This window comes from Ascaphus truei, chromosome 2 (assembly GCF_040206685.1).
Source record: "Ascaphus truei isolate aAscTru1 chromosome 2, aAscTru1.hap1, whole genome shotgun sequence".
Taxonomy (NCBI): domain Eukaryota; kingdom Metazoa; phylum Chordata; class Amphibia; order Anura; family Ascaphidae; genus Ascaphus; species Ascaphus truei.
In genome coordinates, this window is record NC_134484.1 from 13,387,674 (window position 1) to 13,531,852 (window position 144,179).

Here is a 144,179-nt window from a genome sequence, read left to right on the forward strand (position 1 = left end):
GTGGAACTGACTGAAACAGGTATGCATTGAAAAGACAGGTCTTTACGACTATTTATGTGATTGGCGGCAGCTGAATGCCGAATATTTCCACCAGCAAGAAATGCATGGTGAATGAAGTGAAACTGAAGAAGTTTCAAACAAAGGAGACCCCCGTGTCCCTGATGGGAAGGAGTCGTCCAAAGCAAAAAAGTGGAGCTGGAACCAATAAGTGATGATCCCTTGACCAGCCCAAAAGTTGCACTGCATACTGCCAGGCATGACTGTGATCTCCTCCGTGAATGATTGGAAAAGGAGATAGAAGCTTATGCCAAGCTACAAAGTGGTCTGCTCACACTCGCCTTTGACTGTGGGACTGTGATGAACATGGAGCGTTGCTTACATAGTAACTTTGAAGACCTGATGACTGAGCTGAAGACGGCGAATGCTACTACAATCGCCATTGTCAAGAAACAGACCTGCTCAGACAAAGTTATTGCTGACGCAGCAAAAGCAGGAGAAGGCTCCAAAGAAGGCCCTCTGTCTCAGTGTAGAGCTTAGACTATTTTAGAAGGAGTCTTAGTCTCGGTGCAGAGCTCAGAGGCTCTCAAAAGGAGTTTGACAGCCCCAGTATGGAGCTTGAAGTCTCTCAGATAGAGATTTCAAAGTCTCCGTGCCAAGCTGAAAGTCTCTCAGAAAGAGTTTCAAAGTCTATGTACCGAGCAGGAGATCTTCCAAAAAGAGGTCCATATACTTAATATAGAGTTGGATGTCTCTCTCCAAGAGGTCAACAGACTCCAGACAGACTTGGACATATCTCAGAATAAGGTTCATACTCTCCACATAGAGCTGACTGCCTCACACCAGGAGATCATCGGTCTCCACACAGAACTGGAAAGCTCTAAAAAGGCATTTCACAGTCTTGGGGCAGAGCTGGAAGGCTCTCAAAAAGATGCCCGCAGCCTTAGTATGGATCTTGAAGTCAGTCAGAAGGAGCTTCGTGCCCTCAACCTAGAGCTTGAAGTCTCACGCCGGGAGACCTGGAGTCTCAACTCAGAAGTGCATAAATGAAAGGAGATCTACGAGAAGGCCCTGAGGGTTATAGAGACTGTGGAAAGAAAGAATAGAAACCCGACAAAGGAGGTTTAATATCTGGCTGATTAAGCCAGTAAAGAAGTTCAGGAGAAGCAACAACTCCAACGAGAAAAGCTAGAAATACAGTTAGCACTGAAAGGAGCAGAGGGCACTCTTCACCAGGAAGAGAGCAAATCACTGTGTCTGCAATTGGAACTTTCTCAGAACAGATCAGACTGTGAAAGAGAGAAGAGAAGTATGCTAACCCTCCAGAAATATGGCCGAGCTCTCATCCAAGGATGGTTGGAGAGAGAAAGGTATCTGCTCTAACACTCATCATACAGGCTGCCTATAGAGGAACGAAAACTCGTCAGCTCTGTCGCCAGAATAAAGCAGCCTGCCTTCTCCAGTCAATATGGAGAATGCAACGACAAAGAAAGAATTATGAACATTTGAAGGAATGTATCATTTTACTCCAGTCAAGTGTCTGCAGCAAAGAAGCTACAGGAAAATTTAGGAAGCTGCTTGTATGATTCAATCCAGATATAAGTTCTACGTCACAACCAAGTGAGCTGTGTGTTGCTATAAGCGCACCTGCAATGCCGTATGTGCTGCAATTGGCTTCCCACAAAATTCAGGAAAGAAGAACCGAATTACGACTGAGAAGTGCAATACAAATCCAGCCATGCTACTGTGCCCACGTGGCCCAATCCAGATTGCTCATGATGAATATAGCCGCTATAAGGATTCAGTCTTTGGCTACAATGAGACAGAATGTGATAATGTCCATAAAGAGGGAACTCGTCTTTGCAAGGGAAAAAAGCACATGGCTGCAGCTTTGCCAACTACAAAAAAGAGTGGCCACAGGTAGCGGTTAAGTATAAAGAGAATTACAACCAAAGTGATATACTGGAATTTAAGTATCCTGAACCAAATGCAAATGACCTCTCTACTGATACTGTAAGGGGGTCGTTCTTCTTGCGGATAAGCCTGTGATTGAAGAGAAAGCTGTAGCCCGGTGTACCCTAGTTCTGAAGGATCTTCAAAGCGGTGCTACTATAGCAGAGATACTCGCCAGACATCACTTGGGATTTCTCCACATATTGAAGAATCGACCAGCATAGAAAAAGTAATACGTCAAGAAACGTCCCAAAACGATAAGTCTACCGACTACCAAATTGAGATGCCACCGGGGTAAAGCAGTCTCAATGAAGAAAATATTGCCCGATGCATGGAAAAACCCATTGCTAAGAGGTTAAAAGAAGGCTTGGTAAAATGGAAAGAGGAGCTTAAGTGAAGAGTTATCTGCTGAGGTGAGGAAACTAAGCACATCATGGAAAGAATGTGCTTGGGAAAAGTCTTCCTTAAGCGACTAAAGTGCGCTGATTTCAAGCACCTTCTGGAAGAGACACTGGTTACCTGGAGAAAAGGCTCCAATCCCAGAGTGACTGGGGGGTTCTCTCACTCCATCCATTTTCATTCGAGCCACAGGTACATCTCTAGTGAGAGTGGAGGGATGGGCTTCAGCCCAGGCTAGCCCTAGCTAACCGCTAATGGGGGAGGTTTTTGACAGGGCCTTAACCTCCATCTAAAATGGCTTCAATAGAAAGCCTGTGCTGGTCTGATAAGTCCAGAAGGAATCTGGTTAATTTCAGCTACAGACAACTAACCAGTCTCCACCTGGCTAATCAGACAGGTAGAAAAGCCTACAGCTTGAACTGCAGGGGATCTCTCTAGCACAGGGGAGGTGTTTACTGACAGAGAGGGATCCCAGGGAACCAGCCCCTCTATTCCAGGACACAGCGGTCCCTGGAGCATGCCAGACATTGCCCCCCCACCCACTTCGCCCCCCGTGGCACCAACACCGACCGGACTGAGGGAGAGAGCCGCTGATAACATGGTACCTCTTTGGATTTTGGTGTCAGAGGTTGGTAAGAGGCCTAGCCTCCCAGCCCTTTAGATAGGTACTGGGAAGTATGAGTTAGCCCTTAGAAAGAGAAAGGCCTTTGTATTTATTTCTGTGCTGGCGCGGCGCTTACAGAAGCCCTGTTCTCTTTCCCGCAACATTTAAATTAAATACCGGGGGAGCGCGCAAAGCCTCTGTATATCCCTTACCTGGTCTCCAGTGGCGTCTGATGATGCGTTGCCATGGCAACTTGGCATCAAATGATGCCGCAGGGTCAAATGGCAACTCGTTGCAATGGCGACGCAATGGTACATGACACCATAATGTCTGAGTAAAGGTAAGGGGGGGCATGGACAAAAAGGTTTGTGCACTCCTGGCCCATACAACTGTAGCAGAGTCCCCCTCCTTAGCTCCTCCTGTGAGTGGGAACTGCTGAGCTGTCCAGCCGGTCAGCGGAGCTCCGCGTGATCGAGGAGTTGTGAGGGCGGCCATTTTTGGAAAGGGTGCGCATGCGCAGTGTGGCAACTGCCAGCCTTGGACAAGAGCTGCATGTGGCAGCAGAAATGTGGAACCCTCCTGCTGGAGATTTCACCATGGACCGCGCCCTGGATAAAGTGTGAGGGGAGTTGTGTTGGAGGCCCCACTGCATGCGACCTGATCCATCATCTTCCTCTCATTATTCCCTGGTCAGGCCTGTGACTAGGAGGGTACCAACGTTCACCTACACATCACAGGGGGGTAGCGCTACCTCACACTTGGGTGGAATTGCTTGTGCAGATACCGGGGTTATAGGTGTCCAAGACACCCTCAGTACCTTGGGGGAACCACTCAGGGTATTGGACTATTGCATTATATTATTACTGCCTTGTATTGAATGTAGTATATGCTATAGACTGTTGCAGTAAACTGAGATATATATCTGGTGTGATATTGTTATTATTGTATTGTGTCCTATGAGGAGTCATCCTGTCAATGCTGGGAGCCTGTAAGGAAGCAGGGTTCTCTCACCCACTCCTTACCTGTGTCGGGGACTGCTCCTGCTCCCTCTTCCTCCTCTCAGCGTTACCCTCTCTGCTGCCGGGCTCCGTGTCAGCCGAAGCTCTCACACGCGGCCGCTATCTTGGCTGGGACACGCGCGGGAGGGTTTTACACTGCGCACGCTCCCGGCCATAATTTATTCACTGCACAGGCAGTTCAGCCATGCCCCTTGCACTCGCTCCAGCCATACTCACGCCACCCTGCTTCCCAGCTGATGCCGCTTCAACATCAGAGCGTGCACCTCATGCTCCATGGCACAGCTTTGCTCCAGCTACCTCTCTGATTGGCTCTCCCACCTTTATTACCCCAGTCCTTCCCTGGAGTCATTGCTCTGCATAGCCTCAACTTACCTGGTGCGGATTCTCTCTCTGGCTTGTGTTTGCGACTCTTAGGTTTTGACCCGGCTTGGCTTTTGACTCTTCTCTTGGCTCTCGACCCCGGCATCCTCATCACTACGCTGTTTCCCTCCGCCCTCGACCTCGGCCTTCTACTATCCGGACCTCTCCTCGACCCTCGGCATTGGCACCCACTACGAATACTCTCACTCCGGATACGACAGGTACCACTATACCATACTAGTCTCCTGGCCTGTCTATGCAAACTACCACACTCCGGACACACTTCCTCTGCTGCGGGTGTGTGTTACTAACGTCCCACCTGAGTACAGGGACGGGTCTGGTCTGCGGGCAGCACTACCGTGACAGAGCCCTCATAGGTGGAGAGAGCTCATCCCAGGCTCCCAGAAGTGGAGACTCAAGCCTCCTGCAAGCGTACAGGTACAGTACTAGCAGCACGCGTAATCGCCCGCGGTTCACCATAGGCCAAACCAGAATGTTTAAGTCAGCAACAGATTGGAATGTATCAGAAAATCAACACAACCAGAGCAGTGGAAATATGTTCCTAGACAGCAAAACCCTACATGCCTTTAAATAATGCCTTCTGAGTAATACACTGCAGGCCCTTTGTCAGGCTTACCCCCTCTCACAAGTAATTGCTGTAATCTCTAGCACAGATAATATAACCTGCTGCCCCTCACCATCTCATGCAATCATTTCCTCCCTCCCCGGCACTGCACTCACAGCACGCATAGATCTGTTCTCTTTGTGTGAGTATATAATGGAGTCCCTGAATAATTCAGTTGTGTTGTGTTATGACGTCTGTCCCAGAGGCGGTACGTGTTCCTAGAGCAGCACCTCCCCATCTAGTGCACAAGCTCAGAAAGAAAAAAAACTGAAGCAGAAGAACCGGAAGATGAAACCTTTCTCTGCCACAGGAGACGGCAAAGTAAAATATTCCAATCTGCGTTGCAAAGTCTTCTGACTGAAACGTGTTACAGATCCCTCTGGCAATCAACAGGTAAAATACACTGATCACATTGAGATACCTTTACCTATTTACAGGTTGGGTTTGCATATGTCTCAACTCAACAAAGAAGGGAAGAAACTCAGCCCACTAATGCGTCTGAATACATGAGATACATGTGAGAATACAGTTGAAAATAGAATAGAGCAGGGATCTAATATGAATACAGATCCGAAATCATTTGGAGCCTAACAAAGAGACTAGCCCCAAATTAGAATACTCCCCTAGATAGCACACCTGGCTGTCATATCTGGTAAAACGTAACCTTTAAATAAACCAAACTCTTTAAAATAGTTACTGGTGTGATGGTGAATTCATTCATTCAAATTGTGACTAGGAAGATGGAAAGGGAGTAAAAACTACATTAATCAAGCAGGGGGCGAACTATTGTGAAAATGTCTATAAGGATGTCCCACTGTGTGAGGTGTATAAGAATTGGACTCCTTTGCCAGTAAATAACTTCGTAGAGACACAGTGGCAGTGTGAGATCAATGCTTGAATAGCAAAGCGAAGATTACTGCTTTACACTGAGGTAGGATGTATCAATGAGGATATTAATTCCAAGTCATATGCCTTGCCCAGTGAATGGATAGTCTATGTACAAGCTAGATTTACTGATCTCTATTTGGACCAAAGGAAAAGAGCATGGGATTGCTACCATTAATACAGCCTGAATAAAGATCAGCCCTGGCTCCTTTGTACAGATGAGTACTACTGTATGTGTAAATAGCAGTGCAAGCTGAGGTCTTTAAAGAAAGCAACGAGAGTAGCTAAAACTACAGTGTGAGATCAATACTTGAATGACACGGCTGAGATGACTGTATTGCACTGAGATAAGCTGTACCAATAGGATGATGTTAATTCCAAACCTTCTGCATTACCCAGGGAATAGTTTATTTACAAGCTACATTTACTGCTTTCAATTTTGCCCAAGTATAAAAAGCATAACATTGCTATCATTAATATAGCCTGCAATGCTAATTAATATAGTTTATACTCCCCTTCCATCCTCCTCTACACACTCTTAATTAATGACTTCACCAGCACATCAGTAATTATTTGTAATAGTTTGCTTATTTAATTAGACCAAGTTCGTTTTTTTTTATACCAGTTATGACAGCCAGGTGTGATCTCAGGTGCTAGTCTCTTTATTGGGCTCCAAATATTTTGCATCTAAAGTCCCATCTCATGTTGGTTAAGATAGCCCAAGTCCCAAATTCCTGACAGACGGCCTTTGTATTCTCTCGACAGAGATCAGTAGTGTTCACTGGAGACCTACAGACCAAGTGCCGATGTAGCAGACGTGCCCATTACCTTTTCATTTGATGGAGCTGCATTACTTCTGGCATCAATCAAATATCGCACCAGCGTTGGCGCAATGTGACATTAATGGGATCGATGACATCTGCTATATCTGTTTCAATTACAAAAAGAGTTACAGTAAATAAATGACAGCCGTTTACTCAACTCTATAAAGAGCTGCGAGTCAAGGATTTGGAGTCAGCCTCACAGATTTTGTTACCACCGGCGATCTTCCAGATGTCACTGCAGCTCTGTTTCACTGATCGAAGACAGCTCTGTTTCACTGATCGAAGACAGCTCTGTTTCACTTGCCGTGACTGTGAAAACAAGTCAGACGTCTGTGATGCTGCTTCACGGCTGTCATCATTAATCAGAAGAAAATGCCTCTACCGCCCATGTGTGAGAGTCGGTAACCCTTCTTAGAGGTGCAGTCACACGTAGGACCACATTAAACTAATGAACACGATATGTGTGGTAATAAAAATATGTCAACGTTTTAATTTCCCTTTGAAAGTTTATTCTGGAAATGCTTGGGCTGAAAGGGTTACAGAGTTCTGATAGCTAAATTGGAGTTCTTCAGAGAGTAACTGACAATGCACATTGTACAATTACACTGTACTTCCCCACAAAGAAAGGAAAAGGATTAGGTGTCAAACTCAGTCCTCATGGGCCACCAACAGGCCAGGTTCTATGATTAGCCTTGATTCTGCACAGATGGCTCAATCAGTAGCTGTGCCACTGATTGAGCCATCTGTGTTGATGCAAGGATATCCATAAAACCTGGCCTGTGGATGGCCCTTAAGAATTGAGTTTGACACCCCTAGATTACACTTGTAATAATTACTTTTAAATACTAATACCTGTCTAATTTTCCTAGGACAGCTAGGATATTGACATTGGGACCTTTATATAGCACTGTGGGTTTTAGCCCTATATTTTACTAATTCATTTTTATCATTCTCTTATTAGATTGATGTCCACTATATCACTTCAATTTACTAGCCATATAGCTTGTATATGTGTGTAGCCCTAGTAAGAAATGGGGCTATAGTTCTATCCTCCTCCTGATGTAATCCCAGATAAGGGCAGGTTGCCAGGCGTTGTCATGGGTTTTCCCTGCTTATGACACTGGGCTGTGTAAGTGAAGGGAGGTCATGTGACCCTGTGTCCAATCAAGAGACACGGGTGCGGTGCCTACTGGAGGCTTCATAGAGCAGTGTCACTTCCTATTTAGTGAAGTTCTGTCTGAGTTAGTGTTAGGGAGGAGAGGAGTGAGCAGCTTCTGAGTAGAGCTGCTATATCTATAGTTAGTGAGGTGGACCAAGTACCTCTCATCCTGCTTAGGGGGTGAGGGAAGAGCTAGCCCCACTCTGGATGCCTTTTGTCCAGGGTGGTGGCAGGGACATCACAAGGGAGAACAGTTAGTGGACTGTACATCAACTGTACCTGTCGGCTGCTGCTGCTGCCCAAGAGAATAAAGAGTCTGCTGGCTTTAACGATAACCTTGTGTGAGACTGGAATCTCTCAATCCCTGGGAGGGGGATTTCTGTGGTAGGGATCCCACCCCGCATCCCTGGGGCATACTACAGATGGAGGCGCTGCACCATTGAACGAGAACGAAGGCACTCACCCCAGTAACCTGTTCCTGTTGTCAACCATCTCATCGCGGGAGACTCAGGCCCTCCTGTTGCCAGCAGGTATTCACCACACAGAGACATGTAGCCAGACCCCAGAACACCTTAGGGGACCTGATCTGCGATTGGGGGGGGGGGGGGGGGGGGGAGGGGGGGGAGTGTGGGCTATATGTGATATGTATGTTTTTATTATAAGGAGGAGAATATCTGTTTTACGATTCCACCTCCCCATACCTACCTCTCCTCCCCTTTCCCCCACCCCCCATAAACCACTACTTTCCCTTTCACCCCCCTATTCCGTCTCTATTGGTCCTTTTTTTTTGCCCCAACACTTGTTGGTTTATTAATTGATATATATATATATATATATATATATATATATATATATATATATATATATAGATAATGTAAAATGTAAATGTAAAAATTCAAAAGAACATGTAGAAAAAGTCTTGTATAAAAAATATCATATATATAATGCAAAAGGGTTTGCTGCCCTACATGTATATATATACTAAAAACTTAATAGGTCTTATTTCCGGATAAGGCTGTCTCCTTACAAACTCCTCGACCTATCATTAATAAAATGATGCAAATATCCTTAGTGGATCAACTATCATAAATAACGATATATATATATTATATATGATATATATATATATATATATATATATATATATATATATATATATATATCAATCTATCAATTAATAAACCAACAAGTGATATATATATATAATATATATATATATATATATATATATATATCATATATAATATATATATATCGTTATTTATGATAGTTGATCCACTAAGGATATTTGCATCATTTTATTAATGATAGGTCGAGGAGTTTGTAAGGAGACAGCCTTATCCGGAAATAAGACCTATTAAGTTTTTAGTATATATATACATGTAGGGCAGCAAACCCTTTTGCATTATATATATGATATTTTTTATACAAGACTTTTTCTACATGTTCTTTTGAATTTTTACATTAATATTAATTTATGTTGATTTATAGTATAACTAGTAAGTAACCTTGGGATAGAATTGATGTACTAATGAGTGTTGAGTTAGATAGTTGGATTCTTGTAAAAATACGTCATAAAATACTATTAATCATTTTGTTTAATTATGTGCCTTTTGAACACTTATTTGTACTTTTATTTAGGGCTCAGTATGATGTGGTTTCTGAGCACACCAGGGGGCGAGTTAATCCCATTATGGTTATTAAACCCAAGTGGGTGTACATAGCACGATCTATTTAATGATTATTGGACAGTAAGGAGCCTTGTGGGCTAACTCAGTTTATGAACTATAATCTGCACATGCCAGTATTCCGTTTGGCAGTAGGACATTTCATCGCTATGCAGAAGTGACTAGCGCCATGTTCTGCGCATGCGTTGCCAATCAGAGAAGAGGGAAGGGAGGAGTGACGCAGCCAAGCTAATACAGGGAGGATATTTAAACCCTCGGAGAGACACTAGGAGGATACAGAGGGCCTGAGGAAACTAAGATTAGCGAAACACGTTGCTCGAAATCACAATGACTTTTTATACTCCCGGAGGCCACCATAGCAGAAGAGTGAGGGTGCATTCCAGCTGTGCGTTCAACCATCTGCTGTCCGGAAGCAGTAAACGCCCTGATGCTACAAGCCCTAAAGACTCTGCTGCACCCGGCGGAAGGTTTTTATATGTGAGTGTTTACTATTGTGTTTGTTGTAATACATTTTATGTGGTTCAATTCCACCCTTTCTATATTTTACTGGCATTGGGGAGTTTTCTGAGAGCCCTGACAAGAGGAATCTCCAGGAAACGAAACATTGGGACTACAAATTCCAGAGGGAGAAAAGTAAAGAAACCTTTGAGAAGCCTGCACTCACACAAGGCCGTGTGAGTATTTATGCTGTGTTAATATTTTATCCAATATTTGATCCAATTTGCACGATTCCATCCCTGTGTAGAATACACCTTAAGGAGTGCATTGACAGGTCCGTCTGTACCCTTGTGCATTTATGAGGTGTGAGGTAAGTCTGGCTACATTGCTAACCAGTCTGCCTTTGTGATATTTTTATTTATTTAAAGTTTTTTATTTTTATTGATTCGCGTTCCCCTTGTTTTTTTGCTCCCACTTTTCCAATCGGGGAACAAGGAAAGGTTCTCCAAAAGGGTTTCCGAGCTGCGGACATTGGACTCTGAAGGCGGATACCAGTATTGAGGTATACGAGGGGGTCCTCTATCCCGGTATTATAAGTGTTTTATTATTCTATTGGTTACATTTGAAACCTGGTCAGAGAGAGCGCCCTAGTACTTTTTTTTACCATATAGATGGTGAGGGGGAAGGAAGTTATTAGAGGTAGGGTGCAGTAAATAGAAATGGGTAAGAAGGCAGTAGATACAGGTGGGCTGGAATGGCGATATCCATGAGCAAAGTACAGGAGGTGAGTAGAGGTATAGCAAGAAAGAACGTAAGGAGAATAAACTGACCTAATACTGTTAAACTGTTATTGAATTTGTCATGTTACCTGGACCATGTATTTCTTTTATGAATGTTAGAGTGGTTCTAGCATGTAAACATACTGATATACTCCAAATAGTTAACGTTGAGGACATGCCAGGACAAAGATGTGTGAACACTGAGACATTGATTCATTCAATCATACTAAATAAATGATTCCTGCACTTCTGCTCTACGTTTCCCAATTCCTGGCACATCTAAATGCAGGAGAATGGCATATAAAGCAGGGCACGCATGCCAGAGTGATAACAAGTAGGAGTTGAAAACGAGGACTGAAATTGGAAGCCAGTTAACCAGTACACAGATCCCATTTTCAAGCCCAGACCAGCCCAGTCTACTGCTACTACTCGTAACTTTGCAGTCAGCATTACAAGAAATGAGGTCTACTTTTATTGCATGGGGAAAAGGTCACTCAGTTTATTAACATGTGATATCCTTTTTTTTTTAATGATGTTATTACAATATTAATGGTTTTTATTTTGCATTTCAGTGACAGTAGAACATTTCATTTTATAAAATCAAATTTTGCATGCCCGCAACTAAACCTATGAAGTCAGTCGTTTAATTTCCTTAATATTGCAATAAAATAAAATAAAATGATTGCAATGTTTTAAAAGGCACTGTTTCTGTGCTGAAGACTTGTGGGGATGATTACTGCAATCAGACTGCTCTGTTACTCCTTCCACTACTGAAAGAATCAAGCAAAGCAACAACAACAAAAAACACAGGAAACTCCTAAAGATTAGATCATTACTTTCAACCAAATGTACTATGGAGCAGATAGAGTGGGTTGTACCAGTGCAGATTAATAATAAAGTAATCATGTTCATAACACACAAGATATGCACAGTAAGATAACAATTCAGGGCCACATGCTATGGTAAAACATAAAAAGACCTTATGCTGCTGTAAAACTTTGTAGGGCTCATTCAAGCAAATGGACCCATCAGCTGTTTTATGGCGTATCATCACCTATTAAATATACATTTCTGTTTGCTTACACCCTACTCTGTTTTCTTTAGGGAAAATCACTTCTTTCTTAATTATCACCCCCTTTGGACATTAGTGCATTAGATTCCGATTGCCAGCACAGCGCTGAGGATGCTGGCGATGGCGGCCGGACGGAAGAGGCTGCTGGTCAAGCCGCTGGCGCTGTTGCCAAAGTCTGTGTTATTCCCGTCGCCGATCTTCATGCCATTGCAGAGGTTTGAGCTGCAGCAGGAGTGGTATGAACTGGCCTTTGTAGTGGCGTTTTGGTTCCCTGAGACGCAGGCCGCAGAGCACTGCTTGTTCGTCAGCTTAATTAAGAATACATTAACTGTGGAAGAGACAGACACATCAAATGAGATTTCATTAAAAAAAGCAATTGGATAAGACCAGCTGGACATTTTCATGCTAAATGTACAGTCATATATAGAACCAAATCAAACGTATGACAGTGGGAGGTTTAATTGGCTAAACCGAGGCAAGTGATGATGATTAAGGCAGAAAAACATGATATGGTTTACTTAAATACATTTATTAAATAAATCAGTTCTGTAGTATTAGATAATACTGTCTGCATTTGTTTTTAACTCCTAATGCCATTTTTAATTATTTTTTAAAAATATACTGATCATACTTTGGTTGCTACAGCAACTCTTTAGCAAGTCGTTACCACTTTCTCTTTTGAAACAGGCTCTCACACACCTTTTTGAGCTCTGCCCTTTGGCAACAAAGTATCACAAACAGCACTGTCTATTGCTCTGAAAGCTGAAACAATAATATTTTACACTTAGTAATATAATGTTACATACAGTACAGTGTCAGATTTCCCATTAGGCCCGGGCCTAAGGACTTAAACATGTGTAGGATAGACTTTAAAAATATTTATGTAGCGGGGTACCCCCTGGCTACTAAATCTACCCAATGGGCTGGCAGTAAACCCTGGTATTCACAGGTCTGCCAGTAGTTATCATGGGGTTTTCCCCCTTCATCCTTGGTGCTGCGCTTGAGTGACAGCGAGGGGTGGCATATCCTGTTGTGGCTGGACCAATAGGATGCCCTCCCTCTGGCTATACTTAAGGGCAGGACCGCCCTAAAGATGGGTTGTTTGTCCTTCCCCATGAGGAAGGCAGGTCACGTTTGGGAGCCTGAGATTGGGGCCTTCCCATGCGCTCTTCCCTCCGGGGAGGAGTAGAGTGACTATACCTCTGCCTCTGCTAGGGAGGTGGGGAAGAGCTAGGACGGCTGCGGGTGCCCTAGGCCCATAGTGACTGTCCAGGGACTGTCTCCGGTGATACCTGGGATAAGAGACTGTGATCCGGCAGGTGACTGCTGAGTACCTGTATTACTGCACTACGATTAGTAATAAACCCGTTCCTGTTTTTCAATATACCTCCTGCCTGGTGTGTGATCTAATTGGGGGGAGACCTACAGTTCTACCGTGGGAGATCGCCTCCATACCCCTGGTGCCTACGGCAGATGGAGGCGCTGCACTGCTAAGTATTACGTGGGGTATGGACTGTAGAAGCCTGTTCCTGTGTCCCAAAGTTACCGCGGACGACTCAACCCTCTTGTTACAAGCAGGTATGCACCACATACACACTGTAATGGCCCCGATCTGCGATTGGGGGGGGGGGGGGGCTTGGGGGGAAATATGGTTACATTTATAATTATCCATTTTTTAAAAGCTTTTGTTACATAGTTAATTATATAGCGTTAAACTACTGTATATATCATTGTTACTTTATCACAACTTGTTATTTTGTCTCTTGGTGTTTGGACACATTACTCTGATACTGGGAGAGACTGGCAAGAAATGAAATACCTTGCAGTCAGACTCTGTATAGATTTGTACACGTGACAAGCCATTATTTAAATAATAGGACATTTACTGGTTAATATTGTGATAGTCATCTTCCAACTATTATTATACCAATAGTTGTGTCTGTACTAGCCTATATCCTAGAGTTTCTCCGCACCACTTTGGGGATTTTAAGATATCACTGTATATATTTATCACACTGTAATATTTGATTTATGTAATAAAATTGTATTTTATTTTAAATGCTGATCCATTAATCCGTAGACTTGCCTGTATGAGATATTACATCTCAGGGATATTTTGAATCCCTATTTCTTACAATATATACACTGGCACGAGTGCAACTTTTGGGGTCTCTTTCTGAGCCTTCTTGGACCAACCTTGTTAACAATGATAAAGATAACAATTATTTATGGATTAAGGAAATAGATAAGACATTAATAAGAACAATAAAAACCCTCCTTAAATGTCAGCCATCTACAAACATTTGTAGCATAGACTTTCAAATATTTATAATTATCCATTTTTAAAAGCTTTTGTTACATAGTTAATTATATAGCGTTAAACTACTGTATATATCATTGTTATTACTGCAGGTTTGTCCTGTGCAGTACGGCAGCTTTAAAGCAAGTACACACGGATACAGCCAGACTCGCTGTCGCGGAGGAACAAGCCGAAGTCCGCAGTTCCTGGGGACAGAGATGCCCCGATTGAGCCATGTTCCCGTCACTGATGGGAATATTGACCATGAATACAGGATTTCATATAACCTTCACATTTCCAATGGTCTTGTTTGTGAGTTGTTCTCGGGCAGTTTAAGAACAACGCGAGCCTCTATTTTTCATGCCTTGTAGCTAAATGTAACACTTCGGTACCCGGCTCTTAAGGAGTTTCACATCGAGGTGACTTATTTACACCATGGCTGGTGCTCAGTCTTTCTCATTACCTTCTCAGGGTGCTGGACTCGTACAGGCTGGGCGTGTATGCAAAGAGGTGGTACTGTAAGGAAGGGCGCCAGGAACTTTAGAACGTGTAATATGTTGGGTTTATTTAAAAATCGATAACGGGATTTCTCATACTTAACACAGTTCTGATACGCACATCATCTGTATTCCATAACTTTGTTAAAATGACAAAGGCCAACCCGGAGACAACATTTTAAAATGTTGCGCTTACCTTCGGCGGCGGCGTCTCTCGGCGTCCTCTGGCATCGTTACAACATCCTCCCGGCATTTCCCGCTGCAACCCGTCAATATGGCCACGCGGCGTCACATGGCATCAAGTTGCCTTGACAACGGGACGCCTTATGGCGACGAGTGTCACGTTGTCATGGCAATGCAGCGTGTGTGACCTCACGACGTCATTTAGCGTCTTGTTGTCATGGCAACATGCGTCACGTGATACTGTGATGTCACATAGCATTTCCGTTGACATGGCAACGCGGCATCAAATGGCAGCCATAGTGAAAGGAGTTACTAGCAGGGGAAGATGCCGGGAGGACTCTGAGGATGCCGGGAGATGCCACCGCCGAATGCCACCAGATGGAGGTTTACTGGGTAAACCTGGAGCCCTGAGATACGTTGTCAAAACCCGTCATCTCGGGTCAAACCCGGAGTGGTGGCAACCCTGCCTACACCTGTGCGTCAAAACAATTTGCTCCAATTTTCCCCTGTCTGCACCAGGTGCAATCCATGGGGAGTGTCAGTAGAAAGAGTTGGGGAGCGTCTCATGGTGCACAGATTATAATGAGATGCACAGTATAACATATATATTTATATATATATATATATATATAATCACGAGGCCAGTCAGCACACTGATGTCAGGCATACAACAGTTGCTAGTCCCATAGATGTCCACACATCAAGTAACCCAGACCTCAGACTGGTTAAAGAGACAGCAAACAGCAAGGAGTAATCCAAAAAGAATTGTATTATAACAACTGTTACACGATAGCCAACGTTTCGATCCCACAAAGGAGACGGCCCTGAAGAAGGTCTCCCTTGTGGGACCGAAACGTTGGCTATTGTGTAACAGTTGTTATAATACAATTCTTTTTGGATTACTCCTTGCTGTTTGCTGTCTCTTTTACCAGTCTGCGGTCTGGGTTACTTGATATATATATATATGTGTGTGTGTGTGTGTGTGTGTATATATATGCATATATGTATATATGTATATGTATATATGCATATGTATATATATATGTATATACAGTATATTTCTGTGTGCAATTATTGTTCCCCTTCTGTTGTCCCCCAAAACCTGCCATATCTGAAATGGAGTATGTCTAAAAATCTGGATCTGATGCAAGAAAATGTTCCTACAGTATATATTTGTATGTATATTTTTATTTATATAGCGCCCAGAGTCTCTAGTTTTAACTGTGAGTATTAAAAGCTATTTGGTATTATTATCCAATATACTATTGTCCGGTGTACAATATCAAAGCATCTCTTTTTGTGTTTTTCCCATCAATTTGTCTATTATATAGATCTAGATCCCCAGCATCACCCTTAAGTTTTCATAACTGATCTCCTCCCAGTGACCCACTGGATCACCAATTTGCCAACACATTTACAAGCTACAGTACTACAGTCATTTTACTTTGTGAATAAAAACGTTGCTTAAAAAAATAACCTGTAAAGCAACAAGAAAGAAAGCCCTGGACTTGCGAGGATTGGGAGGCATGGCAAGGCTGAGGGGCCCTCCCCAAAGGAGTCGTGATGTCAGGCGAGGGGGAGCAGTTAAGTAAGGGGTACTTTGGGGGAGGGAACTTTGCTTCCGCTTTCTTCTAGGATCTACTGGAGCGAAGACCCACCCACCCAGTTTTAAGGCATGAGGGATGTCAGCGTTGGAAAGAAAGATCGGGGTCCTGCTTTGTTTCTTTTCTGTTTTTTTCCACATCAAATTTTTATTAGGTATCTGGTACAGACAATAAGCAATCTTCCAACCCACTATCTTATATTGGTGTTACCAGATATCCCTTTTATACAATTTTCTGTAAATTCAGTAAACAAAACAGATCCAAGAAGACAAGACCCCACATATAAGAACAACTCGACTCACTGGGGAGGCTCACAGACAGACTCTGACACACACCACAGAAGGAAGGGGGGGATTGTAATCATAGATGATTTTTGGTTTGCTGTTGACGCTTCTCAGAATTCAGTTATTATTGTAGCAGCTACATCCTCAGGTCCAGTTTTGGCTCGTCGCGTTCAGGTCTTAGTATCTTAACTGTCTGCCCTGTCGTCTTCTGTTTCAACTGGTTTGTCAGAGGAGAATGCACTTACTGTATACCTATTATTGCCAAATAGTAGTAGCTTCTACCCCAGGGATATCTGATTTGTCTAACCATGGGGACCATATTTTGAGAAATTTTGTGCCGGTGTCGTTGATCAGGCTTGTCAACTGTTCCATCCGGTAAACGTACCAAATTCTGTTTCTAATCTTAGGAATCGTGGGTATTTCTGGTTGCTTCCATAATGCTGCGAGCTCACACCGTGTGGCTGTTGCAAAATGTGCAACTAATTTGTGCTCTGATCTGTTTAGCCCCTGCGTGCGCCTGCCAAGCAGGAACAGCTAGGGGTCAAAGGGAACCGAGATGCCGAGTATACTCTGCAGCCAGACCCGAATTTCTTCCCAAAGCGGGGCCACTTTGGTGCAGCTCCACAGCACATGCAACAAGTCTGCCTGTACTCCACATTGTTTAGGACACAATGGGGAGTATCCCTTGACAAATTTAGCTAATCTTGTTGGGGTCAGATACCACCTCATAAGGACCTTATGTGCATTCTCCCGTAACATGGTGCAGATGGAACTCTTTGCTACCGCCAGTAAAATAAAGTCCCAGTCTTCGTCTCCTAGTGTCTTGCCCAAGTCAGTTTCCCAGTGTCTTTGGTAGCTAAGTCTGGTGTCGTTGTCATTTGCTGCACATACTACCTCTCTGTATATCCTAGATGTGAGTCCCACTGTTTCTGTTCTTCTACAACAGAGCTGTTCAAAATTGGTTCTTTTAGGTCGGATTGGAATTTTTGTGTAGAACGCTCTGATCTGGAGGTATTTCAAAAAACTCAGAATTTGGTATCTCTTTTTCAGATTTGATTTGTTCAAAGGTTTTTATCGATTTTCTGCCCTCCAGATGCAATAGCCTAGTGAGGCCTTTTTGTTTCCAAATTGCAAGGTTATTGCTTGTCAGGCCCGGAGCGAAGTCAGGGTTACCACAAAGGGGATCATAAGAGTATGCCTGTTTGTCAGTGCATATTGGTACTTGGTTGCCTCCCAGGTAGAAAGGGAGCTAGTCACCGCGGAAAGCGACTCCTTGGTATTTTTACGCACCCGTGTTGGAAGCCAAATTAAGTCCTGCAAGGTGACTGGGGCACAAGAGTCTTCCTCTAATTCAACCCACCTTCTGAGGCTGGGATGACTGTGCCATTGTACAATTTGACATAATTGTGCCGCTCGAAAATACTATAACAAGCAAGGTACCGCTAATCCTCCTCGTGGGGTTGGGCGTTTGAGGATACTATTCTTAATCCGTGGTTTCTTATTACTCCAAACAAATTTCACCATAGCGGACTGTAAAAGAAGAATGTCCTCTCTGACTACCTGAGCCGGGATCGCCTGGAACAGGTATAATATTCTAGGGAGGAGATTCATTGTAATGCTATGTATTCTGCCAATCCATGAAATTCCAAATCCTGCCCAAATCCTGAGCTCGTCCTTTAGAGTCCGTATCAGTCTGGGGTAATTTGCCTTATATCGGACCTTATGTTTGGTGATATTAATTCCTACTGTTGCAGCTGCCTTTATTCTACAACTTACCCGGAATTGTTCGGGGCTGTTTGCTGTTACAGCCGAACTTGGCCGCGTGCCAGCCGCATCTCTTGGCCGCGCGTCAACCGCATCTCCCGTTCAGCGCTAATGGCGCTGAACAATGAAAGCGCCTGCGGCACCGAAACTAAAAAAAAAAAGCCCGCGTCTGCCCGCACATTTAAAATTCCCGCGGTGGCGGCCGCAGGAGACTAAAGGCGGCCGCCACTGTAGATATTTACTTTCGGAGGCTTGCCATTTAAAACTAAAATTTAGTTCTATCAGTTTTTCGGCGGCCTTGGGCAGATTAATGCTTAGGGCTTCTGACTTAGTTTGATTAATTTTGAATCCTGATATCTTATTAAATTCTCCTAATAGACTAAAAACATTCGGCAGAGAGATAAGACTGTGTGATAACGTTAAGATGACATCATCCGCATACAGGTCCACTTTATGTGACTGCTTCTGTATTTGAATCCCTGTTATATCTGTTATATCTGGGTTGAGGCGAATATGTGCTGTCAATGGTTCTATGCAAAATGCGAATAACAGGGGCGACGGGGCAACCCTCCCCATCATGCTCTCCCTATTCGGCTTTTTCTCCCATTCATGTCTGCCCCTACTGCCTTTCTAAGTGTGGAGTCCCTTGTATCTTCATCGTTCCTGTTTTCTCGGCATAGTCCGGTCTTCTTGTCTCTCTCTCCGGTCCCTCGGCATGACCGTCTATTTTCTATGACTTCTGGGGGCGCCGGCGCTCCAGCTGACGTCATTCGAGCTGGCGAGCCTGCCACATCCAAGATGGCGGTCTCTTCACTTCCGCTGGGATGACGCGGCATCTCCTTCCGGTCTCCTCAGATTCTGCCTGGTTTCTATAGAGGGAGGATGTCGTCGCGCTCCCTCTTCCCACCTTGGGACTTCATCTTCCCACCAGCATCTTCTGCAGCTCCTGTGGACCCATGATGGCGCCTGGTTCCATGTGCTCAACCGTGGCCATCTTGGTTTTTGCACTCCATGGCCTTGCAATGGACTCCCGGTTTCTGGGTAGACCTAGTCATCGGAGGTAAGTTTCTGTTTGATTATTATTTGATTCAGGGGTTTGGATTTGGTCTGGCCAGACGCGGGACGGTTTCAGAAATTCTTTGAGGGGAGAACTGCTAAACGGTAAAACGCAAAAAGACCATAACTTCGGCCGAACTTCGAACTGTTTTACAGAAGAACAGCCTCTGGGGAGGAAAGTGGAGCACTGCACAGGGCTAAAGTACAGGCACCGGCACACCAATGGTTAAAAACTACTTTATTAAGCGACTAGGGGAGACACCAACAATGGAGCAACCACCCACTCTGACGCGTTTCGGGCTAGGCCCTTTGTCAAAGAGTAATAAAGTAATTTTTAACCATTGGTGTGCCGGTTCCTGTACTTTAGCCCTGCGCAGTGCTCCACTTTCCTCCCCAGAGGCTGTTCTTCTCCTGATCTTCTATCAAGTTGGATGCACGCTTGCACGGAGTTCCTGTTGTTCACTTTCACTTCCTACAAACAGTGAGTGTACTGTGGTATTGCCCTGCTGTTTACTGACTGTGTTACCTATATGCTCTGTGGCTTTATCTGAGTGTGGTTGGTTAAAAGGGGACACTCTACCATCGGTATTTGTGTCTCCCCAGTACCCTATAAATCCCACTCTGTGGTTTTAGCCGGTTAATTTAACGGCCACTTGTTCATGAGCCATAGGTTCTGATGACACTCCAAGTCAGTACTCCTATTCAATATATTGGAGCAGCTTTATAAGGACTTATATACCCAAGATCAAGATTGCTATTATCCGTTATATATGGGATTTATTGGATGTTACATGTCATGCCTGTGATTCGTTTCTGCTGCACCGTGGAAGGACTGTATGTCCTTTCTTTGTCATACTATTCAAACTGTTTTATTTGCACACATGGCCGGAGGCGTACGTATTCACTCCGAATCTTCAGGTCGTGGACTCTTCCTCTGGGCTCTCTTCTGCTTTTGCCAGTCTGGTGCTGGTAGAGTTTCATCAGAATTGGAAGCAGGTAGAACGTCTGTTATGCCCAGCCTCTTGAGGAAGTCTTCAACTTCTTCTATTTCCCTCATGCTGACAGTTTTTCATTTTTAATGACTAGCAGACCAAAAGGGAAGGTCCACCTATATCTGATGGCCCGTTCTCTCAGTATCCCCGTTATTGGCTGTAGTTTGTGCCTCCGTGTTACCGTGAGAGGGTTGAGATCTTGAAAGATCTGTAGTGTTTGCCCCTTATAGTCCCAATTCCCCTTTGCTCGTGTTGCTTGGAATAGTGCTTCACGCGTGCGAAAGTGGTGGAGCCGTAAAATCACGTCCCTTGGCCTGTCAGTATCCAGGGGTCGGCTATGGAGGGCTCTATGGCAGCGGTCCATTACTAGTTCTGCGGTGGTTTTTTCAGGCAGCAATTCTCCGATCCATCTAGGGAGAAACGTCTCGACATCCGTCACTGTCTACGCTAGACCTCTAACTCGGACATTGCGTCGTTCACGGTTTTCCGCGTCCTCCTGCCTCTCCGCGAGTTCTGTTACTTGCGCCTGTAGTTTGCTCTGTTTTTGGCAAGTTTTTGTACTGACCATATGGAGGCATCTACCTTCTCCTCTACCTGTCCGGTACGTTCACCGATGCTCTTGACCTCTTTCCTCAGCCCCTGGATTTCGGCTTGTAATAAGGACTTCACGTCCCTGTATAGTTTCGTGAAGTCGCACCGGCGGACCGGTAATTGTTCTGGGCCATCTGTGTTGTCCTCCTCTAGCTCCCGCTCCGTATCCGAATCCCGTGCGCCATTTCTGGGTCGGCTCGTTGCGCACGGGTTCTGGCAAAATATGTCTTTAAATCCTCTCCGGTTTTCTTTCGTGTGTTCGCCGGGGCCATCACTGGGTCTTTATTACCTGATATAGTGTGTTTATTGGGCGTTTTATGGGGTTTGGTAGGTATTTTATCTTTATATAATGCTGCGGGGGAACGGAGCTCTCAGGTTAGGCAGCCATTCACTCCGTGATCACGCATGTGCCTTCGATCCTGCTTTGGTTTGTCCCAGCTTGGGGTATGTGTTGGCGGGAGTAATCTTATGCTGGGAGGGGGACTCAGTCAGTATTGGCTCCTGGAGGGAGGTCACAGATCTCGGAAGTATTTTAGTTGGGGAAGGCGGTACCATTCCATGCTGTTGCGTCCAGAATGGTGGTGACCTTCCAGATGGAATTTGTAGAAGGCGGTACCATTCCGGAATAAGTCCAGCTGAGGTGGTAGTGACCTTCTGATGGGAGATCTGTGTATTCAGACTAAGGCTGAGGCTATACTAAGAGCACGCGTGCGACGGAGTGCGTGGTGCCACGTGTGCCTGCCGCCGAGACGATTTGTGGCCTAGGGGGAGACGCGTAGGGGAGGCATGGCCGTGATGTCATGAAGCTAGTTCGCCCTCATTGGCTGAACCGCTCACGTGACCTGGACGTCGCACGACCAAAGCAAAATAATTTGCCTGCTCTTCATCGCGCGCTCTATTGCTTGCCTCATGGAGGTTACCGCTAAGTATGGCTGCGGGCCTAAGGTACTGAATGGCTAGATGAGCATTAGCTCTGGTAGATGTGAGCGGAGGAATCTTTCCGGGTCCCAAGTAGGGGATAAAAATGTGATATTGTATTTTGTAATAAATAAAGCTGTGGTTGTTAATTTCTCACAAGAAACTGTATGGCGTGTTTATTGGGAATGGGAGAGGAGTCCAGCTGGAGGCTTGGGTAAGTCAAGGGTCTACAAGTCAATGAATCGCTTTTAGTGAGAGGAAAATACCAGGCTGGGTCAAAGGCCAAAGAAAAGAAATGTATCCGTGAGAATTGCTTACGGTCCACCAGAGGTCGCCTTTTAACAGCTTCCCAGAGGTAAGACGTTAGTTTATTATTTTGTCAGAAAAGCAGATTCATTTCCCCACCATGGGATCAATATATATACAGTACTGTATTTTCTTACTGTGTCACACAAGCAAACTAAAAAGTATTTTTTATCCTCTATAGCAGGGGTGTGTAAACCTTTGCCCCTTCGTCCCCCTGTCTGCAACCCGCCCCCTGCTCGCAACCCCCTCCTTACCTTGTCCACTGCGTCAAATGACGCTGTGGGGTCATGGGATGTCTTGTTGCCATGGCGACACGTCACTGAAGACAAGGTAAGCGGAGTTGCAAAGGCCTCACGTGATACCCCCTCCATTTCAATGAAATGCTTTGGGGTAGAGCACATGACCTCTGCCATCGCCGCGCCCCCCCACCCATCAAAATCTCGCACCCCCCGGTTTTCGCACCCCGGCTCTATATCAGAGGTGCGCAATCTTTTTCCCCTGCACCCCCCTGCCGGCTCTCCCCACCCAACATCTTACCTTGGCTTCGGCATTCTGACGTCACGACGTCATGTTACCATGGCAACGCGGCATTACGTAACTTCGCAGCGTCAAATGCCATGGCGACACATCGCCAGAAGCCGTCCGAGCCACGGTAAGTGAAGTTAAAGTGGCCTACGTTGTTCCCATGGCATTTAATTTAAATGCCTTCTGGAAGAGCGCGGTGCCTCTGTAACTGCTGCGCCACCGCTGGAAAATCTCGCGCCCCGCAGTTTGCGCACCCCGGCGCTGGAGAACATTACTGATTATGATTTGCACATCGATTCTATATTGCCCTTGAATGACATACAGTATTAATAAATTACTGCGTAATAATAAAAATACAAGAAATGAGTAAATTCTGATTGTAATAAAAATATTTTAAAAGAATAGTTGTGGTTCTTGTGGCTACAGCAGAGAATCGAGGGCCAGGAGATATAAAGAATCATTTCAGTTGGTGTCTGTGAATCCTGAGTTTCCAGGTTATTTTTTCTTTCAGTTGCCCTTACTCCATAAACTATGAACCTATATTCCCACGGCCAGAAAGGGGCTCAGCTCTTTTCAAATGGATGAAACGAAACTCTACTCTAGCACATCAGAGATGTTTTAACAGAAGGCTGAATAGGGGCCTGTGTGTTGGGTAATATTATCTTTTCTAATTACACAAACTCACAGACTTGAATTAAATTTGCAGTGTCTTCATTAGCAGGGAATGCGCATTCATTGCTGGAGGCTCTGGGGACATAATGATCTCTGCTGAGCTTTGTGTATACTGAGATATGGAGTAGAATCCCAGACTGTATCCTTCCATACAGACACAAAATACTGCTGCTAAGTTGTACGTCTTCCTACCCTGGCTACCCACATCTATGTTTACCATAGGATCACATAATTATTGTAAACCAGAATGCACTGGACCCAATGTATTGTACAAACATTCCAAGCATCTTGTTTGAACACAAATTCAGTCACGTTGTTTGGATAGGTAACACAGTGAGTTCTCAGTACCATGAATTGTACAGTATGTTAGTTGATAGAGATACTGTGTGTACAATGAACTGTATGCTAGATAATACAGTGATATGTACAGTGACTTGTATGCTTGGTGATGAGTTTAGTCAGTACAGCGAGTTCACCAATATGTTGCAGGTCTCTGCAGGGCGGAACCTTAATACAAGGACTTACCGACTGAAGTCTCACAGTAGGGTTCTGACGAAGAGCAGTTAGTGACCTGTAGACAGTCTTTGTCCTTCATTGCCACAGTGCATGTGTAGCACTGTAAGGAATTACCTGAAATGTACAAATAAATAAATACATCTTAAATGAATGAATTAATTTGCATGCTCATAGGGTAAGTGCAGGGAAAAAGGAGACCAAAAGCACACCAGCACAAACGGAGCAGGAAGGACCCAAAACGAAAAATAATTAAAAGGGCACTTCAATGTGACAAAAGACCCATCCAACGCGTTTCGAACATCACAGCGTTCTTTTGTATTGCAATTAGTAGCTGCACAGCCTGCCTACCTACCCTACCAGGATGTGAGTATTTGCTTAATTCTCTGGGGAACCTGCCAATGAGACTGATGGTAAGTGGGTTACACCATATACCACCTGTCTTCAGGAGGATAGTACCCATACTATTACACAATAGGTACTATATCAATTGTTAGTACCCTGGTTTAGTGGTTTCGCTTATTTTTGTTATTATACCTGCATTTGAGCGCTTCAGCTATTTTCCACATCATAGGGTAAGTGGCATAGAGATTTAATAATCGACAGGTATTTAAACAGTATGACAGCGACGGTCCCTGGCAGGTAACATTTGGGGGATTTGTAACCTATTCAACTGCTGGGGGGCCTGAAACAAATGAGTCTGCTGCTGAATCTGACCATCTTAAGCACTAACGACCTTTAATGAAACTGGGATACACAATGCACAGGCAAATGATGTTTTCTTGGAACAATTTCAATTTGGTAGGCCTGCATCATTTTAATAACTATAAATAACATGTTATTTTATGCTGGTCAAACATTGTACACGAGTGCCATTTTACAGGCACACACAAGAGTTTCTGATGTATATATTTTGTGTGTGTAAAGTGACTTCCGCACAGCCATGGGACCTGTCACTGGTGCACCCATTTCCAAGACAGTAAATACCACTCTTTAGCTTTTATAATATACTGTACTGTAAAAAGTATTCTTACACACAATTACAGATCAGCCAAATACGGCTTGGTTGGATGAGACTGAAATAAACTAGAGACCATCTGCATGGTGGTCAAGTGGTCAAGCAATAACTGTATGTACTATACTGTATGAATAAAAAACAAAAGAAGAAGCGCATGCTCCATAGTGTAACACAATTTAATAAGAAATTGAAAGAAGAGGGCTGGAAGAATTGAGCTCACAAACATCGGTAGAAGTTTTGCATTAGTAGAAGACCTGGTGTAAAAACAGAAGTCGGTCCTCTGTAACAGACCACGGGGAATCAGATGTATCAGTCGTGTATGTATGTAGCAAAAGAAAGTCTGCAGAACTCACGTAGGTGATGTATCAAAAAGTGTACATTTATTTCATCTAACAAATAGAAAAACTAAAATATGGGCGATGTTTCAGACCTAATGGTCCTTCCTCAAGCTCCTCTTTAAGTGTAGTACACACTGACTCTTTTGTGCAAAAATTTACATTTTTATAGTATTTTGTTCCTTTTTGGGCACCCCATGTCTTAATCTCAGCAGCGCCTCTAAATGTAACTCCCCTTCCCTACCCAAAGGGAAACGCAGGTGTTACGCGCTATGGTGCTACCTGTTAGGTGTACAGGAGGCCTAATACACAAAAGACACAGCGCACAACGCTCATGGTGCATTAAAAGTATATTATAACAATAAATCAATAAGGTAAGTATTGTGCGTACATCAATAAAATTCAAATAGGCATGTTAGGGGTGAGTTACCCATACACCAACACTGTGGACCGGATCAGATGTCATCAGCAGGTACTGAAGCTGTTCTGTGATGCCAGGTTCCAAATCGATCGGTGGAGGGTCTTTTAAGGTAACCACTACGTGGCTAAACAGTGTCCAGCATCCGCAGTTCACATAAAGACAGTCCTGTCTCACGGATACACACGGTGGTTTGTAGTACTCTCTCTAACCTCCGTCGCGGCACTTCCGGGTTATGACATCATCGCTTAAAGGCAGCGCTGCTCACGTGACAGTTCCTCTCCGGTGGCACGATCAACCAGCATAGACGTAGACGGGGTAGATAAAGTCTCAGAACACTGAGACTAAGACTTTATCTACCCCGTCTACGTCTATGCTGGTTGATCCAGCCAGGCCACACTTCCCAGCAAGGGCAAAATAGCAACAGAGTTCCACGCTGCGAGGCCTCCAACTTAAGCCCCTCACACCTCAGGGTCCGGTTGATGGCTGATCCTCAGGCCACAGTTGGAAGCCTCCCTCTGCATTCCGGTCTGCTCCGCTGTGCTCCCTCACTATCAGGAGCTACCTATACCTAGGGCCAGCCCTGTACACATCTGTACTGTGAGGGGAACTATCTGGGGCATAGGGGTAAAGCCTGGCCTAGCCCAGGGAGCCTTACTAGCTCCCAGGACAGTCCTAGCACCTCATGTGCTCTGGCAGCTCTGACTCCACGTGTAACAGAAACAATGTTTCATTCCCTGCTCAGTGTAAGAGTTAAAGGACACCGTTTCTTTTATTCTATCCCTGCCTCTCCAGAGTCAGCCTGATGAACTGTGTAAATGCCCCCAGTGGCCAGGAGTAATACCCTGCTACACTCTCCCCCTGGCAGAGACCTCATCATCCCCGCATGAGAAACATGTAACCACACAATTTATATAATGAAAAATGCATTGAACATAGTACTTAACTATATTTACAGCTATGTACACATTTAAATGCCATTAAATAGTTCTGTCAGCACTAACATAATCGAGGCAAACCTTTCCCTAGATGTCTGAGACCATAGTGGGGTTCCCTGATTGAATCATACACCATTCTAATGGGCGGCCAAGTGACTCTTTGACTCCTCCTCAATTCAAGAGCTGGCCTATTCATTGACCCTGAGAATTCTTCATTGTCTTCTTGATTGGAGAGGTTTCCAGTGGCTTGAGGCCCTGGCCCTCACATAGAGCAAATGTCATTGTCACCATTGGGGAGAATACTGGACTCTCAGGGTTTAGAGGCTGATCAGTCATTCCAGATGAAGTGGGCAAGAGGTCACTAGAATCGGCAGTAGGTTCTTCTACATCTTCCACAGTCATATCCAAGGAAGAATCATCGATTTGTGGAATGGGTAGTATATGGTTCCTATGCTACACTTTTATCCATCCTTCTGAGTCCTTTATTCGGTATACAGGGAGCCTAGGTAGCTGGGAATCCACTTCAAAAGGGCTATCTCACCATCGGTCAGCCAGTTTGTGTTTTCCTTGTACGCCCATATTTCTCAGAAGAACATTGTCTCCAGGCTGGAACTCCCGGTAGCGGACCTTGCAGTCGTACCTCCTTCTGTTATTTTCATTCAGCTCAGCAGCGAACCCTTCGGCCAGCTGGTATGCTCTTTGGAGATTAGCTTTCAGTCTTTTTATATACTGATAGTGAGCCACGTTGGGCACTCCATCCGTGGAGATCGCCATATGAATGTCCACCGGTAGCCAGGCGTCTCTGCCGAACATCATGAAATATGGTGAGAAACTGGTGGACTTATGCTGGGTGCAATTGTAGGCATGAACCAGGTGTTTTACATACTTGCTCCATGGGCGCTATAGTCTCCCCGCTTGCGCACAGCTTCGGTACAGGTATGGAGACGGTATTTCAGGACATGCTGACAGGCGCATGCGTGAGCTGCCGTTTGCCTATTGGGCGATATGTCATTATTCGCGAGTGTACTTAAAGTGAGTGTCCTTAAACCGGGGTATGCCTGTACAGTACACATTATGAGCACAGTAAAACGCTCATCTCCTTATCAAGGGGGAAGAGAAATGATAGCAACCATTTCATTCTATACTGGCCAAACTCTTTAAAAGAAATAAAAATAGAACAATATATAAAAAACGATTTGGAAGCAGAGTTAACTAATATTGTGCGGCAGTAATACACGTGACATAATATAACACATAATGGGAATAAGCGCTTCAGAAATGAAAGCAACATTAGGAAAAGGAGTCCCTGCCCCGAAGAGCTTACAATCTAAATGCTCTACCTGTATTCATTAAACTGTAATTAACCTAATCAGCCTTATATCAATTTAATGAAGAACCCTTGTATGTAGCCATGTAGTTAAAAGTCTGAGTTTGCAGATTAATTTGCTACATTTTACTGAATGGCGCCTAAAAAAAATGGTTGCTTCACCTTCCTAAACACCAAACAGGAAGGTGTAAAGGGACATTGTCCCTTAATTTATATGTTGTTCCCTGTAAAGTACTCAGAAGTCAATGAACAATTAGTGGCATTCATGATACTGTAATAATACACGTTTACGCTGCTGTAGAGGGGCTATATATTAATAGCACGTATGCTTCAGCCCTCGTAGTTACAGTGCATTGTAACAGACAGACTGGTTAGTCTACGATAAAATGATGACGTAGTCCCACCCGGACCATACAAGTTGTAAAAATCACTGAAAGATCAATAAAAAAAATGAATTGAAATACAAATTCCTAATTTCAGAGGTTTATATAAACAAGATAATATAAACAGCATGCCTTTAGAAATTCATGCCGTGACTTGCTTTATTGCACCAAAACTGCCATTATTATTAAAAGGCAAGAAAAATTATTACCAGATAAATTAGAACTGTACTGACCCTTAGAAAATAGAATTTGTATTATTTTTCTCACAGAAAGTAAGTAAGTAAACATTGTATCACTCTACTCTTTGCTAAATCTGTCTCGGCGTCTCCCCTGCTGAAATCACTCTCCTGGCTTCCTATAAAATCCTTTATCACACACTCAATTCTCCTCCTCCCTTATAAAGCTTTACACTCTTCTGCCCCTCCTTACATCTCAGCCCTAATTTCTTGCTATGCACCACGCCGAGTCTTGCGTTCTGCTCAAGGATGTCTTCTCTCTATCCCATTTGTATCTAAAGCACTCTCTCCCGCCTTAATTCCTTCACACTGACTGCCCCACACCTCTGGAATGCCCTTTCCCTCAATATCCGACTAGCACCCTCTCTATCCACCTTTAAGACCCACCTTAAAATACACCTCCTTAATGAAGCGTATGAGTAGCTCCATGGCTGATACTTTACACCTCCTACATAAACCTTGGCCCCCTTGCAGACGCACTTATCAGGACATCCTCCTACTGTCTCTGTACGTTCTCCCTACCTACCAATTAGACTGTAAGCTCTTCGGGGCAGGGACTCCTTTTCCTTAATGTTACTTTTATGTCTGAAGCACTTCTTCCCATTACGTGTTATTTGTATTATTTGTTAGTGATATGATTGTCACCAGTATTACTGCTGTGAAGCGCTATGTACATTAATGGCTCAATATAAATAAAGACATACATACTTTAAAGGGGACTGAATCGTTCTAAAGAAGCCAATTATATTACGATTTGTATGAAGAGCTTTTTGATCTGTTCTGTGGGACTCTGGCTTGAAATTGTGACAAAATGTCCAGCTTTGAATAGTAAACTAGTGAACTTGTACAAAGAAACGAAAGCAGATAATCCGCTAGGTCAGGGGTTCTCAACTCCAGTCCTTAAATAACCCCCAATCGGTCAGGGTTTAAGGATATCCCTGCTTCAGCACAGGTGACTCAATCAAAATGTCTGAGCGATTGATCGAGCCACCTGTGCTGGAGCAGGGTTATCCTTTAACCCTGACCTTTTGGGAGAACTTAAGGACTGGAGTTTGGAATCACTGCGCCAGGCGATAAAAATACCTGGAATGTCCTCTCTCTCCTCTTGAAAACACGACCCCCCCCCCCCTTTGAACGGAACACGGTTATTTTCCTTACGTGTCATAAGCAGAGGACAAAGAAATGGGAGTTTATCGGAACTGATCAGAAAGGTGTTTTGTACAATTAGTGGCTCTTATTCTGGAAAAGCAGAAAAGTGACCCTCAATCTCCAGCAGCGTGATGGGAGTTTTAGATAGAACCTGTATTGTGCAGTCAGACCGGAAGGTGCATTCGATCTTACAAGAAGAGAAAAGGGAGCTTGTTTGTCAAATTTGGATCCGCAGCGGATCAATGTCAAAAAGAGCAATTCGCATTATCCAGATAATTTTTTTTTTATTATTATTACCAACGTGCTCCACGGATTCCAAAAAAAAACGTGGCCGGGTTTTTATAATCCAATCCGTGGATTCAGCAGGATTCATAAGAATCCGCCAACGGATTGCTGCATCCGTGGATTGGATCCTACAAATCCGTCCACGGGTTGTATCCAATGGTGGGCTTTGATGAAGCCGCGCGGCTTGAAACCGTTGGCGGATTTTACATACCGTGAAAAGGATTTTGGGGGTAACATCAGCGCAAATCGTGGAAACAGATATGGGCGGATACGCCCCTCTCTACTTACAAGTACCGTATGTCTGAAATTGCTTAGGTAAAATCCACAAATCTAGTTGATAATATGTAGCATTTCGAAAACTTAACGGGAAAGTTTTAATCGAAACATTAGTTGATGCAGTTGGATCGGTTAACATGAGTTAAGGAATCCATCAAGGAGGTAGCCATCTTTAAGGTGACCGATATACAGATGCGGTGGTCATTATTTTAAGAAATCACGGCGCCGTTTTCGTGTGCGCTGCTGTATTCCACGCCGCATGAACGCGGCCAATCGCCCCAGGCACATGTGTTTATCGCGGTTGCTTTGTTTGAGTTTCGTGGATTGTGCGCAAATATATGCAATGAAATGAATGAATTGTAATGTGTACAGTACAGTACTGTGCTACTGTGTCACTTTCAGGTGTTTAAAAACCAGAACACTAAAATGCCATATTATTCACTCGCGTCTTAAGGCGGTACGGTTGGAAGAAATCCCGCACCATGACATGGGTATTCCGAGGTATACACCGCGTGATTTGCTAAAATAATGGCCGCTGCATCTGTAAATGTCAATGACAGTGCTTGGGAGTTGGATTTGTGTATTTGGGTTTAACGGCTACACAATTCTGCCAAACTAGCTCCACGTCACCGTGATGTTGTAACCCATTCCAGGATTTCAGACCTTCACCTTCAGCCTGGAAACAGGACTCTTTGGAAGCATACTGTAATGAGTTTCTTTTTAGAGTTTGAAAACATGGACTGGATTAACACTAGGCTGGAGTCAGTGATGCTACAGGTAGTTGTAGAGCATTTTTTAAGTCTTGAAAATAAATGTCTGCTGTAATGTGGTCCTTAGCATATGTTTTACATTCCCCAAAATGTTTATGCAAAGCAATTCCCCCCCCCCCAAACATTACTATGCAATAAAAAGAAATCCTCCCGACCTGTGTTGTCTCTGTGAACAAATCACAAGACTTCCCGTCTACTTATTTATTGAGAGGATGTTCTTGCAACCTTCAGCTCCAACCTTCAGCTGACTGTCTCAGACCAACCCTGTTTAACCTGTTTTCAGTACGGATATTACTCAACCGTACCGGACTTTGGCTCAAAAAGCTTTTTCAAGGAGTGTTCTAATGTGTTTCCTCCGGGGGCAGCTCATAGTATTTCAGGAGCAGCAGAAGAGATGGCAGAGAAATAGCTCCTTCATAATTACAGGTTCAATTCCCGGCTTGCTCAAGCCTTTTTTCTTTATGAGCAGCACAGATACATTGTGTAATTAAAAAATGTGAACACCTGGCTCCAGATTCCCTTGTTTATTCATTCATTGTAAGGAGTTAAGGCGTGCGACTGCATCGCCCCGTTTAGTTAATCTGGGCCTTGTATTGGTCATTTGCTTGTGCTAAAGGGGCTATGCAAGGAGCATAATATGTAGGGGTGTGCAAATGTCTACCAATTGGCTTTGCATACAGTACTTTTTGGTTGTCTCTTAAAATTTCGCGTTTAATCAAATTTTAACGAAAGTTCAGGTCGCTCAGTATTTCGCCAACTTTGGCAGGATTTCGAAAAAATGGGCAGTATATAAGAGGGCACGTGCACATAGGGGCTTAAATAATTGCAGTATGTACTATATAGAGGATAGGTTTCCTTGGGTTTCTCGCTGCCAGAGGTGCCAGCAATGCAGAGCTACGCAAAATGCAAGAAACTAAACAAACATTTTCTGAGCCTGTACGGTACTGTAATCACCTACATACCGTATATAGCCACTAAAGTCACACTAAGTGGCTCTTCGATGCTGGACAGTCTGATAGTGAAAGGTTAATTACGATAAAGCCTTTCTTTAATAAATGGCAGGGCAACACAGAGGAGAGGCACGTCTCTGCTGAATATCGGGTGGTCAACTCCAGGTTTTCAGGATATCTATGCTTCAGCACAGGTGGCTCAGAGGCTCATTCTTTGACTGATTGTTAACCACGGAATGGAATTTAAAGGGAAAGTGTGGGAAATCCCGGGGAGCGGATTTTGACAGTTCCGCTCGACCCTAACAGGAAGCTGTGCCCGATACTTCAATGACCTCAACATTATTATACTGAGGGCAGTAAAATATAAACATCACTATAAATGCATCAAAACACCTTTTGTTGTATTCTATCAAGAGTACGATTCCAGAATTCAAAGTGATACAGCCTATTCATTACATTGTATCTATTATACTCACCGAGCCTTGCATTACAGTAGCATTATCTGCTGAATTGGCTTGGAATATTCACATCATTCGGTGCATCCGATGTGCTTGCTCAGCCAATCAGCGATGTTTGCACAAGGGACTTTGATCTACTGTGTGTGTTTCATCAGGTCCTCCAGCCCACACAATAGTTACTAAAAATAATTCTCCCCTTGGCGCTGCTTCTGAAATCCCAGATGGGCTGAATGACTGTTATTAGCGTTAATTAAGAGAAATCTTCATTCTGCCCTTTCCATCTAATTAGACTGTAAAGTTGTATTGGCGGATGGTTACATTTTCGAGGAGGATGTGTGGGTTCAACTCTGTTAACTTGATTTTTGTGTTATTTGTCTGTATTGTGGATGGTTAGAAGGGGAACGACACTTTATGTAGTTTTTTTAACATACACCCACCTTGTCCCCCCTTAAAGTGACGCAATTTCTGTGATTTATTTCATGTTGGTCAAAGTTTCAGACATTTGTCAAGACAACAGTGCAGTACACAAACATGAACCTCAAAATAAAGTACCAATCCTTCGAAAACAGACCTCCCAATAAAGTACAAACATGAACCTCCATAACACCTGACAAAGGTCCCGGACGGGCTCAAAACATTTACCAATGTGGAAGAAATCACAGAAATTGCTTCACTTTAAGCCCAGTTAGTGTTTGTGAATAGGGTTGCCAGAAGGCTTCTCCAAAAATACTGGACACAATGGTGAAAGGTGCGACACGCCCGAGACACACACACACACACACACACACACACACACACACACACACACACACACACACACACACACACACACACACACACACACACACACACACACACACACACACACACACACACACACACACACACACACACACACACACCCCTCTTAATGCTGTTTCCTCCTCTCTTTGGCCCCACTCCCAGGCTCCTGACACCTCCTGCTGATTGGCTGCATTACCCAGCAGCAGCTAATCCGAATGGAGAAAACTGTCCACCCCTAGCAACAGCCCTGCTCTCTCCCCTCTCAGGGAAATCTCGCAGCCCCCCCCCCCCAATCCAGTAAGGTCACTAAGTCCAGACATGTAAGACCGGACACATACAGTACATGTCCAGTATTACCTCTCATTTTTTACTGGACAGAGGGTCCAAATACAGGACAGTCCGGTTCAATACTGGACACCTGACAACCCTATCTGTGAATTGTGAAGCGTTGCGAATCCCATCGGGAGAATAGTGCTATATGACATAAACGTATTATTAAAGACTGAAACATCTGTGCTGAATCGAATACATTTTTGGTTGCTACATAGCAACCTATTCCTGCCCTAACACTATTAACAGACATTTTGCTAAAATAAACATCCTTTTTGCGTTCATACCATTAAAATCGGTACTAGCGCAGCTCATGTATGCGGCAAAAAACGACTAATTTTTTATAATCCTGGCGCAGATTGAAAAATGTCAAGTTAGTACAGGGGAGCGCCACCACCTGTGCTGAAGCAGGGATATTCTGAAAACCTGACCTGTTGGTGACCATTGAGGACTGGTTTTGCCCACCCCAGGGTTAGTACTGTACATACAGATGCAGCGGCCGTTATCCGACCATTTCTCGAATTGGTTTTCGAGATGTCCCCGAAATCCTTTCAAAATTTGCCGCGGCAGACTAATGGCCCATCGGATTAACACAGCACGGGTCCCTGGAATCAATGTGGTTCAGCTCCGGAGACCCCCTGCTACATTACTGTATTGCTGAAATTAAATAAAACCCCCCCGCGATCGCCTGTAAGAGGCGCGCAGGTAGAGTGACTGATTCAGACCCCGGTAGGATTCACACATGCAGGGACCCCTGCTGTGTTAATTCGATAGGCCATTAAGTGTTCAGCGGACCTTCTCGTACGACCATGCACTATAGTGCATCATTCAACCCTGTAAATGGACGGATAACGTCTGTAAACGCACACAAGCATTATTTAAAATTAGATTTACGTGCACATAGTGTGCAAAGAAAGAACGCTGGTTGCATGGCTTAATATAGAGATCCCTTTATAATTCCTCTCGTGTGTTTAGCTAAAAGCCACAAAATTGCTTTGACTTTCTTCTCCTAAATGCTGCGAACGTCTGTTTTATTGTCTCACATTATTTCACTGAAACGAGGGTCATTGTAAGAGGTCCTTATATTTAGGCATATTTTAGCACAATTCTAATTTACATTCATTGAACAAAGCAATGGGGGAAGGGTTTTGGCAGCACAGAGTAAAAGGTATTAATGCGACTTCATAGATCATTAATGTAGCCATGTGTAAGATTGGTGTACATATCTCTTTCTCATGTTGGCAGTAACCCTGGTAAGTATGCAGGATTGCCAGCAACAATCAATGGAGGTTTGCCCTCAAACCCTGGTGAGGTGTCATATATCCCCAAAGTAAGTGACAACATGCATTGTGCCCACACTTAGTGGTACAGAGCAGGTTTGTTCTCTGGGGGGTGATATAAGACACAGCACTGCCTAAAGATAGAAGTTCAGTTTCCTGTTGTTGTGCTGCTCTGTTCACTGAGAGGCACGTGAAGGTCTGCAACAATGTTGCAGTGTCTCCTGCTAGCTGTGAGTCAGTGAGCATACGAGCAGATTGAGCAGAGTTAGAGGAGCTGACAGACAGAGCAGCTCAAGAGAGGAGCTGAGAGAAACAAAGCAGCTCAGGAAAGGAGATTACAGCAGCCAGAGAAGCTGGGGAATCTCTTTGAGAGTAAAGGTGGAAAGCAGCTCTATTAGGGAAAAGGGACCTTCCTAATGAAGTGCTGCAAAGAGATGAGCGGCTGAGCTGTTATCTGTGAGGGGCAGCTGGCCCATACCATGCAAATAAAGATGCCCTGTTCAAAGAAACCCCCACTGTGTGAGTGTGAGATTACTCAACAGTGGCAGTCACCACCGAGAAGGAGTTCCTCACCAGGACCATCTCCCTGCGGAAGCACAGATCCTGATGAGGTGGAGGCGCTGCACATGAAGTAAGTTGGACTCGCACCCACTACCTCAGCTACCTGTCCTGATGACATCCCCTAATAACACCAAGCGGGAGACTCAGGAGTCCTGTTACTAGCAGGTGCACCACCACACACGACCTTGTAATGGGGACCGGTTAGACCACACGGGCCAATGTGAGATTGGGTGGGTCAGACAAGGGGGGTCCAGCCGTTACATTAATAAGAATCCAATTACAGTACCACAACTCATACTATTACAGTACATCAGCAATGCAGAACTGTGTCATTTGTATTTTGTTTTATTTCTACATATATCCACAATGATGCAATTTGTCAAACTTTAAGAAAAAAAAGCAAAAGGATATGTAAAGGCTACAGGTCTATTTATCCCATCATCAATCCTACACACGCCATCCTCTTTCTCAGCCTGATATTGGCTTACCTGGCCCAAGAAAATAGATTGAGAGCACAGCGATAGTGAGAAGACTCCTCATCTTGAGAGGTTCCCAGAAGCAGATCAGGAATGGTTCCTTCAGCTCAGGGATGACATTTTTATACACACTCGGCTTGGTGACATAGACGGATATTCATCTTAAACCATTTGGAGCTCCAGTGGCTTTGAGGCATTGGATGAACACAGAGACCCAGAACAACTGGCAGACCAGTTTTTCTTTTAAATTCATTTTGTTTTTACACCCTTTGCCCCTCAATGAAAAAAAGTCATGTTTGGGGCATATGACTTTTCACCCGTTGCTTTCTCTTTGCAGCCTCAAGTATTTCCATTACAATGTTATCTGGTTTGCTTTACCCCTTCCCCCCTTTTTTAAACATAATTTTTAAAGGGAAGTTCATGTTTATAATTTATAGGACATAAAAAAAGGTCTTTCCCTCAAACATGTTAAAATGTGATGTGGCTTTAAATAATGTTGTGACGGCAGGGGTTAGCCAGCCTTCATTAATAAAGATATAGAATAAAGTACCTGTTGTCTAAATTTAGCATAGGTTGAACTTGATGGACGTACGTCTTTTTTCAACCTCATCTACTATGTAACTATGTAACTATGTGTAACCCTGCTTCCCCCCCTCCACTCGTTGGTGTCTAGGGTGCATGAGGGCAGATTACATGCGGTGTGGTGCGTACCTGTGAGGAACAGGAGGGCCTGAGCTTCCCGCGATGTTGTGGGGGAGCCAGGACCGGGCTTCTGGGGTGGTAGCCTCCATGATCTCTTAGTGGTGCAGCGCCTCCATCTTCTATACTCCCAGGAATATGGGACAGGACCGGTATAGAAGAACCCCTTGGGTCCCATGGTAGTACTTTCCAAGTCACACACAGTCTTTACGGATGAAAAATAGTCTCTTTATTTGACACAGCAACAATATCCCAACGATAAGGGCTTCCAACAGCCGCAACACAATAGCCAAGACGGGTTATACGCCGCTCGCCTTCGCCCTGATAATTCCTCCTCTCCTTCCCTCCAAGTCACTCTCCTGGCAGGATGGTCTGAGCTAGGGCTTCAATACCCCGTGGCCTACCCCCGAGGTTAGCCTCGCAGTGGGTCTTGGATTCTCCCCATCACCCCTGGCAGTGGGGTGAGGGCATTGGTCCACCAAGTCTATAACTCTATCAGCTCTACTAAAGGACGCTGATTCTTTCCGCTCTCCTTTCGCCTGCACTCTGCGCAGGGGAAACCGTAGTTCTCTCCAAATCCTCGGTCCGATCCGCAGGATTTCTTGACTCATGGCCTGTTAGCGCACTGCATACTCACAGCATAACTAACCGGCAACTTCAGACTCTGACTAATCTTGAACGAAGAACAACTACTCACCGGAGTTGGCTGCTAAATATAGAGCTAGCCCCACCCCTCGTGATGTCAACAGGACCTTCCCTCTTGCTCACGCCTGCAGCAGAGTCCAGGCCTGCGTCTATCAGCCAGGATAGGGCTATTAAGGGGGAAAACCCATGATGATTACTGGTGCCTGATCTTAACAGGACTTACCACAGCAGAAGGAAGATAGGTATAGCCTGTGCTGTTTACAGGGGGCTACATATGTTATAAAGGTGGCTGCCCCTGAAACCGTATGTCAAGGGATCAGAGTGTAATTTCTTGTGTCTAATATTGTACCTTACCGCATTGCCCTGTAATTCTGTTCCCCTTATACTGTCCCCCATAGGATTATTAGCTAGGAACCATGTGTGTGGGGTTAACTATGTAAGCCAAGGGGCCAGTTAATGCATTCTGTAATGTATTCCCTTTTAATCATGGGTCCCTGGCAGCTACCTGGCTCCCTTTGTATCGAAAGCCCTCTCCTGCCTTAAACCTTTCTCACTGACTGCCCCACACCTCTGGAATGGCCTTCCCCTCAGTACCCGACTAGCACCCTCTCTATCCACCTTTAAGACCCACCTTAAGACACACTTGCTTAAAGAAGCATATGAATAGCACTGTGGATATTCTGAACACATGATACATAAAACTTGGCCCCCTGCAGACGCACTTACCAGAACTCCCTCCTACTGTCTCTGTACGTTCTCCCTACCTACCAATTTGACTGTAAGCTCCTCGGAGCAGGGATTCCTCTTCCTTAAGGTTACTTTTATGTTTGAAGCACTTATTCCCATGATCTGTTATTTATAGTATCTGTTATTTATTTGATTACCACATGTATTACTACTGTGAAGCACTATGTACATTAATGGCGCTATATAAATTAACAGTGTATACTCAGATGACTTGAATAGGCACCACAATTCCCATAAATAATTAATAAAAGTGAAATTAAACAAACAAATTAAACCAAATAAAACACGAAGTGTAACCCAAACGATACTTCTCAACCTTTCCAGGAAATGTGCAGAAATTTCCCACAGATGCAGTCTTGGTTTGGAGTGGGAAGGGAGCGATCAAATCAGGAACACATCATGTAAATAAAGAAAACATAAAAACAATAATTGTGCAGTATATTAATGTAATGGGAACTAGATGAGAATCTTGGCTCTTTGGGATTTCCTACTTACAGCAAGCAAAATAATATGGTGCAGTGGTCTGACTCAGTCAGGAAGTATGGAGATAGTTGTTGCTTCTCTAGATGTATCCCGGCCCAGATCGATTCCCGTGTAGAGAAACTGTATCAGTAGTGATGGCACTTAGATCCCGATGTATTACATGCAATGGAAAACAGAACAGCCCAATGGTCTAGGTTGCAAGACAAATTTATAACAAGCGAAGAAATAGGAGATGTACTCACAATAAGTACAAATAAATTGTACATATAAAGGTTTCTTTCGACGGAAATGTGTCAGTCCACACGAAAGTGCTTCTCACAATCCTCCTGTGTCTCCAGCCTCGCCGCCGGCGGTGGCGTCTGACGTCACTTCCGACTCACGGGTGACCGCATCCGGTGGTGCTGGATGGCGACGCGCTGGGAGAGGATCTGTGTAAAATTCAGCGTCCGGCGTCTTCTTCTCTAAGCAGCTGCAGCAACTATGTTGGCTCCACGCGTTTCGCTGTTAAACATACAGCTTCCTCAGGAGCATAATGACGTATCATATGGGTGTTACACTGGGTGGACTGACACATTTCCGTTGAAAGAAACCTTTATATGTACAATTTATTTGTACTTATTGTGAGTACATCTCCTATTTCTTCGCTTGTTATAAATTTGTCTTGCAACCTAGACCATTGGGCTGTTCTGTTTTCCATTGCATGTAATACATCGGGATCTAAGTGCCATCACTACTGATACAGTTTCTCTACACGGGAATCGATCTGGGCCAGGATACATCTAGAGAAGCAACAACTATCTCCATACTTCCTGACTGAGTCAGACCACTGCACCATATTATTTTGCTTGCTGTAAGTAGGAAATCCCAAAGAGCCAAGATTCTCATCTAGTTCCCATTACATTAATATACTGCACAATTATTGTTTTTATGTTTTCTTTATTTACATGATGTGTTCCTGATGTGATCGCTCCCTTCCCACTCCAAACCAAGGCTATATAAATAAAGACATACAATACAATACAATAAGCCAGGAGCCAAGTATCATTGCATGTAAAATGTAAACTGACTTCAGGAGTGTAAGTTTTAGGTGGGATATTTGGGCGAAAATGTATTTGTTTTGTTTGCAAGAGTTTGGGGGGCCGAGTTTCTGGAAGTTCCCCTAATTCTCTCTGGTGTGCAGGCACGATTTGTGGATACACGAGGAGAATTACACTGGGGCTATACAGTGTCCCCCAGACTCCTAGTTTTCAAGCCCAGGTATCCCAGACGCAGGTCCCACACATATATAAGGTCCGCAAGTTTTATACTGTATTAAAGTATGGTTTATTGTGTTTGATACATTATGTATTAATATCAATACAACAAAATGTGGATTAGCATTTCAATGCCACCAGCCCAAGTATAGGGATTCCCTGTGTTCATTGCAAAAGACATGCAGGTTTGTGCAGATGGTGAGGGGGAAGGGCTGTGTACTTGCTATCTTCAGAGAAAGCCTTTGTTTCATCTAAACCCAGAGGTGTTGGGACCACAGCGGGTAAGGGTCCAGCCAGGAAAACGGTTGCTGGGTTTCAGACTCATAGGCACTATTTTCATTGGCAAGTTCTCAGAAGAACATTGTCTCCAGGCTGGAACTCCCAGTAGCGGACCTTGCAGTCGTACCTCCTTCTGTTATTTTCATTCAGCTCAGCAGCGATCCCTTCGGCCAGCTGGTATGCTCTTTGGAGATTAGCTTTCAGTCTTTTTATATACTGATAGTGAGCCACGTTGGGACTCCATCCGTGGAGATCGCCATATGAATGTCCACCGGTAGCCGGGCTTCTCTGCCGAACATCATGATATATGGTGAGAAACTGGTGGACTTATGCTGGGTGCAATTGTAGGCATGAACCAGGTGTTCTACATACTTGCTCCATGGGCGCTATAATCTCCCCGCTTGCGCACAGCTTCGGTACAGGTAGGGAGCCGGTATTGCTGTTCAGGACATGCTGACAGGCGCATGCGTGAGCTGCCGTTTGCCTATTGGGCGATATTTCATTATTCGCGAGTGTACTTAAAGTGAGTGTCCTTAAACCGGGGTATGCCTGTACAGTACACATTATGAGCACAGTAAAACGCTCATCTCCTTATCAAGGGGGAAGAGAAATGATAGCAACCATTTCATTCTATACTGGCCAAACTCATTAAAAGAAATAAAAATAGAACAATATATAAAAAACGATTTGGAAGCAGAGTTAACTAATATTGTGCGGCAGTAATACACGTGACATAATATAACACATAATGGGAATAAGCGCTTCAGAAATTAAAGCAACATTAGGAAAAGGAGTCCCTGCCCCAAAGAGCTTACAATCTAAATGCTCTACCTGTATTCATTAAACTGTAATTAACCTAATCAGCCTTATATCAATTTAATGAAGAACCCTTGTATGTAGCCATGTAGTTAAAAGTCTGAGTTTGCAGATTAATTTGCTACATTTTACTGAATGGCGCCTAAAAAATATGGTTGCTTCACCTTCCTAAACACCAAACAGGAAGGTGTAAAGGGACATTGTCCCTTAATTTATATGTTGTTCCCTGTAAAGTACTCAGAAGTCAATGAACAATTAGTGGCATTCATGATACTGTAATAATACACGTATACGCGGCTGTAGAGGGGCTATATATTAATAGCACGTATGCTTCAGCCCTTGTAGTTACAGTGCATTGTAACAGACAGACTGGTTAGTCTACGATAAAATGATGACGTAGTCCCACCCGGACCATACAAGTTGTAAAAATCACTGAAAGATCAATAAAAAAAATGAATTGAAATACAAATTCCTAATTTCAGAGGTTTATATAAACAAGATAATATAAACAGCGTGCCTTTAGAAATTCATGCCGTGACTTGCTTTATTGCACCAAAACTGCCATTATTATTAAAAGGCAAGAAAAATTATTACCAGATAAATTAGAGCTGTACTGACCCTTAGAAAATAGAATTTGTATTATTTTTCTCACAGAAAGTAAGTAAGTAAACATTGTATCACTCTACTCTTTGCTAAATCTGTCTCGGCGTCTCCCCTGCTGAAATCCCTCTCCTGGCTTCCTATAAAATCCTTTATCACACACTCAATTCTCCTCCTCCCTTATAAAGCTTTACACTCTTCTGCCCCTCCCTACATCTCAGCCCTAATTTCTCGCTATGCACCATCCCGACTCTTGCGTTCTGCTCAAGGATGTCTTCTCTCTATCCCCTTTGTATCTAAAGCCCTCTCCCACCTTAATTCCTTCACACTGACTGCCCCACACCTCTGGAATGCCCTTTCCCTCAATATCCGACTAGCACCCTCTCTATCCACCTTTAAGACCCACCTTAAAATACACCTCCTTAATGAAGCATATGAGTAGCTCCATGGCTGATATTTTACACCTCCTACATAAACCTTGGCCCCCTTGCAGATGCACTTATCAGGACATCCTCCTACTGTCTTTGTACGTTCTCCCTACCTACCAATTAGACTGTAAGCTCTTCGGGGCAGGGACTCCTTTTCCTTAATGTTACTTTTATGTCTGAAGCGCTTCTTCCCATTACGTGTTATTTGTATTATTTGTTAGTGATATGATTGTCACCTGTATTACTGCTGTGAAGCGCTGTGTACATTAATGGCTCAATATAAATAAAGACATACATACATACTTTAAAGGGGACTGAATCGTTCTAAAGAAGCCAATTACATTAAGATTTGTATGAAGAGCTTTTTGATCTGTTCTGTGGGACTCTGGCTTGAAATTGTGACAAAATGTCCAGCTTCGAATAGTAAACTAGTGAAGTCGTACAAAGAAACGAAAGCAGATAAGGTCAGGGGTTCTCAACTCCAGTCCTTAAATAACCCCCAACCGGTCAGGGTTTAAGGATATCCCTGCTTCAGCACAGGTGACTCAATCAAAATGTCTGAGTGATTGATCAAGCCACCTGTGCTGGAGCAGGGTTATCCTTTAACCCTGACCTTTTGGGAGAATTTAAGGACTGGAGTTTGGAATCACTGCGCCAGGCGATAAAAATACCTGGAATGTCCTCTCTCTCCTCTTGAAAACACGACCCCCCCTTTGAACGGAACACGGTTATTTTCCTTACGTGTCATAAGCAGAGGACAAAGAAATGGGAGTTTATCGGAACTGATCAGAAAGGTGTTTTGTACAATTAGTGGCTCTTATTCTGGAAAAGCAGAAAAGTGACCCTCAATCTCCAGCAGCGTGATGGGAGTTTTAGATAGAACCTGTATTGTGCAGCCAGACCGGAAGGTGCATTCGATCTTACAAGAAGAGAAAAGGGAGCTTGTTTGTCAAATTTGGATCCGCAGCGGATCAATGTCAAAAAGAGCAATTCGCATTATCCAGATGATTTTTTTTTTATTATTACCCACGCGCTCCACGGATTCCAAAAAAACGTGGCCGGGTTTTTATAATCCAATCCGTGGATTCAGCAGGATTCATAAGAATCCGCCAACGGATTGCTGCATCCGTGGATTGGATCCTACAAATCCGTCCACGGGTTGTATCCAATGGTGGGCTTTGATGAAGCCGCGCGGCTTGAAACCGTTGGCGGATTTTACATACCGTGAAAAGGATTTTGGGGGTAACATCAGCGCAAATCGTGGAAACAGATATGGGCGGATTCGCCCCTCTCTACTTACAAGTACCGTATGTCTGAAATTGCTTAGGTAAAATCCACAAATCTACAGTAGTTGATAATATGTAGCATTTCGAAAACTTAACGGGAAAGTTTTAATCGAAACAATAGTTGGTGCAGTTGGATCGATTAACATGAGTTAAGGAATCCATCAAGGAGGTAGCCATCTTTAAGGTGACCGATATACAGATGCAGTGGTCATTATTTTAAGAAATCACGGCGCCGTTTTCGTGTGCGCTGCTGTATTCCACGCGGCATGAACGCGGCCAATCGCCCCAGGCACACGTGTTTATCGCGGTTGCTTTGTTTGAGTTTCGTGGATTGTGCGCAAATATATGCAATGAAATGAATGAATTGTAATGTGTACAGTACTGTGCTACTGTGTCACTTTCAGGTGTTTAAAAACCAGAACACTAAAATGCCATATTATTCACTCGCCTGCACTTGCGTCTTAAGGCGGTACGGTTGGAAGAAATCCCGCACCATGACATAGGTATTCCGAGGTATTCACCGCGTGATTTGCTAAAATAATGGCCGCTGCATCTGTAAATGTCAATGACAGTGCTTGGGAGTTGGATTTGTGTATTTGGGTTTAACGGCTACACAATTCTGCCAACCTAGCTCCACGTCACCGTGATGTTGTAATCCATTCCAGGATTTCAGACCTTCACCTTCAGCCTGGAAACAGGACTCTTTGGAAGCATACCGTAATGAGTTTCTTTTTAGAGTTTGAAAACATGGACTGGATTAACACTAGGCTGGAGTCAGTGATGCTACAGGTAGTTGTAGAGCATTTTTTAAGTCTTGAAAATAAATGTCTGCTGTAATGTGGTCCTTAGCATATGTTTTACATTCCCCAAAATGTTTATGCAAAGCAATTCCCCCCCCCCAAACATTACTATGCAATAAAAAGAAATCCTCCCGACCTGTGTTGTCTCTGTGAACAAATCATGAGACTTCCCGTCTACTTATTTATTGAGAGGATGTTCTTGCAACCTTCAGCTCCAACCTTCAGCTCCAACCTTCAGCTCCAACCTTCAGCTCCAACCTTCAGCTCCAACCTTCAGCTCCAACCTTCAGCTGACTGTCTCAGACCAACCCTGTTTAACCTGTTTTCAGTACGGATATTACTGCAACCGTACCGGACTTTGGCTCAAAAAGCTTTTTCAAGGAGTGTTCTAATGTCCAAAGTAAGCAGATTGTTTCCTCCGGGGGCAGCTCATAGTATTTCAGGAGCAGCAGAAGAGATGGCAGAGAAATAGCTCCTTCATAATTACAGGTTCAATTCCTGGTTTGCTCAAGCCTTTTATCTTTATGAGCAGCACAGATACATTGTGTAATTAAAAAATGTGAACACCTGGCTCCATATTCCCTTGTTTAATCATTCATTGTAATGAGTTACTGCATCGCCCCATTTAGTTAATCTGGGCCTTGTATTGGTCATTTGCTTGTGCTAAAGGGGCTATGCAAGGCGCATAATATGTAGGGGTGTGCAAATGTCTACCAATTGGCTTTGCATACAGTACTTTTTGGTTGTCTCTTAAAATTTCGCGTTAAATCAAATTTTAACGAAAGTTCAGGTCGCTCAGTGTTTCGCCAACTTTGGCAGGATTTCGAAAAAAATGGGCAGTATATAAGAGGGCACGTGCACATAGGGGCTTAAATAATTGCAGTATGTACTCTATAGATATAGAGAATAGCTTTCCTTAGGTTTCTCGCTGCCAGAGGTGCCAGCAATGCAGAGATACGCAAAATGCAAGAAACTAAACGAGCATTTTCTGAGCCTGTACGGTACTGTAATCACCTACATACCGTATATAGCCACTAAAGTCACACTAAGTGGCTCTTCGATGCTGGACAGTCTGATAGTGAAAGGGTTAATTACGATAAAGCCTTTCTTTAATAAATGGCAGGGCAACACAGAGGAGAGGCACGTCTCTGCCAGATATCGGGTGGTCAACTCCAGGTTTTCAGGATATCTATGCTTCAGCACAGGTGGCTCAGAGGCTCATTCTTTGACTGAGCCTCTGATTGAGCCACCTGTGCTGAAGCAGGGATATCCTGAAAACCTGACCTGTTGGGGGGCTTGAGGACTGGAGTTGCCCCCCACCCCTAATAAAAAACAATTAGCACTCAGATTAAATCGGAGGGGAGGGAGATAGAGAGGAGAGAGGAGAGAGAGGAGAGAGAGGAGAGAGAGGAGAGAGAGAGGAGAGAGGGAGAGAGAGAGAGGAGAGAGAGAGAGGAGAGAGAGAGAGGAGAGAGAGTGGAGAGAGAGAGTGAGAGGAGAGAGAGAAGAGAGAAAGAGAAGAGAGAGTGGATAGAGAGTGGAGAGAGAGAGTGGGGAGAGAAAGTGGAGAGAGTAGAGAGAATTTTTAACAATCCCAGGTGAGGATTTCTGATTCAATATGGAATCTGATTGCGGATTCTTAAAAATCCCCCCAGACTGTATCCAATGACAGATTCGGATTGATCCGCTCAGATTGTTTAATACGCAATCCGTGGATGGATTGTTAACCACGGAATGGAATTTAAAGGGAAAGTGTGGGAAATTCCGGGGAGCGGATTTTGACAGTTCCGCTCGACCCTAACAGGAAGCTGTGCCCGAGACTTCAATGATCTTAACATTATTATACTGAGGGCAGGAAAATATAAACATCACTATAAATGCATCAAAACACCTTTTGTTGTATTCTATCAAGAGTACGATTCCAGAATTCAAAGTGATACAGCCTATTCATTACATTGTATCTATTATACTCACCGAGCCTTGCATTACAGTAGCATTATCTGCTGAATTGGCTTGGAATATTGACATCATTCGGTGCATCCGATGTGCTTGCTCAGCCAATCAGCGATGTTTGCACAAGGGACTTTGATCTACTGTGTGTGTTTCATCAGGTCCTCCAGCCCACACAATAGTGACTAAAAATAATTCTCCCCTTGGCGCTGCTTCTGAAATCCCAGATGGGCTGAATGACTGTTATTAGCGTTAATTAAGAGAAATCTTCATTCTGCCCTTTCCATCTAATTAGACTGTAAAGTTGTATTGGCGGATGGTTACATTTTCGAGGAGGATGTGTGGGTTCAACTCTGTTAACTTGATTTTTGTGTTATTTGTCTGTATTGTGGATGGTTAAAAGGGGAACGACACTTTATGAGGATTTATGTTGTTTTTTTAACATACACCCACCTTGTCCCCCCTTAAAGTGAAGCAATTTCTGTGATTTATTTCATGTTGGTCAAAGTTTCAGACATTTGTCAAGACAACAGTGCAGTACACAAACATAAACCTCAAAATAAAGTACCAATCCTTCGAAAACAGACTTCCCAATAAAGTACAAACATGAACCTCCATAACACCTTACAAAGGTCCTGGACGGGCTCAAAACATTGACCAATGTGGAAGAAATCACAGAAATTGCTTCACTTTAAGCCCAGTTAGTGTTTGTGAATAGGGTTGCCAGAAGGCTTCTCCAAAAATAATGGACACAATGGTGAAAGGTGCGACACGCCCGAGACACACACACACACACACGCACGCACGCACGCACGCACGCACACACACACACACACACACACACACACACACCTCCCTCTCCATGCTGTTTCCTCCTCTCTTTGGCCCCACTCCCAGGCTCCTGACACCTCCTCCTGATTGGCTGCATTACCCAGCAGCAGCTAATCAGAATGGAGAAAACTGTCCACCCCTAGCAACAGCCCTGCTCTCTCCCCTCTCAGGGAAATCTCGCAGCCCCCTCCAATCCAGTTAGGTCACTAAGTCCAGACAGGTAATACCGGACACATACAGTACATGTCCAGTATTACCTCTCATTTTTTACTGGACAGAGGGTCCAAATACAGGACAGTCCGGTTCAATACTGGACATCTGACAACCCTATCTGTGAATTGTGAAGCGTTGCGAATCCCATCGGGAGAAAAGTGCTATATGACATAAACGTATTATTAAAGACTGAAACATCTGTGCTGAATCGAATACATTTTTGGTTGCTACATAGCAACCTATTTCTGCCCGAACACTATTAACAGACATTTTGCTCAAATAAACATCCTTTTTGCGTACATACCATTAACATCGGTACTAGCGCAGCTCATGTATGCGGCAAAAAAACGACTCATTTTTTATAATCATGGCGCAGATTGAAAAATGTCAAGTTAGTACAGGGGTGCGCAACCACCTGTGCTGAAGCAGGGATATTCTGAAAACCTGACCTGTTGGTGGCCATTGAGGACTGGAGTTGCCCACCCCTGGGTTAGTACATACAGATGCAGCGGCCGTTATCCGACCATTTCTCGAATTGGTTTTCGAGATGTCCCCGAAATCCTTTCAAAATTTGCCGCGGCAGACTAATGGCCCATCGGATTAACACAGCACGGGTCCCTGAAATAATGTGGTTCAGCTCCGGAGACCCCCTGCTACATTACTGTATTGCTAAAATTAAATAAAACCCCCGCGATCGCCTGTAAGAGGCGCGCAGGTAGAGTGACTGATTCCGCCTCTCTCTTACTGCGCGTCTCTTACAGACAGGTAGACCCCTGTAGGATTCACACATGCAGGGACCCCTGCTGTGTTAATTCGATGGGCCATTCTTCTCCTAAATGCTGCGAACGTCTGTTTTATTGTCTCACATTATTTCACTGAAACGAGGGTCATTGTAAGAGGTCCTTATAGTTAGCCATATTTTAGCTCAATTCTAATTTACATTCATTGAACAAAGCAATGGGGGAAGCGAAGGGTATTGGCAGCACAGAGTAAAAGGTATTAATGCGACTTCATTGATCATTAATAAGACTCCAATTACAGTACCACAACTCATACTATTACAGTACATCAGCAGTGCAGAACTGTGTCATTTGTATTTTGTTTTATTTCTACATATATCCACAATGATGCAATTTGTCAAACTTTAAGAAAAAAAAGCAAAAGGATATGTAAAGGCTACAGGTCTATTTATCCCATCATCAATCCTACACACTCCATCCTCTTTCTCAGCATGATATTGGCTTACCTGGCCCAAGAAAATAGACTGAGAGCACAGCGATAGTGAGAAGACTCCTCATCATGAGAGGTTCCCAGAAGCAGATCAGGAATGGTTCCTTCAGCTCAGGGACGACATTTTTATACACACTCGGCTTGGTGACATAGACGGATATTCATCTTAAACCATTTGGAGCTCCAGTGGCTTTGAGGCATTGGATGAACACAGAGACCCAGAACAACTGGCCAGACCAGTTTTTCTTTTAAATTCATTTTTTTTACATCCTTTGCCCCTCAATGACAAAAATGTCATGTTTGGGGCATATGACTTTTCACCTGTTGCTTTCTCTTTGCACCTCATGTGCTCTGGCAGCTCTGACTTCACATGTAACAGAAACAATGTTTCATTCCCTGCTCAGTGTAAGAGTTAAAGGACACCGTTTCTTTTATTCTATCCCTGCCTCTCCAGAGTCAGCCTGATGAACTGTGTAAATGCCCCCAGTGGCCAGGAGTAATACCCTGCTACACTCTCCCCCTGGCAGAGACCTCATCATCCCCGCATGAGAAACATGTAACCACACAATTTATATAATGAAAAATGCATTGAACATAGTACTTAACTATATTTACAGCTATGTACACATTTAAATGCCATTAAATAGTTCTGTCAGCACTAACATAATCGAGGCAAACCTTTCCCTAGATGTCTGAGACCATAGTGGGGTTCCCTGATTGAATCATACACCATTCTAATGGGCGGCCAAGTGACTCTTTGACTCCTCCTCAATTCAAGAGCTGGCCTATTCATTGACCCTGAGAATTCTTCATTGTCTTCTTGATTGGAGAGGTTTCCAGTGGCTTGAGGCCCTGGCCCTCTCATAGAGCAAATGTCATTGTCACCATTGGGGAGAATACTGGACTCTCAGGGTTTAGAGGCTGATCAGTCGTTCCAGATGAAGTGGGCAAGAGGTCACTAGAATCGGCGGTAGGTTCTTCTACATCTTCCACAGTCATATCCAAGGAAGGATCATCGATTTGTGGAATGGGTAGTAGATGGTTCCTATGCTACACTTTTATCCATCCTTCTGAGTCCTTTATTCGGTATACAGGGAGCCTAGGTAGCTGGGAATCCACTTCAAAAGGGCTATCTCGCCATCGGTCAGCCAGTTTGTGTTTTCCTTGTACGCCCATATTTCTCAGAAGAACATTGTCTCCAGGCTGGAACTCCCAGTAGCGGACCTTGCAGTCGTACCTCCTTCTGTTATTTTCATTCAGCTCAGCAGCGATCCCTTCGGCCAGCTGGTATGCTCTTTGGAGATTAGCTTTCAGTCTTTTAATATACTGATAGTGAGCCACGTTGGGCACTCCATCCGTGGAGATCGCCATATGAATGTCCACCGGTAGCCAGGCTTCTCTGTCGAACATCATGAAATATGGTGAGAAACTGGTGGACTTATGCTGGGTGCAATTGTAGGCATGAACCAGGTGTTCTACATACTTGCTCCATGGGCGCTATAGTCTCCCCGCTTGCGCACAGCTTCGGTACAGGTAGGGAGCCGGTATTGCTGTTCAGGACATGCTGACAGGCACATGCGTGAGCTGCCATTTGCCTATTGGGCGATATGTCATTATTCGCGAGTGTACTTAAAGTGAGAGTCCTTAAACCGGGGTATGCCTGTACAGTACACATTATGAGCACAGTAAAACGCTCATCTCCTTATCAAGGGGGAAGAGAAATGATAGCAACCATTTCATTCTATACTGGCCAAACTCTTTAAAAGAAATAAAAATAAAACAATATATAAAAAAAGATTTGGAAGCAGAGTTAACTAATATTGTGCGGCAGTAATACACGTGACATAATATAACACATAATGAGAATAAGCGCTTCAGAAATTAAAGCATTAGGAAAAGGAGTCCCTGCCCCGAAGAGCTTACAATCTAAATGCTCTACCTGTATTCATTAAACTGTAATTAACCTAATCAGCCCTATATCAATTTAATGAAGAACCCTTGTATGTAGCCATGTAGTTAAAAGTCTGAGTTTGCAGATTAATTTGCTACATTTTACTGAATGGCGCCTAAAAAATATGGTTGCTTCACCTTCCTAAACACCAAACAGGAAGGTGTAAAGGGACATTGTCCCTTAATTTATATGTTGTTCCCTGTAAAGTACTCAGAAGTCAATGAACAATTAGTGGCATTCATGATACTGTAATAATACACGTTTACGCTGCTGTAGAGGGGCTATATATTTATAGCACGTATGCTTCAGCCCTCGTAGTTACAGTGCATTGTAACAGACAGACTGGTTAGTCTACGATAGAATGATGACGTAGTCCCACCCGGACCATACAAGTTGTAAAAATCACTGAAAGATCAATAAAATAAATGAATTGAAATACAAATTCCTAATTTCAGAGGTTTATATAAACAAGATAATATAAACAGCATGCCTTTAGAAATTCATGCCGTGACTTGCTTTATTGCACCAAAACTGCCATTATTATTAAAAGGCAAGAAAAATTATTACCAGATAAATTAGAACTGTACTGACCCTTAGAAAATAGAATTTGTATTATTTTTCTCACAGAAAGTAAATAAGTAAACATTTTCTCACTCTACTCTTTGCTAAATCTGTCTCGGCGTCTCCCCTGCTGAAATCACTCTCCTGGCTTCCTATAAAATCCTTTATCACACACTCAATTCTCCTCCTCCCTTATAAAGCTTTACACTCTTCTGCCCCTCCTTACATCTCAGCCCTAATTTCTTGCTATGCACCACCCCGACTCTTGCGTTCTGCTCAAGGATGTCTTCTCTCTATCCCCTTTGTATCTAAAGCCCTCTCCCACCTTAATTCCTTCACACTGACTGCCCCACACCTCTGGAATGCCCTTTCCCTCAATATCCGACTAGCACCCTCTCTATCCACCTTTAAGACCCACCTTAAAATACACCTCCTTAATGAAGCATATGAATAGCTCCATGGCTGATATTTTACACCTCCTACATAAACCTTGGCCCCCTTGCAGATGCACTTATCAGGACATCCTCCTACTGTCTTTGTACGTTCTCCCTACCTACCAATTAGACTGTAAGCTCTTCGGGGCAGGGACTCCTTTTCCTTAATGTTACTTTTATGTCTGAAGCACTTCTTCCCATTACGTGTTATTTGTATTATTTGTTAGTGATATGATTGTCAGCTGTATTGCTGCTGTGAAGCGCTATGTACATTAATCGCTCAATATAAATAAAGACATACATACTTTAAAGGGGACTGAATCGTTTTAAAGAAGCCAATTACATTAAGATTTGTAAACACGACCCCCCCCCCCTTTGAACGGAACACGGTTATTTTCCTTACGTGTCATAAGCAGAGGACAAAGAAATGGGAGTTTACCGGAACTGATCAGAAAGGTGTTTTGTACAATTAGTGGCTCTTATTCTGGGAAAGCAGAAAAGTGACCCTCAATCTCCAGCAGCGTGATGGGAGTTGTAGATAGAACCTGTATTGTGCAGTCCGACCGGAAGGTGCATTCGATCTTACAAGAAGAGAAAAGGGAGCTTGTTTGTCAAATTTGGATCCGCAGCGGATCAATGTCAAAAAGAGCAATTCGCATTATCCAGATGATTTTTTTTTAATTATTATTACCCATGCGCTCCACGGATTCCAAAAAACGTGGACGGATTTTTATAATCCAATCCGTAGATTCAGCAGGATTCATAAGAATCCGCCAACGGATTGCTGCATCCGTGGATTGGATCCTACAAATCCGTCCACGGGTTGTATCCAATGGTGGGCTTTGATGAAGCCGCGCGGCTTGAAACCGGTGGCGGATTTTACATACCGTGAAAAGGATTTTGGGGGTAACATCAGCGCAAATCGTGGAAACAGATATGGGCGGATACGCCCCTCTCTACTTACAAGTACCGTATGTCTGAAATTGCTTATGTAAAATCCACAAATCTAGTTGATAATATGTAGCATTTTGAAAACTTAACGGGAAAGTTTTAATCGAAACAATAGTTGATGCAGTTGGATCGGTTAACATGAGTTAAGGAATCCATCAAGGAGGTAGCCATCTTTAAGGTGACCGATATACAGATGCGGTGGTCATTATTTTAAGAAATCACGGCGCCGTTTTCGTGTGCGCTGCTGTATTCCACGCGGCATGAACACGGCCAATCGCCCCAGGCACATGTGTTTATCGCGGTTGCTTTGTTTGAATTTCGTGGATTGTGCGCAAATATATGCAATGAAATGAATGAATTGTAATGTGTACAGTACTGTGCTACTGTGCTACTGTGTCAATTTCTGGAAACAGGACTCTTTGGAAACAGGACTCTTTGGAAACAGGACTCTTTGGAAGCATACTGTAATGAGTTTCTTTTTAGAGTTTGAAAACATGGACTGGATTAACACTAGGCTGGAGTCAGTGATACTACAGGTAGTTGTAGAGCATTTTTTAAGTCTTGAAAATAAATGTCTGCTCTAATGTGGTCCTTAGCATGTTTTACATTCCCCAAAATGTTTATGCAAAGCAATTCCCCCCCCCAAACATTACTATGCAATAAAAAGAAATCCTCCCGACCTGTGTTGTCTCTGTGAACAAATCACGAGACTTCCCGTCTACTTATTTATTGAGAGGATGTTCTTGCAACCTTCAGCTCCAACCTTCAGCTGACTGTCTCAGACCAACCCTGTTTAACCTGTTTTCAGTACGGATATTACTGCAACCGTACCGGACTTTGGCTCAAAAAGCTTTTTCAAGGAGTGTTCTAATGTCCAAAGTAAGCAGATTGTTTCCTCCGGGGGCAGCTCATAGTATTTCAGGAGCAGCAGAAGAGATGGCAGAGAAATAGCTCCTTCATAATTACAGGTTCAATTCCCGGCTTGCTCAAGCCTTTTTTCTTTATGAGCAGCACAGATACATTGTGCAATTAAAAAATGTGAACACCTGGCTCCAGATTCCCTTGTTTATTCATTCATTGTAAGGAGTTAAGGCGTGCGACTGCATCGCCCCGTTTAGTTAATCTGGGCCTTGTATTGGTCATTTGCTTATGCTAAAGGGGCTATGCACGGAGCATAATATGTAGGGGTGTGCAAATGTCTACCAATTGGCTTTGCATACAGTACTTTTTGGTTGTCTCTTAAAATTTCGCGTTTAATCAAATTTTAACGAAAGTTCAGATCGCTCAGTATTTCGCCAACTTTGGCAGGATTTCTAAAAAATGGGCAGTATATAAGAGGGCACGTGCACATAGGGGCTTAAATAATTGCAGTATGTACTCTATAGAGAATAGCTTTCCTTAGGTTTCTCGCTGCCAGAGGTGCCAGCAATGCAGAGCTACGCAAAATGCCAGAAACTAAACGAACATTTTCTGAGCCTGTACGATACTGTAATCACCTACATACCGTATATAGCCACTAAAGTCACACTAAGTGGCTCTTCGATGCTGGACAGTCTGATAGTGAAAGGGTTAATTACAATAAAGCCTTTCTTTAATAAATGTCAGGGCAACACAGAGGAGAGGCACGTCTCTGCCAGATATCGGGTGGTCAACTCCAGGTTTTCAGGATATCTATGCTTCAGCACAAGTGGCTCAGAGGCTCATTCTTTGACTGAGCCTCTGATTGAGCCACCTGTGCTGAAACAGGGATATCCTGAAAACCTGACCTGTTGGGGGGCTTGAGGACTGGAGTTGCCCCCCCCCTAATAAAAAAAAAAAATTAGCACTCAGATTAAATCGGAGGGGAGGGAGAGAAAGAGAGGAGAGAGAGGAGAGAGAGGAGAGAGGAGAGAGAGAGAGGAGAGAGAGGAGAGAGAGGAGAGAGGAGAGAGAGAGAGGAGAGAGAGAGAGGAGAGAGAGTGGATAGAGAGAGTGGAGAGAGAGAGTGAGTGGAGAGAGAGGAGAGAGAGAGGAGAGAGAGTGGAGAGAGAGAGGAGAGAGAGGAGAGAGAGGAGAGAGGAGAGAGAGAGGAGAGAGAGTGGATAGAGAGAGTGGAGAGAGAGAGTGGAGAGAGAGAGAGTGAGTGGAGAGAGAGGAGAGAGAGGAGAGAGAGAGGAGAGAGAGTGGAGAGAGAGTGGAGAGAGGAGAGAGAGTAGAGAGAGAAAGTGGAGAGAGGAGAGAGTAGAGAGAATTTTTAACAATCCCAGGTGAGGATTTCTGATTCAATATGGAATCTGATTGCGGATTCTTAAAAATCCCCCCAGACTGTATCCAATGACAGATTCGGATTGATCCGCTCAGATTGTTTAATACGCAATCCGTGGATGGATTGTTAACCACGGAATGGAATTTAAAGGGAAAGTGTGGGAAATCCTGGGGAGCGGATTTTGACAGTTCCGCTCGACCCCAACTGGAAGCTGTGCCCGAGACTTCAATGATCTCAACATTATTATACTGAGGGCAGGAAAATATAAACATCACTATAAATGCACCTTTTGTTGTATTCTATCAAGAGTACGATTCCAGAATTCAAAGTGATACAGCCTATTCATTACATTGTATCTATTATACTCACCGAGCCTTGCATTACAGTAGCATTATCTGCTGAATTGGCTTGGAATATTCACATCATTCGGTGCATCCGATGTGCTTGCTCAGCCAATCAGCGATGTTTGCACAAGGGACTTTGATCTACTGTGTGTGTTTCATCAGGTCCTCCAGCCCACACAATAGTGACTAAAAATAATTCTCCCCTTGGCGCTGCTTCTGAAATCCCAGATGGGCTGAATGACTGTTATTAGCGTTAATTAAGAGAAATCTTCATTCTGCCCTTTCCATCTAATTAGACTGTAAAGTTGTATTGGCGGATGGTTACATTTTCGAGGAGGATGTGTGGGTTCAACTCTGTTAACTTGATTTTTGTGTTATTTGTCTGTATTGTGGATGGTTAGAAGGGGAACGACACTTTATGTAGTTTTTTTTAACATACACCCCCCTTGTCCCCCCTTAAAGTGAAGCAATTTCTGTGATTTATTTCATGTTGGTCAAAGTTTCAGACATTTGTCAAGACAACAGTGCAGTACACAAACATGAACCTCAAAATAAAGTACCAATCCTTCGAAAACAGACCTCCCAATAAAGTACAAACATGAACCTCCATAACACCTGACAAAGGTCCCGGACGGGCTCAAAACATTTACCAATGTGGAAGAAATCACAGAAATTGCTTCACTTTAAGCCCAGTTAGTGTTTGTGAATAGGGTTGCCAGAAGGCTTCTCCAAAAATACTGGACACAATGGTGAAAGGTGCGACACGCCCCCGACACACACACACACAGACACACACACACACACACACACACACACACACACACACACACACACACACACACACACACACACACACACACACACACACACACACACACACACACACACACACACACACACACACACACACACACACACACACACACCCCTCTACATGCTGTTTCCTCCTCTCTTTGGCCCCACTCCCAGGCTCCTGACACCTCCTCCTCATTGGCTGCATTACCCAGCAGCAGCTAGTCAGAAAGGAGAAAACTGTCCACCCCTAGCAACAGCCCTGCTCTCTCCCCTCTCAGGGAAATCTCACAGCCCCCCCAATCCAGCTAGGTCACTAAGTCCAGACAGGTAATACCGGACACATACATGTCCAGTATTACCTCTCATTTTTTACTGGACAGAGGGTCCAAATACAGGACAGTCCGGTTCAATACTGGACACCTGACAACCCTATCTGTGAATTGTGAAGCGTTGCGAATCCCATCGGGAGAAACGTGCTATACGACATAAAGTTATTATTAAAGACTGAAACATCTGTGCTGAGTCCAATACATTTTTGGTTGTTTCATAGCAACCTATTTCTGCCCGAACACTATTAACAGACATTTTGTGCAAATAAACATCCTTTTTGCGTACATACCATTAACATCGGTACTAGCGCAGCTCATGTGTGCGGCAAAAAAACGACTTATTTTTTATAGTCATGGCGCAGATTGAAAAATGTCAAGTTAGTACAGGGGTGCGCCTGTGCTGAAGCAGGGATATTCTGAAAACCTGACCGTGTTGTGGCCATTGAGGACTGGAGTTGCCCACCCCTGGGTTAGTGCATACAGATGCAGCGGCCGTTATCCGACCATTTCTCGAATTGGTTTTCGAGATCTCCCCGAAATCCTTTCCAAATTTGCCACAGCAGACTAATGGCCCATCGGATTAACACAGCTGGGTTCCCTGAAATCAATGTGAATTCCTTTCGTGTGTTTAGCTAAAAGCCACAAAATTGCTTTGACTTTCTTCTCCTAAATGCTGCGAACGTCTGTTTTATTGTCTCACATTATTTCACTGAAACGAGGGTCATTGTAAGAGGTCCTTATATTTAGGCATATTTTAGCACAATTCTAATTTACATTCATTGAACAAAGCAATGGGGGAAGGTTATTGGCAGCACAGAGTAAAAGGTATTAATGCGACTTCATAGATCATTAATTAGACTCCAATTACAGTACCACAACTCATACTATTACAGTACATCAGCAATGCAGAACTGTGTCATTTGTGTTTTGTTTTATTTCTACATATATCCACAATGATGCAATTTGTCAAACTTTAAGAAAAAAAAGCAAAAGGATATGTAAAGGCTACAGGTCTATTTATCCCATCATCAATCCTACACACTCCCTCCTCTTTCTCAGCATGATATTGGCTTACCTGGCCCAAGAAAATAGACTGAGAGCACAGCGATAGTGAGAAGACTCCTCATCTTGAGAGGTTCCCAGAAGCAGATCAGGAATGGTTCCTTCAGCTCAGGGACGACATTTTTATACACACTCGGCTTGGTGACATAGACGGATATTCATCTTAGACCATTTGGAGCTCCAGTGGCTTTGAGGCATTGGATGAACACAGAGACCCAGAACAACTGGCCAGACCAGTTTTTCTTTTAAATTCATTTTTTTTTACACCCTTTGCCCCTCAATGACAAAAATGTCATGTTTGGGGCATATGACTTTTCACCCGTTGCTTTCTCTTTGCAGGCTCAAGTATTTCCATTACAATGTTATCTGGTTTGCTTTACCCCTTCCCCCCTTTTTTAAACATAATTTTTAAAGGGAAGTTCCTGTTTATAATTTATAGGACATAAAAAAAGGTCTTTCCCTCAAACATGTTAAAATGTGATGTGGCTTTAAGTAATGTTGTGACGGCAGGGGGTAGCCGGCCTTCATTAATGAAGGTGATGCCCGGCTGGCTGCCCCTGAAACCGTATTTCAAGGGATCAGAGTGTAATTTCTCGTGTGTAATATTGTACATTACCGTATTGCCCTGTAATTCTGTCCCCCTTATACTGTCCCCCATAGGGTTATTAGCTAGAAATTGTGTGTGTGGGGTTAACTATGTAAGCCCAGTGGCCAATTAATGCATTCTGTACTGTATTCCCTTTTAATCATGGGTCCCTGGCAGCTACCTGGCTGTCTTTGTAGCTAAAGCCCTCTCCCGCCTTAAACCTTTCTCACTGACTGCCCCACACCTCTGGAATGCCCTTCCCCTCAGTACCTGACTAACACCCTCTCTATCCACCTTAAAGACCCACCTTAAGACACAATTGCTTAAAGAAGCATATGAATAGCACTGGATAATCATGGACACATGATACATAAAGCTTGGCCCCCTGCAGACGCACTTACCAGAACTCCCTCCTACTGTCTCTGTACGTTCTCCCTACTTACCAATTAGACTTGGCCCTAAGCTGTCAGTGGGGTTGATCATTTTAAGGTTATGAAATGGAAATGAAAGTCCATATTGTAAGATGTATTCATTCCTGGTGGGATTTGAGCTTTGATCTTTGAGGTCCCTATTGAAAATGCTGTCACTTCCCAGTGCTGGAGATGAGCTCAGCCCCATTCAAATTCATGGCGCAAAAATAGTATCCAGCATTTACAGGTGCTTAGCAAGGACTACTATGGAGAGAGACCTCGCTCAAACCCCTAGATGGAGTAGCGTGCTGCCAAGGGAGTGTCGTGATAAAGATGGGGGAATGTACCTGAGACAGGTACAAATGGTCCCTTATATTGGCGCACAGCAGACCCTTATGATATACTATGGTCAGGGGTGAATGAATATGTACAAAGCACAAAAAAATAAAAAAAGTTTATTAAATATCTTTAAAATGTTGTGTGGTGTAATTCACTTAGATAAACATAGACTGGATAAGTCTATACTACTACTGGGTATCCCTAGTCAGTGCCAGTGTGGGGTAGTGATCTCATGCCAGATGGCTCAAAATAGGAGGTGTTTGAGACAGAGTGTGAGAGATCACTGCATGCAAATGTTTACTGATACTCAGCCAAATCTTGATAGTGTGTGTAGCAAGTCTAGGTTGTATGGTAGCTGCCTGCACTGATGTAATGCGCTGATTTGGAAAGGCTAAAATCCAAAGCTAAACAGCACGAAGGTAACTACCTATGCCTGGGCTGAGCATATAGTTCCCAGCCGTGCTGTGTCGTGTAGTGAGAGAATCCCACTGCGCGTGTGTCACGTGGATATTGTCGGAAGAATCGTGAGGGCAGATGAGATTCATGCGTATATGAGGCAAGGTAGGTAAATTACAATTGCTATACCCTGCTTTGAGTATAGGTATCTCTAGGGTTCATAAGAGATGTGCAGCTGTATGGTAAATGCTGTATACCTCCAGGACTGAAGGACAGATAGCCTAGCACTGTTGTGCTTATAGGTAAGAGACTCTCTTACTGCGCATGTGTAGCAATGTTCCGGTGCAACTAAGGTAATGCCTTGCGCTGATAGGGCAGGGTAGGTGGAATGAACCTGTATGGATTACCTTACAGTAGTGCAGGCAGCTACTATACAACCTAGACTTGCTAATAAGTGAATTACACCACACAACATTTTAAAGATATTTAATAAACTTTTTTTATTTTTTTTGTGCTTTGTACATATTCATTCACCCCTGACCATAGTATATCATAAGGGTCTGCTGTGCGCCAATATAAGGGACCTTTTGTACCTGTCTCAGGTACACTCCCCCATCTTTGCTTAGCAAGGACTGCAATAAAAAAAGGTGGGATGAGTGAGCTTGGAAACAGGGAGCAGGGGGCACTAACCTCCATGTTGTTTAACCAACTGAAATTAACAAGCGCACACAGCCCCTGTAAGCTCAGAACCCAAATCCACCACATCATACTGTATATATTGTGTCAGAAAGAGTGTTATTAGGATTGGGACCTCATGTATAGAACAAAAGACAGAAAGTCCCTCTGCTACATCTCACGTGACATATTATATAGTTAAATACGTATCTGTACATCTTCTCAGAAGCATTTTGCAGGTACAGCAGTGTTAAGACCTACAGACGGGCCATACTGTGACGTGGCTGTAGGCTTAAAATACTTTGGCTTAAGAATTGAGCTTAATGGCCCTTGCTTCTGAGAAGATATACAGATAAGTATTTAACTATATAAGTTGTCACATTAGATGTAGCACTGGGCCCTTTTGTGTTTTGTTCTATACATGAGATCACAATCCTACTAGCCCTCCTTTTGACAATATATGTGATGGAAGAGGTGGTGGATTTGGGATCTGAGCTTGAAAGGGCTGTGTGTGTGTGTTTGTCAATTTGGACAGTGCACATAATGCAGATAGTTTAGCTGGATGGATCATATTATTTGACCGTCTTTGAATGTTTAGGTGTAGCAATAAATCTGGTTCTGGCATAAACCCCTCTGCATAAACCTGTGAAAGATTTTAGAAGCTGATTTGTCACCATGGCACAATGGAGAGCAAACCCTGGAACATCGCTTCAAAATACACATTTTTATCTCTCCCTACATATTGGTGTAGGGCATTGGCTCACTACTAAGGAGTTAATATGTCCAAATACTACCTTAACTACTCCCTTTGGCTACCTAAGCAACTATTACGGAATTTGGGATGGGGGTGGGTTTTGGGGGTAGGTGCCCCCAGGATGGGTGGTTTGAGTGGGGGTCATGGGGTGGTGTTAGGGTTTAACCCCTTGTTTGCCTTACTGGTTAGTAAAGAATTGCCATTCAATGCTTTAATAGCCTCATAGGTAGTCAAGGGGGTAGGTGGTGTAATGTTAGGAACATGTTAACCCTTTAGGTGACTGTGGTTTATATTGGTAACTACAAACATTAAAGGAGTTCATCTCTATTCTGCACTAGGGATTGTAATACATTTTAATACATAACCCGATGATAGAAATATCTTATTCCACTCCCCCACTGCATGGCTTGAGGTAATTACAGTAACTCGTACTTATCTGTTGAGTTAATTACCGCATTGTGATTGGCATTTAAATATTGCACTAGGTCAAATTTGAGCACGATGTCAATGAGTTTGGTCATAGCTTTGCAGTAAAACCACATAATATATATTTTTAAACAGCTGCGATATTAACTCCTATTTAACAGAGTTTGATGACTCCTGGAGTGGCTGGAAATGGGGTGTGGGGGGCTGCGGGAGGATGCGGGACGATGGGGAGGATGTGGGTGGAAGGCATCCCCCAGTTTCAGAGATCGAAAAACAAACAAAGATGAAATGAGAAAGTTGGCGAACTCAAAATATATACAGCTTAACCCCATTATAATGCGGTGCTCGGGGCCACAGAATGAGACCGAGTTATAACCGGGATCGCAATAATAAAAAAATGGCCACCGCGATCAGGGGTTCCGTGTCCGCTGGAGGGGGAGAGCAGGGATAACTCTCCCAGCTCTCCCTGAAGCCGGCGTCAAAGCGGTAACCCCACGCAGCACTTACCCAGCATCTACAGCAGCTGATCTGTGTTCTGTGCAGAGAAGCTGTCTCCAAGAGGGGGAGGGGAGGATCTCACGTAGTCTGGGCCAGGATATCAGCTGTCTCTGTGTGTCCCGTGGCCAGGAACCAGCTCCCTTCTCTCCTCCCCCCCAGTAGAGGTACAGGGAGGGAGGGAGGTGTGTGTGTATGTGTATGTGTGTGAGTATATGTGTGTATGTATGTGTATGTGAGTGTGTATATGTGTGTGTGTGTGTGTGTGTGTGTGTTTGTGTGTAACAGTGACAGACTGAGGGGACAGTGTGTGTACTGTATGTGTGTAATGAATGTGGAAGTGATTGATGTCAGTGAAAGCCAGCTTTTTTTCCTTGTGCAATATGACTTCCAAAATTGAGCTCCTTACATTGACTCCATGGGGTCTGTCATTCTTGTAATTGATGATGTTTTCAAGTCAAGGTGTACTGTAAGTGTGGGGCACATTAGGTCTCAATAAAAACTGAAGTGAGTGATTTGACTTAGCTATGCCGTTTATCCACGACTTCCAATAAGCTTAAACTCATTACTGCCTAATGCTGCTGAAAATTACACAGAGACAGTGAAGAATTCCCGGCTAGAATGTGCTGCTAAATGAAACCATTTTATTGTAAACTTTAAATGATGTCTGATCAGACAATGTTTATTTAACTCATCTTAATCCCTACTTTAAAATGTGTTTAGAAAGTTGCACTTATGACTGCACAGATTCCCACTTGCACTTAAAACCCCGGAAAAATCACTGTACACTTGCTGTCAGATTTTCCACGGTTGCCAGCTATTTTTCTTATCGCATGTGAAAATGCATTTATGTGTACATATTTACATTGTAATTCTGAGAGCAGTTGCTCTATTAGTTATCATGCAAACTGGAAGTAATGAAAAGTAGGCTCCACAGTGACAGCACAGCATGTCTTGCCCAGGTTGCCATGGGTGACTAGTAAGCTGACATCCTGGGGACCCAGCAAAGAACAGCCACTGACTAATGACTTCTGGATTCCAAGTGACTTTGGATCCTTAATGGCCCAGACAAAACATATGACCTGTGTGTGTGTGTATACTGTATATATGTGTGTGTGTGTATATACTGTATATATGTGTGTGTGTGTGTGTGTGTGTGTGTGTATATGTGTGTGTACAGTATATACAGTCATGTGAAAAAGAATGTACACCCTCTTTGGATTCCATGGTTTTACATATCAGGACATAATAACAATCATCTGTTCCTTAGCAGGTCTTAAAATTAGGTAAATACAACCTCAGATGAACAACAACACATGATTTATTACACCGTGTCATGATTTATTTAACAAAAATAAAGCCAAAATGGAGAAGCCATGTGTGAAAAACTAAGTACTGTACACCTTATGATTCAATAGTTTGTAGAACCACCTTTAGCAGCAATAACTTGAAGTGATCTTTTCTGTATGACTTTATCAGTCTCTCACATCGTTGTGGAGGAATTTGGGCCCACTCTTCTTTACAACGTTGCTTCAGTTCATTGAGGTTTGTGGGCATTTGTTTATGCGCCGCTCTCTTAATGTCCCGCCACAGCATTTCAATCGAGTTGAGGTCTGGACTTTGACTGGGCCATTGCAACCCCTTGATTCTTTTCTTTTTCAGCCATTCTGTTGTAGATTTGCTGGTGTGCTTGGGATCAATGTCCTGTTGCATGACCCAATTTCGGCCAAGCTCTAGCTGTCGGACAGATGGCTTCACATATGACTCTAGAATACTTTGGTAAACAGAAGAGTTCATGGTCGACTCAATGACTGCAAGCTTCCCAGGTACTGTGGCAGCAAAACAAGCCCAAATCATCATCCCTCCACCACGGGGCTTGACAGTTGGTATGAGGTGTTTATGCTGATATGCTGTGTTTGGTTTTCACCAAACGTGGCGCTGTGCATTATGGCCAAACATCTCCACTCTTCTGTCCAAAGGACATTGTTCCAGAAGTCTTGTGGTTTGTTCAGATGCAACTTTGCAAACCTAAGCCGTGCTGCCATGTTCTTTTTAGAGAGAAGAGGCTTTCTCTTGGCAACCCTTCACAACAAACCATACTTGTTCAGTCTTTTTCTAATTGTACTGTCATGAACTTTAACATTTAACATGCTAACTGAGGCCTGTAGAGTCTGAGATGTAACTCTTGTTTTTTTTTTACAATTTCTCTGAGCATTGCACGTTCTGACCTTGGGGTGAATTTGCTGGGACGTCCACTCCTGGGAAGATTGGAAATTGTCTTGAATGTTTTCCACTTTTGAATAATCTTTCTCATTGTAGAATGATGGACTTTAAATTGTTTGGAAATGGCCTTATAACCCTTCACAGATTGATGGGCAGCAACAATTGCTTCTCTCAGATCATTGCTGATGTCTTTCCTCCTTAGCGTTGTGTTAACACACACCTGAATGCTCCAGACAGTAGTCATGCAGTGCCTGGCATTGTTAAATTGCTGTGCTCATTACATTTTCTTGCTTCTGTGTCTTTACAGACAACTGTGGGCATAGTAGGCAGGGTTTCGCAGGCAACATCTCGCTGGCCCTTACCCCGTTTCCATGTGCACTGACTAGACATGCTAGGAATTATATACATTTTCCTAGGCAGCAGACAGAGTGGCAGGAACTGAAGACTGCATTTTATAATGTAGCAGTGCACCCAATGTGATGGGTGCTATAGATTGCACACGTGTTGCGTTTACCCCGCTACGTGAAAGTGAGATGTGTTTCCGTAACAGGAAACATTACCACTCGCTTAATGTGCAGGTAGTATGTGACGCGCACATGAAAATTCTGAGTGTGGTGGCCCTATTTCCAGGTTCCTGCCATGATTCCTATATCCTGCAGAGCTCTTTAGTCTTCCGTGCATTTGAAGTGGGGAAAAATGGCGACGGTTGGCTAATGGGTCAGTCAGTGTTATACAAATTGCACTTAGAGTATATCCAAATTTCATGTAGAGGTTTATGTTTCATTATTTACCGTTAGGTCTGGAAATAATTGGACACTGATACAAGTTTTGTTATTTCGGCTGTGTACCAAAATAAATTCAAGTTACAGTTAAATAATGAATATGGACTTGAAGTGCAGTCTATCAGCTTTAATTTGAGGGTATTCACATCCTAATTGGAGGAATTACACCTCTTTTATATGTAGCCCCCTCTGTTTCAAGGGACCAAAAGTAATTGGACAATTGACTCAAAAGCTGTATCAAGGACAGGTGTGGGCTATTCCTTTGTTATTTCATCATCAATTAAGCAGGTAAAAGATCTGGAGTTGATTCCATGTGTGGCATTCGCATTTGGAAGCTGTTGCTGTGAACCCACAACATGCGGTCAAAGGAGCTCTCAATGCAAGTGAAACAGGGCATCCTTAGGCTGCAAAAAAAAGAAAATCCATCAGAGAGATAGCAGGAACACTAGGAGTGGCCAAATCAACAGTTTGGTACATTCTGAGAAAAAAAGAATGCACTGGTGAGCTCTGCAACAAAAAAAGGCCTGGATGTCCACGGAAGACAACAGTGGTGGATGATCGTAGGATCCATTCCATGGTAAAGAAAACCCCCTTCACAACATCCAGCCAAGTGAAGAACACTCTCCAGGAGGTAGGCATATCATTATCCAAGTCTACCATAAAGAGAAGACTTCACGAGAGCAAATACAGAGAGTTCACCACAAGGTGCAAACCATTCATAAGCCTCAAGAATAGTAAGGCCAGATTAGACTTTGCCAAACAATATCTAAAAGAAGCCAGATCAGTTCTGGAACAGCATTCTTTGGACAGATGAAACTAAGATCAACCTGTACCAGAATGATGGGAAGAAAAAAGTATTTAGAAGGCTTGGAACGGCTCATGATCCGAAGCATACCACATCATCTGTAAAACATGGTGGAGGCAGTGTGATGGCATGGGCATGCATGGCTTACAATGGCACTGGGTCACTAGTGTTTATTGATGATGTGACGGAAGACAGAAGCAGCCAGATGAATTCTGAAGTGTATAGGGATATATTGTCTACTCAGATTCAGCCAAATTCAACGAAGTTGATTGAACGGCGCTTCACTTTACAGATGGACAATGACCCAAAACATACTGCAAAAGCAACCCAGGAGTTTTTTAAGGCAAAGAAGTGGAATATTCTGCAATGGCTGAATCAATCACATGATCTCAACCCGATCGAGCATGCATTTCACTTGCTGAAGACAAAACTTAAGGCAGAAAGACCCATGAACAAACAACAACTGAAGACAGCTGCAGTTAAGGCCTGGCAAAGCATCACAAAGGAGGAAACCCAGCGTTTGGTGATGTCCATGCGTTCCAGACTTCAAGCAGTCATTGCCTGCAAAGGATTCTCGACAAAGTATTAAAAATGAACATTTTATTTATGATTGTGTTAATTTGTCCAATTACATTTGAGCCCCTGAAATAAAGGGACTGTATATAAAAATGGTTGCAATTCCTTAACATTTCATACAATATTTTTGTTCAACCCCTTGAATTAAAGCTGAAAGTCTGCATTTCTTCTAATGCATCTCAGTTGTTTAATTTCAAATCCATTGTGGTGGCGTACAGAGTCAAAATTATGAAAATTGTGTCAGTGTCCAATTATTTCCGGACCTAACTGTATATGTAATATATAAGCTACAAAAATATATTTTTTGAAATTAAGTATTATGTATGTTACATACAAAATATATAATCCATGTGAAGCAGCTTTCAATTGTCATCAATTATTAATCACACAACAACAGGGAATTAGTGGCCAATACACACAGTCATTGCTTCCACTTTGCAGTAGTAATGCTATAGCCATTAGAGGTGAGATTGTATAAGTTTATAATGTTCAACGGATGTGATGATTACAGTATGTCTAAGCTAATTATTTGTGAATCTTGGATTGTAATGGCATATGTGTGGTACATTCTTCACTTTGTGTTTCATATACTAGGACATGGCAATAGGCAATGTTTGTAATATATGATAAAAAAATAAATACAGCGCCTGTGATACCATGCACCCAAATTGCTGCAACCCAGGTCCTGATTGACAAAATGCCACACCCTGCACAGATGCCTATGTATAAACCATTAATGGGGTGAAACAGGATGATGGAGGTGTAATTATGTTTAAAATAAAAAATAAAAAAGTGAAAAAATGTGCAAATAAAAAAATATAACCATACAAATAAACAAAATCTTAAAAATGTTGACGTAAAAATGAATGATAAAGAGAAAGTTCAAAAAAATGTCTATTGAAAGTGAAAAATAATAATAAAATGTCCTAGAACTATTTGAAAAACCTTAAAGGAAATATGTGGTCCGGGCAGCTTCCTTCTTGGGGTCAACAACCTCCCAAACGATACCTATTAGAAAAAAAGAGAAAGAAAAAGCGCCCGATCCATGTGTAAAATCCAATAATAAAGGTTTAATTTACCACGAACATAGACAATTGCACACTCACACTTTGCCAGTGTATTAAAAGCGTTGTATGGGACAAGCCCATGCACCAAACAGATGTCAGACGGCAGCAAGTTCCCTCCATTCAATCTAGCTGTGTGAACGGCATGGCTTCACTGCTGCTGGTGTCACCGTCTCAGCGTCTCTCCGGCAACCCGAATGAGCAGCCTGCAGTTCCTGTTCAGCACGGCTCGTCTTAGGCAGATTTCCAGGAACTTCTTTGCTGATGTCTGCTGTTGGCGTCTGGACTGCTCCACCAACGTAATTCATTACCCACAAGCCCTACGCGTTTCTTCTGACTCGGCGGATTTCATCAGGGGATGGACAATCATTGTAATGGCTTGCTATTTATAATGCCTCAGTCCAATTTCACAAATACAACCCAAATGGTTTAAATAATTAAATCAGGTCATCTGTGCTGGATGTTATTAAAGTTACAGGTTTAAACATACCACTTTAAAAGAGAGCAATAATTGGAGATAATATTGATAAACTATATCACATGTCATAAATGGCTATAAAGAAGTTTGACATATATCATACACAAAACATTGATCTAATAAACATAGTTAATCATTTTGGAAGTTTCAAAAAACAACCCATATGACCAAAAATATTAATTACATATAATTCTTTAGATATCAGATTAATTGAAATACCATTAATTTATAATACATTGATATAATTTTATCTAAACAGTCATAAATCAATGTGTCCACTTTACAACCATATTAAAAATGTCAAGGATAACCATATATATATATATATATATATATATATATATATATATATATATATAAATAAATGACTAAAATAATTAATTAATAAACTAAAACACAGTACATTATATTGATATTAATTAAATGAATATCTAAGCTTGATAAATTAATATCACACATCGTGACACTACGTATAGTGAAACGATGTGTGACTTAAGGAAAAAATGAAACATTAAAAATAAACATACTACATGTTCCAAAATATATGAAAAACAAAATATGATAAACATAAAAACACCCCATAATACACAAAACCTATACAATAACAAATAATTTTATACTTAAAATAAATGAAGTATGCATAAAATATACCATGAATGATCTAATACCTAATAAATGGAATGATTATTAGAACGAATTAATGGTGTGTTTGTATATTAATGGAATTATATATATATACACCAAATTGAGAGAGACCTATGAAAATTTACATAAACAGAGGAAGTATGATCTTTGAATTTGGATATACCTAATATATACTCATGTGTGTTATTTATATTAAGCTAATATATCCCAAATGAATCTTGTGAAAATTTGGCCAAAATGTTAAACTAAAAGACCATTTTATTTATTAGTTATTTATACATGTATATTTAGGCACTGTACCGTATATAAGTTTTTCTGGATGTGCACTGAGCTTTGTCTGTGTTTTATGTTATGTCTCTGGTTTTAAATACATATTGCCATGCTCAGTAGCACTCCTCTGTGAAACTTATATGCTTATATATATGTTGTGGGTATTTTGGGGGTTCAATTTGAGCTTATAGGTGTTCTGTATGTTTTATAATTCTTGTGCAGCAAGTCTTGGCTGTTTTGGAGGGTGGCAACCTCCTATCCAATTGAAGCTCACTCCCTCCCACATTTAAATGGTTAAAAGCTCACTCCATGGCATCTCCAACTATCAGGGGAACTTGCCTGCATGCAGTGTGATTGTGACAAATCTATTACAGAGTGCTTTTCCTGGTAATGTACAGGTTAATAAAAGCTTCAATCAGACTTAGAACTTTTGCATCTCATATTGACAGATTTATTTTAAATCATTCTTCCTGGCAATGCACAGGTTATTAAGAATGTATATTAGTGTAGGGACCCTTGAACGTGGTCTGCCGTGAAGTTTGGCTCAAGGGCTTACAACAATTTGGCCAAAATGTTAAACTAAAAGACCATTTTATTTATTAGTAATTTATACATGTATATTTAGGCACTGTACCGTATATAAGTTTTTCTGGATGTGCACTGAGCTTTGTCTGTGTTTTATGTTATGTCTCTGGTTTTAAATACATATTGCCATGCTCAGTAGCACTCCTCTGTGAAACTTATATGCTTATATATATGTTGTGGGTATTTTGGGGGTTCAATTTGAGCTTGTAGGTGTTCTGTATGTTTTGAAAATTAAAAGAGACAAGGGAAAGATTGAATTAGTTAATCATTATATGGAATATAATTATGTTAGTAATATAATATAACAAAGGGGAAAGGAAAAGGAAAAAGGAAAAAAGGGGGAGGAAGAGCGAACAAAGAAAGATTGTAATTAACATGGAGATCAGATGCAAAAATCCAGCAATCCACAATAAATAGTTTCATAAACAAATAAAGATGAATAAATAATTTGTGAAATACATAGTATATAAATATCTAATGATATATATAAATAACATTAACCAAATTAATTTATAAATATTATATGTGTTTATTTAAATACTTATATATAATTAAAACTATGTGCTTGATATATTTATATGGAATATTATAATTCCGTGAATAAACTAAGACATGTAGTGATATAATTAATAAATTACTAAATATTTTAATTTTATACTTTTAATTTTATAACTTTATATACTATTCAAACTATACTCCCGGCCAGGGAACCCTTCAGACACAGCCACATGGGGAAACAGAGGGAACATGCTAAACATGTTCAAACCAGACCTCTGTAACCCGAATGACAATGAAAAAAAGGGGAGGATAAAAAAAAGGAAAACAAAGGAAAAATAGCCATTACACTATGGTGCTCGTATCGATGCAATCATTGAGACCCATTGGATTCAATGTATCTAATACATAAATCCAATAGGTCTCCCTGATATTTAATTTCTTGTGTCTATCACCATTCAGTAATGTGGAGGGGATTAGTTCCAGTCCCATAACAGAAAGTGAAGAAGGATCTTTATTATGTTTCTCAAGATAGTGTCTTGATAGGCTATGTGTAGTCAGACCATGGATGATATTACGCTTGTGCTCTAAAAAGCGTGTGCTCAAAGCAAGTGCTGTCCTGCCAATGTATTGATAACCACAAGGGCATATAATGATGTAAATAACAAATGTAGATGGACAGTTGATCTGACCTTTTACTGCATGAATGGATTTATTGTAATGTGAAGAGATATGATTCACTTTTTGTAAATGTCTACTGCACCGACACACTTTATTCGAGCAAATACCCAGTATGTACCTGGCAGATACCTGGAATGCGCCGCTCCTCACCTCTGACAAGCCCCGTTGCGTTTGCCTTCCCAGCCTGGGTTCATGCCTGGCTGACGGGCGGCTGATCTGTTAAATGATAATGATTAGGATTTAATAGGCTGCAATGCTTCGCGTGTCTACCAGATGGCATAAATTCATGAATTGTAATGCAGTATATATATATATATACTGTGCAGTATTGCAGCCAGCGGGAATAAAATGCTTCAATTCCTGCCTGGAAAATACCTCAATGCACTCGGGCAGAAAACAGTCACAAACCTCAATACACCCGGGTATACCCGAATTCGTGGGACTAGCCGAGCTCGAATAAAGTGTGTCGCAGTGTACACGTTAGGCATCTAGTGCGCCCACAGGATGAATTACCATTCTTCGATATAACACGTATGGAATGATCTATGTTTTGCTTCAAACAACTTGGAGCCAATACATTTTTTAGATTCCTTGCTTTTTTAAAAACTACAGGAATTCTTGATGGTAATTTTGAGCCAATAATAGGATCTCTCAAAATAATACTCCAATGTCTATTTAAAATAGATGCTATATCTTGAGCTGCATTATTATATGTGGTAACAAAAAGAGGAGATTTATCAGATGTTCTAGATTTCATCAATTCTATTAGTGATACTTCTAAAATTTTTCTTTTTTGACCTCTCCAGCAGGTCAACACGGTTTAAGGCACCGATCTGTCTGAAAATCTCATGAATAATGTGTAAATCATAACCTTTTGCTGTAAATTTTTTAACCAACAATTCCCCCTGGGCCAGAAAATCAGAATTTAGAGTACAATTTCTCCTGATTCTGAGAAACTGGCCCCTGGGGATGTTGTCTAGCCACTTTCTGTAATGCTTACTTTTATTTTGTAAATAACTGTTAGCTGCAACAGATTTAAAATGAGTTTTTGTAATGATTTTATGTTCCTCATTGATACCTAGTTCTAAATCTAAAAACACTATTTTCTCCTTACTGATGTCAAACGTGAATTTTAAATCCATATCATTGTTGTTAAAAGAATTTAATTGTAATTCCAAATCTTCCAAATGTCCATCCCAAATTATAATAATATCGTCGATGTAACGGCCATAGAACACCAGGCCAGCCCCCAGACCTGCATCATCCCAAACATGGTGTTCCTCCCACAAACCCATGTAGAGGTTCGCATAGCTGGGGGCAAACCTGGCGCCCATGGCCGTCCCACATACCTGTAAATAATATAAATCTTCAAATAAAAAATAATTATGCTTCAAAATAAATGAAATGGCTTGTAATATGAATGTAGTCTGCCTATTACTTATATTATTTTCTTGATCTAAAAAGTATTTTGTAGCCAATAGACCTTTATCATGTTTAATACATGTATATAAAGATGCTATGTCGCATGTAGCCCAGATATATGTGGGTTTCCATGTGATTTCGGAGATGGAGACAAGGACGTGCAGCGTGTCCCTAAGATAAGATCTTAATTTGCTCACTATAGGTTGTAAAAAATAATCTACATATTGGGACACGCTGGACGTCATCGACTCCACCCCCGAAACGATAGGTCTACCTGGAGGTATAGTAATGTGTTTATGCAATTTGGGGATGTGTTAAAAATAGGGTTTCTGGGTGAACGAATGTATAAAAAATTATATTCTGATTTGTTGATAATGCTCATATCAAGAGCTTTCATCAGAAAAACCTTATACTGAACCTGGAAATCTTCCATTAGATCTTTACCTAAAACGCAATAGGAGGATTGATCACATAGTAGGCGGTATGCTTCAGTTAAATAGTCCACTCTGTCCTGCAGGACAATCCCCCCCCCCCTTGTCTGCCTGTCTGATGATAGGATTACCCACATTAATTAACTCTTTTAATGCAATATTTTCTTCTTTAGATAAATTCTTTTTATGTATAGTAGTAGTATTCTGACACATAGATTCAAAGTCTTTTAGCACCATTGTATAAAAAGTTTCTATAAAGGCTCCCTTTGAATGGTACAGAAAAAAATGTGGATTTGGCTGTAAATGGAGAATGTAAAAGGTTGTCCTTTTGATTGATATCTATAGAACTCCGAGGAATTTCATTATGTTCAATATTCAAATATGAACCCTCCTGACCCTGTTCAATAAGTAATTCTAGCTGAGATGCAGCATAACCAATATTAACATTGGATGATGGTAGATAATCTGATTCATGTGTTGTCAATTGACTTAACTTTTGTAGTTGTGTTAACTCTGATGTTGGTGCATTTTCCACAAACAATGCAGTCATTGCATCGATACAAGCAACCTCCTGTGCACTGAAAATACCCTGTCGATCTTTGTTTTGTAATGTAAAATGTCTCATAAGAGTAATCTTCCTAATATATTTATTCAAATCTACAAATAGATCGAATCTATTAGGAAGACTACTGTGTGCAAATGAGAGCCCCCTGGCCAGGAGCGAAACATGACTAGCAGATAAAATGAATGTAGATAAATAAAAAATACCGTGACTTTCTGGATTGCTGGCCCTTAACTTACTCTCCTTTTTTCTTTGTTCGCGCCTCCCTCCCCGGGTTCCTCGCTGCTTCTCTTTCTTCGCTGAGGTGTAAATGATTGGTAAGTCGGTTGCCGGTCCCAAATGGGTATGATTTCCCCCTCTCTCGGGTCTCCTGTTGTGTCACCAGTTCTAAAAAAGAAGCAGTGTGAGATTTTGTAGTGGTAATGTTGCTTTCAGAGCCAGTTTTTATAGTTTCTTTATTTTGGGTCTTAGGTATAGCACCACTACTTTTTTCCGATTCTCTTTTCTCCAATATAATCTGTTCACATGATTCACTTTTATCTTGTAAAGCCTCAAACTTGTTCTCCGCTGGACATGTACAGTAAACGGAGACTTTTGTGTTGTTTTTTCAGGTTTAGTAACATACTTATCCTTATATTTGGATCCTGAATGAGTGGATCCTTTATCCCTGCTGTTATCTCTATGGTTTTCAGATTTATTGTATTTATTATATTTTTGGGGGGTATAATGTTTAGATCTATCTCTTCTATCATGTCGTCTCCAATCTCTGACTTTGTCAGTAGCATAGTCAATCTGATCTCTGACATACTTATTACCTTTTCATTCACTTATTTCTTTCTCATATTGGAGAACCCTAGAATCTACTAATTTGTCCAATTCTAAAAATTCATCACTTTCTGTAAAAAGGGACCAAAGTATGTTGTATTTGCTCCATTTCTTTGGCAATTTCAATCAATTTATTTTCCCTATAATTGATTAATAATCTGATTAAAGTGAATGAACAAGATTCTAAAGTATCATTCCATTTAGATTTAAAATCAATATTTGTCTCAAATGTAGGTTTTTTAGTAAACCTCAGTCCTCTAGGGACCATTTTGGCATCTAAATAATTTTGCAATGATAAAAGGTCAAGCCAATGTTTCATCTCTTCCTTAGCCAGCCTTTCAAGCTTAAAAAAGCTGGTCTTTAAATCTATCCTATGCTCAACAGTTTCTGACATGTCAATTTCTGCAGATTCAGCATATTGTTGTCTCCTAATAAGCCTCTCTTTACTTGATTTCATCATCTTGACAAATCAGAACCAGCGTGACAATTGCAGGATAAGTGTATACACCGCAGGCAGCTATCAACAGTTGATGATAAACAATGATAAAAAAATAAATAGACAGCGCCTGTGATACCATACACCCAAATAGCTGCAACCCAGGTCCTGATTGACAAAATGCCACACCCTGAACAGATGCCTATGTATAAACCATTAATGGGGTGAAAAAATGTGGTAAGAAACAGGATGATAGAGGTGTAATTATGTTTAAAATGAAAAATAAAAAAGTGAAAAAATGTGCAAATAAAAAAATAAGTTACATATTACATTAACATTCATGTTTTTTAAATCTCTTATAGGTGATTCACGATATGGAAGCCGGCCCTAGTTTCTGACACCACTGGGTAATACTCAAACCCCTGCAGTGGAACGTTATAATGCAGCACACCCGCTCGGTTATTGAGAGGACGTTTGGACTGTTTAAAAGTCGATTCAGATGTCTTGATAGATCTGGTTGTGCCCTACAGTACTCGCCCCAAAATGTTGCTGACATAGTGATTAGCTGTTGCATTCTGTACAACATTGCACTATGTCACAATCTTCAAGGCAACATACAGGAGGATCTGGAGGAGGTACCTACTGTGCCTCCTGCAGGTGTAAGAGAGCAGTCAGCCAGTGGTGTAAAGCCGTGGCCCCTTTTATTCTCTGACATCTCCGAATTTTTTCCGAATGCCACGCACTTCGCCGCGTTCATGCCGCATTCATGTTGCATTCATGCCGGCGTCACCTGCGGTTGATGTGTTTATTGATGTGTTTATTGATAATGGTTCGTATTTAATTGGTTGCAATTCTTTGCGTATCCGCCAGGTGGCAGATATTCATGAATTGTAATGCGCATGCGCTTCAGTAATGTGTCGACGTGCAGGTGTTCCATTGTAACATTCCACAGTGGTCCATTGTAAATTGACCTTGGTACTGAAGAAGTTACAATAATGTATCAATTTAGGCTTTTCATATTAAAAACTAAATGCACAGTGTCTGGTGTTTTATTGTCCTGAGAGTTCCGAGATGAGTGCACCGCTGCAGTTCATGTTCCAAAAACCCGACATAACGTACGCTTATTTAATATGGGCCGCGATTAATGCAACAGATGATAAGATGGCAACAGTTGGTCAAATTTATCAGTATTTTATCGAAAACTATGACTTTTACAAATTTTCACAAGATGCTCGTGTGTGGAAGCGTGCAATAAGGAAAAAGTTAAGTATCGATCCGTGTTTTTTTCATATTGATCCCGCACACGGTGTTAAAGAAGGGTATTGGTGTGTAGCCCCAGATTTTTCCCGTATCTTTGATCATGGAGACTTTAAAAGGCGAAAGGTCATGTTAAAACCAACTAAGAAACGTCAGTCGCAGGCAAGCATTGCGCCAGCGCCAGCACCGGCTTCCAATAACGGTCCGACCGTCAGTGAAAACCTGGTGACCGGCAACCCTTGCTGTCCGTCCCCGCCCGGATACCTTGCAGCCTGAGCTGGATTTCGCGTACAGATTCCATGCATTTGCATCGTTTGCATGCGATTTCCAGCCTCATCATCTGACTACAGGTGTAGTAGTCCCGTTGTCACCTGTCAACTACATGTATAATCAAGAATACGGGACTGGCAGTGGCTCGGCGCCAGCTGATTGGCAAAGTCTATGGTGAGTAATGTTGCCGTATTTTATTCTGTTTTTGAAATCTCAATATCAATGCACAGTCAAGCGATTCTCCTGTAAGCAATATCATTGGCTGAGCAGCTTCTACAGTAGATACTGAACAATTGGTAGAAAGCTAGGCGCATGCGCATTGGAACCTTCTTGAAACGCATATGTGTGTCATCACATCGACAGTAGGCGCATGCGCATGTGAACAGGAAACGCCCCCCAAGAAAAATATTGGTGGGACTGACTGTGGGAACTTCTTTAGGGGACTGACGCACCATTAAAGTAAAACTTGTACTTTTGTTTTTCCTCAGAAAATAAAACTTTGTCATCTCATGCGGAAAACAGCAAATGGAGGGATTTCGATGGATAACATCGCTTTGTGTAACAATGCCTGCACATTGCTGAATCAGATTTAAAAAAACACGTATCGGAGTCAACAGTTTAGTGGCCGTTGTTATTGATTAGGATAGAATACTGTAACTGAGAGCTTCATAGAAAACCTGAAACAGTATGCTGTTGTTTTCAGACCGTATACAATACTTTTTTTTATATATATATATACTGTATAATAAACCCGAAAAATAAAAAGTATGCATTTATTCTACATGTATTCCAGTACATATGTGTATTCTATATTCGTAAAGCAGGTATTGTTTTAATACTCTTGTGATGTACAGTACTGAGCATGCCTACAGTATACAGTACAGTACTGTACAGTATGCCTGGACAGTAGTGTACTGTATGTTCTAGAAACACTGTATTTTGTTACAGTATAAAAGGAAACAATGGAACAATTTAAAACAAATCAACATTTTCTTTTATTGTTGGAGTAAGTACAAAAAGTGTACAGCAATTCAAAACATATACAGGTGTATGGTGTACTGCTAGTAAAAACATTTATGTACAGAAAGTCAAAACATTTACAGTAGGATGGTGTACAGTAAATCAGGCCTTCACAATTCCAGTCCTCGAGGGCCGCAAACAGGCCCGGTTCTCTTGAAAACCGGGCCTGTTTGCGGCCATCGAGGACTGGAGTTGTGCAGGTCTTGTGTAAGTAAAAACATTTCTTTATTAATAAAATTTAAAACACGCAACATCTCCTTTATAAAGTACAGAAAGTCAAAACTTTTACAGCACAACAGTATGGTGTTAGTAAAAACATTTCTTTATTAATACAAGTTAAAACAAGCAACAAGTAAAAAAATAAACAACATTTGAACAGTCACGCAAATTCGATCCCCACCAGATTGTCCTTCCAGGGCCGATTGCCTTGTATAACGCAAAATGCCATTAATGGAGTCTCGAACGATTTTCATTAAAGGCTCTGAAATTGAAAAATAGCGCCGCAATTCCTCCACAATAGTCCTTCTTAAATTTTTAAGGATGCGCCCTTTTTTCACTATTTCCTTCGTAGTTTACATTTTTGGCCCACTCACAGTACACCAAGTAGGACACGTGGTGCTTAAAAATTAACATGCCATACTTCTGGGGTAAACCAGCACTCATCACCCTATACTTCTCCCTGAGTGCCAATGGCAGCTCGCACAGGATGATGTCGGGCACCGTATCGATGCCAGCGTATGTAGGTTGGATTCTGAGAGTGGGTGTGCTTCTGGGAGCGGGTGTGCTTGTGGCGGCGGGCTAGGGTAGGTTGTCTGGGAGGATGCTTTCCTCCTGTCTTGGTCGCTGTGTTGTCTCCTGGCATGATCTTGACGGGGTTGTCATGTCATCAACGGCATACATGTACACGTATTCTTCTGGTGGAGGGGGTGCGCTTGGTGATGGAAGGCGGTCGAAGGCCCCATTCATCCGATCCATGCCACCCTCCTGCTCTGGCGTTGGAGATACAGGAGCATGAACTCCGAGCAAATTATGTATCCCCGCTATGTCAGTCTCTATCTTCTCCATCCGTTGATCCATCTTTAGCATGGTCTCTAAAAGAAGATCTATCTTTACCAGCATAGTAGAGTTCCCGGGGATATCGACACTTAACCCATTCAGCATGCGGTCTAACGAGCTGGTTCTTGTGCATGGGGTGCTGTGGACATCTGGGTGGATGGGTGCTACGGAGAATGAGATGCGGGGTTCCCTGGAGAGAAGCGGCAGCATCGTCAAAGAGGGATGGAGAAAGTAACCTAAAAGTGGCGTATCATACCATGCACTCCCTTATCCCTCCTTTTTGACTACTTTGAACTAACCACCAACCCAGCTACCCATACTTATTTTGGATACGCTTATTGTCTAATGTAAGGGTCCAACATTGAGATGTAAGGGCGTCTGCTTCAGAAAAGGGTATTACCCTGTCCGCTCAGGTTGGTTCCAGCCTGCTGGCTGGGCCTCTCCATGCTTCTCTGTTGGTGTTATAGCTCTTCCACCCAGAAGCACCCTTGAGAAGCCCGCCAGCATCTCCTTGTCTCTTCAAATCTCCAACAAAAAAGAGAGAGCGTTGCTACACTGCACTACCTTATCTGGCTTGAACCATATCTAAATCATTGAGGGGGTTGGCAGCCAATTAGAGCACAGATTGTGGTTAGGCATTCAATGATAGGAGGGGAAAAATCAAAACTTGCTAATGGAAATCGTGCCTATGAGTTTGAAATGCAGCAATCATTTTCCTGTCTAGCCCCGTACCCCCTGTGTTCTTGGCTCCCCTGTGTCTAGGTGAAACAAAGGCTTTCACTGAAGATAGCAAGTCCACAGCCCTTCCCCCTCACTATGTTGCAATTAACACAGGTAATCCCTATACTTGGGGTGGTGGCATTGAAATACTAATTCACATCTGGCTGCCTTTAGTCCTGTATGCAGTTCAGCTCACAGCACAAACACAAAATGCATTTTAGTTTTAAAATACTTTAAAACTAACATTTGGTCCCTAAAGCTTGCACTCTACAATTTGGACCTAAAATGTGGGGTCTGTGAACTGGGGCACTAAAACCTGTTTGTAGGACACCAGCCCCTGTGACGGTGAACGGGTACCCAGGCCAATAATAAAGGTATTATGCCTGGCTAGGTGTGCCTGAGCCATATTGGAGCTCGGCAACCCAATCATGGCAGAAACACTGTAATTTCAATGTAAATTTATATGTGTCTTACTGTTCCAGCAACAGAGATTTCCCTGCTTCAGCACAAAACAGAATAGTAGGACCGGGCAGGGAAATTAATCACATTCACGTTCCCCGGTATATTCCCAGGTTCAAAACATCTCCCCACCAGGTATAAGGTGGCGAGAGTAATGTCATTTCTGCGTTAAAGTGTATAAATGTAGCAGTGATTTCCTGTGAAAGTGTAAAGAAAAAATGGTTTTAAAGTTTCCGGTGCTTGGCAGCATAGAAAGCGGCTTTTTACTAACTTTGGCTAGGAAGCTAATAGAGCGCTGAGATGTGCTGTGAGCGCCGTTCGGGTAAAACCATGAAAAGTCAAATAGCGCAATTTTTATACATTCATATAAAAATTGATGAATGAAAGTCCCCCTATTTTAATTGTACCAATATGTTAGGCACATAGGAATATTCATTTGAAACGCCAGAGGAAGAGGAAACACTTAATTCATAATCACTGTCATCCAGCCCCGGACTTCTAAGAAACTCCGCTGGCGTGCTGCCAGGATGTCTGAAAAAGTCCAGAGTTGAAAGGCTCAAGCTGACTACGGTGTGAAATGGGGAGGTGTAACCCAAGTACCCATCTTAGTGTAAAGTCTGGGCAAGTTAACAAATGGTGACTCCAGGTAAGGAGGTTGGGTCTCATATGCTAAGCGGCAAAGATGCGAAGTTCGCGCACGCCCTTAGCAGAATGAGAAGCCACCTCTGCTAGGTTTGCAAAGTATTGGCAACTCCAGGATAGGTGGGGAAAATTATTCCCATGGAGGGATTGGCTGCACAGGTTAGGTATAGGAGTTTTAACCCTATACGAATCCGTGCAGCCCATCGGTTCTCCAGTTCCAGCAAAGTCCTACATTTCTATAACATCGTAGCCAAGATTCGTAACAAGGATAAAGATTTCATAAGAACTGATGTACCAAGATCCAATACTACAGCGACAGAACAAACGAAGCACCTTCGGCGGAGTAACAGCGGTTGCGAGTGGCGCCACTGACCAAGGACTGTTTCCAGCTCTGTTTGCGAGCAATCCCCAATCTTGGGAAATTGCTCCTAGAGACATTTGTTTCCAAGATTTCATTTTTTTGCGAATAAGTTTTTTTGTTTGCCCTGTCCCAGTAAATGTATTTTGAGTGTAATTGTATAACATAGTGTGTGTGTCATTTGTTGAAATAAATTGTAATTTATTTTATCACCTCGCTTTGCTCAATCAAAGGATCCGGGTATAAATGTGTTAAATGTGCTGGTCTCCTGTGACAGCCCCTACACCCAATACAGTAATAATAACATTTGATCCCAAGACCTGACACTCTAAAACTGAAATCTGCAAGCTGGAGTTCTAAAACCTGCGTTAGCATACAAGTCTTCTAGATCCAGCTCTAATACCTTACTGGCAGGCAATACAGGTTAACCCTGTTTGCCCCCAAATATCCAGCTATTTCCTCATGTTCCAGAAGTCTCTGCCCTGCAGCTATTTCTCATAAGGGGCCATCCATGCAAGGCAGCCCACATATAAGCTTGCACAGGCAGCTATGGGACCATGAGTCAAAGGGAATAAGCATAGAATGCATTAACAATGGCCCACTGGGCTTACATAGTTAACCCCACACACACGGTTCCTAGCTTATAACCCTATCGGGGACAGTATAAGGAGAACAGAATTACAGGGCAACACGATAAGGTACAATATTAGACACAAGAGCTGACACTCTCAACCTTTGCCATATGTTTTAGGGGCAGCCAGCCGGGCTCCACCTTTATTAATGAAGGCCGGCTACCCCCTGCCATCACAGCACTACCTCACATACATGTGACAGATACAGATGTAGCCAGGCTCCAATGTAAACTGGGGCTTTCTTCCCAATAGGACCAACTGCAACGAGGATTCCCCATTTCCCAGCTAAGCAGTGGCTGAGATCCCATGGCTTTCCCTGGCAGAAACAACTATAAATCTGTACTGTACATCACAACTCCTGTGTCTAAGGCAAATACAAACACCAAGGGGCCTATATACTAAGCACCACAAAGGGCTTTTTTTCGTGCAATATATATATTTTTTAATTGAGTTTCTGTATTGTCAAAAATTAGCTTTTTCTATTTTTTTCTGCAAAGAAATGGACTGCGCTAGGTATACAAATGGTAATGATTTGCTCTAAAAAATAATGTTACTGTACTCCAAAAATAAGGAAAAGATGCTTTCAAATAGTCCACTAAGTTCATCACGGTGTAAACCCAGAGTAAATAATATACAGGTGTTTTTCTTAATTGGTATTTCCGGAAAAGGTTTTAAGTTGTTGAATAAATAGTGTGGTGTTGTTCCCTGACACACGAGCACCTGCATTGGAACCAGTCGGATAACCTGCCTGTTTTGTGAGACAGGGAAATAAAGAATGTTTTTATAGCAATGTTTGCCTTTGTGGGATTTTCTTCACATGCAAAACGCACAACCTCTGCCTGGCCGTGTGATCCACGAGGAAGTGGAGATAAGAGGGCCCTGCTACCCCAAGCTTATTTCTGGGATCTATTGATAAAGATATATTTGCTGCCGTAAGTAGGGATGCACCATTCAATGTTAATAGGAATCCATGGACTCGCCTCGGTGAAAGTAATTTTGCTACTGTCTTGGATTGCACCTCCTCATGCCAAATTGCTGCCTTTGTGTTCTGATTTAGCTGTCTACATTACATTTAAATCTCTGTACGTTTCACTTTAAATAGCATCCATAATATAGTGGCATTCTCCTTCTTGTTAGTTTGTCAGTGGATTCTTACATGGGGATTCTAGATAGAACAGGCTTTATCTCCTCCTGATCTAGAAACAACTCACATGGGTTTTGTAAGGCTGCGATTATAGTGGCAGAGAGAGTGATGCGCATGCGTGGCGGGAACAACAAACTTCTTCGCTATGAGGCGCCCACAGAGCGCGCGATCGCTCGAGCGATGAAGTGCGACCGCGTGCGAGATTCTCCAGAAGACAAACCATTTACGCAAAAGGTCGAGTCACGTGACCGCCACGCCTACCCGTCGCCTCGGATCTCAGTTCATGTTTCGTGCGAGCGCCATCATGCGCTCCGCGGCCTAAGGATACCACAGTCACACACCTCAGTACCTGTGTATATTATTCATGTTAACCACCGCAGAAGCCAGTGACATGTTATGTTATCTAGTAATGTTTTAACAACCTGCTAAGAATTCAAAAGTAAATAAAATGGGATATATTACAAATACTTTGCTATTGAAAGCTTGTTTGTAATATTTAGAAAACATGATGCAACTATGCCTGCCTATCTCTGGGTGAGGAAGCTATTCAATGAAAGGTTTCGTGATGACGTTAGTAAAGCCATTATTAGATTCAGAATTAGAATCCCCATTCATTTAAAATAAGAGTTATTTAAGTTAACAAAAAAAGCGCATATATACAGGAAGTTGGCTTATAGTTTGGATATACACTGCACCTTACAGATGTAAATTATACATACTGGTAACAGGTGGTGTTAAACACCTCCACTGATTGAATATAATAAAATATATTCTATAAAGGCAAAACAAAAAAGTAGGATTAAAACTGGAACTAACATTGGCGCTTGTACAGAACTGCAGGTAAATATATGGTAATACTGTCCCTGCTATTGTATACTGTACTGTAGCAAAAACCTCATGGAAGAGAACAGCCATACACTTCTGGGAGATGTCTCCATGTGATAGATACTCTATCTAGTGTACACCGTTACTAGTGAAATAATAATTACCAAGGCTCTCAGATATGAGAGAAATAATGCCAAATAAAACTTAATAACAACCCTGTGTGTGTGTGTGTATTATATACAATGTAAACTGCCAAGGTATCTGAAATATCAACTATGCAAAGTCTCCATAGGTCTAGTGACACAGCCTGACCAGATGTAACCTGATCCAATCCTCCTATGCCTCGCTATGTGTTGGATATAGCTGTAAACAGACTACTGTAAAGAGAAAGCATGGGGATGAAGTGTCACAGACTGTGGGAGTACTGCAGCATACAGTAGCTCAAACAAATACTGCGGTAAGTATATCGTGAGCCATAGCTGCTTGTGGATCCTCGTGGGTCCACAATATACAGGTGCGCCGACGAGTATTATAAAACTTGCCTTAAACTTGCCTTGGAAAATCTGGGGCAATCACCAACATGATCCAGGTACATGCTGGGTACATGCTGCAACATTTCAGTGACATTTCTGCAGAGACTATGCATGTTTATTCAAAAGACACACAATTTGATTATAACCCATTTAATTATGATCAGCTATACACCTGACAAACCATTATATAGGGTATAAATAGAGGCTCACCACACACCACCAACAGGAACCTGATGAAGCAAGAGATACTTTGCGAAATGCGTACAGGTGCGCCGACGAGTATTCTAACACTTGCCTTAAACTTGCCTTGGAAAATCTGGGGCTATCACCAACATGATCCAGGTACATGCTGGGTACATGCTGCAACATTTCAGTGACATTTCTGCAGAGACTAATGGCCCATCGGAATAACAGCGGGTTCCCTGGCAGTCCCATTCAGTCAGGGACCCCTGCTTTTAATCCGATGGGCCATTAGTCTGTCTATAGAAATGTCAATTAAATGTTGCAGCATGTACCCAGCATGTACCCAGCAGGTACCTGGGACTTGTTGGTGATTGTCCCAGATTTGTTTTAGAATACTCGTCGGCACTACAGTATAGTAGCAAGGTGCTACTACTGACTAAAGGCACTATAGTTCTGTCTCATATCCCACACACCGGAAGGAGGGGGGGGTGGGCGGAAGAGAAGAGGGAAAGGGGAGAAACAGATCTTGCATGTTGAATAAGCCGTGCAGTGTAACGCTCAGGACCCGGGAAAGTCTACTATAGTCCCTTTCTGCTAGTGGATGCCTCATGTTCGCTAAACCATTATTCAAGATATGCTAACGCACTGTTAAGAGAGTGACCATGACGTCACTAACACCCGACGCGCGTTTTGTTCGGTCATCATTAACAAACATAGTTAACAAAAAAAGCACCTTTAAGGATATAAGAAAAAATGTATCTGTCTCTTGTAAATGAACTGGGGAATTCCTCTGGCAATCACAGGCACGGTGTATACTGGGTAACTGGATAATCCAGTTTCATTTCTTCATCACAGAGGACGGATCTGTATTCCAAGGCTGTGTTTGCATATTGTAATAACTCTCAAAGAATGTATTTACCTCCCAGCTGAAAGATATGTTCCCCACCCCTTTATTTGTGCGGCGATGAGAGAATGAGTCAGTTTGATCAGTACCTGTGTGGAAATCTTACCTGTATGCTGACGGAAGTCCATCAGAATCCTCCCAGGAGACAGCTGACACTGTATGAGGGAATCAGGGCATTAATGCTCTCCTGCATCTAGCTGCTTCTGGACAATGGCTTGCAGCTGCATGCAGGTCAGGAGTCGTTATGCGATGCTATTCTGTCTGGCAATTGTTGGTAAGTTGTTTGGTTATACCTAACCTACAGAGGGTGTATTAGAGAGCAGGTACGCATGAATGTAGGCGGTGCTGGACAGAGACTTTATTGCGCCGTGGGCAGACACAAAATGTGTTGCCCCTACTCCCCACCACTGCACTGCGAGTCTCCTTGCAGTCGCCACCATCGCTGCAGGTCACCTCGCTGCCTCGTTAAAATGTTCTTAGGCTGAGTCCCCGCTGGCGCTGAGCGCGCTCATGCTTGGAGAGCGCTCAAGCATGAGCGCCGGGTGTCCTGCTTGTACGCGCGCGGGGGGGGGGGCATTGCGTGTAGTTCAGCGCGCGGGCAAGTATAGATTTTTTGTTTACCTAAGTGCCGATCGGGGGTGAGCGTGTGTGCCTGTGCATGAGCACCGCACGCACTCTGTGAGCGGGGACACATATCTATATATGTATATATGTAAGTAACCGCCACAAGCGCTGCCCGCTCAGCACTAGCGGGGACTCAGCCTTAGTCTCCCCAGTCGCAGGGCACTTCCCACGGTGGTGGTAGCCGCCACCATTTGTGTGCAAGCGAGCGTGCGCACACACAGGACACTCCGCTTGGCCCCCAGCAGCAAGGACATGTATTTAACATTTCCCGCACACCGCAGGACTGTTCTGGCTGCTGGCGGCCAAGCTGAGTGTCCTGTGTTTGTGTGGGCGTTCATGTCATGCTCTCCCCCAAACGTGAGGCTCCTCACCCAGTAGTAGCGTTGGCGCGTTGCGCAGGACTGATACTAGCCCAGCCCGCTCTCATAAGTGGACGCTCCACCCCCGCCATGTAGTGGTGTCGGCATGTCACAACTACACTACTACACAACGTGGCGCCTCCCGACGGTATGAGAGTGCGCTGGCCTTTGTTGTTTTTGTGCCCCTTCTGGTTGGCACCCCGGGCGGGTCCCTCGCCAGCGGCCCCTTAATCCGGCACTGTATCTAGAACGTGTAATTTCTGTGGTTGTTCAGAAGAGTTTGAGATCAGGGCATGTCGAACCCGATAGATATCCTAAGTGGAAACAAAATTGCTGTGCCAATTTTTTCTCTACTATTTTCTATCATGTCTCTTCCTTCTTTCATCTCTATGGCTGCTGCAGGTGTGTCTGTCTGTTGGGGGCAAGTTTACAAAACTTAGATTATTGATTTACTGCATGGATGTCGTATAGTAAAGCGACTGTGATGAAACTGATGTGGGTTTCACGATAAAGCACACATTAAACATATTAAGACGGGTTGTAATGTTTTAACGAAAAAAGCGCATTGTTAAGTAAATCGTAGACATGTACACAACTATATATATAAAAAAAAGAAGTGATCCTAATTTCACCAAATTGTAAGCCTTAGAAAGCCCTAAACCATAGAGAAACATTATCCAAAAATAACATAAATGAAACTTGAAACATGCAAGATTTTAATTGTCTGTCACTTCAGTGAAATAAAATATTCTCGTTTATTAAATGATTACACTTGTTTTTTTTAATATTTGATACTGTACCACAGTGGGGATCAACTCCGGTCCTCAAGTCCCCACAGCAGTTCAGTTTCAAGGATATCCTAGCATAAGCACTCAGTCAAAGACTGAGCCGCTGATTGAGCCACCTATGCTGAAGCAGGGATATCCTTAAAATCTGTCCTGTTGGGGGGTATTGAGGATTGGAGTTGAGCACCACTGCTGTACCAGACTAAACACAGATTGTGCACACAAACTAAGGGGGTTGGTCCTTACGTTGTGATAGTGAGCCCGGAGTCTCCCATGGAAGGGGCAGGAGATGTAACTCAGTACTGGCAATATCACTGTGATTAAGGCAGGGGAACCTGGTTTGGAACCTGGTGTGGTTTCTCATCTCTTCTGCGTGTGTCTCTATTTCCTGCTCCTTTTTGCGATTTCTTGCATGCACAGTACTGTACTAATTTCTGGGCCCCTTTTCTCTTCTATTATATTGAACCCTACAGTCTCTCAGATAAAAAAAAAAGAAATTGCATGTCTTACCATATCCATGATTTCATGTTCCTTCAGCCATCGTGTCCACATGTGCACAGTATATTACCGCAGAAACTACCACGACCAACAACAGCCTAATACCAATCTCAACTATTAATGCAGATACCAGCAGCAGTGTGAAACCAACCACGCTAGGTGCACCAGAAATCTTAGTTGCTATGACCATTATTAATACAGATACTGTGGGATCCAGCACACACCTTACATCAGGCTCCCAGAATATTACTGAGGCTACAGTCAGCTCCGTTCCATCAGCCTTATCAGAATCCAGCACCACTTCATCATTAAATGTATCAACTGAAAATAAAACCGGCCTGGAATCTACTGTTTCAACAGGAACAACCACCCTAACACCTTCTACAAGAACTGAAGCCAGCACGAGTGGGGCGCACACTGCGGTAACTCCGACAACCATCAGCATGATACCTGGTATACCAACGGAGGCCAGTACCAGTCTGATAACTAATACTACAACTGAGTCCAGTACCAGTCTGACACCTAATACTACAAATGGGGCCAGTACCAGTCTGACATCAAATACTAGAACTGAGGCCAGTACCAGTCTGACACCCAATACTATAACTGAGGCCAGAACCAGACTGATAACTAATACTACAACTGAGACCAGTACCAGTCTGACACCTAATACTACAACTAGGGCCAGTACCAGTCTGACACCTAATATTACAACTGGGGCCAGTACCAGTCGGACATCAAGTACTACAACTGAGGCCAGTACCAGTCTGACACCCAATACTACAACTGAGGCCAGTACCAGACTGATAACTAATACTACAACTGAGACCAGTACCAGTCTGACACCTAATATTACAACTTGGGCCAGGACCAGTCTGACACCTAATATTACAACTGAGGCCAGTACCAGTCTGATAACTAATAATACAACTGAGGCCGGTACCAGTCTGATAACTAATACAACAACAGAGCCCAGTACCAGTCTGATACCTAATACTACAATTGAGGCCAGTACCAGTCTGACACCTAATATTACAACTGAGGCCAGTACCAGTCTGACACCTAATACTACAACTGAGACCAGTAGCACGCCTTCCTCTGCCGTTCCAGTGACAAACACAACCGTTGGTGAGTCATATTCTATGTAAAAATATTTCTAAAGCACTTACCATTAAGAGCTTTGCAGAAGAAAATTTTATGTGTAATAAAACAGAATAATATAGAGGAGAGCAGATAAAGCACTGTCGCGGGCAGTATTGTCAACCGTAGCTGAGTTAGGCACATTCACGCCTCATGATACTGTGCAATGAGGAGTGATGTGCAAACCACCATGGGACATGAATTGGCCAAGCTTAGCAGTGCTCCATGCTCTGCAGTGCTCCATGCTCGGCAGTGCTCCGTGCTCTGTAGTGCTCCGACTGCTCTCCTGCGCCTCCCCTCCCACAAGCCCGCCTATACAAAATGTCGTGGTTTAGACTGCAAGGCCTCTGGTAGCCTCACATAATCACTCCCTCTTTTCTAGGCTAATACAGTACCTTGCCATATGCAAACACAAATCCTGCGGGTTCTCTTCTCACTTTAATACATTGAAGTGATTACACAAGCTCCCAGGCCCTTATCTCCTGTGGTAGTTGAGAGTATAAAACCATTAAGTAGAGATGGACGAACCGGTCCAAATCCGTTGCCCAGAATTTCCCAAGTTTGTCATTAAAAATCCGTTCCGCGGTGTAAAATCCGCCGACGGATTGTTACAGTTTCAATCCCGTGCTGGTTACTCCAAAAACCGCTACAGGATACAATCCGCTGGTTGATGGTAACAATACAAATCGGCGAATTCCGCAATCCGCTGTCGGATTTTAAGAATCGACTCCGCGGATTGGATGCTTAAAATCCGCCAGTGGATTGCATTGTCAAGAATAACGAAAAATCCACAAAAGTCGAATTGTCCTTTTTGAAATTGGTATGTGGAAATTTGCAGACCATCGGAACCGGTCAATTAACTGCGGATTCAAATCTTCCCCAACGATGTGCTCGTTAAATCTAGTCTAATGCCCTGGCATGATACCTGTACTGTATGTCTTGAGCGCTGGTAAACCAGGGAACATTATGAAGTACAAGGAACCTCATCCTATATTAGCCCAATTTCTAGGGGGAGATCGTGATCACACGGTAGCGATCCTGGAAGACCACAATGCACCCGTCTTCCGGCAGCGACAGTGTGAACCATGATTTCAACCAGATTCCTCCTTTAATGTCTTTATTAAGACAGATAGAGGAATGGGCAGTATTACTGAATGAACTATGCAACCTATTTGGATGTAGGGAAACAGAAGGCAAAGCCTGTTGTAGTGGCGGAGGCTCAGGCCTTCTGGTAGCCAAACGGGTAACAGCAGTACTGGTAGTTCCTTCAGTGACGGGGAAAGGGGGCTACATTGGATTCTAGGATCTATGTCTCACTTTGCACCTGAACCTGAATCCAATGTATGGGACTTAATGCTTTGGCTGCATGCAACACATTACACCTCTAAGATTTAATTACAGTCATCCACTGGAAAACATTTTAAAGCAGAGTATACTGTAAACATTATTTATTGTTATTATAGTATTTGTAATAATTCTTGTTCCCTTTTTAGAGAAATATTATTTATTGTTTTTTTTTTTCTTCTTAAAAGCATATTGAATTTCTGATCAGTGGAAGAGTGAGTCTCCCTATATATATATATATATATATATATATATATATATATAGCCACTTTGGGGAGCTTAATTTGTGGTACAGGAAATCCCTTGACCTTGTAACCTTTGAGTTGTCATCCCTCCCCTTGCCATACTCCCCCCTACTGTACGACCCACATTCTTTCACACCATGCAATAACCACTGAGCTGGAGGTAAATCTGCCACAGATTTAATTAAACCATAAATATATTGAACATTTTGCAAACCAACGTTACCCTGCCAGAGTCTCCAAACTGTCACTCAGCCACCGGTGCATGACTCAAACCAGCCGAGTATGGCATGACACAAACCAGCCGAGTATCGCCAAGCACAGATGAACCAAACCCAGCTGAGTACGGCTCCCTCTGCCCAATTACCCACAGTATCACAGGCCCCATATTGTAAATCCACCCACTCAGACACGGTTTTATCCCACACCATGTACCACCATTGCCACTGCACTGACAAACACAATAAACCTTTTAAAAAATATTATACATTAACCCCACTTCGTTCCTTCTCTCTCTTTTTATTTGAAACCACTAATGTTCAAAAGGAGGGTGGGAGATTTTCAACCAGCGTGGGACTGCGTGACTGAGCTCCCAGGCCTCCCCCTCCACCCTATATGTAGGGCCACCAACAGGTTTCCTGGTGTCAAGGACTAGAGCTTTGCCCAGAACCCCCCCTTGTCAGAGCCATGCCCCGCCTCCCATATCGGTGGCCTTGCAAGCCCTCCCCTTTTACACCTGTATTTCTCTCCCCCCCTCTCTCTCATTCTTACCCACTCTTCCTCACTCACTCTGTCCCTCATTCTCTTACACACTCTCTCTTCTCTCTCCCACCTCCGCTATCACTCAATTACCCCCTCTCACTCAATCCCCTCTTCCCTCACACTCATTTTCCCCTCCTCCCTGTCCACACACACAATTACAATTTCCAGTCTCACACAGCCCTCACAAACTAACCCGCCCCACAATACCCTCACAATACCCCTTCCCAATACAAAACTTCCCCCCAAACACAGACACCACTACACCTCCCGATACAAGCACCCCCCAGATAAAATTACCACTACTCCCCCCAGATAGAAATACCACCACCGTACCCCCAAATACAATTCCCACCTTCAAAAATACAATTCACCCCCCCACAAATATACTTACAGTACCACCAACTCGCCCCCCTCCCACAAGTACACGTACCAACGCCGGGCTTATCTCTCTTTCCAACTGGTGCACCCAGAAGGAGAGAGAGAGAGACAGAGAGAGGGTCAGAGAGATACAGAGAGAGACAGAGAGAGGGTCAGAGAGATACAGAGAGAGAGACAGAGAGAGGGTCAGAGAGATACAGAGAGAGAGACAGAGAGAGGGTCAGAGAGATACAGAGAGAGAGACAGAGAGAGGGTCAGAGAGATACAGAGAGAGACAGAGAGAGAGAGAGACAGAGAGAGAGAGACAGAGACAGAGAGAGAGACAGAGAGAGAGACAGAGAGAGAGAGACAGAGAGAGGGTCAGAGAGACACAGAGAGAGACAGAGAGAGACAGAGACAGAGAGAGAGACAGAGAGAGAGATACATAGAGAGAGAGAGAGAGAGAGAGAGAGAGAGAGAGAGAGAGAGAGAGAGAGAGAGAGAGAGAGAGAGAGACAGAGAGAGACATAGAGAGGGAGAGACAGAGACAGAGAGAGAGACAGAGAGATACAAAGAGAGACAGAGAGAGAGACAAAGAGAGACATAGAGAGAGAGACAGAGAGAGAGAGAGAGAGAGAGAGAGAGACAGAGAGAAAGACAGAGACAGAGACATAGAGAGAGAGAGAGAGACAGAGAGAGAGACAGAGAGAGACAGAGACAGAGAGAGAGAGACAGAGACACAGAGAGAGAGACACAGAGGGAGAGACAGAGAGAGAGAGAGACAGAGAGATATGCGTTAATTATACTGCTAGATAGTTCAGAAGATGTTTTCATTAGATTTTAATAACATTGTGTTTTTTTTTGTACAAATTGCCTTTTTTCAATGTTTCAGAACAAACTAGTGGCCCATCAAGGTTACACAGTTACATACTGTAGTAGATACTGTATATGGCCACACGTTTCAGTTGCCTGGTGAATTAACTCGGGCACCTATACTCCAGACTGTATATATATATATATATATATATATATATATGTATGTATATATATTATAGTGAAATGTCATTTTTTCCCTTCTTTTTCAGTGATGAATTTTAAGATACAGAGCTCTGTTCCTAAGGACACAAACTTTGCACTTACAATGGAAGCAATTCTGCGACAGGTAATTTGTTGGGTTAGACCAGGGGAGGGCAAACTTTGGCGAGCTGCGTCCCCCTGCCTGCTCCCCCTCGCTCTCACGCCCCCTACCTGGTTTGGTGGCGTCAAATGACCCCACGGGGTCACGTGACGTCACGTGACCCCATTGCCATGGAGATGGACGTGTGACATCACTCCGCAGGACACCGCAGGATAATTTGACGCCGCGTTACAGCAACGCGTCTGAACCATGGTAAGTGAGTTGTAGGGGCCTCACGCAATCCCCTGGCATTTAATTTAAATGCCTTGGGGAAGAACGCTGGGCCTCTGCAACCACCTGCGCCTCCTCAAAAAATCCCGCGCCCCCAGTTTGTGCACCGCTGGGTTAGATTGTGAAGCATAAACCAATCTAGATGAGTACAGCACGTATTTAGGGCCATGTTTGCTCAGCATGACTACATTGTACAGAAACTTATATCCCGTGTTCTAAACCAACAGCGCAATGCTGACACCATGCGGTTACTGTGTTTATTACATCTGTGAATGGTTTAAAGTTAACATGTATGTACTATATGTCTTTATTTATATACTGTATAGACCTGTGGGGCAGTCAGTGAGAAGGGTGTAAGATGGGAGAAGGCTTTAGATACAAAAGGGGTAAAGAGAAGGCTTCCTTGAGCAGAACACAAGAGTCAGGATGGTGCATAGAGAGAAATTAGGGCAGGATGTAAGGAGGAGCAGAAGAGTGTAAAGCTTTAAAAGTGAGGAGGAGAATTGAGTGTGAGATGCGGGAATTGATAGGAAGCCAGGAGAGGGATTTCAGGAGGGGAGACGCAGAGACAGATTTAGGAAAGAGTAGAGTGATTCTGGCAGCAGTGTTTAGGATAGATTGTAGGGGAGACAGGTGAGAGGCTGGAAGGCCGGACAGCAGGAGGTTATAATAGTTGAGACAGGAGAGAATGAGGGCCTGAGTCAGAGTTTTTGCAGTCGAGCAACAGAGGAAAGGGCGTATCTTGGCAATTTTGTGGGTAATATGCACTGACACTTATACTGTAGGTCCCAGGTAGAGATAGGCGAATCCGACCAAATCGATTTCCTGAAGTTTCGCTGATTTTCCTCCCTAAATCTGTTTTGCTTTGTAAAATCCGCAAATTGGTCGGTTTTAATTAGTGCGGATTCATAAAAATAAAAACAAACCCGTTGACGGATTGCTCAATCTGCGGATTGTATTTGCAAAGGTGATTAAAAATCCGCAAAAACGCAAATTGCCCTTTTTTTTAAGACTGATCCGTGGAAATCCACGAACCAAAGGAACTGACACGATCCGCTGCGGATCCAAATCTCCAGGTCTCCTGGAAGTGGTATGTCAGCACAGTAATGTGGATCCACTTGTTCTGAAACAGACATGGTTTGGAGCAGCAACTAAAATACAAAAACATTGTTTTCAAGGGCATTACAGTATCGTAATAATTTCCACGATAAATAAACAAACAAGATCCAACTGGATCCTATTATCATCAAGACTATCAAATATGATTCTGTTATCTGGGAAAATGTGCAGAAATTACATAGTTTTTGCTTCATCATCCTTTTTCAATGGACGGTAACTTCCTATGAGTTTAACCAGTACTGAACAGATATGCAATAGGAGTTTTAATCCAAGCAGAAATAGGTCATTCGACTATATCATTATTACTAAATTATGTCTATATTAATGGTTGCTTCATAATTATAAAGTATAATATGTTTAATAAATTTAGGCAAATAATCGGCAGAATGCTCAGTAACAATACACAAGACACACAGGCATATATATTAAAATGAGAGTCTAAAGAACTGTACAAATATACTTTGGGAACGACTAACCCGACTGCTGCTTTAGTCTCCCGAATGACCCGTTTGCACATTAGCAGTGGCACCTCCAAAGGTTATTAGCGCAGAGGTCAGGCTCAGAAATGGGGGATAACGTCGGGCATGTTTGCAAAACGCGCCCATTTTTAATATTTGCTACTTGCGAAATGGTAAACATTTGCTAATATTCACCTGGAACGCAGCGAGAGAGATATAAACATACAGATTTAGTAGTGGTTGCTGCTCCCGTTGGCGCCTTGCTGCGAGACACGCCTGTACCATACTCCTGTACCTCGCGCCTGGATTCAAGGGATGGCCAATCTAGTTCTTTGAGCATTTGGCAGTGATGTGTGTTGTAGATACATTGTAGGACAAAGCGGTGTATTGAGTTGCAGAGGTTGTCTTGTTTGCGAAGGTGAGTTTGGGATGCTGTACCATATGCTATGACCTAGAGTCTACGGATAATTGGCATTAGCATCTGTTGTGCGGTGCGCTTCCAGACTAGCGGGCTTAGGCCAGGTCCCCGCTGCTACTGCAGTGCCAGCTGTGGCAGACGCTGCAGGGACAAGAGCTCTCCCCTCAATCGGGCCGGGCCCGCTGCAAGGGGGGAAGGGGGGGCGCTGCAAGGGGGGGGGGTGCTGCAAGGGGGGGGCGCTGCGCTGAGAGTTTCTCCTGCTCTCAATAGAATTGAGAGCAGGGCTCGCGACGGAGTGCTAGGCCATGCCCCCCGGCAGTTCAGCCAATGAGGGCGAACCTGCCGGGTGACGTCACTCCCCCGTCACACCCCCCTGTCTTTCCCCCTGCAGCTCACTGCAGACTGGGGAATCGGCTGCACGCACCGCCAGCCTTGCTGGCGCCGTGCAGCGGAGGCACAGGGGCCGTAGCCTTAGGGAGGATTTTGTTGCTATAAAGTATTCCGAGTTTAGGAGATATCATACTCATACCAAATGTGTGCATTAATGTTTCTTGAATGATTTTGTTCCCTAGACATGTTCCAGTATTTTTTGGCAACTTCGTGCTGATGTTATAATGACCTATGGACTGAACAGAACATCGATAAACTGTGCTGCATTCATGGAAAGTATCTCAAGACTGGAAGATGGAATGTTTTAGCCACTATATTTGGCCTGAAGAACATTGGATGTTTCTCAAGCTTTGTTTGACATTTATTCGACTCACAGGAAAGTTTATCACAGATGTTGCACTGGAACTATCTAGATTTCTGAATAACACATTTCTAGTGTTTAACTTCCTGATTACACTTTGCATATAAAACTTTGCATATTATCTTCCTGTACTATCTGTATTATAATTCAGTAACGTGTGCGTACACTTGTCACAGGAGACCGGGCAGTTTTCACCTTTTTAACCGGGATCATTCACTCAGCAAAACTAGGTAATGAAATAAATTGAAGTTTTTTTTCGCACAAATTCGCTTGCACACAATGGAACACCAAATACAGACGAAAAGACACACTTACTGGGGGTCTGGGGTCGAAAACTAGATGCACTCTAAATAAGAGTTTTACCCTGACCGGAACTTATCCCGTAATCTCCTGGTTCCCAAATCGGCGTGAAGTTCCACACGCCACCGCTCCCTTCTCTTCTGAGAACTTGGACTTTTCTTGACCGCGAGCTAGTACCAATCCTCTGGAACTAAAATCGGCATGAAATCCCAGCCGCGACCGCTATGTTCGATTTTGAGAACATGGTCGCAAATGTCGGGACTTAGAATCTGGCGGGCAGGCTTCCTGGCTGGAAATCGAAGCCGGGTGCTCTGCTATTCGCGCTCTTACTGCTGGGAATCTCCAATCTGATTGGCTCATACACTCTTTATAGTATTCTGAGTTTCATTCATGAAACTCAGCAACCAATCATTGCGTGGGAATTTTCTCAGCAGCCAATCAGAGTGTAGCCTGTATGAAAAGCCGGGTCAGCGGGAAATCTGAAACTGCCAAGGGACATGTGCAAGTTTGCCACCTCCGTCCATGGCTATCTCAATGCCACCCACTGGGTCAGGCTCAACTAGGTCTGGCAGAGCAATTGGCAGCCCGGACGACTGCCATTGTTCTCCGGACATGGGTACTTGAGCCTTTCCCTGCCATCCGAGTGCTTTTCACACCTCGTGCATCCTCTGGCAATTTTGAACTCCGATGTCCAGCAGACTTACTGACACCTATGGGTTAGCCCTGGCAGTCTGCCTGGACATCGTTCCGAAAGTCCCAGTTACTATGTAACTATGTAACAATGTATTAATAAAATATACTTTAATACATCCCTAAGTCTCTGGGTATGAGGAATAGAATAGAAGGATGTACTTTCTATCAGCCTTACTCCCCTTACACTAGCTTTTGGACTTAGCCTGGACTCTGAGAGTCCCCTCACAACCTTATCTATGGTTGGAGCACCCAGAAACCCAATTCAGGTTCTGGGCTACCTGGGCACTAACTGAGATACCCACCCCCCCCCCATTAACCTAGGGACCCCCTCAGCTAACAGGGACACTTATCATTCCTGTGCCCCATTCACTTTTCTGGGCTATGCTGAAGCAGGGAACCCTAGCGGTGAGTCGCACAAGCGTTTTCAAGGAGAGATATTGCCGAGACAATGTTCCTACATGTATTTCAGAATCAGGCATGATTCCTGGGTAAATTTTTAGGCGAACCGAGAACTTTGGACCCCAACTGCCTAGGCACATTCTAACAACAATTCCTCCACAAAATCCCCCTTGAAGCTCACACACTAGCAATCCCTGCTCACTGGCACGCCCGGAAAGGCAAAAACACGAAAAATACTCATTACATGTGATGCATTGAAAGATACAATGTTACTGGGCCCAAGAGCTAACTCTCTTATTTACGGATCAGGGGTAACCAAAAACGGGCTTAACCTTTATTTGAGAGCCTGGTTACCCCGTACCGTCACAACATAGTAGCACTATGTCAGTGGTTTTCAACCGGAGTTCTGTGGCCGCCAGGTGGGGAGAGCTGTCCCAGGCCTGGCGGCGCAACGGCACCCCCACACGGCAAGCAGTAAGCTGGCATCAGCAATAGCAGCCCCCGGTCAATGCTATACTTCATCTCCCTGTTTGTTCCTCTCGAAGCTGCTGACAGGAGGGAGAGAGAGGAATTTGAGAGGGCAGGCGCTCGCAGAGGGGAGGAGTAGGGCGGTGGGTGTGTGTTTTTTGTGTGTGTAAGGCTGTGGCCACGCTGCCGCTGGGTGCGCTCATGCTTGAGAACGGTGACGTCACCAACTCCCCAAGCATGAGCGCTCGGCTGTCCTGCAGAATTTTGCAAGCGCTGGAAGGGGGTGTGTGGGTGGATCGGGGCTATTTATGTGTGTAGTGTGTGTGCTGTGTGCTGTGTGAATTGGCTGGTGCTGAGCGCACTTCAAAATCAATTTTATCTGTCTCCCCAAGCGTCGACAAGCATACGCCGTGCAGATTGACATTCACTGAAGTAAACATGCCAAGCGCGCTCAGCAGCAGCGTGAATGCAGCCTAAGTGGGAGAGTGTGTGTGTGTATATAAGTGGGAGTGTGTGTGTGTGTGTCTGTGTAAGAGGGAGAGTGTGTGTGTGAGAGGGTGTGTGTAAGTGGGAGAGAGTGTGTGTATGTATATAGGAGATAGCGTGTGTGTCTGTGTAAGTGGGAGCGTGTGTGTATAAGTGGGAGAGGGTGTGTGTAAGTGGGAGAGTGTGTGTGTGTGTATGTGGGAGAGTGTGTGTGTGTAAGTGGGAGAGGGTGTGTATAAGTGGGAGAGTGTGTATGTGTGTATAAGCGGGAGAGTGTGTTTATAATGTGTGTGGGAGTGTGTGTGGGGGAGAGTGTGTATGTATGTGGGATAGTGTGTGTGTTTTAGTGAGGGAGAGTGTGTGTGTGTATAGGTGGGAGAGTGTGTGTATAAGTGGGAGAGGGTGTGTTTAAGTGGGAGAGTGTGTGTATGTATATGGGAGATTGTGTGTGTGTGTGTGTGTGTGTGTGTGTGTGTGTGTGTGTGTGTGTATAAGTGGGAGAGGGTGTGTTTAAGTGGGAGAGGGTGTGTTTAAGTGGGAGAGTGTGTGTGTATGTATATGGGAGATTGTGTGTGTGTGTGTGTGTGTGTGTGTGTGTGTGTGTGTGTGTGTGTGTGTGTGTGTGTGTAAGTGGGAGAGTGTGTGTATAAGTGGGAGAGGGTGTGTGTATGTACAGTATATGGGAGATTGTGTGTGTCTGTGTAAGTGGGAGAGTGTGTGTATAAGTGGGAGAGGGTGTGTGTAAGTGGGAGTGTGTGTATGTATATGGGAGATTGTGTGTGTGTGTGTCTGTGTAAGTGGGAGAGTGTGAGTATAAGTGGGAGAGGGTGTGTGTAAGTGGGAGAGTGTGTGTGTAAGTGGGAGAGTGTGTGTGTGTAAGTGGGAGAGTGTGTGTATAAGTGGGAGAGTGTGTATGTGTGTATAAGCAGGAGAGTGTGTGTATTCTGTATGTGGGAGTGTGTGTGTGTGTGTGTGTGTGTGTGTGTGTGTGTAAGAGGGAGAGTGTGTGTGTGAGAGGGTGTGTGTAAGTGGGAGAGAGTGTGTGTATGTATATAGGAGATTGCGTGTGTGTCTGTGTAAGTGGGAGCGTGTGTGTATAAGTGGGAGAGGGTGTGTGTAAGTGGGAGAGTGTGTGTGTGTGTATGTGGGAGAGTGTGTGTGTGTAAGTGGGAGAGGGTGTGTATAAGTGGGAGAGTGTGTATGTGTGTATAAGCGGGAGAGTGTGTTTATAATGTATGTGGGAGTGTGTGTGGGGGAGAGTGTGTATGTATGTGGGATAGTGTGTGTGTTTTAGTGAGGGAGAGTGTGTGTGTGTATAGGTGGGAGAGTGTGTGTATAAGTGGGAGAGGGTGTGTTTAAGTGGGAGAGTGTGTGTATGTATATGGGAGATTGTGTGTGTGTGTGTGTGTGTGTGTGTGTGTGTGTGTGTGTGTGTATAAGTGGGAGAGGGTGTGTTTAAGTGGGAGAGGGTGTGTTTAAGTGGGAGAGTGTGTGTGTATGTATATGGGAGATTGTGTGTGTGTGTGTGTGTGTGTGTGTGTGTGTGTGTGTGTGTGTGTGTGTGTGTGTGTGTGTGTGTGTGTGTGTGTGTGTGTGTGTGTGTGTGTGTGTGTGTGTGTGTGTGTGTGTAAGTGGGAGAGTGTGTGTATAAGTGGGAGAGGGTGTGTGTATGTACAGTATATGGGAGATTGTGTGTGTCTGTGTAAGTGGGAGAGTGTGTGTATAAGTGGGAGAGGGTGTGTGTAAGTGGGAGTGTGTGTATGTATATGGGAGATTGTGTGTGTGTGTGTCTGTGTAAGTGGGAGAGTGTGAGTATAAGTGGGAGAGGGTGTGTGTAAGTGGGCGAGTGTGTGTGTAAGTGGGAGAGTGTGTGTGTGTGTAAGTGGGAGAGTGTGTGTATAAGTGGGAGAGTGTGTATGTGTGTATAAGCAGGAGAGTGTATGTATTCTGTATGTGGGAGTGTGTGTGTGTGTGTGTGTGTGTGTGTGTGTGTGTGTGTGTGTGTGTGTGTGTGTGTGTGTGTGTGTGTGTGTGTGTGTGTGTGTGTGTGTGTGTGTGTGTGTGTGTGTGTGTGTGGGAGAGTGTGTGTGGGAGAGTGTGTGTGTATGTATGTGGGATAGTGTGTGTGTTTAAGTGGGGGAGAGTGTGTGTGTGTGTGTATAGGTGGGAGAGTGTGTGTGTCAGTGTGTAAGTGGGGGAGTGTGTGTGTGTAAGTGGGAGAGTGTGCTTGTGTGTGTAAGTGGGAGAGAGTGTGTTTGTGTGTGTAAGTGGGAGAGAGTGTGTGTGTGTGTCTGTTAGTGGGAGAGTATGTGTGCACGTGTGTGTAAGTGGGAGAGTGTGTGCGCACACGCAAGGGGGAGAGGGAGCGTAAGGGGGAGATAGACAGGGTGGAGGGGGGGAGAGAGATGGGGTCAATGGGAGGGGGAGACATAGATGGGGGCGACGGGAGCGGAGGGGAGAGAGACGGGTCGACGGGCGGGGGGAGAGAGATGGGGGCGACAGGAGTGGAGAGAGACGGGGTGACGGGAGGGGGGGAGAGACAGGGGCGACAGGAGGGGGGAAGAGAGACTGGGCCAACAGGGGAGAGAGATGGGGGCTATGGGGCGAGGTTTGGGGTTCCCCAGAATTTCAAAATCGAATTCTGGGGTTCCCTAACCAAAAAAAGGTTTAAAACCACTGCACTATATAAATAATTTATACATACAAATATGAATAACTTTCCTATTTGCTACATTAAAACACAGTATGTCACAGACGGCAAACGATCCATCTGGGAGCTACAAGGAATCATTTGGAGTCCACAAATCCTAACGAATCCTGCGGTGTCAGAAGCTTATGCATTTTTGTCTGATTGATATGTTGATATGTTGGCCCTTTAATCCCAAATATGCAAAACATAAGAGAAACAACTGGAACATATATAATACAACAAATGAATGACCATAAAAATAAATTATGATAATATTAGGAAATATTCCTAATATATTATAATAAAAGCAATAAAAATTTACAAGATAGAATTTAAGCATAATACTTTTCATTTCATTTATATTTAGCAGAGCTTTGTTGTGCAAGTTTCTGAGTGCACGGCAGGGTGACGTCATTATATACACAGTCATTCTCCACTAGGGCTCCGTGGAGCAGTCCCAGGGGTTCCGCCTGGCCGGCCGCACTCACTGCTGCCTCCCGCTCTTCTCCCTCCGCTCTCCTCCCTCCGCTCTTCCCCCTCCGCTCTTCCCCCTCCGCTCTTTCCCTCTGCTCTCCGCCCCCCGCTCTCCCTTCTGCTCTCCACCACTACTCTCCCCCCTCCGCTCTCCTCCTCCCTCCCCTCTCCTACAGTAGGAGTACACGTGCAGTCCTCGCTGACAGAAGCTTCCTGCTGCCTGAGGTATGGGATGGCAGAGGGAAATGGCCTGTGAGCTACGGGGGGAAGAGAGGGGGGAGAGAGGGTGATCCGTGGTGTCGGCGGAGAGGAGGAGAGCTGCTGCTTCTGAACTTTGCATGTGAGCTACGGGGGAGGAGGCGGGAGAGGCTGCTTCTGCTTGCATGAGTGTGTGTGACAGTGTGTGTGTGTGTGTGTGACAGTGTATGTGTGTGTGTGTGTTTGTGAGTGTGTGTAGCAGTGTCTGAGTGACAGTGTGTGTGTCTGAGTGACAGTGTGTGTGTGAGAGAGTGTGTGTGTATGAGAGAGAGAGTGTGTGTGTGAGTGTGTGTGTGAGAGAGAGAAAATGTGTTAGAGAGAGAGAGAGAGAGAGAGAGTGTATGTGAAAGAGAGAAAGAGTGTATGTGAGAGAGTGTTAGAGAGAGAGAGTGTGAGAGAGAGAGTGTGTGTGAAAGAGAGAGAGTGTATGTGAGAGAGAGTGTGGGGGAACGAAGCTGTGGAGGGGGGGGGGAACGGAGCTGTGAAAGGGCACCCTCTGTACCCTGGACGCGGCGGTCAGTGTAGTTCCAGTCAGCCCATAGACCAGAATAGCCATTGGACTCTGTTGCATTCATTATGTGAGTGGTTTTTATCTCTATATCGTTTGTTTTTAACGTGTCTATTAAATAGTTTTGTACCATAACTCTGATCATCCTGGATGTTTGTGGGACCTGCACTTCTCTACGAGTTTGGATAAAACTGCGGGGGAATACCCAGAGGGCACAGGCACCATGGAAAAGATACCTTCTGAGGCAGTGACTCAGACACGGCCGTGTGAGTCAATATATATATATTTACGCCTTATCACTGAACACTGCTACGTGTTATGATCACTACGACTGCATCATCAGCACTATAGCCGGAACACTCTGTTACGTGAACCACTTAGGGGACGCATTTGACAAAGATAAAGAAACCTTGATGGGCACAGGCTTACACAGGGCCATGTAAGTCTACAGTTCATAGCTTATATTTCATTCCAGATCTACTGCACATCTTCCCCCTTCACCCACGTATATGTATTTGCATGTGTCTACACAATCTGCACTGTGTGGTTATAACATTGTTCTGTACTGACACTCATTTTTTCTGTTTTTTTCTGTGTTTTCTCTTTCATTTTATGTATTGCGCTCCCCCAATCTGTTACACCATATATCTAAGGATCCTGGGAGATTCTCTACCGGGTTGAGCTGCTACATCTGGCCAGTATTTCATTTTATTTGTATATGATCTCGGCCTTCTTGCGATTATTTGCAGTTAGACTCTAATTATTTGGGAAGCGCCCCAGTCCTTACATCTGTTCCATTAGCCACTCGGGCTACCACAGCCGCACTCCCCCGAACCGGTGCCCCGACAATGTCCAGGTGGGCACCCGCTCCCTCCCCATGTCCTTCCTCCGCCACTGGGGATGGATTAACCTCCTGCACCCCGGGTTGAAGTGTTACCACTGCAACTGCAGCTGAAAGTAAGTCCTCCTCTGGTAAAGCCATGCGGGCTTCGTGAGCTTCCAAGTCCTCTTCCAGTAAAGTCTTTGACCCACCGTCTGTTGGTAGCCCATAGCTTTCACACCAGGCAACAATCTTTGCTCGGTCCCATGAACGGTACCGTCCTGATCGCTTGTCCATGTTCACCCGCCAGCACTAAGCTAAGGGGAAAAGAGAACCTGTGATTTCCTTGCCTTGTGAAGTGTGTAAGTTACCGCTTGTTTTCAGAAGTGGGATTTAGAAGAATTGTTGAGTCAAAATATTTGAAGCCGGCTTGCGTCTATTCAGTACAGAGCATCTTTGAATTTGCTGCTGTTGGTTTGGTGCTTGGAATCTGCCCTTCTCATTGGCTGCAAGGCTCCTTATGGGTTTCAGTGTCCCATTCACAAATCTCTACAGCCTATCAGAGTGTGAGAATTCCTCTGCCAGGCAATCACTGATTTGCCGGTATTGTAAAGCCAGACGGGTACCTTTTCTCATTATGCAAGGGGCATGTGCCAACCTGGCACCCCTGTCTCTTTGCATACTGAGCCTACCAGCTGTCCAGGCTCCACAGAGTCTGGGCTCTGGCAAATGGTGGCCGGATAGCCCTGTGTTAGCCCACGATGCGGGTACTGAAGCAGAACTGCAGTACCCTTGGCAACCCTGAGGCTTTCAAGTCAGGACTCCGCACAGACCCATACACTGGCGACACACTTTATTCGAGCTCGGCTAGTCCCACGAATTCGGGTATACCCGGGTGTATTGAGGTTTGTGACTGTTTTCTGCCCGAGTGCATTGAGGTATTTTCCAGGCAGGGATTGAAGCATTTTATTCCCGCTGGCTGCAATACTGCACAGTATATATATATATATACTGCATTACAATTCATGAATTTATGCCATCTGGTAGACACACGAAGCATTGCAGCCTATTAAATCCTAATCATTATCATTTAACAGATCAGCCGCCCGTCAGCCAGGCATAAACCCAGGCTGGGAAGGCAAACGCAACGGGGCTTGTCAGAGGTGAGGAGCGGCGCATTCCAGGTATCTGCCAGGTACATACTGGGTATTTGCTCGAATAAAGTGTGTCGGTGCAGTAGTCACCATGCTTGGTAGCCATCTGGTCTCTTGGAATCCATGACTTTGAAATCCCACAGTTCATTTACAGGTTATCAGTACATAGTTACATAGTAGATGAGGTTGAAAAAAGACTTCCGTGCATCAAGTTCAAACTATGCTAAATTTAGACAACAGATACTTTATCCTATATCTATACTTATTGATCCAGAGGAAGGCAAACAAAAAACCCCATTAAGGGGAAAAATTAATTCCTTCCTGACTCCAAGAATTGGCAATAGGATTAATCCCTGGATCAACATCCTTCCCATCTATACTTATTTGGTATATCCTTGTATACCTTTCCCATCTAAAAAGATGTTCAACCTTTTTTTGAACAAATCTATTGTATCTGCCACCACAGTCTCCATGGGTAATGAATTCCACATTTTAACTGCCCTTACTGTAAAGAAACCTTTCCTTTGTTGCTGGTGAAATTTCCTTTCCTCCAACCTTAAGGGATGGCCCAGAGTCCTTTGTACTGCCTGTGGGATGAATAGTTCTTTTGAAAGCTCCTTGTATTGTCTTTGAATATATTTGTATATAGTTATCATATCCCCTCTTAGACACCTCTTTTCTAATGTAATAAATCTAATTTAGCTAGCCTCTCCTCATAAGTTAGAATGTCAATCCCCTTTATTAATTTGGTGGCTCTTCTATGCACTCTCTCTAGTTCCATAATGTCTTTTCTTAGGATTGGTGCCCAAAATTGTACTCCATATTCAAGGTGTGGTCTTACTAATGCTTTGTAAAGGGGCATAATTATGTTTCCTTCCCTTCCATCCATTGCCCGTTTGATGCAAGATAAGATCTTGTTTGCCTTTGCAGCTACTGCATGACATTGGGCACTATTGCTAAGCCTGCTGTCTACAAGCACTCCTAAATCCTTCTCCATCAAGGATTCCCCCAATATATCTCCATTTAATTTGTAAGTCGCCTTTTTATACTTGTATCCCAAATGCATAACCTTACATTTATCTGTATTAAACCTCATCTGCCATTTACCTGCCCACGTTTCCAGTCTCTCCAAGTCCTTCTGAAGAGAAATTACATCCTGCTCTGATTCTATTACCTTACACAATTTAGTATCATCAGCAAAGATGGAGACTTTGCTCTCGATCCCAACCTCATGGTCATTAATAAACAAGTTAAAAAGCAGGTGTCCCAGTACTGATCCCTGAGGTACTCCACTGACGACTTTAGCCCAACCTGAAAAAGTTCCATTTATGACAACCCTCTGTTGTCTGTCCTTTAACCAGTTTTCAATCCAGGTGCATATATTATTACTGAGTCCAACTTTCTTTATTTTGTACACCAACCTCTTGTGTTAAACCGTATCAAAAGCCTTTGCAAAATCTAAGTAGACCACATCAACGGCATTACCCTGGTCTAGATTCCTACTTACCTCCTCAAAGAAACAAATAAGGTTAGTTTGGCAAGATCTATCCTTCATAAATCAATGCTGACTATTACTAATAATTTTATTTTCCATTAGGTATTCCTGAATATTATCCCGTATTAAACCTTCAAGTAGTTTCCCTACTATTGAAGTCAGGCTTACAGGTCTGTAATTTCCCGGTTGTGATCTAGCTCCCTTTTTAAATATAAGCACCACATCTGCTTTACGCCAATCTTGTGGTACTGAGCCTGTGGAAATGGAGTCCTTGAATATTAAATATAATGGTTTTGCTATTACTAAGCTTAACTCCTTGAGAACTCTTGGATGTATGCCATCGGGGCCAGGTGCCTTAATAACTTAAATTTTTTCAAGTCGCTTATGAACTTCTTCCTCAGTTAACCAATTGTTCATTAATATGGAGGTTGTGGCTTCCTCCTGTGGCGCTACTATTGAACTTGATTCTTCCCTGGTAAACACACAGGCAAAGAATTTGTTTAATAACTCAGCTTTTTCCTTATCTTCAATAATCTGCCTACCCATCTCACACTGAAAGGGTCCTATATTTTCTTTTCTCATTTTTTTGTTATTAAGGTACTTAAAGAATTTTTTAGGGTTGACCTTACTTTCTATTGCAATCCTTTTTTCATTATCCATTTTTGCTAATTTGATTGCCCTTTTGCAATTTTTGTTACATTCCTTATAATTCTGATACGATGTCTCTGTCCCTTCTGACTTAAATCTAAACGCCTTCCTCTTCTTGTCCATTTCCTCCCCTACCTGTTTTTTTAACCACATTGGTTTTGACTTATTTCTTTTATACTTATTACCCATATAGTACATATACCTATTAAATATAACTCTTTAATAAAATATACTGTGTCCTGTCGTCTGTGTGGTAAAGATGTACAAGTCCATATTCTGGTGTCAGTGATGGAGTGAGATTATATTACCTACACTCACTAGCCTCATACTTGGCACACTTTAGAAAAATAACTTTTAAAACTTTTACCCACTTGAAACCACTCTCAGCTTTATCACTTAGCTGGAGTGCTCCCTGAACCCCTATTCAAAGTGCAGGGTATCTGGGCATGTATCTGGGTACCTATCTTTATACTAGGGACCCCTCTGTATTCTAGGGCCCCTGGGTATGATTGCATGTATACATTAACCCCTTCATGCCAGTTTACCTTGTCTGGAAGATGCTGCAGCAGGAATCCTGGTGGTGAGTCGTAATAGCGTTTTCATAAGTTATTTTCCCCAACGGGAATAGGCATTTTATTTTATGATTTGTTTTGACTTAAAGGGACGGTGGGCTTGTTGTATGATTTAATCCCTGTAAATAAACCCTGTATAGAGAAATACAGTGTTTCCAGCCGTCAATTGGGACTAAAAGAGACTGCAACGTGGTGTGGGCATCACAATTGGTGGAGAATGCAAGCCTTTCTGACCACGCTTCAGCACAGACAAACAGAAAATGCTGATTTCCTAATGCAGTGTTTACAGCAATTGGCAAAGACCCAAGAGGAGATGTCAAAAACCCATAACGAGAATCTACAACAGTCTTCAAAAGCAAACGGAAAGTACTGCATTGTTGATACTGCAGCTGATAAAGTCACAAACTGAAACTACTGCGTTGTTAGTACAGCAGATGGCGCAATCACTGGAGTTCAAGTCCAGAGGAGGTTTCCGGTTCTCGCTTCCTGCGTGCCAGGGTGTCCAGTAAGACTGTTCCTCGGAATTACAGCCCCCAAGGACTCATAGACTTGCATAAAGGAGTGGGAAGCACTCTGGTCCCATTATTCCCAGTAGACTGGAAACAAAAACCCCGACCCAGTTTTGGAAAGTATACAGAGTGCTACAAATGCCATGAACTTGGACATGTGGCCGCAGTTTGCCCTCAGAATACAGACCAAATGAAATGTAACATTTCTGTGGGGTATTTTTCGCGCTGGGTTTCTACGGTTAAACACAATCCTTGCAGTGCAGAAGAGGAGAAGGAGGACTCCTATGTGGCCCTGTGTAAAGGATAGCCTCCGTGTGCAACTGAAGCTGCAGGGAAAGTTTACCCTGTGGGGTCAAGATAGACCAGAGATGAACTACAGCACGGAGCGCTTGGCGCAATCATCACAGGAGGGACGACTAGCCTTGGGATGACAAAGGCTACCGATACCGCCATAAGCAGAAAGCCGAGTGTCAGACAGAAAGAGTGTTGACTGGAAACAGTTCTATGAGGTGTCCCAGTAAGACGTTCAACACCTCATCACCAAGCTAGAAGTTTCTCAGCAAGAGACTTACACGTTCAAAACAGAGCTGGGTATAGTAAAACAGCAAGTACTACAGGAGCGACTTAATACCCTGTGGGTCCCCACCAAGCAGCATGAGGAGCTGAAAGCCACCCTGAGCCTTACCCGAGCATCACTGGAAGCAGAATACGAAAAAACAAAAAACTTCAAAACCTTGTAGTCTGAAAAGTTGAAGTTGGATAAAAGGGTTCTAGAGCTAAAGCGGATAGCTGAACACACATCCCAGCAACTAACAACTCTGAAGGAGGACAACCTCAAGCTGGGGAAAGAGCTGGAGAAGCAGAGAGGCTGCTCCATCCCGAAAAGTCAGTACACCCAGAAGAAAGAGGTGTGGAAAACAGAAGCTTCAGCGATCCTAGCGGAAAAAAACTGCAGAGGTCCAAAATCTGAAGGATGCGCTGATTCAAACACAGAGCATGCACCGGGAAGAGATGAAGGCCCTGAGAGGAGTCTTGCGGGATCCAATTGCAGAGCTGCAGATGCAGGTTGCTGAGCTCAAGATACAGCTCTCCTAAAAGAAAGAGAGCGAAGAGGTGTTCTTCTGTCAAGTGGCTGACCTGACAATGCGCTATGAGACTGAGATGGCCGATGCCCGCAAGTTGCTGGACAACACAGATAATGAGAGGACCCAGATGCAACAGGAGCTGGGAGTCTGGGAGGAGCTCAAGGCTCTGAAGACTGAGTGGCAAACTACATTGAACCCCAATGCATTCTGTACTGTATTCCCTTTGACTCATGGTCCCATAGCTGCCTGTGCAAGCTTATAAGTGGGTTGCCCTGTATGGGTGGCCCATTATGAGAAATAGCTGCAGGGCAGAGACTTCTGGAACATAAGGAAAAAGGGGGATATTTGGGGGCAAACAGGGTTAACCTGTATTGCCTGCCAGCAAGGATTAGAGCGGGGCCTAGAAGGCTTGCATACTAACACGGTTCTAGAACCCCAGCTCGCAGATTATAGTTTTATAGTGTCAGCTCTAGGGATCAACTTTTTGTTTTGCTTTGGTTTAAAACTGCAATGCATTTTGTGTTTGTGCTGTGAGCTGCACTGCATACAGGACAAAAGGCAGACAGATGTGGATTAGCATTTCAATGCCACCAGTCCAAGTATAGGGACTCCCTGTATTAATTGCAAAAGACATTCAGGTTTGTGAAACATGGTGGGGGGGAAGGGCTGTGAACAGGATATCTGGAGTAGAAAAAAAGATAAAAGCGGTCCTGCGCTCTGGAATGCGTTCAAAGGAGCACTGCGAGGGTCTTTACTAAGATCGTGGGGAGCGTGATGAAAGTCAATAAAGACAACACAATGTGTCTGATGGAGGGAACAATTCCCATCGGTGAAATATAGTAAGGGGCAAATGGGGGCAAGGAATATCGTCTTACCCCTCCATGCAGACCCCGCATCGAAGTCTGTATTCCACCATCTGGGATGGTGCAGAGTGGTTCTGTCGGAAGGGCTGGATGAGAGGCTGTGAGAGTAAGAAAATGCCATCTTACCTCACTGTGCAAGCCCTGTGTCCGCCTTCTTGTCCCGTATTCCTTGATTACACTGGACTTCAGGTCCGCAGTAGGAAACACCTCCTCCTCCCCCCCCTGTGGTGCCACCGGAGGCAGAGTGTTAGCAATGACAATGGAGGTTGCTCCGAGGCACTCACACAAGATCCAGAGGATCCCCTGGCAAAATGAAAAAATAGGGTCCCCAAAATAGTGACAGATGAAATGGCTTTATTGAAACATACAAATGGGGTGAACAAACTAGTCCTCCCACGCATTTCACGCAGAATATGCGCTTTCTCAAGGAGACTAGTTTGTTCACCACTTTTCATATGTTTCAATAAAGTTGAATAAAGCCTTATCAGCTGTCATTATTTTTGTGTGAGTGCCTCGGAGCAACCTCCATTGTTATATCTGGAATAGAAAGCCTTTGTTACAGCTAGATATTGCGGAACCTACCCATTAGGAGGTATGTGGCAAACCAGGAAAACGTTTGCTGGGTTTCAAATTCATAGGCACGATTTCCATTGGCAAGTTTTTAATTTTACCCTCCTATCATTTAATGCACAGCCACAATTTGTTCTCTAACTGGCTGCCAGCCCACGCTCCCTAGATAAGGGAGATCAGTGTAGCATATAGCTCTCTTTTTTTGTTGGAGATTTGAAGAGACAAGTAGCTACTGGCGGGCTTCTCAAAGGTTCTTCTGGGTGAAAGAGCTATAACACCAAAAGGGAAAAATGGAGAGGCCCAGCCAGCAGGCTGGATTTCAGTCCAGGATGTCCAGAACAAGGGTCATATCAGGGTAAGGGTAAAATAAGAATTTTAACTCGGGTAGTGTTAGGACCTGCTAACAGTCATACCTTTAAGTGGCAACAGGTTTAAGATGCTTTGGCCAAATGGTTAAACTAAATGACCCTTTTTCAAGAGAATATATAGGTATTGCACTGTGTATTTTTGTCATATTGGAAGTAGCTCTGGGCATCTTTGTTTGTTTTTTGTTGTACACATTTAGCCACGCCCTTAGAACTCCTTTTAACACACACACACACACACACACACACACACACACACACACACACACACACACACACACACACACACACACACACACACACACACACACACACACACACACACACACACACACACACACACACACACTATGTGGTAATGTTTGGGGTTGCTCAGAGCTTGTTGGGTATCTGTGTGTTCATCAGTTACAGTAAGTTGTTTTCTTCTTCTTTCTTTTCTTCATCTGTTAATTGTAATCCAATTGGGGGTCTTTCTTCATTCTTCGTCTTCTCTTCATCTGTATCTACATCTGTATGTGACAAGCAGTGCATTTTTTTGGCAAATGCTTGCTTTTATTTCTTTTACATGTAATGTATTTTGGTTTTTTGCTTTTAAATATTTATGCTATTTATTTTGTTTTTTATTTTGAATTATTAGACTTTTTGTTGTGTTTTCAATTGTTTATTTCTGTTATTTTTTGTGTTTGCTTTTTAATTGTGGTTTACAGTATTTTGGGCCTTTAGCTTTTTAATAATGGTGTTTAGTTGCAGTTATTTTTTTTTTTTTGTATTTTGATTTTTAATTCTGGTGCTTATTTAGTTATTGCTTTATTGATTTCTGGTATTTGTTTGAGTTTACTTTTTTATTGTTGTTTATTTGGTGATTGTTTTAATTGAATTTGATATTGTTGGTGGTTGTTATTTTTTAGGTTAACCATTGACTGTGATGGTGTTAAAATATGCCCATAAATCATGCCGATATTACACTATATGGGCATGATGTACCACTATGCCAATCAATTGGTTTATTGGTATTTGGAATATTTTTATTTTTATATGTTATGTGTTTTATTTTGGGCCTGTTTTTTTTTGCTTCCCCTTTTATTGCTATGGTGTCAAAGCATTCCCATATTATATGGGCGTGCTTTAACACTGTGCCAATCAATGGGTAGCTGGGGTGGTGTCCCCAGGTAGGGTGGTTATGTCTCCCTTGTGCGTTGTGGGGGAGGTTGGGTTAACCCCTTAATGACTATAGCGGTTACTAACTGCTAAAGTGAATAAAGTAGTAGAAAAAAGGTACAATGTCCTCAATAGCAGTGCATCCAGAGTAAGGGATGGTTGGTATAATGAAATTGGCAAGTTCCTGCAGGAAATGCATGAGAGCAGCACCTTAGTGAGAGTCACAATAAAGCTTACCATATGGGTGGTAAAAGCAATGAAGGATCCTATTCAGTGCGTGAAAAGACCAGGGTCTGTACATGAAACAGCCCTGTCTATACTACTACACTTGTACACACACCCTAGAGCATAGTACACCAGCCAGGGTACAGAAGTGACATTATAATGAGAGAAGAAATAACTCACATATTGGTGCTGCAGCCATGTCCAGAGCGTGCCTCACGTAGTATAGTTGAGATAGAAGTGGAGATCCGTGGAGGGATGCAACAGAGCACAGCCAGGTAACAGCCAGGATAGAAAAAAGTGGGGGCAGCAATCATGGATCCGATTAAAATAGATTTATTGAAACAGTGAACACATGATAGAGAGCAGGTGCTGAAACACCACTCTAATGCTTTGACAAAGCGCTATTGTAGCGGGAACGCGTTAGAGTGGTGTTTCTGCACCTGCTCTGTATCATGTGTTCACTGTTTCAATAAATCTATTTTAATCGGATCCATGATTGCTGACCCCACTTTTTTCTATCCTGGCTGTTACCTGGCTATGCTCCGTTGCATCCCTCCAAGGATCTCCACTTCTAAAGTGAATCAAGGGTTAGGGGCCATTAGATTGTATTTTGTTAGTGTACTGTGCTATTGCTGCCCAGGTAGGACAAGGACGGTAATGAGGATGAAGACAGCCTTCATCATGGCAGGGGTAAGTGCAAGTTTAATTTACTTAATGCTGCTGTTTTATGTTTTATTTAAAATGGGAAAATGCACTATTATCCATATCTGGAAAAGAAACATTTTGCTCATAACTGTACTGTATACATTGGGGGGGAGCGCGGGGTGTATTTATATCGATCTATTGCATTTTCCGGCACAGGATTGGTACCACAGGCCAGCGACGGACCCCTGGACACCCGTGGGGCCCCCGGACACCTGTTGGGATCACCTGGAGCCCACAGATACCCGCGGGGACCACCTGAGGACCCTCGGACACCAGTGGGGTCCCCGGACACCCACAGGGACCACCCAGAGCCCCCTGCCGGCCTCAGGATTGATACCAGTGCTGAAAAAAAAAAACATTCTTGTATACATCTCTCAATCTTTTTTTGCATCAGCCTCTATCTGGTGAAAAAATATGGCATGCTTTTATACAACGATAAACTTATCACAGCTTTGTAAATAGCTGTTACTGGCCAAAAAAATATGCTTTTAGCATTTTTGGGCCTATCGGATGACTTTTTTGTCTCGGACCGTTTAGGGACGTAAAAATGCCATTATAGCATGACACTTCACCGTTATCACTGCTTTGTGAATAGCAGATCAGGCAGTAGTGCGTTATAAGGGCATTATCACACAATCAACCACTAATCACTGCTTTGTCAATCGACCCCATAGTGCGACCATTCCTACGCAGCTACATTTCAATAGCGCTGGCCGCAGGAATGCGAGCTCTTTACGTCAGGCATTCCATTCAGATGCTTTACGACAGGCATTCCACTAAAAGTATGCCTTTTGCACTTATGCCCTACAGTAACTACACCCCTTTTGACATCTAAAAATATGTACAGAGTTCTTGAGAAACTGAAATGGTAGTTATCATCAAAGCTGTCTTCAAACTGGGTTTTCGAAATCACAAACTGAAACCTGTGACCCTTAAAAACCTGAAGAGCAAGAATGCTGTGACGGTGAGGGGTTAGCCAGGCTCACAATAAAGTTTAAGCCTGTTTGGCTACCTCTGATCCATGTCTTGGGGTTCGGGAGTGTCAGCTCTTGAGCCCAGTGATTGTCAATGCATTCTGTAAATTATGCGACAATAAAGAATGTGTGTGTGTTTTTACCTTTCCAGGAGTGCCAGCGAGCAGAGATTGCTGGGCTATGAGTTTCAAGGGGGGTATTGTGGAGAAAGTCTTGTCAGAATGGGCCTAGTTAGTCGGGGTTCAGAGTTGCTGGATACCCCAAAAATGTACCCGGGTATCAGGTCGGAATCCCGGATACATTTCGGCACATTGCTCCGGTCAAAATCTCCCCTTCAAAATGCTTGTGCGACTCACCGCTAGGATTCCCTGCTTCAGCACAGACCAGAAAGGTAAATGGGGCATAGGGATGTGTGGTGTCCCTGGAACAGTCAAGGGGTCCCTAGGTTAAGGGGATACCCAGTTAATGCCCAGGTTACCCATAACCTAATATAAGAGTTCTGGGAGTGCTCCAAACATACATAAGGTTGCGAGGAGTTTAAGTCTAAGTCCAGTTTATAGTGTGTGGGGAATATGGCTAGTAAAAGTGCAACTTCTTATTCTATTCCCCATAACCAAAAGGACTTAGGAAAGTATAAAATGTATATTTTATTAAACGGTGTGTTTAAAGTACATATACTGTAAGCTTGTGCACGGTATAATGAGCTGGGTCTTTCCGGACCGATGTTCTTGGTGGGTCACTGGGCTACCAGCTTGGTGCCAGCGTGTCTACCCAGACATCAGACATGAAAGCCACAGAGGATGCCAAAGATTTGAAGAGCTTTTGGGCAAGAGGTTTAGGCTTGAGTATCCACGTCCTTGGCAGAATGGAAGTCCTTGGAGTACCATTTGCCCCACCAGACTGTGTGGAGCCTAACAGTGCGGGACACTCCAGACACGGTGTGTTGTTTTTGGACCAGAACGATAAGAAGACTGCGAGATCGAGCGGGACCACAGAGTAATCTATTATTATTTACTCTCTACGTTGTTATTCCTGCCAGCAGTTGTCGTTTATATCAAAGTCCTTATCTTCTGCTACACAGTGTCAGCTGTTCCATGATACCACATACCCCTGCACGTGAAGGCTGCTAGTAACACGCTACTCATTTGTTACTTTATATATTGCAACAAACTTTTTTTTTGCTCTGATTTAAGGTGTCTTATGAGCTGCGAATGGTCTATTTCTTTTGTGTGTGGAGCCTAAACCAGCGGGTGGCTTCTGCATACAAGTGGCATACAATTCTGCATACAATTCTGCAAGTGGCTGAGTTTCCAAGTTGGCGCATGCCCTTGGCTGATTTCCGAAGACCGGCTTGCCCGGCTTCGCTCTGATTGGCTGGTAGGAAATTTCCCACTCTCGGATTGGCTCTACTATTTCATGAATGAACTCTGAAATACTATGAGAATCCCTCAGCCAATCCGGAGTGCAGATTCTAAGCGCCAGAACAGCAGCGGCAAATTTGAATGTATGAACAGATGCTCTTGGAAAAATAGCAGGGAGCCGGCTCCAGAAATTTCAGGTCAAAATATTTTCTAAGTCCCACTTTTTTTTTTTTTTTTTTAAACTTTGATTTTATTGGGTGCAATAAAACATACATGTTATCACTTCCCGTTGGCATCAGTAATATCACCCTTTTTTGTTTTTTAACAATCGTCCAAAGACTAGACATATTAGACTCACAAGACAAACAAGGGTCCTGGTTAAGGGGTAAGCCAGGTAGGGGGAGGGGGTGGGGGGGGGGAGGGAAAGGGAGGGGGGGTGCGTTAAAGGATCTTTAGCATTGACGGAGAGAGGTGCCGGACTTCCAACTCCCATCTCTCCCGGTGATTGTGCTCCTCCTCGAGATCCCCGTGGGGTTATATGTATATATATATGTATATATATATGTTATATGTATATGCCCCTATGCCCAGCGCTCTGTGGCCCTATTTGTTCCTTCCCTGTTTCTTAGGACGGTCGTTGACTGGCGCTTTCCCGCCCACGCCCCTGTTCTACTGTCTCTCTCTAGTCATGGATCCCTTTCGTTACCGGAGAACGCCTTTCTTAACTATCATTGCAATATTGTGGCACTATCTATTCCCGGGATGTCCGTCTGTTCCAGCCAAGGCGACCAGACTTTTAGAAAATTTGGGCCGGTGTCGTTAACCATACTTGTTAGCTGTTCCATCCGGCAAACAAACCAAATTCTGTTTCTAATCTTGGGGATGCTTGGGAGAATTGGTTGCTTCCATAATGCTGCAATCTCGCACCTGGTGGCGGTTGCCAAATGTGTAATTAGCTTATGCGAGGCGTTAGATAGCCCCTCGACCCATCTGCCCAGCAGGAACAGCCATGGGTCCAGGGGGATCTCCACCTCCAGTAAACGTTGAAGCCAGTCTCTGATTTCTGCCCAAATCGGCGCCACCTTTGTGCAAGACCACAGCATATGGCATAAGTCCGCTCTGTCTCCGCACTGTTTGGGGCAGAGCGGAGAGTAGCCTTTGACAAATTTAGATAATTTAGTGGGAGTGTAGTACCACCGCATCAGGACTTTATAGGCGTTCTCTTTTAACGTGGTACAGATAGAGCTTTTGGCTGCTGCCTGCAGGATCCTATCCCAGTCCTCGTCTTCTAATGTCTCCCCTAGGTCTGTTTCCCACTGTCTCATGTAACTAAGTCTGGCTCCGGACAGACCACCTCCCTGTACATTCTAGAGGTTAGTCCCCTCGTGTCCGTGTCTCTTGAACAGAGCTGCTCAAAATTTGTTCTCCGTGGCCGAATTGGAGCTTCGTTATAGAAAGCTCTGATCTGGAGGTACCTGAATAATTCAGCATTAGGAATTTCTTTTTCCTCTTCTATATGATCAAATGTCTTAATATATTGCCTACCCTCCAGATCATTTAGACGGAGATACCCTGCTCGAATCCAATTTGAGAAATTAGAGCTATCCAGTCCAGGAGCAAAATCTGGGTTCTCCCATATCGGGGTCATCAGAGAATTCGGGGATGTAAGAAAACATTTAAATTTGGTCACCTCCCACGTTTTCAAGGAGCTGGCTACTGCCTGCAGAGGTGTCCGCATGGCGGACCTGTTTTTTTTTGACAACTAAATTAGATTTTGAATTTCTATTGGTGCGCAGCATGCCTTTTCTAACGCTACCCACCTCTGGAGGCTTCGGTCTAAATGCCATTGCACAATCTGGCTCAGCTGGGCTGCTTCGTGATAGGCGAACAAGCATGGCACCCCCAACCCTCCTCTCAAGGTCGGCCTCCTCAAGATTTCTTTTTTAATTCGTGGGCTCTTCTTATCCCAGATAAACTTTGTTATTAGGGACTGTAACGCAAGGATGTCGTCTTTTACTAGGGGGATCGGGAGGGCCTGGAAAAGGTATAGCACCCGCGGGAGGAGATTAATTTTTATGCTATGAATACGGCCTATCCACGAGATGCTACACTCCGCCCACCGCCGGAGATCCTCTCGCAAAGTCCGGAACAACCTGGGATAGTTTGCTTTATACAAAGCTTTATACTCTTTTGTGATATATACCCCTAGATATTTAAGCATCGAGGGTTGCCACTTAAAGTTGAAATTTAGTCCAATTAATTTTTCCACCGGCTTCGATAAATTGATATTGAGGGCTTCAGATTTGGCCTGATTAATTTTGAACCCTGAGATTTGTTTGAAGGTCCCCAGAATTGAGAATACATTGGGCAGGGAGGTAAGGGGCTTTGATAATGTCAGGATCACATCATCCGCGTAGAGCGCCACTTTGTGTGACTGCTCCTTTACAGCTATTCCCGTAATATCTGGGTTGTTTCTTATATGTGCCGCTAGGGGTTCTACGCACAAGGCGAACAGCAAGGGAGACAGCGGGCAACCCTGACGTGTGACGCTCTTTATTGGGAACTGATCCGATGGGAACCCTTGGTGCCGTACCCTTGCCGTTGGCCCCTCGTACAGGGCCATGATGGCCTCCAGGAGACGTCCTCTAAAGCCAAATGCTTCCAGCGTTCCTCTCAGATAGGGCCAATCCATCCTATCGAAGGCCTTTTCGGCGTCCAGACTCAATACCATTGACGGGGTGTTCTGTTTTTGTGCCAGATCAATCAGATCAATGATTCGCCTGGTATTGTCTGCTGCCTGCCTTCCACCGATGAACCCTACCTGATCTGGGTGAACCAACCTGGGAAGGACAATACCCACTCTATTGGCTAGCAATTTGGAGAAAATTTTGATATCCGTGTTTATCAACGAGATGGGCCAGTAGCTCTTACAGTCTGCCGGGTCCTTGCCAGGTTTATGGATCAGGGAGATGGACGCCTGAAGCATCTGTGCTTGGAAACGAGGCCCCCTGCATGACTGAATTAAATATTCTTAATAGATGTGGGGCTAGAATTTTTAGGTATTTTTTATAGTATAGATTGGAGAAGCCATCAGGGCCGGGCGCCTTGGCAGGCTTGAGTGACTTTACAACTGTCGTTAACTCTTCTAAAGAGAAGTCTGTCTGTAACGCTTCCCCTTCCGCCCGGGTCAATGTTGGTAGTTTTGCTTCCCTTAAGAAATCCCTGAGATTGTCCCTCGTTTTTTGATTATGTTTGACCTTCCCTCCATCGTAGAGCGCCTCGTAGTAGCGTTTAAATTCCGCTACGATCCGCTTAGGATTCGAGGTAAGGTCTCCCCCTTGTGTGCGGATGGCTTGTATGTGATAATTAGGAATTTTGTGACGGAGTCGATTAGCTAAAAGGGGGTCCGGCTTGTTCGCCTTCTCAAAGTACCTGCGCCTAGACCAGCTCATTTCCTTTTCCGCCTGGGAGGTTAGTATGACATTCAACTGCTGCTTGGTGTCTGAAAGTGCTTTTAAGGAGCCATCACTTTTATCTCTCTTATGTTCCTCTGTTTGGGCTGCCAATTTCTCCTGTAAGAGTTTTATCTGGCGTTCTTGATCTCTCCTTCGTCTAGCTGTTAGGCTCATGAGCGTACCCCTAAGAGTGGCCTTATGGGCCTCCCATAATGTGGTGTGTGATGACACACTACCTATATTTTCTGAGAAAAATTCCACTATTTTCGCTCCAATTTCTTTTTGGGTATTTGGGATATTCAGCAGCAGTTCGTTTAGTCTCCAGTTTGCTCCTGGCCTGTCTAGTGAATTTAGTGTGCACCGCAGCTCTATGGGTGCGTAGTCTGACCACGAAATATCGTGTATACCCGTATGGGAGACCACTGGGACCAGTCTATTGGATACCAGGAAGTAGTCCAGCCAGCTGTAGCGGTTATGGGGGTGAGAGAATAAGGTGTAATCTCTACTCTGTGGGTGTTGCTCCCGCCAGATTTCGACCAATTGGCAGTCCTTTAAGCCCTGGGTGATTTGTTGGATGTCTAACTTCGGTGGGAGCCCCGACTCAGTGCACCGGTCCAATTTGGAATTTATCGTCCTGTTGAGGTCCCCCGCTACTATCAGCGTTCCCTTGGCTTCTCTATGCAATTTCCGAAAGAAAAGGGAGAAAAAGTCCTCCGATATCTCGCAAGGTGCGTATATGGATGCCAGTGTGAGAGGTTTCCCTTGGAGCGAACCCACTAAGATAAGATATCTACCTTCTCTATCAGCTACTTTTTTCTCTACCGTGAAGGCTATTCTGTTGTGGATCGCTATGGCCACCCCCCTCTTCTTTACCTGTGCGGACGCCAAGTGTACCGTTCGGAAGTTTTTTATCTATAAATTTTGGGTAGCTGTCTCTGGAGAAGTGAGTCTCTTGGAGGAATAGTAAATCAGCTTTGTGTCTTTTATAATCTCTTAGGGCTAGTTTGCGCTTCGCTGGGCTATTCAGGCCTTTAACATTATGTGAAATGCACCTGACCTCAATACTCATAATGTTTTAAAATGAACCTGATTCTCTCGGTGTCCTGCTAGGCCATTCTGTTGCCGCCAGGTAGCTGTGGATCCCGCCTTTGTCTTCTCACGTGCTGTTGCTGCCTCTTGCTCTTGCACCTCCAGGGGGGGGGGACGGGTAGGACGGGGTGATACAGGAGGAAAGTACACGGGGGGAGACAAAAAAGGAGCAACATGAATACATATAAACAAAAAACACTGAGTCATCGGCCCTAGGACACCCCAGTCCTATAGCCAAGTCCAATGCCCTTGGTCTGGGGGCTCTCGCGGGTCCTCCACCGCACCCATCACCCCATACCCAAAGGACTTTTCCCAGAGTAGGGGGCCCACCCCCTCCCCCCCGGCCCAATCGAGACACATGCCGACCCCGAGGTAGTCCCCTTGGTACCCACCCCGTGTCCGTGCTCTGCGCACCTCTTGCCTTAACAAAACACTCTCAAACCGCTAACTCAGGCTTATAACTGCCTGTCTTTCCGCCCATCTTCTTTTGCTTCGATGTCTCCTGCCGCCTGCCCTGACTGCTGTTTTCTATCGGTGAGTGCTCCTAACCCCTGTGTGCTATCTGTATCCCCCTACTATCTACGCCGTGGAGGTCGCGCCTTCACTTTCCTCCTCTGTTCTCATCAACTTTCTCTGGCTTTCCATCTGTTCTACTTCATTAACCCCTTCTCTCACATCCCCCTTCCATCCACTGTGCCTCTACCTGTCTCTTACCCTCTAACTTCCTTTACCCACTTATTTACTCCACTTCGTCCTTCCCCTCCTCTGACTGTCTTCTCCCTTCTCCATCCCCTTTCCTGTCGTTCGTCGTCCTTCCACCTATCCTTCCAAATTATTTAATGTACTTTAACTCTCTGTCTTATTCCATCCATTCTCCGTCCTACCTTCCTACCCGCCTCTTCCTCTCTCCGCCATCTATCATCTTCCTCTCCTACTTCCCCCTACCTTCTAATACCTCTACCTCCCTACTTCTGTTCCTAACTTGCCCAGGCGACCCGTCAGAGTCTCTCACCACCCTCTCGAACCTATCACTTTCCTTGCCGTTACCCCTCCCTCCGGTCAAAACCCCCTTTTCCACTCCTGCCCCAGTCCTCTCCTAACTCCTTATCTGTCCTTCGATCCTCCACCGATGGCCCCTCACGCCTGTGCGATGATTTCCCCCCCTGTTGCGGTCGCTGCCTGTCCTTGCAGCTGTCAGACCCCAGGTGCGTGTTCCGGAGTGACAGAGTAGACCTCCCGGCAACCACCGGCGCTTTGCGGCGCCCCCCAATGATGTCCGCGTCTGGCTCTTCCGATCCAGCTGCCCCCTCCAAGATGGCATCATCTGAGGCGTCCCCGCCTGATGACGACTGCCGGGTTCCGGTTTCCGGCTGCCGCCATTTTGAAAGGTGCTCTGCCATGAGGATGGAGCGCGCGCTCTCTTCCCGCCTTTGGGGTAGTTCCGGCATCTGCGCCTCACGCTGGCCCTCTCCTCCCTCCACGGTTGCCGCCATCTTCCTCGGACTGAAGGTAAGCCTTGATCTCCTTTTTTTTTGCAGGGGTTCTTCGGGATTCAGGACCTCACCAGGGGATTCACCTCTTTGTGCCCGGGGCTCTTTTCACGGACAGTCTTGTGGGTAGCCACCGCATAGATCCCCTCCATCCTTTATTTATTTAGGGGGTATCTTGTGACGGCGGGCAGACAGCTTTAGGTAGTTTGAGCAGACAGGCAAAAAGTTCAACCCAGAACCACACACCAAACGGCGTAACATCTCCCAAGCACAACCGTGCGCCATAGTGGGTAAATAACAGTGGCTTATCAGCGCCGCTTCCCCTTAGCTTTGGGCGAGCCGTTTCCACCGCTCCATTCTGGCTCCAGCTCCTCGGCCTCCTCCATGGCCTGTGCGGGTGCCTCCCCTAGGCCCAGTTTAGAGAGAAACTCGGGACCCTCCGAGGGCTCCTTCATCATGATGGCCCTCCCGTTCCTAGCCACCATAAACCCGAACGGGAAGGTCCATCTGTATCTGACATTGCGGTCGCGTAGGACTTTCATTATAGGGAGCAAATTGCGGCGTCTGAGCAGTGTAGCCGGGGAGAGATCTTGGAAGATGAGCATTTTAATGCCCTCATACTCCACCACCGGTAGCGGCCGTGTTTGCCATAGTATGGCTTCTTTGGTAGTGAAGAAGTGCACCCTGATGATGATGTCGCGTGGCTGCTCATTTTGTACCGGCCGTGAGCGGAGGGCTCTGTGGCAGCGATCTAGAGCCAGGGCTTCTTTGCTGTAGTCAGGGAGTAGGGTCTCCAGCCATTTTGTAATATATTCCGTGCAGTCCCCTATCTCCTCCGTGACCCCCCGAATTCGGAGGTTATTCCGCCTGTCGCGGTTCTCCGCATCCTCTTGTCTCTCCCGCAACTCATCTATTTGTCTCTGCAAGTCCCCTGTTTTTTTGTCCGTTTTTTTAACCACTTTAATTGTCTGATCCATTTTCTTCTCTAAATCATCTGTCCTTGAGCCTAGTTTCACTACGTCCCTTTTCACCTCCTTGATTTCCACCTGCAGGAGTGATTTTAGGTCATTGTATAGCCTTTCAAAATCGCACCTCCTGACAGGCAATAATCCCTGGCTACTACGGCTGTCCTCCTCTCCCCCCACTTTGGTGTCCGTATCTGGGTTTGAAACCGGCGCCATTTCCTCCATGCCCCCGCTCGAGCCGGCGCCTCCAAAGTAAGCCCTGACATCGGCTGTTTTGGTCTTTTTAAGGGAGTCTGGCTTTTTCAGAGCCATCCTTGTATGTTTATGGAGGATGCCTGCGGTTTTGGGATCAATTCCGTCGTTTTCGGGTGTTTTTATTATGTTTTTTTATGAGCGCGGCACGGATCTAGCAACCTATGCAACCTTCCCTGTGTCCATCGCGCATGCGCCTCCTAAGTCCCACTTTTTACGGCCAAGTTCTGATAATTGAACGTACCGGTCGCGGTTGGGATTTCAAGACGATTTTAGTTCCAGGACGTTTGGAGCTAAGTCGCGGTCAAGTTATTTCAAGTCACCCAGAGCTGATACAGCGGCGGCGTCAGGAACTTCATGCCGATTTGAGTTCCAGGACATTTCGGGCCAAGTCCCGGTCAACCAAAGACTTTGTTTTACGTTCCCTTGAAGCTAGGAAAGTCTAGTTTTGTAGCCCAGACCTCCAGTAAGTGTGTCTTTCTTATGTATTTTGTGTTCCACTGTGTGTTAGCCTATTTTAAATGAATAAATGATAATTTGTTTTACCAACGTGTTTGCTCAGTGAATGATCCCGGTAAAAGGTGTTAATTGCCTGGTCTGCCGTGGCTCCAACTAATAACCTTCCCTCTGTGCACCTGCTACTTTGAATTAGACTTTGCTTACACACAAAATCCTAGTAATAATTGAAATAGTATAATATCTTATACCCTGTAACATGCAGTACTGTATCTGTATCTTATACCCTGTAACATGCAGTACGTTGACATTACAATTGAATTTTTCATTTTGGTTCAGCAAAAAGCTGCCCAAAGAGCACATAATATGTACTATGATATTGCAAATAAAAACAATATAAACACTTAGTAATAGGTCTAGAATGACCCAACTTGATAAGTGGTATAAATGATAAAAAATATATTTGTGCAATAATTGGCCCAACAAACACGTAGTGAACCACAGTGCATAAAACAGTGAATGTGAAATGTGATGAACCAATATGGTAACAAAAATACAAACTTCCCTATGGGAATCAGAGGGTCTGCTGCTGGTTCATGAAGGGATGTCAGGGCATTTCATTTTGGTTAGTAGAGTGCCAAACAGAGCACAGCCAGCGACTTGCAAACTTGGTAATGAAAAAATCCCAGGCAAACTCCAAAATAAGCAGATTGGTTATTTATTGCAAGCTTCCAAGAAACATGGGTTTACATGAACGCACCTACGCGTTTCATGCCGAAGCACTTTATCAAGGTGTCACCAATCTGCTTATTTTGGAGTTTGCCTGGGATTTTTTCATTACCAAGTTTGCAAGTCGCTGGCTGTGCTCTGTTTGGCACTCTACTATTCGGACTCTACTTTCTACAAACCGTGCGCCGTGGATATGATATGAGTGTTCCTGCAATCTACAGGTAATGAGCTATGTAATTATTCCTGAATTGGACATTGTTTTTTATACTTTTGATACTTGGTGTAACAGGGGACTTATCCCTGTTCACAAATGTGCCTCTAATCCAGCAGTGTGGTGGTTAACTGCTGGTAGGCAATTAACTAACACCACCTGCCTGATTAGATTGCTTAGAAAAGCCTGTCTTTTGAGACAGGAAGTGAGACTCCTTAGCTCAGACTTGAGCTGAACTTTGGAGACAGAGCAGAGATTCCTTAGTCCCCAATGGGGCTGAACCAAGGAAGGACAGATGTCTTGAGCGACAAGCTGACCACAAGACAAAGGGGACAAGATTCTAAACTTGGAGCCTGACATTTTCTGTGCACACAAGGGTGCAGTTCCAGGAGAGCAGAGAAACTTCCCATACAGCAGCCCAGCTAACAGATAAGACTTTTTCGTATAAGACTATTATCTATGTCTGTGTATTGATAAATGTCTCCATGACTTGGAGCTGGTAAATAGCTTAGCTAACCAACTCAGTCAGAGAGGGCTGAGATACATGTATAGATAGTCTCCAAAGCAGAGATAGGGGTTTTTGGTTGGCTCACTATTTCGCTTATGTTGATTCTTTTTGCTGTTTAAAGTGACAGGCACAATAAAGCCTTGTTATAATTTCACCTTACAACAGTCTCCATTGTGTACATCTGCACATGTCCTCCTACATATGGTGTCAGAAATTCGGGATGAGAGGTGGCCTTTGAAGTTTAAAGGGCCGGAGATTGCCTGTGGATTTTTTTTCTGTGTGCTTTTGCCTGCATACAGTCTTGCAAACAAACCTGAGAAACAAAAACAAAGATTCACCTGCAGCAGAGATCAGAATTAAAAGGATACACACCCAGGCAGGAAACTTACACTGCACTGAAACCTACAAAACCACAGATGGACTCTTTTCCCCAATACCAAGAGTAGAGAGAGAGAGACTGCTGAAGCAGGTTAACCTTATTTGCCTATAACAAAGTGTAATATGGTCATTGAAATAAGGGTTTTGCCTTCCAGCCATAGTCAAGGTTCAAGAAGTGAGTAAGCCCTTAAAAGGGATAGGTGTTTGTTGTTTTCAAAAGTTTAGCTGAAGCAGTGAATACAGATGGTGACCCAGGAGCGGTACTGAGTTTGCAAATAAAGGTTGCCACACCGCATAGGACTACCAGCTGTGAATGGAGTATATGCAGAAAAGTGTGAAAATTGATGTACTGCTGCGACACACTTTATTCGAGCAAATACCCAGTATGTACCTGGCAGATACCTGGAATGCACCGCTCCTCACCTCTGACAAGCCCCGTTGCGTTTGCCTTCCCAGCCATGGTTCATGCCTGGCTGACGGGCGGCTGATCTGTTAAATGATAATGATTAGGATTTAATAGGCTGCAATGCTTCGCGTGTCTACCAGATGGCATAAATTCATGAATTGTAATGCAGTATATATATATATACTGTGCAGTATTGCAGCCAGCGGGAATAAAATGCAATGCACTCGGGCAGAAAACAGTCACAAACCTCAATACACCCGAGTATACCCGAATTCGTGGGACTAGCCGAGCTCGAATAAAGTGTGTCGCCAGTGTAAGACTGTGCTGAAGCAGGGGAATTTTTAGCAAACAAATGCTGAGTGTAAAATTGCCCTACAGGGGAAAAAGGGATTGCTGAACTGTGTAAAAGGTATTCCAAAGCCAATTGCTGAGTGTTGAGTTACCCTGCCGGGAGTGAAAGAAATATTCCACTGCAAAGAATGTTTTTTTTTCTGCAAGTAAAAAAAATAAAAGTCTGCCTATTTATCTTGGGAGAGTGAATGCCATAATACCCAAAGATGAGACTGAAAATTACTGAACTCAAGCAGAAAACCAAATTCTGTTGCTGAAGAGGAGGGATTGGACATAGCAAGTAAATGGTTTAAAGCAAATGCCTTTGCTGAAGCCAGAAAATGGGCAGCTAGCAAGCATTGTATTTAAAGAAATAGAACCTTGGGAATTTAAAATGGCCACCCAGCTGAAGTCAAATACAGACCCTGTATAAATAGGGAAGAAAATTTGTTCCTGGTGTAAAGAACCCCACCACACGGAGCAGTGTCCCTTCAGGCCTTATTCAGACGATGAGAATAAATGCATGCACAGTAATGCTAATGTTGTAAAACTTACCAAAGGTAAGAAAAAGTCTACAGAGAGGCCTGTGAGAGCTACGACCTCTACAAGCAAAATATGCCCACCTGTAGGACTACAACTGTTGGGGGTTCTAGCAAATACAGTGACAACAGCTGCAATAGCGTCTCCAGAGGTCAGGAAGAAAAATATACCTGATGGCCCCAAAATGGAGGACAAAATACAGCGTTCCTGTAATGAACCCTAACCCACGGAAGAGTAGCCCTTCCAGTCAGATGAGGAGGAAGACATCTCTTATGGGGAACCCAAACCGAGTCACACTCCACAGAGCACTGGATGCCTCACATCATGGGACCAACAGCTGCCGCACAGATCTGGAAGTTTCCAGAAAGGAACTACACAGTCTCACTGAGGAGCTGGACATATCTAAAGAAACTATCTTACATCTTAACTTAGATCTCAAAGTCTCTCAGAAGGAGCTTCAGACCCTAAACATGGCGATGGAAGTCTCACGCCAGGAGACAGACCGCCTCCAAGCAGATGTGCAAAAATGGAACGTGGACTGCAAGGAGGCCCTGAATAGTACAGAGACTGAAAAAAGAGAACATTTAAGATTAAAAAAAGGAAAATTCTGAGTTGACAGAACACGTCAAGGGAAAGAATGAAAAGCTGCACGTGCTTAAAGAAATAAATAAACTTTTGAAACATAAAAAGTTTGAAGCAGAGCACCGACTGCAGAACCAACTGCAAGGTCTGCGTACACACCTCCAGTATGCTGAGGAGAAGCAGCAAACGCTGCAGGAAGAAAAGCTGCAGGCTGCTAAAGAGGTACAAACGCTGCATGAACGTCTGAATACCCAGTACAGCAGTATGAGGAGCTAAAGGCCACGCTGCATGTCTTCAGAGCATCATTGTATTGTATTGTCTGTCTTTATATAGCGCCATAAATGTACATAGCGCTTCACAGTAGTAATACATGTCATATAAATAACAAATAATATAAATAACAGATCATGGGAATAAGTGCTTCAGACATACTGTAAAAGTAACATTAAGGAAGGAGTCCCTGCTCCGAGGAGCTTACAATCTAATTGGTAGGTAGGGAGAACGTACAGAGACAGTAGGAGGGAATACTAGTAAGTGCGTCTGCAGGGGGCCAAGCTTTATGTGTCATGTGTCCATGATTATGCAGTGCTACTCATATGCTTCTTTAAGCAGATGTGTCTTAAGGTGGGTCTTAAAGGTGGATAGCGAGGGGGCTAGTCGGGTATTGAGGGGAAGGGCATTCCAGAGGTGTGGGGCAGAAAGGGAGAGAGCTTTAGATACAAAGGGGGTAGAAAGAAGACATCCTTGAGAAGAATGCAAGAGTCGTGATGGTGCATAGCGAGATATTAGGGCGAGCTTCGATACCAGGTGACTCTGTATGAGAGGGAGCGTGAGAAGGCTCAGAAACTGGAGCAAGAGCTGGAGAGACAAAGAGAGTGTTCCATTCCCTTGAGTCAGTACACCAAGGAGAAAACAGACGCAGCGGCAACCTTAACGACAAAAATTACAGAGCTCCAGAATATGAAGGAGACATTGATACAGACTCAGAGAAAGCAAAGTGCGTAGATAAATTCCCTGAGAAGAGACTTGCAAGACGCACTCAAACAGGTTGAGACTCTGCAGACCAGTAACTTACAGATTTCTCCAATACGGAAAAAGGTATTGGCTCTGCCCAAGCACCGGTATCCCAGTAACTAATGCCCATGAGGACAAGGGTACAGTGAGAGTTGGGGACTCCACGCACCTTCAAAACAAGATTACGAAGTTTGAGCCACCTGAGAAAGCACTAGCCAAACCTACAGCTGCCCAACAGGCAACAAACAGAGGTAGGAGTGCATAATCAAAGCCAGAAGAATCCTTAGCTGAGGAAGCTGAAAAGATTGGACGTTCTCTGGAAAGGGAGGTGGAGGTGCAACTCAGTCCCAAAGAAGCTAAACTGGCGACTCCGTTGTGTGGGGGAGGTGCAGAAAGACAGCTTCAGGAGCAGAAAATTTGAAGGGCTAGTCCTAACTGCTCTACAACTGTTGCCATACAGTTTGTCTACTAAAAGATGAGTGCCCGACGCAACGGAAATCTCATGACCGCGCACTCGGTAAAAAGACTTTACTTGGAAAAAGTCCTCCTCGAGCGACTGAGGAGTGCTGATCTCAGGCACCTTTGGGAGGAGACAAAAATAAACTGGAGAAAGGGCTCCAATCCCAGCGGGACAGAGGGTTCTCTTCCTCCATCCAGTCTCATTCAAGTCACAGAAAGATCTCGAATGAGAGAGGAAGGATGGGCTTTGGCCGTGGTAAGCCCGAGCTTCCCACAAACAGGGGAGGTATGTCACAGGGGACTTATCCCTGTTCACAAATGTGCCTCTAATCCAGCAGTGTGGTAGGCAATTAACTAACACCACCTGCCTGATTAGATTGCTTAGAAAAGCCTGTCTTTTGAGGCAGGAAGTGAGACTCCTTAGCTCATACCTGAGCTGAACTTTGGAGACAGAGCAGAGATTCCTTAGTCCCCAATGGGGCTGAACCAAGGAAGGACAGATGTCTTGAGCGACAAGCTGACCACAAGACAAAGGGGACAAGATTCAAAAAGTGGAGCCTGACATTTTCTGTGCACACAAGGGTGCGGTTCCAGGAAAGCAGAGAAACTTCCCATACAGCAGCCCAGCTAACAGATAAGACTTTTTCGTATAAGACTATTATCTATGTCTGTGTATTGATAAATTTCTCCATGATTTGGGGCTGGTAAATAGCTTAGCTAACCAACCCAGTCAGAGAGGGCTGAGCTACATGTATAGATAGTCTCCAAAGCAGAGATAGGGGTTTTTGGTTGGCTCACTATTTCGCTTATGTTGATTTTTTTTGCTGTTTAAAGCGACAGGCACAATAAAGCATTGTTATAATTTCACCTTACAACAGTCTCCATTGTGTACTTCTGCACATGTCCTCCTACACTTGGGTTTATATACATGTCTCATCATATGTGGCAGTCAAGCGGACACGACACCACTAGGCACATACCTCTGTTATCTCTTCAGCATGCATTATATGAACACTCCTTCACTATCTGGACATTTATTAGATTGATTTATCTCATTTCAAGCTATATCTGATTATTCAGAGCACCACAACACCCACTGTTGTATTGCATTTCATTTTGGTGCCTAAGATGCAGTGAGATACTGCAAAGAGACTTGCCCAAGGAGCGGACAGTGGGATTTGAACAAAATAGGCCTTATTTGAAACAAATCAAGACTCCTGTAAATGGTCAGAGAAAAAAGCAGTGTTTTTCACAAAACATAGTTTCTGACCATGTAATAAATAAACTGTAAGTTAAATTCCCTAAGTCAGTGAAACTAAAATATAAACTCTGTCACCAGTTGAATTTCAGGTTCTAGATGTGGGATTATCTCATGCTAAACCAGACAATCACAAAAAAAACAGAAGGTACAACCCATCATTTGATTCTATTTTTAGAGACTATTTGTGCTTACAAGGCATGACCGTATCAGGTCCTAACACTCAACACATTCATTCAGCTAGTGCAGAAGAGATAAAGAAAGTCAAACTCCAGGGTTTTAAATTGCACTTGTGGGCACCTATGTACTAGCCTGGAATGACTCAATCTGCACCATAAGTGTCAACATTTGTTTGGCGCACAGAACAAACTGTGCTTGGTGTAGAGATGTTAATAGTATGTTCTGCAAAATAATGGTTCTGCGTACCAAAAAAAAATGGAGAAAGTGCTTCAAAATAGTTCAACTTAGTGTAAACCCTAAGAAGGCTGTTTATATTTGTGCAGAATTAAGTTGCTGTGTATTAAATTACAATGTTGTTTGATGCAGCACAGATGTTTCATGTTGAGGGCAACACTTCTTCCTCCCTTTGTCGGGTGAAAAATAAGTGCAAGAAAAATAAATCGAAATGCATCCAAGAAAATAATCCTTCTGCTGTCAGTGGGATTTTCTTCTCTGTTCAAACTGGTGCCAGAGTGAGACTTTCATAAATAGCTCTCTTAGGCCTAGATATATCAAACGCACCCGATCAAAAATATCGCACCCGATCAAAAAAAAAAATACTAAGGGGCCTATTCTAGTAACTTTGATAACTTTGCTGCTATCTCGAACGATGTTACATGTTCCTACCGAACAGTTTGTAATTTGTGTTATCACAGTATTCAGAAAGCATCTCAAACCGTGAGGTCGGAAAATGCCAATACCGCTCGTTGTAGCAGTAACCTTATCTCAGCTTTTTTCTAAGTTCTCCCCTAGCGATATACTTGCAATCTGAGCTGCACAGATAGCCAATTCTCCTTGTAACAGCTGTCACAGGCGATCGCAGTGTTTTTATTTACATTTTAATACTAGTTTGTGGGAGCAGGGGATCTCTGTAGCTGAAACGCATTCATTTCAGGTCCGGGGACCCCCTGCTTCCCGAGATACAGGCCCGGAATGGGGTGCCGGTATCCCCTATGCATTTAAATGTCCCGGTCACGTGACGCGGAAGATTTAAACATTGCATGGGGATACTGGCACCCCATATTAGGGCCTGTATCTCAGGAGGCAGGGGTCCCTGAGGCTGAAAACAATGTGTTCAACTCATGATACCCCTGCTCCTGCACACTGGTATTCACATTTAAATAAAAACAGTTTCATAACCGTAGCGGCTAGCTGCCAAGGCAATGAAGGGGTTAAACCTGAGCACCCTGTTTATTGGGGGCCGAGGGGGTGGGTGAAGGGGGTAGTTGCCCCAGGGTGGGTGGTTAGGCCTGCCGGGAAGGTTGCGGGAGGAGTTAACCCCTTCACTCCAATAGCAGTGATAACAACTCCCGCTACCCTCCCGAGAGGTATCTACCCCCTTCACCCGATCTTGACTGTCAGATGGTACACCCCCAATCCGATTGGATGCTGTACCATGTGACAGGGTTTTTTTTTTACAGGATGTGACGTCATCTTCAAGGGAGGTATGTCACATTCTTAAAACAAAATGGCTGCCATCACATGATACTATCAGATTGTGAGGCATCACATGGTACATCCCCAATCCGATTAGTTGAAGTACCTTGTGACATCTTCAATTTTTTTTAAAAGGATGTAACATCATCTTAAAGGGATGATTTCAAATCTTTTAAAAAATGTCTGCCATCGCGTGATACTTCAACCAATTGGATGGGGGTGTACCACATGGTATATCTCACAATCCGATTGGTTCCAGTATCGTGTGATGGCAGTCATTTTTTTTAAAAGGCTGTGACATCATCCCTTAAAGATTGTTATTGTTATGTTTTGTAATTTTGTTTCTTGTTTTTAATTTTCTACTTTCATACTGTATATGCTATGATGGGATACAGTACAGTATGATATTCTGAGCTATCACTCTGATACTAGCTGTACCATATGCCATTCTAGAAGACCTGAAAGGTTATTTATTAAACATTACTCTTTGTTTTCACCCCTCCATGTAATGCCTTGCTATCTTTGGTCCTCTCTTCCCCACCTTACTCTCTCCTCCATCATGCGCTACTCTTCTTTGCACTCCCTGCCTTACTGTGTCTGCTCCTCTCTGGGTACACTACACTCCCTCCTCTCCTACTCATCACATCTGTCTCCACTCCTTGCTGTCTCTCTGTTTCCACCTTGCTGCCTCTCCTCCCTCTCTTGGCACTCCCATGTGCTCTCCATTCCATTCACAGAGGGAGAGGAAAGTGCAGCCTCACTGGCTGGCCCTGGATGAGTAAGAGGTCACTCAGTCTATCATAGAGGGGGAGGGATGTGCAGCCTCACTGGCTGTCCCTGGATGAGTAAGAGGTCACTCAGTCTATCATAGAGGGGGAGGGATGTGCAGCCTCACTGGCTGTCCCTGGATGAGTAAGAGGTCACTCAGTCTATCATAGAGGGGGAGGGATGTGCAGCCTCACTGGCTGTCCCTGGGTGATTGAGAAGTCTCTCAGGCTTTCACCGAAGAGGGGGATGTGCAGTCTCATTGGCTGTCCTTGGGTGAATGACAGGCCAATCAGTCTATCACTGAGGGGGAGGGATAAGCAGTCTCATTGGCTATCCCTGGGTGAGTGATAGGCTGATCAGTCAATCACTGAAGGGGAAGAATGTGCAGTCTCATATGTACTAGGAATCACAAATAGTTTTGTTTTGGGTGCAAAATTGGCACATGGAAATCTGATAATAAATTCTGCTTCTGTAGCGTAGAGATGTTACTGGTACAGTATGTACTAAAAAAGAATGTTTCTGTGCGCCAAAAAGGAGAAAGTGCATCTGTTAGCAGAGCCGCCGACAGGGGGGGGGGGGGGGGGACAGCCGGGTCTGCTGTCCCGGGCCCGGCCGGTCAAGGGGCCTGGCCGGCCTGCTGGCAACTTTACAGTTTCCTCTCTGCAGGCAAGTTGGGCCCTCTCCGTCTCCGGCTGCTTCCCCCATCCCTTCCCTCCTGCAGGACTAAAGGGCAATCCCCTTTGCTCGACACCGCCCAGCTATCCCTCCCTTCCCCAGTCCCTTTGGCAAGCCTGCTGAGCTCTGCCTTATGCTGGCCATGCTGCTTCAACAGGCTAAACCAAGGGCCCCAGGTAAGACCCCATGTCCCCATTATACCACCCTCACAACCCCCATACACTCCCCAAAATAGTGTGTTTGGGGAGGTGAGCTTATTTTTGTATGTGTTTGGGGAGGGGGGCATATTTCTGTATGTGTGTTTGGGGAGGAGGAATTATTTGTGTGTGTGTGTTTGGGGAGGGGGACTTATTTGTGTGTGTATTTGGGAAAGGGGCTTATTTGTGTGTGTGTGTGTGTGTGTGTGTGCTTGGGGTGGGGGACTTATTTGTGTGTTTGTATTTGGGGAGGGGGCTTGTTTGTGTGTGTGTGCTTGGGGAGGGGGGCTTATTTGTGTGTGTGTGTGTGTGTGTGTGTTTTGGGGGGCTTATGTGTGTGTGTTGGGGGGGCTTTTTTGTGTGTGTGTGGTGTGTGTGTGGTGTGTGTGGTGTGTGTGTGTGTGTGTGTGTGTTTGGGGAGAGGGGCTTATTTGTGTGTGTGTTTGGGGAGGGAGGCTTATTTGTGTGTGGGTTTGGGGAGGGGGCTTATAGTGTGTGTGTGTGTGTGTTTGGGGACGGGGATTATTTGTGTATGTGTGTGATTGGGGAGGGGGGCTAATTTGTTTATGTGTTGTTTGGGGAGGGGGAATTATTGTACGGGTGTGTGTGTGTGTATATTGGGGAGGTGGGTTATTGAGTGTGAGGAGGGGGGGAGAAATAAATGGGGGGAGGGACAGGTTGGGCGAGGTGTGGGTGTAAGAAAGAGGGGGAGTAGGAGAGAGTGATGAGGGTGTAAAAGGGGGGTAAGAGCGAGGAGGTTTGGGAGAATGGGGGGAGTGTAAGAGGAAACAGGTGAGGGGGGGGGGAGATCAGGCAGTATCAGGCCCTGGTATGGGGTGCTGGTATCTCCACAAAGTTTAAATGTCCCAGCCACATGTCGTGGGAGAATTAAACTTGCCGGAGATACCAGAAACCTATACCTCGGTTCAGGTCCAGAGACCCCCTGGTTCAATACTGTGTTAATAAAATAAAAATAAAAACAAAGCTTCATTACCTTAACGTCTAACCGCTAAGGTAAAGAAGGGGTTAACCGTCACTACCCGGTTTGTTGGTGGTAGAGTCGGTTAAGGTTATAGTTTGCCCCACAGTGGGTGGTTACGCCTCAGGGATGGGAAGCGGGAGGGGTTAATTACCTTAGCAGTTACTACCTCTAAGGTAATTAAGGTGTTAACCCCTGCCACTAACCCCCTGGGAGGCTTAAACACTGACCCAAGGGCAACTACCCCCTCCATCCACCTCCTCTACCTGGAACACCACACACAGGAAGGAGGTGAATAGGCCTCCTGGGAGGGATTAAGCCCTCCCTTACCATAGTGGTCACAACTGCTAAGGTAAGGAAGGAGTCCACCCCCACCAGGAGGCCTAACCACCCTCTCCGGGGCAACTACTGTACCCCCTTCACCCACTCCTTCTACCACCAACATCACACAGGAATGGGCAAAAGTTCTATTAGCCAAAGATGGCTAATAGCACTTTTGCCCATTCAAATAATCATTACAATGCAATATAATAAAATACAATAATATAAAAAAACACATTACTATAAAGAAAATTCTGTAGCCATTTAATTCATTGATTGTCACTGTGGTAATGTATGCCCTCACAGAGAGCCATAATGGCCACCCAACAACCCCCTCCCCTTTATACCCTTTGAGGGTATCGATAACTGCATTGTCAATAAATGCATTTTTTGGCAAATGTTTGTTTTGATTTAATTGTAATGTATTTATATTTTTTGATGATTTTTTTTTTTAATTTGCCAATTCATTGCCATTGTGGCTATCTGTGTCCCCATTGTGGGCATAGATAATCACAGTGGCAATCAATGGTTTTATTGCCTACTGTGTAAGTTGTAATGGAAATTTCACAATGAACAATTTCCATATCTTAAGAAATATACAGCTCCTAACGTTATGCATTAGAAGCGTTAATCCTTTCGTTGATCTGTTGCAAAAATAAACACAATACACATTTCGAAAGACCTTGGGAGTGCCGGTTTCTTTTGTTCTGTATGTATATACTGTGTATATTATGTTAAATCCCATTGAACTGTTGACTTGGATAGCAGCACCTGCTCATTCCAAAATTAGTACCTTTGTGTAATGATTCAGATCTTTACAGTATGTTTAAATAACATCCATCATATAGTTACATTCTCCTTCTTGTCAGTTTGTCAGTGAATGTTTGTATGGGGATTATAGGTTAGGACAGGCTTACCTTCCGCCAGATCTGCAAACATCTCAGGTTTTGTAAAGAAGCACGGTCATATACCTGTATACAGTACACGTGTATATTATTCATGTTAAACACTTTGATGACATACAGTAAAGGCAAGCAACGGGTTAATTTACATAAATCTATAACAATCCACACAATACAAAATTAAATGTTATATATTAACAATACATGGCCATTTAAAGCTTGTTTGTATTTACAGCAAACCCTCTCTTGTTATCCTGGAACCAGATTCCATATTCTCTGTCTCCCTTTGCAGCTCATGGGATTCATATCTCCCCGGTTTAGCTGCCTGTTATTTTCCCTGTCCCAGCAGCTAGCTGCATGTGAAAAGGCAACATGATTGTTACATGTTGTTTACACAGCCCTAGTCAGTGTTGGTTGCCTGCAATCTCCTATTCTCCTAGCTGAGAGTGGGCTATTCCTACCACCCTGTCCTTGCTGACCGTTAGTATAGTCTCACTTCCCTTCTAGTGTGACCCTTGCTCGTCACTTCTTTTTCACCCTGGACTCTGAGTGAGTACCTGCCTGCTATTTACCCCAGCAAGGCCTTTCTGTTTTACACTGCCTCATCCTTGATACACTGCACTTCAGACAGAGAAGCACTCTCTACCTACACTACATCTGCAAGTACCTTTCTTCCTGTGATTTTCCATCAATAAAACTTAGGCCGATTCCATAGAAGGACAGGCTGTACTGAGGCGTGCGGACGCTCAGCGCTGAGCCCCTGCATCCTCAATGAGGATGCCTTGAGAGGGGGCTCGCGCGAGCGTCCGCAGGCGTGCTCAGGCTTTGGAGTTTTCAGCCGAGCGCCAAGCTGTTTTTCAGCGCGCTGTCGGCTGAAAACCTCCAATGAGAGCGGGGCTGCGTCAACGTCACGGCGCCGTGACGTCGACATCAGTGCGTCGTGGGCGATTGGCCCAGCGACGTCACTGCCCCGCCTCCCTCAGTCTCCCCCCACCTCCGATCGCGGACGCTGGCTCGCTGTATGTGCATGGAATCGCACAGCTTCTGCAGGCGAGCCTCAGCGTCAGCGCGGTGCAGCACGGCTCCCCCCCTCTATGGCCCGGGCCTAAGAAAGACAAAAGGACTTGTTTGTGCTTTGAAAGAGGGAAGGCATGAGTTAAGCTAACTGGAATCATTCATACATAATTCGTGACCCTGGTTCCAGGAAACTTGTGCCTGCATACCTCTGGAGAAGGAAGGTATTCAATTAAATATGTATTGCTGACTGTCTATTAAAAAAATATATAGGGTTTAAAATCACTATTACATGAAATGAGATTTATTTAAATTAAGATAAAAAAAATTCATCATTAAGGTTATAAGAACAAAATATTTGTGTATTGCAAATGACAATGTCAGTATATTGAGAATTCATGTGTCAATCACAGGTAGTGTGTATCCTGGGTAACTCCATACCCACTTATTTAGAGTTCGAACAACGGGTCATTTCCTGGTCACAGTGAAGTGGAGCTTTATCGCTTCATTGTGTTTGCATATTAAAGAATGTATTTAAAGAATGTATTTACCTCCCAGGTTCCCCACCCCTTTTAGTGCAGTGGTAAGAGAATGAGTTAGTGTGATTAGTACCAGTGTGGAAGCCTTCCCTGTATGCTGAAGGAAGTATGTGAGAGCCCTCACAGGAGACAGCTAACTCTTTAGAGAATCAGGGCACTCAGTTGGCTTCCGACCATGGCTCATAGGCCGGCCAGGATTCTTCATATGCTGCTATTCTTCGTTATAGCAATTTTTGGTAAGTTGTTTGGTTACGTCGAACCTAAAGATGGTGTATTAGAGAGAAGGTTGTTAGAACCTGTCCTTTCTTGGTGGTGTAGAAGACCCAAGGGATGAATCAGCAGAGAGAATAAGCTCAGGGCATGCAGAACCTACAGTATTAGGATATCATCTGTGGAGTAAATGGCTGTTTGACGATTCCTACAGTATCCCCTCTTTATTTCGACCCTATTCCTTCCTTCTTCTTTCTATTGCCACTGATGCTACAGGGGTACAGTATGTCTTTCTGTTGGGGGCATGTTTATAAAAAGTAGGTTATTTATTTTCTGAAAGGAAGTCTTATTATAAATCAGCTGTGGCAAAACTGAGGTGGTTTTCACCAAAAAGCACACACTGTATTAAGATTGTACAATATGTCATTTTTTACTGATATAATCTCATTATCATGTAATACATATCCAGATGAAGCAAACACCACAGTCGTGAGTTTTACCGGGGGATTTGCGTTATTGGAGGATTTGCGCTACAATTCAATGGAGCAACGAGTTGACAATTTGCGCGATTAGTTACCGCAATTCACCAATTAGTGCTTTAACGCACGGTAACAGATGCAATAACGTCTGCTACATGTGTCAATGTTGTATTCGCTATACAGGCATACCCCGGTTTAAGGACACTCACTTTAAGTACACTCGCGAGTAAGTACATCTCGCTCAATAGGCAAACGGCTGCTCACGCATGCGCCTGTCAGCACGTCCTGAATAACAATACCGTCTCCCTACCTGTACCGAAGCTGTGCGCAAGCGGGGAGACTATAGAGCCTGTTACACATGCGTTATTTACATCAGTTATGCACGTATATGACGATTGCAGTACAGTACATGCATCGATAAGTGGGGAAAAAGGTAGTGCTTCACTTTAAGTACATTTTCGCTTTACATACATGCTCCGGTCCCATTGCGTATGTTAATGCGGGGTATGCCTGTACAGTGCTATGCAGTGGGTGTAGTGTATTAAAACAAGTAATTATGATTTTGCCAAATGCTAAAGCTTTAGAAAGCCTGAACCATTGAAGAAAATTACCCACAATGTCATAAATTAAACTTGAATTGTGCAAGAATGTAATTGTGCATCAGTGAAATCAGATATTCTTGCTAATTAAATCATTACACTGTATTTTTTATTGTTAACACTGGTTTAAAACAGATTGTACACACACAGTAAAGGGGCTAGTCATTAAATTGTGAGAGTGCCGTATTGCACTGAATCTCCCATTGAAGGGGCAGGAGATGTAACTCAGTACTGCTAATATCACTGTGATTGAGGCAGGTGAACCTGGTTTGAATTCCAGTGTCAGCTACTTGTGCAGATCTCTTTGGGGCTTATTCACTAAACTTCGATAAGTGACTTATAGCACTGCAAATGCCCTTATTGTGCGATATTGCCTGTGTTAATATTTACAAAGCTCCAACAACAGGGCAATATCGCGCTATAACGGCTTTTTATAGTGATGTAACACTCTAGCAAAAACAATCCATACGATAAGCCAAAAAATGATCGAAATGGCATTTTTGTCGGAAACTGCTATTCACTAAACTCTGATGTGCATATAGTACTATCAAAACGTGCAATCTTTTCTCGCCAGCTAAAGGAATTGCAAGATGCACCGGAGTCAGGTGGGGACCCCCGGAGACCATGTGGGCTCACCGGAGATCTGGGGGTTCCCTAGGGTTCCTGTGGTTCCCGCTGACCCCCGCATCTCCGGTGGGTCCCGTGGCTCCCGTGGGGTTTCCAGGGGAGTCTCCGCCGGCCTCCAGTACCAATCCTGTGCAATGAAAATAAAATTGCAGCCAGTTTCATTACCTTTGCGGCTACAGTAACCGCTAAGGTAATGAAAGGGTTAAATAGCAGCCACTGCTTTGTTGTTGGTACAGGGGGTGGGTGATGCTTGCAGTTGCCCCATGGTGGGTGTTTAGGCCTTACGGGAGGGGGCCAGTAGAAGTTAACCCCTTCATTACCTTAGCGGTTACAACCACAAGGCCTAAACACCATCCTAGGGCAATTACCACCTTCACCCACCCCCTACACCACCAACACCACACAGGAATGGGTAAAAGTGCTATTAACCAAAGATGGCTAATAGCACTTTTCCCCATTGAAAAACATTACAGTGCAATACATAAATACACCCCTGTCCCCCAACACATACAGTACTGTAATGTGCAAAATTACTATTATCCAGATATGGATAATAGCACATTTGACCATTAAAAATCAAACATCAGCCAGCCAGCATAAAGTAAATTAAAGTTCTACTTACCCCTGCCAAAATAAAGGCCATCCTCGTCTTCCTCCCCATCCTCCTCGTCCTCTGTGGACAGAAACATTACAATAGAAAACAATCTAATGGCCATTAACCCCTTAATCACTGTAGCGGCTAGTAACCACTATAGTATTTTTTTTTTTTTTTACATTTCTTTATCTGCGAGCACGGTTACAACATACAATAAAATGAGCAAAACATAGTGAACATTCAGGCAACCATAAATAATGATGATGGGGAAGGGGGAGGGTGGGGGTGGGGGGGGAGAAAAGTGGATAGAGAGAAAGAAAGAGAAAGAAGAAAGGAAAGAAAGCGCTCTGCAGGTCCTCACTTCTCGCCACAAACTCCTCTGCGCCCAGCACCCTATAGTTCTTTTAGTCTATCCAAAGACCTGTGTACAGATGCAATGGCCATTATCCGAACAAATGAGCAAATCATGGCGCCATTTTCGTGTGCGTTGCTGTACTCCACGCAGCATTAACGCAGCCAATCGCCCCAGGCACACGTGTTGATCGAGATTGCTTTGTTTGAATTTCATGGATTGTGTGCAATTAAATGCAATGAAATGAATGACTTGTAATGTGTACAGTACTGTGCAAATGTCAATTTTAGGTGTTTAAAAACCAGAACTCTAAAATGCCATTTTCTGCACTCGCCTGCACTAGCGTTTAAAGGCGGTTAGGTTGGAAGAAATCACGCGCCATGACGTGGGTATTCCAGGTATACAACGCGTGAAGTGTTCGAATAACGGCCGCTGCATCTGTAGCAGTGCAGTCTGAATATCTAAAGGGGCCCGTAACCTCTTAATGTGTCGGGAGGCAGTGTGTCCAAAAAGCGTTTCCATTTACTCAGGAATTTATCTGTTCTTTCCATATTGTCTCCAAATTAGTCAAATTTTTCCCTCATCATAACTGCGAACTGATGAGATTCTAATTGTCCAATTGTTGGAGCGTATGGTTTTAGCCAGTTGACCAGAATCAGTTTGCGTGCCAAAAGGAGAATCATTCCCGCCAGCTGCGGCAAACTGATCGTCAAGATATTCTAGTCTTCTATATATCCAAATAACATTGGTTTAGAGTCATGGGGAAGCTTTGTTTTTAGCAGTTTGTTTAGAAACCTTAAAGTTTTATTCCAGAATGTCTTTATTTTTCTGCAGTACCACAGGCAATGTGAGATATTGGCGCTGGTACTGCCACACGTTTTACACCCAATTGGAGAATTGTGTTAGAATTTGTTTAGTTGTGCTGGGGTGAGGAATGCCCGGTTCAATATCTTAATCTGCAGTTCCCTCAAATTTGCATCCAGAGTAATGGAACGGACACTCCTGTAGCCTCTGACCAGGACCTCTTGGTCTATCAGATCAGGGAAGTCCACCTGCCACTTAACCAATTAAACACTCCAGAGACCCACAGTACGGGTCTCTATAAGGGCGGTATATGTTTAGAGGTAAAACCCGTTTGAATGGAGATCTCAAGACTAGACTCCAAGGCATTGTGTTCTAATAGGGATGGATGTTCCCTCATCTAGGAAGTCACATAATGTTTCAACTGTAAGTAGGCAAAGAAGTATTTATTTAGTAATTGATATCTTTCTCGGTGTTGTTGGAAATTTGGGAAAATGTGTTGTCCCGTATTAAAACAGTCTGCGACATGAACAAGTCCTCTACAGGCCCAAGTTCTGAAAACTGCGGTCTCTTGGGCTGCCGTAAAGTCTGAGTTCCCTACAATTGTTAACAACCTGGATACTCTCAATAGTACTGTAGTTTAAAAGATTTTCTGACATTACGCCAGGCTCTTACAGTATCTCCAAACATAATGCCATTCAGAATGTTATTTGCATTATCCTTATCCTGTAGGGAGGTTAGGACTTCCAGGGACTGTGGGAGAGCCAGCTGTCCCTCTATTCCAGAATTCAAACTCTGCCTTGTCAAGTAGCCAATCCCTAATGTACCTAGTCAGCGCCACCAGGTTAAACGCTCCCACATCGGGGAGGTTCAGACCCCCCTGTTCTCTCAACGCTCCCACATCGGGGAGGTTCAGATCCCCCCTGTTCTCTATCGTCTGTAGCCTTTGTAGATATGTTGAAGAAAAGTCCTCCTTGGCGCTGGTCCTCAATGTGATGTTTTGAATAATAAGAAAAACAAAAATAATAAATAGTGTAAATCCTCTATATAACTACTATGGTCATTAACACCACAATATGCGTGCAAATAGTGATATAACACCCATATCTAATTGTGACAGGGCTTCTTGTACTATTGTGTAAGTTAAATGCATGTTTCATTTCTGGCATGAAGTGCACCACCTTTCGCTTTTCTGTTTTGCTTTTTGCTGGGCCCAGCGATTCTTTTTTTTTTTTTTTTCCTTAAACTTTACTAACCTTTAATGTGGTGTCCTGAGGTCAGTCAGTATAATGCAGGTATGGTTAATGTGCCGCACAGTTTTAATGCATGTTACACAGCCCTGGGCAGTCTCTGTTAAAGAGAAAAAGGGCGTATCCTTCCTGCATACCATTCATGGCAGATTATACCATGGTATGGGGGGGGGGGTTAAAGTAAGTGATGCTGAATGTCATTTATTTTGCAGAGGGAGGACATGCATGGGATGTTTGCGATAGGTACTGTTTTTTTTTGGGCTTGCTATAGAAAATTGTAGGTTGTGTGAAGTGTATTATGTTTGCTAATTGGGTAAGTTGTGGGAGACAACTCCTCTGTGTGGTATACTTAATTTGGTTTTGTCCTAATTAACCAGTAATAAAAAACGGGGGGAGGTTCTTTTCCTGGAGGTTGTTCTTTTCTGCACTCCTTGGTACTGCTATGTGATGTGAGGTTGTTCTTTTCTGCACTCCTTGTTGCTGCTATGTGATGTGAGGTTGTTCTTTTCTGCACTCCTTGTTGCTGCTATATGATGTGAAGTTGTTCATTTCTGCACTCCTTATTGCTGCTATGTGATATAAGGGTGTCTGTGGAACTTCAGTGAAAGGATGCAAACTTTCTAATGCAGATATTGCTGGCAACTCTGTGGCTGGAGACATCACGCTGGGGGAACTGGTTGTTGTACAGTACACCTGAATGTGGAATCTACTATATATTTGTGAAATCACTGTATGTCTGCGTCCCAAGGGTCAATCGCATTGGACCTTGGGCCTGTCACTCCTGCTCAGGCCATGCCCGCCCCCGCACACCTCTCATTGGCCTACGTCCAAACACCAATGCCACACTGTCCCACCCCTCACTGACTCTCATTGGCCTGCGTCCAATGCCTGCCCCCGCACACCTCTCATTGGCCTGCGTCCCACCCCTCACTGACTCTCATTGGCCTGCGTCCAATGCCCGCCCCCGCACACCTCTCATTGGCCTGCGTCCCACCCCTCACTGACTCTCATTGGCCTGCTTTTCACAGCTATCAAAACCTTCACGTCTGCTACCACAGACTGCCGAATCAGGTACAGCAGTGTTTCCCAAACTGTGCGCCGCGGCGCCCTGGTGCGCCGCGGCTTGGCTAGAGGAGCGCCGCGATCAGGGCCGCCAGCAGCGGGAAACAAGGGCTGCTAGCTCATTTAAAAAAAAAAAAAAACCTCTGAGGGGAAGCAGAGGAGCGGTCACGTGACCGCTCCCATCCAATGGGGCTGCAGCCTGCCCGGCATTGCAACTGCAGAGCCACCAGACAGCACCAAGGTGTGTGTGTGTGTGTGTGTGTGTGTGTGTGTGTGTGTGTGTGTGTGTGTGTGTGTGTGTGTGTGTGTGTGTGTGTGTGTGTGTGTGTGTGTGTGTGTGTGTGTGTGTGTGTGTGTGTGTGTGTGTGTGTGTGTGTGTGTGTGTAAAACGGGCTGCAGGGTGTGTGTGAAAAACGGGCTGCAGGGTGTGTGTGTGTGTGTGTGTGTGTGTGTGTGTGTGTGTGTGTGTGTGTGTGTGTGTGTGTGTGTGTGTGTGTGTGTAAAACGGGCTGCAGGGTGTGTGTGAAAAACGGGCTGCAGTGTGTGTGTGTGTGTGTGTGTGTGTGTGTGTGTGTGTGTGTGTGTGTGTGTGTGTGTGTGTGTGTGTGTGTGTGTGTGTGTGTGTGTAAAACGGGCTGCAGGGTGTGTGTGAAAAACGGGCTGCAGGGTGTGTGTGTGTGTGTGTGTGTGGTGTGTGTGTATATATGTGTGGTGTGTGTGTGTGTATATATGTATATATGTGTGTGTATGTATGTGTGGTGTGTGTGTATATATATATATATATATATATATATATATAATGTGTGGTGTGTATATATGTATGTGTGGTGTGTATATATATATATATATATATATATATATATATATATATATATATATATATATATAATGTGTATGTGTGGTGTACAGTATATATATGTGTGGTGTGTGTGTGTGTGTATGTATGTATATATAGATATATATATATATATATATGTGTGTGTGTGTGTGTGTGTGTGTGTGTATATATGTATGTGTGGTGTATATGGACGTGTGTGATGTGTGTGTGGTGTGTACGTGTGAATATATTTATCAAAGTTGCACAATGTTAATAAATAATTTATTCTCACATGTCTTTTTTTTTTTCATTTTTAAATATTATATAATGTACACACACACACACACACACACACACACACACACACACACACACACACACACACACACACACACACACACACACACACACACACACACACACACACACACCTACCAAGTGACAAACACACACACACACACACACACACACACTGACAGCTACCAAGTGACAAACACACACAGTGATACCCGCCTACCAAGCGCGCTTGCTGTCTCCTCTGCCAGGCAGCGCTGATTACAGATGCAGGGGCTTTGTGCATCTGTTCAGCCCGGCTCAGCGACGCTGAGAGAGGGAGGCCCGGCGCGCACGCTGGAGGAGCAGCACCGGGAGACTGAGAGAGAGAGTGAGGTCAGAGAGAGAGTGATGTCAGAGAGAGAGAGAGAGTGAGGTGAGAGAGAGAGAGAGTGAGGTCAGAGAGAGAGAGTGAGGTCAGAGAGAGAGAGAAAGAGGTCAGATAGAGAGAGTGAGGTCAGAGAGAGAGAGTGAGGTCAGAGAGAGAGTGAGGTCAGAGAGAGAGAGAGTGAGGTCAGAGAGAGAGAGAGTGAGGTCAGAGAGAGAGAGAGGGAGGTCAGAGAGAGTGTGAGGTCAGAGAGAGAGAGAGAGGTCTGAGAGAGAGAGAGTGAGAGAGAGTGAGAGAGAGAGTGAGGTCAGAGAGAGAGAGAGTGAGGTCAGAGAGAGAGTGAGGTCAGAGAGAGTGAGGTCAGAGAGAGAGAGTGAGGTCAGAGAGAGTGAGAGTGTGTGAGGGAGACACCAACTGCGCACTGCAACTGTTAGGTATGTATATACACCTTTGTTTTTACTTTGGGCGCCGCGTAAAAATCCTGATCGCCTTGGGGAGCCTTGAAAAAATTCTGATTGCCTTGGGGAGCCTTGAACCGAAAAAGTTTGGGAACCACTGAGGTACAGAATCTACACACAACGCACAAACACAGCACACACACACATTCACACAACACCAAACACTGCAGACTGCCTCTTCAAACCCCCCCTCCCCTCCACGCCACACATCTCCCTCCCGCAACCGGACAGCGAGGCCGCGGCCTCCACTCACACACCATGGCAACGATGTCCCTCCCCCTATCCCGCTACCTCACACAGTGTAGCTCCCGCGAACCGCACAGCACGCCACATCTCCTGCACCTCACACAGCTCCCTACCGCAACCGGACCGCGAAGCCCCCTACCCCGCTACACCATGCCACCAATGTCCCTCCCCCTATCCCGCTACCTCACACAGTGTAGCTCCCGCGGACCGCACAGCACGCCTCACATCTCCTGCACCTCACACATCTCCCTCCGCAACCGGACCGCGAGGCCCCCTACCCCGCTACACCATGCCACCAATGGCCCTCCCCCTATCCCGCTACCTCACACAGTGTAGCTCCCGCGAACCGCACAGCACGCCTCACATCTCCTGCACCTCACATATCTCCCTACCGCAACCGGACCGCGAGGCCCCCTACCCCGCTACACCATGCCACCAATGTCCCTCCCCCTATCCCGCTACCTCACACAGTGTAGCTCCCGCGGACCGCACAGCACGCCTCACATATCCTGCACCTCACACATCTCCCTCCGCAACCGGACCGCGAGGCCCCCTACCCCGCTACACCATGCCACCAATGTCCCTCCCCCTATCCCGCTACCTCACACAGTGTAGCTCCCGCGGACCGCACAGCACGCCTCACATCTCCTGCACCTCACACATCTCCCTACCGCAACCGGACCGCGAGGCCCCCTACCCCGCTACACCATGCCACCAATGTCCCTCCCCCTATCCCGCTAGCTCACACAGTGTAGCTCCCGCGAACCGCACAGCACGCCTCACATCTCCTGCACCTCACACATCTCCCTCCGCAACCGGACCGCGAGGCCCCCTACCCCGCTACACCATGCCACCAATGTCCCTCCCCCTATCCCGCTACCTCACACAGTGTAGCTCCCGCGAACCGCACAGCACGCCTCATCTCCTGCACCTCACACAGCTCCCTACCGCAACCAGACCGCGAGGCCCCCTACCCCGCTACACCATGCCACCAATGTCCCTCCCCCTATCCCGCTAGCTCACACAGTGTAGCTCCCGCGAACCGCACAGCACGCCTCACATCTCCTGCACCTCACACATCTCCCTACCGCAACCGGACCGCGAGGCCCCCTACCCCGCTACACCATGCCACCAATGTCCCTCCCCCTATCCCGCTACCTCACACAGTGTAGCTCCCGCGGACCGCACAGCACGCCTCACATCTCCTGCACCTCACACATCTCCCTACCGCAACCGGACCGCGAGGCCGCGGCCTACACTCACACACCATGGCAACGATGTCCCTCCCCCTATCCCGCTACCTCACACAGTGTAGCTCCCACGAACCGCACAGCACGCCACATCTCCTGCACCTCACACAGCTCCCTACCGCAACCGGACCGCGAGGCCGCGGCCTACACTCACACACCATGGCAACGATGTCCCTCCCCCTATCCCGCTACCTCACACAGTGTAGCTCCCGCGGACCGCACAGCACGCCTCATCTCCTGCACCTCACACAGCTCCCTACCGCAACCGGACCGCGAGGCCGCGGCCTACACTCACACACCATGCCACCAATGTTCCTCCCCCTATCCCGCTACCTCACACAGTGTATGACAACACCTACCACTGGAAATCAGATGTTCGTTGAAATAAAATATGTTTTCCTAACTATTTTACTGTCTGTATAATGTACACAACACTCACCCACACAAAACCCCCTCATACACACACACACACACGCAAACATCCTGTCATTCTATGCCACACACTACACTCAAAAACATGCCATTTTTAACATGTGTATGACCAACAACACGCACTCACACACGTCACACACACAACATGCCTCATACACACACACACGCCATCACACACCAGCGACACACACACATGCTCTCACACACACCACACACCATGCCACCGATGTCACTCCCGCTATCCCGCTACCTCACACACTCTACCTCCCGCGGAACAACCAGCACGCCTGACATCTCCTGCACCTCACACATCTCCCTCCGCAACTGGACCGCGACGCCGCGGACTACAGTCAAACAGCATGCCACCAATGTCACTCCCGCTACCTTACACACTGTATGACAACACCTACCACTGAAACTCAGCTGTTCCTTACAATAAAATATGTTTTCCTAACAATTTCACTGTCTGTATAATTTATTCTAAAACACTTCTCACACCACCACTCACACACAACACTCACCCACACAAAACCCCCTCATACACACACACACACACACACGCACGCAAACATCCTGTCATTCTATGCCACACATAACAACAAATCACACCTCACCTTCACCCTCATAATACACACACTACACTCAAAAACATGCAATTTACAACATGTCTATGACCAACAACACGCACTCACACACGTCACACACACACACAACATGCGTCATACACACACACATGCCATCACACATGCCACATACACACATGCTCTCACACACACCACACACCATCACACACAACACACACACAAATACACAAACACATGCACACACACACGCACTCAGCAACGCCA

The 144,179-nt window shown here is 44.2% G+C and overlaps 3 protein-coding genes across 3 annotated transcripts in view; 2 read left to right on the top strand and 1 right to left on the bottom strand.

Moving 5' to 3' along the window:
* Positions 1–11,308: 11,308 nt before the first annotated feature.
* Positions 11,309–61,278, bottom strand: PSCA (prostate stem cell antigen). The gene is made up of 3 exons (XM_075588993.1): positions 61,005–61,278; positions 24,019–24,123; positions 11,309–12,130 (listed from the first exon to the last, which is right to left on the bottom strand). The coding sequence occupies exons 1-3, from the start codon at positions 61,009–61,011 to the stop codon at positions 11,883–11,885; spliced, it is 360 nt and encodes a 119-aa protein (XP_075445108.1). The 5' UTR covers positions 61,012–61,278; the 3' UTR covers positions 11,309–11,882.
* Positions 61,279–83,245: 21,967 nt separating this feature from the next.
* On the top strand, positions 83,246–93,661 carry LOC142475811 (uncharacterized). Its single transcript, XM_075581545.1, has 4 exons — positions 83,246–83,549; positions 85,581–86,669; positions 90,472–90,548; positions 93,362–93,661. The coding sequence occupies exons 1-4, from the start codon at positions 83,486–83,488 to the stop codon at positions 93,485–93,487; spliced, it is 1,356 nt and encodes a 451-aa protein (XP_075437660.1). The 5' UTR covers positions 83,246–83,485; the 3' UTR covers positions 93,488–93,661.
* A 39,866-nt stretch (positions 93,662–133,527) lies between these two features.
* The window catches only part of LOC142475800 (uncharacterized), a 67,530-nt gene continuing 56,878 nt past the window's right edge, over positions 133,528–144,179 (top strand). Inside the window, exon 1 of the mRNA XM_075581537.1 lies at positions 133,528–133,728. Coding sequence (XP_075437652.1) covers positions 133,668–133,728 — 61 coding nt within the window. The 5' untranslated portion in view covers positions 133,528–133,667. The remainder of the gene's footprint in view (positions 133,729–144,179) is intronic.

Excerpts from the sequence above, each read along its gene's own strand:
- PSCA (XM_075588993.1), bottom strand. Across the intron at positions 12,131-24,018 it reads CTACTGTGAGACTTCAGTCG|TTAATGTATTCTTAATTAAG; the intron begins GTAAGTCCTTGT and ends TCTCTTCCACAG.
- LOC142475811 (XM_075581545.1), top strand. The coding sequence starts at position 83,486 with ATGGCTTGCAGCTGCATGCAGGTCAGGAGTCGTTATGCGATGCTATTC. Across the intron at positions 86,670-90,471 it reads AGTGACAAACACAACCGTTG|TGATGAATTTTAAGATACAG; the intron begins GTGAGTCATATT and ends CTTCTTTTTCAG. Across the intron at positions 90,549-93,361 it reads TGGAAGCAATTCTGCGACAG|ACATGTTCCAGTATTTTTTG; the intron begins GTAATTTGTTGG and ends TTTGTTCCCTAG.